Below are 144179 nucleotides of genomic sequence, written 5' to 3' on the forward strand. Positions count from 1 at the left end.
ATATGCTGAGCCTTTGTTTTGCACAAAGATACACAGTTAAATATCTTAAAATCTTATGTTGTGGGCTTTTTAAATGTCAGAGGGGCTGCAGACCGACTGCATGTATGCTGAGGTTTGGCTTTGAAGGTGATTCCTTACAGGTTTAATGAAAGAAATGTCTTTAGAGTTTTGTTGTAAGCGAACATCTTAAACCACTGCAAATTTCTAATGTCATTTTAATATTCAGTTATTATGTTTAAGTTTGTATAAATAATGATGTAATGATGAGTAACAATGATTGATTTTTAAGTGATTGAAATAAATGAATAAATAATTTATATTATGGCTGAAATGTAAGAAAAATGCTAATGCAGTTATGAAATCAAACCAAGTTTATTCTCCGATTGGTGTTTTCAAAATTTTAAACCCTGTCTCCTCCACTGTGACCCCTCAGCACAGGTATTTAAACTGGTATTTTGTTCTGTTAAACTTTTCACAAAACGTACAATCAAACTCAAAAAATAAAAATCATGTTACATCTCAGAGAACTCGTGTTGGAAATAACTGACTGTTAGAGGCTGAAAATGTGCCACTTTTCCACTTTTGGTCAATAATAATAATTCATTATTCACATTTAATTTCAGAAGATTTTATTGAACGATGAACGTTTATCATGAAGGATGGTAAACAATGAAAGGATGACATACGGGTTTAGACACCGGAAAGCGTGAATGAAAGCTGGTAGGTTATAATGATGAAACCAGGGAGCCCAGTGAAAAGTACTCAGCAGCACACCTAACTTAGCCTAAAGCCTGGAAGTAAAAAAACATGTAATTTCTAACCATATAAATTAAATGAATAATAAATATTGTGTTAATTAAAGACAGAGCTGGGCTGGAATAGTTTGTCCACTTTAAGGATTCATGCAAAGCTAAGCTAACCCTTCTCCTAGTTTCAAATTTAACAGAAGTTTTTACACATTTCCTTATTTCTTTTCAGTTCATGTGTTATTTTCCTGTGTTTTGCTTGTTCAGAGACTGTGCAGGTAAAGTAGAGGATTAAACGGTATGCACATAAGAAACACAAATCATGCACATTGTATACAAAAATAACAATAATGTAAATACTGCGATTACTGTAAAGGCTGCTCTTGTATCAGTGTAAATGACCCTGCTACAAGTGTATGTGTATATTTGTTGTGTGTATATTTTGTATATACATATGCATAGTGTTTGCACTTTGGATTAGATGGCAAACTTTTATTGTTTTTAGTAATGTACTTTTCAGTGACAGTCTGACTGAATGTAGCCTAATTTTTAAAAGGTAGTGAAGTTGAGCCGAAGACGTTTGTAGCAGGACAGAAACAAGATAAACTGATATAAAAATCCTCACAAATAGACACATGCAATGATTTTCTCTGCATTTAGAAAAAATCTACACCTTTTAAAAACCTGCAACACTTTCCTGCACAGAAAAATCAACAGTAAATAATGAGGACTCACAGACTTGTCATCCGCTGAAACCTTGAGACCTTATGTGGATAGTTAGTGTAGGTAAACACATGCACATAACCAGTTATTGTGCATAATTGTGCAATAAAATTTTAATAAATGCAAGAAGGATGTTTCTGTGTTAATCGTCCACATCCAGCCGTCACCATCCAGTCTCTGTCCGTGTCTTCTATCCGTGTTATTCCTGTCCCTCTGTGGAAGTGTGTCCGAATGCGTCTGAACATATTTAAATGTGCGACTGTGATGTTTTTGTCTTCTGTTCCCTCCATCACGGCGTGGCTCATTGAAACTGCATTGTCTTTCCAGGTGGCGAGCGTAACTGTGGAGTACATGAACTGATCTGCGTCAGAAAAGGTAGGGCAGATCAGAGCTCTGGGAGGTTGACCTTTGACCCATGCACTGTACCTCCCACTCCACCTGTCTGATCATTTATCACCACTAAAAAACATCTGTGTGTTTGTTTCTGGCCAATTCTAGTTGTACCATGTTTATTGTTGGTCTGCTGTACTGTTTTGTTCTGTGTGCTCACTGCTTGTGTTCATGGTGTTTGTAAAGCTTGTAAAAGGTGATCAGTTAGAATTATCTGATGTTGCATCTGTGATGTCTTAACGCTTGTGACACAAGAAGACGCCTTTTTATTTCTATAAAAGAATTCTTTTTTTAACGGGTATGTTTGTCTTTGTCATAGTTAGCGTTTCCTTTATCTATGACCAAGATTCTAAGATGCTCCAATGTCATGATTTATGGTTTTTATACATTTTTCTGAACAGAAGAGTTAAAAACACGCAGTGTACAACATTTTAAACAATTCATGTCTGCGACGTCTTAAAGCACAAACCTTTTTTCATTGTAACTACAAAATCTTAAGGTGTTTGAGTGAATTATGTATTACAGTATGCTAGCATCGTTTTGACACTGAACTAGATGAACTGTTGTCATGGCAGCCAGACAGCAGTCATGATGTCACTTTTGCTGCATGCTTTCATTTGTGATGGTAGCAATTTGCAGCCAGCCTTATTTCAAATGCAGTGAACAAAAATAATGCTTGTAGAGCTGTAGCATTTTAAATATTTGATATGTTTGCAAAAGTTAAAGCTAAAAGCTGAAATGGGATACCCAATTATGGAATAATTACCTATAAATTATAACATCCGCTTGTTGCTCTGATAACAGAAGCATTTAAATTCCATTTTTATTTAACTAATTTAATTTTTTTTTAAATATGCATGACAGTTTTTTTTTTAATCAAATAATTAAAGCATTGAATAAAACAATTCTCCCTTCCAGTACTCCAAAATGCCACGATAGGTTTACTTCTATTTCATATTAAGCAGTCAGCTGGTCACTCAGAAGTTCAGCTTTACCTCTAGTTAACACTTCGTTTTCATTGATCTAACACATTTATTCACCGTATTATCACAAACAGATTGTATGTAATTGCAAACTTGACTATATTCAATTCCAGACTAATAGCAGACTGGCTCAATCTTATTTCCATTTTATCCCCGTCTCAGTGCACTAAAGTCACAATAATTTTGGTCGTGCTATGGTCTCCAACCATGTGACTGTACTGTTAATCTAAGCATTTTATTGTATGGGGAATGAAATGTTAATAATAAATGCAAAGAATGCAAAATTAGAATCCAAAAAATAATGTTTTGTTTAGCAAGAACTATTAGATGGGATTACAATGATGCCAGATAACAAGTTACTGTAATTACATAATTGCATGCAAGGAAACACCAAAGTTAATGTTATTATAAAGTTATTACAAATTGGTTTTCTGTTCTCTGTTCTGTTTGTCTGAATTGAGTAAGAAATTCAGTAATGAAATTGGGCGATTATTAATGTAATCAGGGAAGTCTTCATGTGGCCAGCAATTTTAATAATCTGAAATATTTTATTTACCATGTTGGTAAATAACTTAGAAAGAAGTGTCAAAAAGTCCCTGTAAAACTCTACGGTATTCAAGCGCGGGGATTTATTCTTCGGCATCTGATGCGTGTAACCACAAGCTTTTCTCATCTGCAGTGAGTGGTTTGTGTAAATGTAACTCACTGAAGGGAGCTACAAAACGTCAAAGCAGTGTCATAAAAGTACTTCATATATGTCATTACACTGACTACATCATGCATACATAACAAATGGGAGACAGGCCACGAAGCTTTGAGTATGTGTGTATTTGTTTATGACAGAGTATGACAGGACATAAAAACAGCTTCTTGAACATTAGTTTAGACTTTGTGTTGGATGGTACAGGCTTTCAGAGATTTAGGAGGAGAACGTTAGGGTTATCCTGTATTTTTTAGAAACAAATAATAACAGATAACGAATAAGATGAGTTTGTAGTTGCCCAGTTTTTCTCCTATTTTTCTATAATTTTCATTATTAGAAAATAAAAACACTGTAGTTTGTATTCTATAATCAAAATTCTTGAGCCAGTATTGTGCTGTAGTTATCAAAACAACAAATTACTACTTCTGCATTAATATCTTATTTGCATATGAAGAGTTTTTTCTTTTTTAATCATGCTTCAATGGTCTGCTTCACTTTAATTGCATTGGAAAAGGTTGTTATTATTCGTATTGAAGGTTATTATCACTGAATGAATATCATATTTCAAAAATACAACTTAAGGCACTTAATTTGTTTTGAGCAAATTCATTTTTTAAAGCGAAACCTCTACATGCGTCTTGAATGCATTTTCCACACAAGTCTTGACGTCCAGGAGACGGTTGCACAGTCAGTACGGATGCGACTGGAACCATTACAAATGGTGAAAGCAGAGTTTGAAATGAAACTCTGAACAAACTGATAAATGAGACTTCACCCGTTTAAATGTCACCTGATACGATTTGCATCTTCTTGGTGGTTCTGTGAACATCGTGGCTTTTGCCAACAAAGGGAAGTGACATTTAAAGGTTGGATATCACCTTTATAGTAATAGAAATCCTCACACTTGTCTTGGAAGAGACTAAGGATTTAGCAGGGTGATACATATACTATCTACTAAGAGCTTTCACTGGATATATTTTTCTCATTTTTTATCCTTATATAACAAAGACATCAATTGATTTGGTGAAGAATATCTGAAGTGAGAGGATGTTGCAGAAAAAAAAGAGAGAGGTGTTCACAGCATTGCCTGAGGAAGCTCCTAAAGATGGATTACTTGGAGCCAAGAAGTGTGCAAGCTGTTTTTGTCTTTTTTGGGTTACCTAAAAAAAATCCAGGATGCTTACACCCTCCAATGCATGCCTAACCATAGTAATTATTTTTCACTGTCATATATTAATAACAAATCCTGCTCCTAGTCATTTCTCAGTGAGCAGACATGGTTTGTTTTCGATGCAGCTCATGTATTGACGTTCCTGATTTGCCACATTTTTTATTTATTTATTTTGTTTTTTGCATTTTTACACACTAATAAATCAAGTTTACTAGAAGAGTTGTAACTTGGCAGGTTCAGTGAAAGTACTGGGCACTTCTCCTCTTTTACCAAAGCATACTCATGTTCATAAAGAAAGTATTTCAAACCAAAAAATAAATATGCACAAGTGATTGCAGAAGGTCCTGATCATGATGGAGGAGGCAGCTGAGTGGTCTGCTTGTAGAACTGTGTGTGCGCGTATGTGTGTGTGCGTGTTTGTGTGCATCCTATAATTGGGTTTAATCCATTTGTTTGAAACTACCACAGGTATATGTGTTGTGTGTTTGCATGTGTGTGGCTGCTCTGTGGGTAATGTGCTTCAGAGCATGTGTGGGAGTTTGCATGGGAGCGCTGAGAGTGCTTATGAGCTGCCTGTGGAGTGTGTGGGTGTCTGTGTGGATTTGAGGTGGTTTGGTTCTTTATGACACTGGACGTGGCAACGGTTTCCATGTGGACAGATCAGACTTTATCCAGCAATGTCCTCTTCCTCCTCCTGGAGCATCACGTGAGATGTAGTTCATCCACGGTGTCCTTGTAGAAAACCTGACATTCAAAAATGAAAGCCGAGGACGCCTCTGGCTCTTGCTGTCATTGCATTGAATGTTAAACTATTAAAAGGCTTTTCTGGTTGTAATTCTTGGTTCTCACTGATGTGAAATGTTGGCAGCTACAGGAGTGTTATTTTAGACGAACATGAAAACTGTTGGATCTCCCCAACCAGGGAGGTGGTTGTCGTCTTTTAACTGTTTTTTGAGGAGTTGAAGCCAATTGCTTTTCTTACATTGATTAAAGTGAAATGCAATTTTCATTGTGTCTTTTCTTTTGCATTCACCAGTGACTGGAGAATCAATTTTTAATTAAATCTAATTAAATCTCTGAATTACTGCTGATACGGAGTACCGATCCAATACCAGAATTAAATTGAGCTTTACTCCTCACTCTGACAAGGATAATGGGAGCCATTCAGTTTTGCCTGTGGCAACATGAGGCATGGTTTAAACATTTCACACGGCAAAATGATATAAATGATAAATATGTGCATTACTAGTAAAGCCTAATGTAGTTATTTTAGTAAAGCAGGATCAAGAGACGTAAAAGAAAAACATTTTTGCTTCACTCGTCACACAGAAGGAGTGGAGGAGAATGGCCAATCTGCTTTGAGCTGTTGGAGAGGGAGGACTAACTCAAACGCTTGTTACAACCCAGACGTTGTACCTTAAAGCCGATTGGCTACAGCAGCAGAAGACCCCACTAGATGCCACTTCTGTCATATGAGAACAGACACAGGAACTGAGAGTACATCTCACTCAGGCTCAACAAAAATGGACAATAGATGAATAATTTGATCAGAAATCTGGCATCTCTTAGTACCAACTCAGCTTCATTTAAATGCCACAGTGTACCTAAGTAATTTTACTAACCGTATCCATCTCTTTATGACCAACAATTATGAATTTTCTGATAGCAATTTAATGCACCAGCCTAGTTCTAATCATCTCAATTTGGTTTCTTATACATAGCAATGAAGACACTGCACTTAAATGGCCTCCATAGTCATCAGGTCTCAATCCAATAAAGCACCTTAGGGATGTGGTAGAATGGATGTGTTGCCTATAAATCTGCATGCTGTCATGATAGCTGCTAATCTATGCCATTAAGGAAGCTCTGAGGGTAAAATTCAATTCAATTTTGTTTATACAGCGCCAAATCACAACAACAGTCACCTCAAGGCACTTTTCATTGTAACGTAGACCCTACAATAATACATACAGAGAAAAACCCAACAATCATTTGACCCCCTATGAGCAAGCACTTTGGCGACAGTGGGAAGGAAAAACTCCCTTTTAACAGGAAGAAACCTCCAGCAGAACCAGGCTCAGGGAGGGGCGGGGCCATCTGCTGCGACCGGTTGGGGAAAGAGAAGGAAGACAGGATAAAGACATGCTGTGGAAGAGAGACAGAGATTAATAACAAGTATGATTTAGTGCGGAGAGGTTTATTAAAACCATTTGAAGAGGTCTGACGGGTACTATCAAGGTGTACCTAATAAAGTGGCTGATTGTATATACATATATGTAACTAATAAATTCATTATCAGACCAATATTTGATCCAAATATGGGATCATAGCATTTCTCTTCATTTGTAAACATGTAAGGGAGCACAGTTGTGGTTGAGCCTGTGACCCACAAAGTGTTGCAGTATTTATATATTTGCAGTGGTGTCATTTCTGAGGGGAAAAATCACTAAGAGGGTTTAATTTCCTGTTAATTCCATAAAGTCTTTCCCAGTTTGTGAAAACTGCACATACAACCTTTTGTATTTTTCTGATACTCATATTTCTCTAAATTTAATTAGGAGTTGAATCCTGAACTGATGCCTTTCATTGATCTGTTGCCATGAGGAGGAAAGTATGAGTTATGCTGCAGGAAATGCTAAATGTGTGTATTTTCTAAAGTACTTGGTTGAAATAGTCCCTGTTAATTCACTTCACACATTAACTTTCAAAAATTGGCTCTTTTTAAAGGTGTCTGATACATTTTATAGCTGTTACAGGGTTGCTTTCCCACATAATTGTTCTCTGTGCTTCTTGTGTAACACAGTCGGTTATTGTTTAATCGTCCAGTGAGTCATCAGTCAGTCCCACACACGGGGCTATTCTCAGTACTTTAATGGAATCTGGCTGATTTGGTGAAGTAAGTCCAACAGGAAAATGATAGATAATGTGAGACAGCTTATACCACACAGCACCCACACTTTAACACAGCACCAGTTTTTCTGTGGAATTGAAAAAACATTTTTTTTGATGAAATGTTTTGTTTTGTTTTGTTTTTTAGCAGATGAAAGGAGTATGATGCAGTTGATGTGTAGATAAAATACAAATATATAGTAGTTTGAAGTCAGGAAGTCCAAAGTAAGGAGTGAAACTGACTGTAGATTTCCAGGATTTAATATTCTTTTCCCTGTTTGAGGCATTTGGGGAATTATACAGAGCAGGATCCCTCCCGCTCCATCTGTGCTGTGAATAATTCAGTCAACAGTGAGAAGCTGGTACAGTGTGAGCAGACAGGCATTCCCATGAGAGAACGCCTCCTGCTCCCTTAGTGCCGTGTGACCAGACACCGAAAGCTACCAACAATAATCGGCTCATTACAGACAAAGAGGACAAAAAAATTCAAATCTGCCACCTTTCCTGACATGCACACATGTTTTAAGGCGAATATCAGGTGGAAATAAGCACACGGCAGGTTATGTAACTGTCTTTTACATCTAAAGAAGCAGAAGAGTCTGGTTGTTTTGTGTAGCAGTCTTGTTGTTAAAGCAACAATTACTTAAGCCTAATTGGGGCGATGTTATGCGTAAAATAAGATCCAGATCCATATTTTTAATTTTGAACTAGAGTAGATTTGCATGATTCAGAGTTTAAAAAACATCTGGGTTTAACTTATACTGGGCCTTTATGCAGCATTGTGAAGTAGAGCTGGGCCATGTCATACCGTTCACGGTAATACCGGTATAATGTTAGGCAATGATAAGAAAATGAAATATCGCGATAGAATATGGGTAAAACGCGCATGCGCAGTGCTTTTGTTTTCATACACACATGGCGGAAAAAGCATGGCGGCGATGGAAAATGAGAATGAGAAGGGCGAAAGCGGATCGTTGAATGAAACGGATGAAGCAGAATTGGTTTGTAAAATGGTGAAACTTCAGTGATGTGGAACTGGTTTGGCTTTCGTCCAGCGCTCGAAAATCTGTCAGATGTTTTACTACGACTTTGGTAAGCTATGAAGCCGCACCGCGGAGCATTACGGCTACCGTAGGCAGGAGTGATACGTACTGTGCTTCAACATAATATTACCGTATTGTGTGTGTATAAGCACCCCAAAATGGCACATGTTAAGAGACATGCATATGAAGCATTTTAAAGTCAACGTTAAACTTGTCAAACAAAAATTAATCACAAGTCATTAGAGCACATCCCAGATAATCCTCCTCACACAAAATGCACAAAATGAACTGTTTATATGACTTTTTTTATTCAGTACAACCCAAAAAAGTAACTGAGGCCATAAACTCATCAGGAAAGTGTTTAAAGTCCAGGAGCTGTTTCCCTAAAGACTTCTATAGAGCTGGAAGGCCCTTTGCAGCCACAACTATCACCCTGTGTCTCCCTTCCTTCAACCTGCTGGAGGTTTCTTCCTGTTAAAGGGAGTTTTTAGATATCACTGCTGCCAAGTGCTTGCTTAGAGGCAGTTGTCTGATTGTTAGGGTTGTCTCTATATTATTGTGGGGTCTTTACCTTACAGTATAAAATACCTTGAGGTGACTGTGCTTTATAAATAAAACTGAATTTAACTACAGGTTGTCTGTGTCTGCCTTTAAACACACCTTTTTCTGATTGTATGCGTTCTGAAAAGCTGGTGGGCGGGGCTTCCATGCTCACAAACAGGACTATATTAGGGATGACATCACTGAGATATTACAAAAAACAGAGTGAGAGTAAGCAAGAATTAAGTACATATGGTGATCTCATTATTAGAAGCTTTGGCCCTCTTTAATATGAACACCACCACCTGTCTAAGAGTGAAATAAACACCAGCTTGAGAAAACTAAAAAGAGCTTTAAATTGGTAAAAAGATTTGTTTTACCTGGTAAGATGATTCCCAGTGATGACAAAATACGATCGACCAGCTCCTTCTTAGCTGTAGGAATGATGTTAAGTTGATGCAGAGTTCTGTCACTGGTGTAGGCCGTAAAATGGGAAATAAACCCCACTGCCTGTCGCTGTGTCTGAGGAGATGCACCTATCAATTAGTGTTATAGCACATTGATGTTGCTACATTAATTTTGCTAGTCAAAGCCACTGGGGTTAACAACTTTCTGGCAGAAACTCTGAACAGTGTAAAATATTACAAAAATAAGGACAAGCATAATAGTTCCCCTTTAAAAGAACAGACATGTTTTTCCCTCAAACCTGGAACGAACCTGGTTTTATTCAATCTTGACAAACACACAATAGACTGAAACCAGTGCAAGTTCATTCCTCTTGGTGCCACTAATGGCTAAAACCAGGTAATTGTTACAGCCATTATATTGGAATTAAAAATAACAGAGAGCCAGCCATCATTGTCACTGATGGAGAAACAGGTCTTCTAAGTACACTTTCTTGCCAGATGGGCTCATTATCTCCCATTTGTAAGAAAGGCAGCAGCTTGGTTTAATTGAACACAATGGACTTTTACATGTAGAGGTTTCCATGCTGAGCAGAGCTGCATTCATCATGGTAAATGAGCTCAGCAGTAATCTAAAGTCTCCCATTGCACTTGAAAACCTGTTCCATCTCTCCACTTTTGTGACTGTGCATGAAATATTGTAAAGTAAGTGCTTCTCAGATGTTTATTCTTTTATGTATTGGCTGCTGCTGAGTACCTCTGCCACCCCATCATTCATGGGTGTATATCAGTACACCCATGATTCTTTGGGTCAAAGAAATTATTATGTATGGCTGGTGAAAGATGTGTACCCACATAAATTGTAAAAAATAAAAAAAATAAATAAATTGTGGGTATTTGGGCATTTTACATTCGTCTGGCAAACTGAGTTGTTTTTGATGTCGACCTCAAGTGGACATTAAAGGAACTGCATATTTTTTAGTCAACAATAGGTAGACTGTTCTTTACAGTCCCAGACCTAGTGCTAGATTTTTTTATTTTACTCTGCACAACTTTTCCCGCAATTACGGTTTAGTTATTTTAATTGGTGCAGCATTTTCTTTTGTTTTTACAGTAGTCAGTGTTTGTACACAGGAAACACAAGCTAGTTGCATGCATTGTAAGTCATAGAGGCATCCCAAGAAACAAGTCAGGGAAACAGAGAAAAGACACTGATACAACTATTAGGCTACTTCATAGTTTATTGCATTGAATTTTAATGCATGCTGACTTTTACATTTTGGACTTTTGCTTGAGGAAATGATCTCTAACTGGACCTCCTTGAGCTGTAATTGAATATCCCTGATGTAGATTGTATATGTAGCTTTTAGGTCTGATGTTAAGTTAATACAAAATGGCCTTAAAACTGTATACTTTATAACGACCACCAGGGGGCGATGATTGAGGTTGCAAACATGAGTTCTGATGCTTTAGAAGTGTACGGGAACACGGTTTATTGATGATTTGATGAGCTCGGTCACTCCATTCTGGTCATATTAAACATGTTAAGTTCATTTTATGTATTTTTGGCATTATACATGTCACCTGGATTATCTAGGATATGTTATAGATTGTGGTTTCACAGTAAAATCTACAACTCACCAGTCATCTTCAGTTTTAAAGCACCAAAATGGAACCAGTGAAAATACTCATCCTGAAGCTTGATAGTGACATTCAAAAACAGATGGATCCCACCACAGCAGCTAGGTTCATCTTTTATACATCTATAAGTAACGATGCCATTGGTTGCTTTAGGTGTAATGCAGGAACCAATGTTTCTGGATCTGCAGGCAACTACAGGCCTGTATGTTGGTTTTGTCTCTTCTGGATGTTATCAAAGTGTAATAGTAAAATAAAGGTGTAGCATGTTAAACGCTTTATAGTTTTGAATTGAACATTGAACATTTATTCCTCATTCACTGCATCCTGGGTTCTAAATTCTTCTCACCATCACCACTGTGCACCACTCTGTATGCTCACCAGTATTCAGGGGGATGACAGAAAGCATACAGAGTGGTGCTAAAGTTTTCTCTCTGTCACAAACTTTCTCTGTGTATGAAGGGTTTGAGCGAGCAGCTTTCAGAAGTAAAATCCCCTGGTCCTCCCCACATGTTGCATTGTGAATACAAACCAATTCTGCAGCACTGAGGAAACCTTTGATTCCATTAGACACCACACTGAATCTGCTGGTTTTATCATCCATTGATCTGTTCACCAGCCAGCAGCCTCTTTGCAAAGCTCTGTAGTGTAAGACGTAATCATTCTGTAAGAACATGCGTCATACTTATTAAAAATGGCTTTAATGAGTGCCTTTAATGGCTTTAATAGGCCCTTTACTTCCATTGTAGTGTTTATGGTCTAATAGCACTTCTGGTTAGCACGGCTGCAGTCTGTTCCGTCATTAAGATGGTTGATCTATCAGGCACGATAGCTGAAACAATTCTGAATGTTTCTCATTAAGCTGAGGAAAACAGAAGAAATTGTCCCTCAGTGTTAAACTTTCGTAGGATAACATTTTAAATTTTGACTTCAACGAGATTTTGGGATTAGTTTAGTTTGTTAACAGGATTATTCAAAACTGTGTTTCATGAACATTTCAGTAGAAATCAGGCTCGGCCCTACTTAGAACTGACTAACCTTTGAAGTTGATCTGGATCCAGACACCTTTAAAAGGGCTCTTTATCATCTTTATCAAAACCTTTAAAAGTTCAAGTTTTTTTTCCTTTATTTGACAAAACAGAGAATGAGCAACAAAATGAGGAGAAGGAGAAAATGGTCAGGGGTGGATTTGAACCTAAGACTCCAGTCTGCTGTACATGAGTTGCGTTTTAAATCATATCTAAAAAAATATACACTTACCAAATACTTCATTTTTTACTCTGTGCTACAACCATGCTATGTTTCTCAGAACTTTTGTTGTCAGCTAGGTGAATTTAGAGTTCACCCAGCACCTCGTAGGTTTGAAGCATAAATTCTGTAAACCCTCCAAAAGTTAGTGACACAGTTACCAGAATAACCAGAATACGACAGCCGTCAATCAGTTGAGCTGAGTCCCCTATTGCCCTGTGGCACATGAGTTGCGCTCGCAACATGTTGGCAATGTAAATGCATTTGTCTGTGCAATTGCCTTGGGACTGAACGACTGTTTTACACTCAACATCTGGATGACTGGATGAATGCAAAAAAAATTCAACACATTGACTGGTCAACCAAATATTTTTGTTCCATTGTTGCATGGAGGTTTCTATCCTTGTATTGTCCATGTTTTTATATGTTTTTACAGTTATAACAGCTCACTTTAGACAGACAGTCCAGCAAGCATAAGATAACCTTTGTTAGTCCCACACGTGGGAAATTTGTTGCAGTGAACCCTCTGATTACAGATGAGTTGTTCTTTGTGAAATGCTAAAAAATGCTAAAAAATCTCCTGAACTGGCTGCAGGTGGTGACAGCAGGTCTCTGAAGGCTGATTGCAGCTAAATCTGGCAATCAGCCTTCATTAGTTTAACGTAAGCACAGTAAAGAAGTGGTTTAGGACAAAGATGATAGGCTTATTTGATCACTTTGATGCCACTAATGGAGAGAATAGAAAAGCGTCCTGACGTTTAACTGTCTGTGATGGCGTTGCACCTCCATGCTGATGCCAGAAGGTCATACATGTAGCGGAAGGTCATGCATTTGTATTCGTTTGTCAACAGTGCAGTCAGGATACATGTATCACCTTGGCAGGTTCATTCTGGTGTAACAAAGCCTCGCTAATGATGTTTGTGTCCAGACCTAACTGGATCTCCTGATGTGCGGCACTCAGTGCTGCCTTTAATGAGATCTGACTTGCCCGTGCGTCAGGGGGTCCGTGTGGAGGCTGCACCTGAACCCGTCACTATGGCAACCAACAGGTTGCGTTTCTACAGTGACACAACCCCCTAGTGTCTCCTTCCCTCCGGTTTATTTACCTCCATGTCTCTCATCTGCATTGTTTGTACAAAGTGTTTTTTGTTAGATGCTAAATATTGACACAGTAATGCCACTGCACACTGACAAGTACAGATGTTTTTTCAGCATTGTACCCCTCGAAGGTTTCAGCTAGAGCCAAAGATGTGTTCTAGCTGTAATTACTAAGAACTAAGATGTTTATGAATGTGGACATCAGTAATTTGTATTTATTTTTAACAACTGGTGTAACGTTTGACCCGTTATGCATACGTTGGACACGAGTGTGATGACAGCAGAACTTTTATTTACAACTGTGGTTTTTATTTTGCACTGGGACACAGACACTCCCGCTCTCTGCTGTCACGTCCGCTCTCCTGCCTCTCCGACTGTCACTGTGAATATATAAAGAACTTCCACAACAAGAGTCACAATCACCTTCAGATCCCAGCACACCTGTTCACCCCGCCCCTGCGCCGCCCCGGGAGCTCACTGCGTCACCCCTCCTCTGCAGCTGGTCAGAGACCACACCCACGCCACACTGGTTAATGTAATTTGTGGCCATTTCCAAAAAAGTAATATATATCACACGTTACTTAATAACTGATCTAAAATCATTTGTTACATTATTTTCTCTCTACTCACCAGGAGGAACTGAGATGTTTTATAATTATGAGTGAAACACATAAAGATTAACCTTAGGCTAACTTCAGTCTCTTAGTCCTACAGACTGACAGAATTCCCTATTTTGAAACACATGAAAAACTCTGTCAGTGTAGAAAAGTCAGATGTCACACCAATTTTATTGTAGAAATAGATACAGATAGAAACTGAGAGTTGAAGTTTGACTGCTTTTTTTGGCACTTCTTGTGTTCCCCGTTGAATATTTGGCTCTTGCTGCTCGGTTCAGGTTGGTATACATTCAGCTTTAACATCACTCTACATTCTTTGCTGCTGGCTTTGTGTTCACATGCTGATTTTGCAGATGTTTTGCAAAGAGGTGATGTCCTCTTAGCAGATAGTTGTGTTGTTTCTGGCCTGGACCCAGGTTTCCCTTAACTGTCACTGTCACTTCCTCTGAATATTTTTTTTAACTCAGGAAAAGTGAAAGAGGGTGTGAATAAATTATTACCATTTCTTACAACATGACAACCTACTACATTAGATTATAGGCTAAAAACAGCTTACGTGGTCACGTTTTGATATTTAAAAATGCCGTATTTGTTTTCTAGTCTCTCCAGAGGTGCTGGGGTTTCTGACAGCCATCGGACTCTTCATCATCCTCATGACTTTCCTCTTTTGGTACCTCAACAATAAGTTGGCACTAGAGAACCCAGGGAGCCTTCAGTGCCTTGATGAATTCAGGAAAACCACTGAGCTGCAAGGTGAGCGTGCATAAATTTAAAATGAAAGCACATTTGGTTGTCTTTATTTCACATCTGATTTTCTTTAGTGCCTTTGATCCCAGCACGAGGCCCGGCCTCTGCATGGAGGCATTTTCCACTGACACTGGCCTTTCTCAGCCCCATGCCGGGATTACTGTTACTGACAGCTGTAGGACTGTTTACTTGTCATCTGCCCATGGGGGCTTCAAAGGTTTAAAAGGTTGGTGGCCCCCGGGAGCCCACACAGGGAGTTTGCTCTACTCAGAGAAGCCATCTGCAGAAAATAAAGGGAGGCAGTGTAACGCAGCAAAGTGACTAATCTCAGTGACCTTCTATGTTGATAGATTTGGAACAGTGACTGTTTTGACAGATACATGAGACAAATATTCGAGTTCGAATTGTCACCGGTCTGTTGAAAAAACAGTTTGCAGTCTCCTGATTCTGTTTTCCAAAGATGCACGTGTTGAAGTCTGCATGTTGTAAATGCATGGAGAGATTTTTGAGTTAGTGGAAAGGTTTGCAGAGCAACCACGGCTTAGGTTATTTTAAAAGCTGTGCTGCCCCCTGCTGGAAAAAATACAAAGCTACAATGACAGAAAACTAGCTTCACAACTTCACTTACTGCTTTAATCACTGATCAGTTACACTTTTATTCTCTGCTTTATTGTGTTTCTTTTCCTAATTTTAATTATACCCTCACTGAGCATGTGCATCACATTGAGAAATACCTTCTTCTAATTGAGAGGACGTGTAAGTGACCACTTACAGAGCAGGGGTGTCCAACTCCAGGCCTCAAGGGCCGGTGTTCTGCAGGTTTTAGATATCACACCTGAATCAAATGATTAGTTCATTAACAGACCTTTGGAGAACTTAAGACATGTTGAGAAGGTAATTTGGCCATTTAAATGAGCTGTGTTGGATCAAGGACACATCTAAAACCTGCAGGACACCGGCCCTCGAGGCCTGACTTAGAGTTTGAATATTTAAGGATCGCAAAGATAATTTTTTTTTTTAATTAACAAATTCATGACAGGCATAGCAGTACACTAGAAGGATATCTGTCTTTTATGTTTTCCATGAATAGTTATCAGCTGTGTAACAACTGTGCACCATGGCAGTTTCATTATTGGAAATAATCTTCATTACTGTTTAAACAGCCTCCACTGTGACTTCAGGTTGCTGCACACATTCAAAGTTTAGACTATTGAAAATCTTGGTTCACTCAATCTTAATCTGTCCTCCGTGTGGAATCACACGTTTGCCTGTTTAAGGGTCTCTTAAATGGTATTGTGAAAACGCAGCAGCTTTTACTGAGACGCCTTCGCCTTCCTGCAGTGGAAGGCAAATTGGCTCTGGCAATTTGTGCTTTTGTGTTCAGATCACGTCCATTAGCTTTTGTAAAACACACCTGTTACAAATCTATCCAGTTTCTTTTCAGCCTTTGTAGTAGTTCCAAAACGTGTCACCTGTTCAGCATTTAAAACAACAAAAATCCCATTTTGTTGCGTAGGAAAATACCTGGAGAATATCTCATCCGCCGTACCTTAGCCAGGCTGCCAGTCTATCACGGCACAGCTAATAAATACATTTGGAAGCTCTTTTTTAAAAGCATTTATGAAAGCATGTTGTTGTTGTTGTGACTCAAAAGGCTTTAATTGAAATTTGCATGATTGTTGCTGGATTGATAAACCAAAGCAGGTGAGCTGATTTGGCTAACCATCAGTTAACCGAACTAAATGAGTCTATGCATTTGACAGATTTATGAATCATTTAAAGGATGCTTTAGTCCATAAATGCTGTCGAATTTAGAAGAGATTTAAATTGAATATGTGATGAAGAAAAAGTTGCATTGAGTGATAATTCCAGTAGAAAGTGTTGTCGAATCACTTGGCAAGAACAACAAGAAAACCCATAAGAGTATATGACATCAGAGTATGATGACACGCAGACTGAAAACACAAGCAGAATTTTAAACATCTTTCTCTGAATTCAGTCACTACATTATGCTGGATGTGTGATGGAGGTTTGGTGCAGGAGAAACCAAAAGGAGAGAGTAATATCGCAGGATGAGGGTGCAGATGTTCCTTTTAGATCACAGGGCTCTTCTTTTTCACTGGAGTGACTTATCAAAGGCTTTTCTGAACGATCAGGAGCTTTCTGTTCAGAATGATCCAATAAGCAACAGCTGCCAGAACCAGTGCAATGATTTTTTTTCCCTCATTGATTTTATCTGTTGTGTCCACCCATACAGTGTATATTTTTATATATATAGAAAAGATGCTTCTTAAAGTGAAGCCAAAGTAAAATTGTCTTAAACCTGAATTCCGTCTAATAACCAGCAGGGGGCATCTCCTCTGGTGTCAAAATGCTGGCTGATTGTAAAGTCTATGGAAGGACATCCCTTCAGGTCAATTATATGAGGCCTCAGCAAACATGTAGTGCTTACAAAACCTATTAGACCACCACCCAGTGCAAGGTTTAAGCCTCAGATGTTCTAAATTAACAGTATTGGTGATTCGCAAAATCAGTTTGATGTTTTTGTAATGGTTACTCCACCAGTGTGCGCAAGCTCTTTAATCAAAATCATATTCTTTCATGCTAAAATATAATTATTGTTGTTATCCAAAAATTTTCAAGTTTACTCTTTTAGAAAAAAGCAGAAAAACAAACTAAAGCACATTATTAGTTTTTGATTAAGATGCCAGATTTTCCATTATTTATTTGCTTTTGGTGGTTGTGTCCGCTCAGATTTGGGTGTTAAAACAAGAATTTAGTTTGTTTTTTAACATTTTAAACAGCCTTTTCTAAATAACTTGTGTTTTCCTGCTTTTATGACAGGTGGTCTAATAAATGTGCCAAGCACTCGACCTGATGAGTTTATAGACTTAATCTCTAGTTTAAAGCCTTATCAAATACAGTGTGATGTTCATGTTGTAAATTATGAACTTCACTGAACTTCATTCAGCTACATTCAAATCCTTCATGACTGCTAGACGTCCCAAAAGGTTTTTCTAAACCTGTCATCATCCACTTTTGTCATCTTCTGTGTTTTTTTTCAGCTCTTCCAGAGAATTCTTCCTTTTATTTAAAAAAAAAAATGTACCAGTTTGTTGATTTGGTCACTTCTAAAGGTTCTTTTTTGTTTTTGTTTTTTTTGTCAATTTAATGATGAATGGCCTCCCTCACTTGTATCGACATCTCTTTGGGTCTCATATTGAGCGCTCCAGCAGACAGCTCGTTCCAGATCTTTTATCAACATAATTTTTATTGCTATAGGCAACAGGCCTCACATGGCCATAAAACAGTTAGTCAGTGGTCAAGTTACTTTTAAGCCCCTGAAAATGTGTGACTGTGTATAAAACGTCCTAACATAAAGCCAGCAAATTCCTAAAAATACCTCGAATTAATGCTAAAAGTCTTCAGTTCAATCACACCATTATTGTTTTTTTAAATTTAATCTACACTGTGTGTATTGAATCATGTCTGAACCAGTTTTTGTGATATATAGGACAGTGTGGAGGGAAATGATTATGGAACTGACTGTCCTCGATCCCCAAACAGATAAGGTCTACGCCGACGCTGACTTGCAGGCTTCATCGTCGGACAGCGAGGATGAACTGATGGGTCAGTATCAGGAAGCGGTCAGCCGCTCCCAGGGCCTCAGAGGAGGAGCCAAGGTGTCCTCTAATGCCAAGCACACTGGAGGTTTCAGCTGGGAGAGCCGGCAGAAGTACAGCCCGCTTACTGCTGATTATGATGGCTACAGCAGTGAAGCCTCAGCTGATGATGGTGAGTCCTCGCACATGTAGAAATACATGTGACCATCTTGTATGTTTTCCGTGTATCCACAGGTTTGATCCCGTCGACACAGTGAGAAGTTCAGATATTTCCTTCATATCACCTCAGGGAGTTTTTGTTAGATGCTCACAGTCTTCTGCAGCTCTGTACCAACAAACACAAGAACACCATATGTGTAACACACACACTTATACACACTGTCAGTTAATCTAGAGAGGTGATCAAAGTGAGGCTTCCGTTCAGCACACTCTCCGTGGGAGGGTTGTGAAACAGTCAACTGTCTGTATAATGTGCACAGCCGCAGCCTCGCACTCTTCCTTCTTTTTTTATAACACGTCTATGTTTCCCTTCTGCCCGACTCGCCATCGCTGCGTTTGTTCTTCACCCTTTTTGAGGTGGGTTCAGTCACAGAAGAGCACTAGCACTGACCTCCTTGGATCTGACATGTTATTGGCCAATAAGCATGTCGTGTTGATTTAACAGTATACAAAAAGCCACTCTTGACTTTCTCCTCAGTAAATGTTTACCCAACTTTATGCTTAAAAAATAGCTTTGCATGGCATAAATAACAAGACTGGCTCTGCCTAAAATTAAGAGAATGTGCATATCATCACTTACAATGGATGTTTTTTAAGCTTGTAGCATCCTGAGGTGCTTCTTTCACCTCTATTTCCAGCCTCCCATCTAACCCTGTAAGAACCATCCTACACTATGCCCCTAAATGTGAAACTACCCCTTTAGGGAAAATAAGCAAATGTATCTGTTGCATAGAGAAGAAAACTGTTACAAGGAACATCAAATTCATTTAAAAGTCCCCGATTGACCTGTTTTTCATCCTGCAGAAATGTATCGGTAGTGCTGTTGTTGCCTGTTTTCGTCACACCCAGACAGGAATGTTTGTGTCTGACAGTATTTTTCAAAGACAAAAACAATCTAGTCTTTGCCAGGGTCCTTGATTGGTGAATCACGTCTGAACCAGTTTTTGTGTTATATAAGACAGTGGGTTCAAGTGCCGGGTGTCTGGCACAGTCTATTTAAAGCTGCGTTTGAATGCGTAGCTGGGGGAGAAGTAGTACATGGCGTGCTTCTGACTCCATTAGCAGAGAGGCAACGGGCTTCACAAGGTTGTTGTTGAAGAAAAGCAGAGCGTCTCCTGATAACCACTAGATGGTCTCTGTTATCTTCAGATGATGCTTTGAATTTTTAGGTCACTATAGAAAATAATCCCACGTGGGGAAATGAGTGCTATTCAGTAATATTATATTCCAGGATTTTCAGGTAACTCTGAAAATCTGGAATTTCTTAAAAGCAAAACTTAAGAATGAATTTATATTTAATCTGCCTTCATTTAGAGATATGAAGGAGCCAATTCGAGATTATTGTCCCAAAGGTAATCATCGAAAATCTGAATTTTGTTTCTGGTGCCTCAAATGTAACTGTCAGTGCAGTATTTCCTTTGCAGCTGTGATGCTTTAAAGCAGCGTATATCTGCTTACTTTGAAAATACTGCACTACATGTACTCCCTGGCCACATTATTAGATACACCTTGCAAATACTGCGCCTTAACTCTTCATGGTTCAGATTCAAAGATGTGCTGAAAACATTCCTCTGAGATTTTAGGTTAAATTGACATGATAGCATCACACAGTTGCTGCACATGTGACGACTTCACATCCATGATCTCCTGTTCCACCACATCCAAACGGTGCTCTATTTGATTGAGGTCTGGTGACTGTGGAGGCCATTAGAGTACAATGAACTCACATGTTCAAGAAGCCAGTTTGAGATGGTTTCAGCTTTGTGACGTGACCTGTTATCAGAAAACGATTACACTGTGCTCATAAAGGAGTAACAATAATCAGGGAGGCTGTAGCGTTTAAACAATGCTCAGTTGGTTCTAAGGAGGCCAAAGTGTCAGGACAATGTCCGCCATACTCTCCAGTTTGCCTCCCAGCCATTCTCTACCTGCTCAGCCATGTCTACGCCCATCTGGACAAGCTGGCGTGCACTGTGGGAATCATGTTTTTTGAACTTCTCCAGTGCTTTCAGGCCAGCTCTACTGGTGATAAATTGACAGTGATGCAGGTGGATGCCTCCCTAGTGACCTGGATAGTTTGCTAAGTGACTGGCAGACCACAGTATGTGTGCCTGCAGCACTGTGTGTCTGACAGTAAGTGTAGTAAGCGACACGGGATCCCTGCGGGGCACTGTCCCCTCTCCCTCGTCGTCTCCTTATACACCACAGACTTTAACTGCTGCAACTTTGTTATGTGATGCAGGCAAAAGCATGTGCAGCTTAACATGGGAAAACTGTATGTGGATGAAAACACCGCTGACTCCTGTTTGCATTTGTGGGGTCTGGGTGGAGACAGTGAAGGATTACAAGTGTCTTGGTGTTCACAATGACAGTAAAATAAGCTTCATTAAAAACACAGAAGTGCTCTCCAAAAACGGTATTTTCTGAGATGACTGAGGTCGTTTAATATCTGCCAGATGATGCTGACGGTGTTTTATGAGCCTGTGGTGGCCTGTGCCATCATCTGTACTGTGGTGCGCTGAGGCAGCAGGTACCAGCAGACTCAATAAACTGACCCACAAGGTCAGTAATGTAATGGAGCTTTTAGCATCTTTGTTTTACTTATTTTTTAGTAAAGAAAGTTTACATTTTCTTTCATGTTTATAATTTTTAATTGCGTGTCGATAATTAAAATCAATTTCCCCTGCTGGATTGATAAAGTGTTTTGATTCTGATTATACCTCCAGCAACCTGAAATGTTGATACAAGGCATGATGAAGCCATGTGTTCATGTTTAATTCTGACCCTAGCATCTGAATGTGACACTCATTAGGCCAGGCGACATTTCTCCAAAGCACTTCTTCTCTGATGTCTGGCATCAACAGGCATTTTCACCCAGAGAGTTCACTGCTTTTCACTTCTCAGGAGCACTGTCTGTGAACCTCAGAGGTGCTTGTGTAGGATCAGCAGTAGGTCAGCTGTTTCTGAAGTACTCACACCTGCCTGCCTGGCACCAATAACAATGTCACGTTCAAAGTAACTTAAAACACTCCCCCTCCATTCGGATGCTCAGCTTACTTAGTTCATGATGTCATTGTGACCACATCTACATGTTCAGTGCAAACAGTAGCTGCCATGTGACTGGCCGATATTTGTATTAACGAGCAATTCAACATGTGTACCTAATAAAGTGGCTGGTGAGTGTATATTAACCGAGCTGTTCACTTTGGATTGAAGTCATGTTTGTTTTCTTGCACAAATCCATCACTGACTTCTTGCCTGTTGCAGGAATGTCACGTGGTGAGTGTTCTTTGTGCGTGAGAGAGAAGCAGGGATTTGAGTCACAAGAGCCTGCCAGCAATAATTTGAAATTTACTTGGTTTATTTATGACAACATGTTAGCTACGCAAGGTCTTGTTTTGATTTTTTTCCTCATGATTCTAATACCCTTAAAGGTTTCAAGGATTATCCAGATAACTGGCAGATGATGTATTTCTTGGCTGCCAAGAAAACAAATTCAAGGCAAAGCAGATGTTTGTGCGCCTTCTGTAAAGTTTTTGGTTCATCAGATCATAATCAGCTTACTTATAATTGCTCGACTATAACCAAAGAGGAGGTAAAAACTCTGTCCATCCATGGCTGCACTTTGGTTGAAAGTACTGGAGGATCATTATTTTCCTCCCTGTGGTAAGGCTTTGATGGCTGTGGTTTTCTCTCCCACCAAGCCATCGTGGATCAGCAATAACAAAGCAGCGGCCTCATGCCATGGCTGACATCGGTTCAGGCTTTCTCTGCAAATATGGAAAGTTTCATTAGATAAATAGGTGAGCCGTTTCCATGATTTTCCACGAGCGCTTAAGGACACGCATTTCATTATTTTTTCAAGCAAACAGCCATAAAAGCTTCCTCTCGACACCCACAGCTACCGCTGTTGTATTTGTCTGAGTATGAAGAGCTTCATCCTCAGGACATATGTATAAAACATGAGGAGGATTGTGCCAGAGCTGCAGAATCAGAGTTTGGGTGCCCCGGTGGCTTCACTCAGACTCCAAAAATAGGAAGTAAGCAGAAAGCAGAAAAATTATCTAAGGTTTCCCTTCCCTGAAGTCAGCCCCTGCTCTAATGACCACTTTGAGAGCAGTGTTGCACAGCATGTACCAGTGCTTACCAGTGGTGGTTTTCTCACTCATGTGGATAGTAGGATTTCAGCCTATGGTCAATGGGCTCTCAAAATAATTAGCAGTATATGATTATAAGTAGGTCCATAAATAAACTGTGTTGTCATCGTAGCCATATTTTTATTTTGTCTTGTCACCTGTACTTTGCTCTTGGCAATAATAATAATAATTAGTGGAAAAAAACAGTTATTATTATAACAATAATAATAATAATTAGATTTAAAGATTAAATGTAAAATTTATCTACATTTTCTGTTATGTAAATAAACAATTCTTCTTTTCTTTTGTTGTTATTTTCTTTTCAGAGAAATATGGTATACACTCACATTGCTGTTAATTTACCTGTTGCTATGGTTTCAGTTTAATTTTATTTATATATCACCAAATCACACTTTATTGTGCAAAGTAAAGATGATCCAATGACACATGTACCATGTACTTGGTGACAGTGGGAAGGAAAAACTCACTTTTAACAGGAAAGAAACCTTCGACAGAAGCAGGCTTAAAAACAGCAGCCATCTGCCACAAGTGGATGAGGTTTCATTGATTCTGGCTTTATTTCATGCACTTTACTCAGAGCTGATTGGCCTAACTCTGACCAGAAAGCTCAATAAATCAATCCAGAGTTCAGGATTTGATTCAGCTTGAATGAAAGTGGTTTCACTAATCCAACATAAACCTTGGAAAGAAGCAAATTAGTTTTTCACATAGAACAAAATTCCCTTGTATTCTGAATGAGGGTGCAGTGATGACTGGTGCCATGTTGGAAGTCGGCCACATTTTAAGGGTCTTGTTTACTTCTGAATGGTTACCCAATCAGCTGGTGGCACTCAATAAGAACAAAGATCGTTTTCTGAAGCATTAACTAATAAAAGTGAGAGAATGTTTCTCAGCCAAATTTTGTTCATCTCGCACTCAAACCTGCACATTTAGCACTTTTCTCACATGAAAATCGTTGAGGTGTAAGTGAGATCACGATAGCTTTATTCATATGCTGCATCTCAGAAGCAAAAGGAAGCTATATTTGGTATCCACACATCTGAGCACATGTTTTACAAAGAATATTGCAGACAGAGAATAAATGGGGATCGAAACTGGGAGGAGGGCGTTCAGTGGTCATAGTCTATATTCTGCACAATTTTTAAGGGATTATTTCTTGAGTGAAATGTAGTTCCAGCAAGTAGTTCCAATCCTGTACTTTGTTTTCAGGATTAAGATTTAGTTTCTACCACCATGCTAAGCCAGAAAAATAGATCCTGGCTGTGTTTCTGAGATTCTTTAATGAATAAATGAATAATTTTTTTCAAATATAGCTTTCACACAAGAACTGGAATACATTGCAGCTGGGTTCAGTCCACTGTTCCACAGAGCCACATCTTCAAGCATATTTTATAAGCTTTTAAGGATCTATAAAGAAGTTGGGAGTAAAACGGTCTACAATAGGGTGTGTGACTGTTAAAACGCAAACCTGACCCATTGTTACAGGATGCAACTCATTAGAACCATTTTAATTACAGAAAACGTGCTCTCTACTCATTCTCAGCCAAAACATGCACGACAAAATACTATATTTTTTCATTATGTGGAATTTTTTTTTTTTAAATGTAACTCAAGTCATGCACTCATACTGGGTGTCCTTGACTGTGTGTCTCTGACCCATTTTGTTTTGTCCTTCCATCGAGTGTTTTAGAAGCAGAGACTTTAGTCTGCACGGGGTCTTTTATTTTGAAAATTGACTGAATTTTCCATTCGGTTCCTGATGTCTCTGACTTCCTGCCTCCTCATCTGCCATGTGCAGCTTTAAACAGCTTCCAGTTGAATAAATAAATGAATGAATGAGTAAGTTAATCCACTATTTTAAGAGATACGGAGCAGACAGTCACTTCTGGGCCACGTCTGGAACTGAAAGCATTGTCTCAAGTTGGTGAAGTCAGTGCTGGAATGTGGTGCAGCTCTTCTCAGAGTGTTTCTGGGAAAAAACTAACGATAAAGTAGTAGCTTGTTTGCATTTACACCATTGTGGCTGGAGAGAAAGTGGCTTTTGAGGGAGTTTGGTATTTCCACCAACACTGACACAACTGTTTTTTCACAGGTCAATAAATGTCAGTTTTATGTATTTATTGGTAATATAGCAAATCTATAAAGTGCTTTGTTTAAATTGGGGTGATGGCACTTCTGTTTTCTTTACACTTAGCCTTCTACATAATCTGACGCTGATATTTTTGCTAAACTCCTTTTAAAACTTTTAAAAAGGTGGCAGGAGGTCAGGTGTGTTTCCTCCTGCTTACAGTTTGGAAAAGGACAATCGAGTGCAGCACCTCTCATTTTTCATCTAAGATATTTTTACCTGCTTCTCACAGGCGAGATTCACAAACTGTTTTCCCACTTGAAGAGGTACAAGAAGGCAAAACAAGGCGAACGCCAGCAGAGAAGGGATGAAAGGGTGGGTGAGACGAGAGGAGGAATGGTAACCGTCCCAATTAGCGGGCTGGAGAAAAGAGTAGTGCTTTTACACGGCGGCTTCTATCAAATCAACCGCCCCCGGCTCAGCGGGAAAAAGCTGCTCAAAATGGATTTGCTCCTTTTATCAAGCCCTCCATGACACTTAGTTAAGACTCCTTTGCCTCTATCCTGCCACTGATATGTGCCACTTTGAGCTGGTGTCTCACTGACATTATTAAGAGTGAAAGTTTCAGGAACTTGGGAGAAAGCTGGAACATTGTGTTGGAGTGGATTACGTCATGACAGTGTTGGCTTTTTCCAAAAGTTAGAGGAAAGAAGAGATCGTTCTTTTCAAGTTATGTTCTTCTTCATCTTTTGTTTTCTTTTCTCTCTCTCTGCCCCCTTATTTTTTTCTGCAACAGGCTGGGTTTAAAGCATTCATTCCTCACCAGCGTCCCTCTGGGAGTATTAGCATTGGCTGCTCAGTTATTGTGAATCCAAATTGGACAAAGGAGTGAGGTTTGAGAATGCAGCTGACAACACTATTCAGGGTTCTTTGTAAGTGCCACAGAAATGTTCAGCACAGCCTCACTCTTTGCCTTCCAGGCAACTGAATCATTTAGAAAGGTGAGAGGCATAAAATGTGTGGCAGATTAAGAAGTATTCAGTTCAGTCCTTTTAATGGTGTGTATCTGATGTTTTATTTAGACTGTGCTTTCAAAAGATTCCTCTCGCAGAGCGTATTATACTCACGAGGGCACACAAGGGCAGCTGCATCAGATCTGTTTGAGGCTGGAAAAGAAGTCTGGAAAATTTCAAACAAAATCATAATAATGACAAATTTACAGAAATAATACTGATAGAGTTTAAATTAGAATTGAAGATTAAACATGAAGACTCACCTGGTATTGTTACAATTAATTTATTATCTATGAATCTTTAATAAGATGTACAAATTACATTGCAGCTCCGTTTATTAGCATTAATTGCTATGCAAATAAAACTAAGTACAGCCCATGACTCAGTAGTTTGTGGTCCCACCTTTAACTGAAGTAGCTGTTTTCTCTCACAACACTGTGGAGGAAGTTTTGCCCACTCGTCTTCAGTTCATTGTTGTTTGCTTTCCTTCCACAGCATTTTAATTGAGCTGAGGTCTGGACTGTGACTGGGCCATTGCAACACCTTGATTTCTTTCTTTTTCAGCCTTTCTGTTGGAGATTTGCTGCTGTGCCTGGGATCCTTGTGCTGTTGAATGACCCAGTTTGGGCCAAGCTTTAGCTGTCAGACAGACAGCCTCACATTTGACTCTAGAACACTTTGTTTCATGGTCAACTCAGTGACTGCAAAGTGCCCAACTACCACGGCTGCAAGACAAGCCCAAATCGTCACGCCTCCACCTCCGTGCTGACAGTTGGTGTTTAATTTTCTCCAAATGTGGTGCTGTACAGTGTAGCCAAACATCTCCACTTTGGTCTCATCTGTCCGAAGGGCATTTCTCGAGAAGTCTTGTGGTTTCTTCAGATGAAATTTGCAAACATAATCCATGGTGCAATGCCCAGATCCGTATCTTTTTAAGTCTGTAGGGTTGATTTTGAATACATACTGTAGTTGGTGTTCCACTACCTATGTACTAAATGGGCTACATACCCAACCTGTTGTAAAAATTTAAATACTTTAGGATTGTCCTCGAAGGTACTTAAACTCTGTTAAAGTTTTAAATTTCTCTCATTGTTTAAAAAAATAAATAAATAAAACGATCAAAACCTTCAAAATTCAAAATAATTGCCTGTGTTTCTGTAGCTTTGCACAGTGTCTCTTTGTTTTGTGTGCCACAGAGCTCCATTTATTTATTTACTCTGCTGCAATGCTCACATTCGCCAAATCAGAGGCTGAAAATAGTCTTTAAGAAATGCACGATTTTCCTCCAGTTTGAAAACCATTCAACCCCCAGCTGTTTTTGCGTTTTTGTTTAAAAAAGAAAAATAGAATAGATATGCGTTTACCCTGTTTTATGGATGTAGTGCTTTTAATTGGATAAGGCTAAAAGCCACTGACAAGCTGGGTACGTTGGAAGGCATTAAGACCTTTTTGGTCTTTTCATGCTACGATGTTTGTTCATGATGATGAGAATACAGAATATCACCACCTGCTGCTACAGTGAAGCACTGATGAAGCTGTAAATGTGTGCAACCAAATTACTTTCTTTAATGGTTCCTATTAAATGATGTGCTATGATGTGTCTGTATTTTGTTGTTTTATCTATTTATATCCTCTCAACCAGTCAACTGCATCCAGAGGATGAGACGGACGCCGCCACTGGATGAGCTTCAGCCACCGCCCTATCAGGATGAGAATGGCTCTCCGAGGATGTCCTGCACTCTCTCAGATCTGGGTGATGCCAAGTGTGATCTGTCCCACACCAGCGGTAGCCCCCACCTCTCTTTTGGCAAGTGTCCCAGTGAGGAGAGCGACGGCCCTGAGACTGAGAGTTACCTCAACAAGGGCTATGAGGAGGACGTGCCCAGTGACAGTACAGCTGTCCTCAGCCCGGAGGTAAATACCAGTCATACAATATAAGAGTGATACTTTAGATTGAGGTGTTATTTTGAACACTGAACATTTCATTGGTTTCCGTAGGATATGTCAGCCCGTGGATCAGCAGCCCAGCTGCCGAAAGGTTATGAACCAGATCCTGTTGCAAAATACGGGACCCTCGACATCGTGTTTGACTACGACTCAGAGGAGCAGCAGCTGTCTGTGACCATCATGGCAGTAACCGACCTTCCAAGCTACAAGCGCACCGGTAACATCTCCTGGCAGGTTCATCTGGTGCTTCTGCCCACCAAGAAACAGAGGGCGAAGACGGGGATCCAGAGAGGCCCGTGCCCCATCTTCACGGAGACCTTCCGCTTCAGCCATGTGGAGTCAGAGATGATCAGCAATTATGCTATCAGATTCCGCCTTTACAGCATGCGACGGATGAAGAAGGAGAAGGTGCTCGGGGAAAAGGTGTTCTACCTCACCAAGCTCAACCTTCAGGGCAAAATGTCGGTGCCGGTCACATTAGACCCATGCTGTGCACTCCCGGTAAGGAGGATCAAAGCAGGTGTTGGCTTTCAAGCTGCCACTCATCACCTCACTAATTACTTCTCTTTGTTGATTAATCTTTCATCTAACTGGATCACATTTTCAGAGTGAGATCACATTTTGCAGATCATTCTTACTGAAATGCCTGTTTTGTTTGCTTGTTGGTTTTTAATGCTTCTCAGGAGTGGATGGCAGTGCGACACTGCCTCCATTTCATCTCAGGGAATAAACAACAATCAGTTTACTTATTTTTTCCTTTTGCTCACTTTATTTCAAAGGCTACAAAGAAGATAGGCAGCCTTAAAAGGCACCTACAAATTTATCCTGCATCGAATCTGTCAGATATTAGTTTTCTTTCCCTTTAGTAACAATATTTTTATTTATGTAGATATCCAGGTGTTGAATTAACCCAGTACAGCAACATTCAGTGCTTAATTCACTGAACATAAGATAACTAAAAATGTAAAGAGTTCAAATATGCAGTACTCTTTATTTTTAGCTAAAAACACAGGTCCTGAAGTATAAAGAAGAGATGTGCATTACATAACCCTCAAATGTTAGCTTGCCCAGCCTAATACAGGCTCCTTTTTTTAACGGGTTAGCTATCTATTTGCAGATATTATATTAAAATCTCCCCTGTATCGGGTTTATTTTCCTCTCAGTTCTTCTCCATGGCCAGCTTCTGGCCTAGTCCACTTCCCTCACTCTCTGATGACTTTATGAGCTCAGTCAACAGTTTCAGGTAATAATGAATCAAATGCAAAGTTTATTTTGTAAATTTTACTAATATTAGCGTTCAAAAGTAGGATTATCCCGGTTAAGCCGTCACTGAGTGTGATCTCAGTAACAGATCATTAATCCCACTCTGGCTACCACCATATTTTATGTCCACGTTATAGTGGCAGTTAGCATTTTTTAATGTGTACTATACTACACTATTTTGCCTAAACACACACACTGTGATAGTAAATACATCATGTATGTAGTGTATCAAAAGAAGTCAAGAGCAGAACCTCGTAGATTTGAAACCAGAATACTGGATACATTGTAACTGCATGACGGTGATTTGCAAAATCAAATAGGCATTAAGGTATTCAGCGGCTTTGCCTTTACTCAGGAATATAACCAGAATACAACCAACTGTGTTGGATTACAGATGAGCTGCACTCATTGGCACAGACAGACTGAGATTGATTGAAACATGCTAGCAATCTGTCTGTGTTTATAAAGTAGGTGGCAGTTATTTGCGTACCTCACCGGTCTGTCTGAGAGTGATTACTTGACGTGATCGATGAATGCGAAAAATTCAGTACAATGACCAAGTAAGGAGTTTGACGTCCTACTGGGACTGAGCAGTAAAGGGAGGGTGTAGTGAACTGCTGTTTGAATTGTGATTCATTTGTGTTTTGGAAAATCCTTAACAATTAAAAACTGATATTAAGAGTGTTCTGAATGTTTGCCAACTCTTCCAGGGTGGCGAATCCCAGGTCAGCCTCTCAGATATGACATGCAGTGAAAGCGCCTCGTCATTCCAGTCAGTCAGTCAGGCTTCCACACCGGAGATCCTCGTGGGCCTGGTTTACAACGCCACAACAGGACGTCTCTCTGTGGAAGTTATCAAAGGCATCCACTTCAAAAACCTGGCTGCTAACAAACCACCCAGTAAGTACCCTAAAACGTTTTGTTGTCCAGTTGGAGAAAGAGCAGGATAACATTTTTAATGTTTCAAATGCTAGAGTGGAAGAGGACAAGTTGAGCCTGTGCATAGGAGTTTGTTTTAATCTGAAGTATCTCCTGTAAACATCTGTAGTCAAAGTATATATATTTTACATACTATGTGCTTCCTTACGTTCAGTCAGAGAGGGACTATGCACAGCGTATAACTTCTCCGAATCAGAGATAGTGTACTCTATCTCGGCCACCACCTGCTTTTCAGTTTTCCTCTGGTTTGATCCCTGGTTTCCCTCATGTCCCGGTCAGCCTCCTCAGTCAGCTTCCAGGGATCTGAGCAGCAAGTTCAAACAAAAACTGCCTCTTGTTGAACTTTGTGCAAATGTTGTTGTTGTTGGCCTTCTGACCCTGTTTCTCTTTCCTTGCATCTTCTGTTATGTCTGCACCTGAAACTCTCTCACCCTACTACCTTTTTGACATCTTGGTCCGCTGTTTTTCTTACTGCTGTCCAACCCTTGTTGTCAGATGGACTGTTCTGTTGTCTAAAACACTTGATAGGTGGACAGGTTTATATTATCAGAGGTGAGTTTCTGTTCCTCCCTGTGAAGTGCCATCAGTGTTCATTTCACATCCTTTTTTTTAAATACATCTTCATGGATGGAGATAGATGTAGGTAAATGGAATGACTGTTAATTGGAGACACACTAACTTAACTGGCATTAATTAATATCTATCTAATTTGATGCTGAAGTATTTTAGACTGACTTAATGTCGCCTCATCGCCCAGTCAGTTGCATCAGATGGCTGCCGCTTCCTGAGCTTGGTTTTCCTCATGTCTTCCTCTTAAAAGGGAGTTCTTTGCTCCCACAGTTGCCAAGTGCTTACTTTTACTGGATCACATGATAATTGTGATTAACTTTGTCTCTCTGTAATTTCTAAGGTTTTACAGTATGAAACAATTGTTGCTATAAAAATGTAAATTACATATAACAGCACTGCAATATTGGGAGCCCAAGCTCTTTGCACCCATCCCAAATAAGTTGAAAAAAAGTTAACTAAATTCTTGCTTGGAAGCAGTTTTGATAATAAGCACTGTAGTGTGACACAATGAGTAAGCTTTTCCCATAAAACCTGAAATATGACTTTCTTTAAATGTAAACTTTGAACCATAGGTGCAGGTAACTCTTGTTGCATTTTAATTCTCATCCATGAAGATGCTCGGCTGTTCTACTGTAAGTCTTCTTACTGTATTTCTGAATGCGTATCACATCACGCATGCATCTGATATACCCCCACCTCGCCTCCTTTACCCATTTCTTGTGTTGCCTGGAAGTCCTTCGTGTTTTCACTCAGCCTTTTTCTTGCTATGCCGGGCGAGTTTTCTCGGTGTCTGATAGCCAGCAAGAAGGAAATGTTGTCAGTGAGTGCTGGCCTAATTCAAACAGTACACTTTGCACATTTTACATTTTTCGGCTTTGCTTCCAGCATATGAAACATAAACAGGACTTCTGTAACAGAGTTGCATAAATATTCATCTAAAAGCCACACTGTACTGTCCTCCCATTAACTGCCATGTTCCATGTATTTGTGAATGTCTCTAACTAATAACTAGCTGCCAGATTTTGATATTGTTTGTACATTCCTGAATAGCATATCCACATACTTTATAGTCTTCAAATTGTACTTGGAAAATAGTCGCATCTGGCAACACTGAAAAAACCTTTGTGCAAAATCCTCACGAAGGCCTTGATTGACTTTGTGCGTCCTTACAAAGTGGAAGGAGCACGGTGAAAGATGCGGAGCAATTTCAAAGCTTCTTTTCTGCCATTTCAAAACAGTACCGAGCCGACGAGTCAAGTTAATCATCAGCCGCAGCCCCTCTCATTCAGCAACAATGCCAAAGAGCCATGCATCACCGCTACTGACCACTTAAGACATCCACAGCTCTACAGAGCCCATTCAGCAGCAGTCAAAAAAGAAATCAAGGCTATTTTTTTCACTCTGCTTTTATGTCAAAGAGAGCAACTGAATGTGTGATTGAAGGCGGTGAGCTAGGCGTTGGAAGGCAGCTGGCACTCGACAGCATGAAACCCTCAGCAATTCATTCCTTATACCCCCTCTTAGACTGGAACATAATACACAGCATTATTACAGAGTATGGTTGTAGACGAGGGGCGAAACACTCTCAAAGATCCATTGTGATTGCCAGTCTTGCCTCGCTTACGTTCAGCTGGATTTATGGCTTCAGTTTGTGCCATGATTTCTGCATTGAAATGAGGAGTGAATAAGGAAAGCGTGAATGCTGAAATCACTTGATAATGGCAGTGTTTTTCCTTTTTGCTTTTTCCTCTTCTGGGCTAAATGAATGAGCTTTATCGGGATTTTGTTTTTTGGAATGTGATCAGCGGGGTAATAAAAGGTGGAAAATGTCGCAAACTGCAAGTATCAGCAGTACAAGTCATGCTTCTAAGCTCAGAATTCTTAGATACTTTAATTCCGACTCGATATATTATGTTCTGTCTTTGATTGCAAGGGTCTTGAGCTAAATCTGTTTTTTCATATCTCATCTTAAAGCTTCATATAATAACATATTAGAATTATGCACCAGCATAGAATCAAGTGTTTTTTCTGTTTTGTTTAACATTAAAAGCCCCTATATGCATATGCATGAAATATGCATGAAAACCTGGCAACATGCTTGCATTAGTTGCATAACGCAACTATTAAAATAACTACTAACAAATGAAATTATCATTTTTATTCATCAAATTATTAAAAAATAGATTATTTAAAGAGATTCTAGTGCAGCTAAGGGGCAGAGGGCAGTAGGGTTTTTTGCAGATCACTTGGTTGTGCAAGCTTCCTTGAGCAATGAGAACTGGCGCCTCCAAATTTAAGGCCACAGTTCTCAGCCAGACAAGGGTGGATTGTCCACTCCAGGTTGGAGATGAATTGCTGCCCCACTTGGAGGAGTTCAAGTACGTCGGGGTCTTGATAACAAGTTGAGCCTCAAGTGGAGGTGTTCAATTACCGCTGGGTCTTGATAAGGAGCTGGGGAGGAGTGGAACAGGAGGCTAATAGGATTGATGCATCAATGCAGACGATGTGCCACTCTGGTGAAGAGTGAGCCGAGTGTGAAGGCGAAGCGGCCGATTTACAAGCTAAATTTCAGTGAAGCTGTGTAAAATAAAGTGCAATAATTTGCAAGTCTCATAAGTTCTTATTTTATTCAAAACAAAACTTAGAGAAAATTGACTATTTTAAGGAAAATATTGGCACAGTTTATACTTGATGGCAGCAACACGCACTGAAAAAGTTGGGACAAGATCAAGTTTACTACTGTGTTATTTTAACACCAGTCTGTAAACATGTGGGAACTCATGACACCAGTTGCTGGGCTTCTGGGAGAGGAAGGTTGTCTGTTGTTATGGATGCAGTATGCAGTTTAACATTGTGTTCAAAAAGTATGCAAGACCCCTCTTTAAAAGATGCCATCAGATTTGGAGGCAGCCAAGTCCCATAAATCCCATAGCATCAAACATGCAGGCTTTTGAACAGCGCTGATAACAATCTGGATGTTCCTTCTCCCCAGTAGTCAGGAGGCTGCAGCGTCCAGAGCCTTAACCTGCATTTGTGGATGGCACGGTGAACTGTGTTCACAGACAGTATTTGTGGAAGTGTTCCTAAGCCCATGCACTGATTTCCATTAAGCAATCATGCCTCTCCAGATTCTTTCATTAGATATTTGGTGCTATAGATTATAACATGTTCACAGTTTTGAATTTTGCTTTATTTTGAAGTTCTTCCACAGTTTGCAGACAGGTTTTTTTGCTGACTGGTGAACCTCTGCCTCTCTAAGATGCTCTTTTTACGCTACTGACTGTTGCGAATGAACTTAATTATTTGCAAAATGATCTTCCAGCTGTTTCTTTGTAATATCACTTACTTTTCCAAACGTTTTCGAGACATGTTGCTGCCAAAACAATTCAAAATGAGTCAAAAAGTAAAATGTTTTAATTTAAATATATGACTGTTTTTCTCTGTGTTGTTGTGGATGAAATATGGGATTATGAGAAAAGCAAATTCTGAATGTATTTGCATTTTACACAGTGACACAACTTTTTTTGAATTTGGAGTTGTACCAGTCCCTCCTACCTTCATAGCCAAACACTGTGGGCAGTGCCCAAAAGAATAAGACTGCAGAAAAAAGAAATGAAGTTCCTCCCATGAGTGTTTGAGCTCTCTAGGGGTGTAGCTCAGCCATTCAGAAGGAGCTCAAAGTGGAACCACAACTCCTCCACACTGAAAGGCCCAGCTGAGGTGCTTCTGGCATTTGAATGGAATACCTCCCAGTGAAGTGTTTCACCATCCTGGGTCTGCCCTGGACACACTGAAGCTGGGAATTCATGGAAAAGCAATACGTAACACATTTTTTAAATGATTTTCTACAGAAATATCATCAATATAAACTTCAGTTTAAGCTTTTCTGAACAAGTTTCTGCCATGATGAAAGAAAAACACGTGTGCCCATACACAGAAAAGAGTCTGCTTGAGAGAAATAGACCTTAACGGGAAAACCGTTAAAGTCTATCCTCTTTGGATAATGACAGAAAAATAAATCCGGTGAGAATCTGGGTTACAGCCATGAGGGCAAATACATGGCACTCCAAAAAATCTAAATAAAATCTCTGTATTTCTTTATTTCCTTCTGAATGCAATACAGGTATTGGTCATATTAACACTTTAATGCTGGCAAGAAACGTTTTTAAATAGAAGCAGTAATCACATTGTTAGACATACATGAAACAAATGGAGTTTCCATGAACTGAGCAGTGGCGTTCAATTCATAAATCATGAAAAACACTCAGTGCAACAACTTAAGCTTCTTATTTTTCCTGGTTCTTTTCTGTTACGCAGTTCCTCCACAGATTTTATTCAAGACTTTTTTGAGTGTCATGTATTTCCCTTATGTCTCTGACACCTAGACACTTACTCTCACCCAGAGTCTCATTTAGTGTCAGCAGACCTGTATATCCTGCAGAATATGTGATTCACATTTTGGACCAAGCATGTTTTGGGACTGCCTCGGGCTCTAAAGTTTTAGCATAAGTCATTATGTCAAATAATAGCAGCTCTTCATGGTAATTTGTGATGAACCACGTAGCCAGAATTAATTAATTTTGGCTACGTGGTTCGTTTCAGAAGGAGCTCCTAATCCTTTCAAACACAAGCAAACCTATGACTAACTTTCTCCAGTCAGTTTTCATCTTCAGCATTATCCCCCATTTCAGATTAGACATCAGTAGTCGCATAGCAACAAGACTGAAGTAATGCTCCCTGCGCTCACAGCTGTGCTTTGTGTTTGATCAGGAGAAAAACCGCATCCTATGTGGTCATGCTCTTATATATCATCCGCTGTGACATTATTACAGAAGTGAATGCTTTGTGGGGAAAATGTGTCATTCTTTGCTGCAGAGGAAACAGCTGCAGCAGGTCGTCATGGCTGATTACAAAGAGGAAAGGTGAAGAAACATAAGGATTTTGCACAAAGGGTCTATTATTTAAGTCTTTTTTTACTACTAGAAAGCTATTTTAGCATCTCACGATTTAAAAAAAAAAATATATAAAGATGTATCATTTCCGTTGTAACTCTCTCCTCCACCTGCTTCCTCTCTAGATACATATGTTAAGCTGACCTTACTTAACTCCATGGGCCATGAGATGTCCAAGTGTAAGACCTCCATCTGTCGAGGTCAGCCCAACCCAACCTACAAAGAGACGTTTGTCTTCCAGGTAGCTCTTTTCCAGCTATCGGACGTCACGCTCATCCTATCCGTCTACAACAAGCGCAGCATGAAGCGCAAGGAGATGATTGGTTGGATTTCACTGGGCCTCAACAGCTCTGGAGAGGAGGAGCTCACCCACTGGACTCAGATGAAAGAGTCTAAAGGACAGCAGGTTTGCCGCTGGCACAGCTTGCTGGAGTCTTAATGGCACAGCAAGAAAGCGCGCGGGCATAGCTACATGGCGCCGCCGCCGTCCTTATCCCAGATGGGCAGGAAATGGAAATGTTCAACTGGGAAGCGGGAGTGCGATGCCGTCCAATGAACCAGCGTCAGTGGTGATGAAGAGACGGGAACACAACCACACGCATCTGCACTCAGTTTCTCAGCTCGGCATGGCATAAGCGATTTCATGGCTCTGTTTGAATAAACAGTCACTGCCATGAATTAGTTTTATGACGAGAAATGCTATTTTCCATATACTGCCGTGTAATGACCTTTAAGTTTTTGTAGATGGCATCTTTTTGTCTGCTGAGCTGGTTTAGCTGGGGCCTGCTCCATGGGGAAAGTTTTAGACAAGATCATTGAGCAAATTGCACCTGGTAGCCATGTGTACCCACACCTCCAGCCGCATAAATAGAAGTTTCTAAGGAAGGCTTTAATTTTTATAATTATATTTTTTTTTTAACAAATATTTTCCAGACCACCTCTCAGCAGATCCTTACCTCAAAATTTAGCTGGAGATAACTTCTTACCTGGAAATGTCAAACGAGGTTGGACATCACCATTGTGTCATCCCCATCGACTTCAAAAGCACAAGAAGTTTGGCAGATTTTAAAGTGGCAGTTCTAAAATGGTGTGAAATAGGGACTGTAAAAGAATTAAAAAGAAAAAAAGCTTCTGAACTGCAAGACCCAGCAGAAAGTGTCTGTACTTCTTTAAAATACTACAAGCAATCTGAAGTGCTTCAGTCAAAGGCAGCTGGACTCCTTTTAGGTTTTTGAAGACATCGTCACCTCTCGTCTGAAAGGGTTATTTGCACCTAAAGTAGAAGAGACACTGGAGAATACAAATGTTCAGATTTTGGATTCACAACTGTACCCACGTGAGCACAACTCATGATCTTAGGTGGCGCACTAGACAGGACTCTGAATCAGCCTTTAGAACTGAAAAAAGTCTTTACTGAAAAGTAAAACCTCTTCAGGAACCAAAAGCAAGTGCAGCTGCCTTCAGTTCAAGCACTTTAGATTACCATAACTTAGACGAGTGAGAACCCATTCAGTCATAAATAGTAAAAAGGAACTTATGGAGAGGTAAAACTAGTCACCATGGAACTTCCATAAAATCCTAGTTCTTACATTGGAAATGAGGTTCATGTAGCTCAAAGTGCAAGCCTTAGCTTGTTTATTATATAACAAAGGCCACATCCACACTGATGCGTTTTCGCTTGAAGACGCATCTTTTTCTCTCCGTTTTGGCCTCCCGTCCACACTGAGACGGCGTTTTGAAAACGCTCTCCAAAGCGGATACATGTGAAAACGCCGTTTTCACGTCACAGTGTGGACAGCGAACCCAGAGCCTTTTCGAAAACGATGACATTTTAGTCATTAGATGCAGTCATGTGACCAATTCAACTAAGATAGCGGTCATGTGACCAATTCAACTAAGATAGCGGAGGGCATTACATAGCAGTTGTTTTGTTTGTGCTCAATTTTGACAGCCCTATTAAAGATTAATATCAGTCTGTACATGCTCCAGATAGCTTTTCTTCAAATTCTTTAACCCTCACTCGCTTTTGCAACTTTGTACTTTTGTGTTACTCGCAGCAACAACTCCACCTCATTGTTAGTCCATTTAAAACACTCGGTGCTTTTCCTCAACATTTTGGGGCGACGTTTCAAAGAGCCGGAAAATAAATAAATGGCAGACAGAAATGAGGCAGGTCGAATCGTCTTGCGTTTCACGCATGCGCAGTACTGGAACGTAAGCGTTTTGGGCCGTTTCAATGTGGACGCACAACTCGGTGAAAACGACTGAAAACGCTAGTGTGGACGCAGAGCGCTTTCAGACGAAAACGCCGTTTTCAAATGTATCTGGGCTAGTGTGGACGTAGCCAAAGAGTGAAGATCCACACAGCAAAACATTAAACTAAGGCAGAATGCATTAATGATGAATCAAAAAAGATAAAACAGTTAGAAGAGATAAGAGCCATGGATTAGGACCTGTAAACAAAGAAGCTAAAAGAAGAAAAGAGACACCAGTGTGTAAGCGCAAAAACCACTTGAGGTTTGCTCCAAACGTGAGTCAGTCCCCATAGACTCCCTCTTTAAAATGCCCAATGCATTAAAAATCATTAAAATGTTTATAGTCTGTTTATGGTCCATTGGCTAAGCCCATTCTCTACTAATTGGAGTCACTAAACTGGATCTCTCCACTGTGTTTATGCTGTTTGGAGCACCTTTAATAGAATTGTCTAACACATAAAATAGCTTGCTGTGTGGTACAACCCATCCAAGAAATCTCTCACTCCACCCTTTTGTCCTCATATCATTAATTCTGGGTCCAAAAACCTAGTATAGCAAAAATACTGAGTCCAAACCAATGAACTCCTTTATGGTGTCCATCTTCTACATAGTCTATAGTACTGACATAAAGCTATGGACTTTTTCAGGATTTAGGGTGGCATGATTGTAAGCTTTAGTTAAAAGAACTGCTAAAAGGATCTGAGCAGAATTTACTCAGCTGGTTAGTTGAATTTCTCCAGATGTCTGATGTGTGAGTCAGAGGTGTGGATACACAAGTCTACCATTACTGGTCATGCTAACTGCACTGACTGTCTGTTTCTTTGGACAAAAAAAAATCATAATGACATTTCATCTCCTACAGTTCACCTTCCCTCTGTCTTCCAGACAAGATCCAGACTGTGACCAGAGACTTTGCCCTGGCAGGTCTTTTTATCAGAAGTGATCAGCTGATTGGGAATGATAATGTCTTAAATCAGAAATTATATTTTAGTGGATGTTTAGAACAGAGAGGGGAGCACTAGAGGAAGAGGACTTTTCATTTTCTTCTTTTGTTTATTCACCTTTTTTCTGACTGCAGCTTCAATCACTATCACATCATTTTAGAAACATGCATGGCACATGCTCCATCCAAGGGAACCATAAATGGGAAAATTATAAAGTGAATATAGGTACTTTTAAAATTTTAAATGTCCTCTACCAAAGTTTATTTCATCACGCTGCATTGTAACCAGTGCAGTTTCATTCAGGGTGGTGGGAGGTTATAAGGCAGTCATAAGAAAAAGAAAGTCAATTCTAAGGTTTTTATGTATCAGGAAAAAATGTTAAAAATTAAACTTAGCTGGTCTTAAAATTGCTCAAATGCATCATCAGGTGAACAGTTTTTAGTAGACCCCTCTGTTAAGGACCACATTTATTTTGTCCTGATAAGTAAAACCTTAGAATTGATACTTTCTTTATCACGGCTGTAGATTGAGTTAGAATTATTACACTTTAATGAATTCCTCTCTGCCGACACTACTGAGTTACAAGCATAGTTTGTTTTTAACCCAGCTTAAGTAGAATAAATAAATACGAAGAAGAAGAATAGAAGATGTCAGACACGCCCTGACATCACTGACAGCCGAAGTGCCAGGGTTTGTGTAGAGATGACATTCAATAGTGATCATGGAGAAGAAATGAGTGTTTCAGATTGTGGAATATTTATAGAAAACACCAGTTGGAGGACACATTGACTGACTGGGATATGTTATATGTAAGTTAGTTAGATGGTTTTGTGAACATTACTTTTCATTCGAAGGTTACACACAGTGTCAAGATTCTTTAAAGAAATTTCCGACACCTTTTTGAATATGAACGGCTCATTAAATCACAGCTAACAGGTGAGACTAAAACCTACTTGTTACCTTTTTCTAACCTGCTCTGGTGCTATAAGAGAGCTGTGGGTGTCCACACAGAAGCCCTTGCCTTATAGTTTTTAGTCAGTTCATCAACTTCTTAAAGAGTTCGAAACACAGACACACCCTGAGAGCACACAGACCTGCATCCACACTTACAGAAAGCACCCGCAGTGCAGCACCACTCAGCCTCACTGGAGGGAATTCAAACTTTTGAGGCGATTTCATTACAGCAGCGAGCACCGACAACCCTGCAGAATGTCTACGGGCGTTTTAGCTGCAGCCGCTTTATCTCTGCGTTTCATATACAGATAAAAAAATACATATACTCTTTACTGTGCCTGTGGTTGTGGTGAAAGCTAGCTTTGTGCAGTGTTTACCAAGTGTGTGTGTGTGTGTGTGTGTGTATTGACTGGAGAAGGTACAGTAAAGGGGGCGTGGGGGGGCTGTGATATAGGTAGAGTTGTTGCATTTTGTTGTTGGGTGTAACCGTTTCTGATTTTAATTACTGGTTATTAGAAAAAACAAGCCAAGTCCTGATTGTCTGACATATGCTTTATATTAGTAACTGTTTTATCTATTTTTGTATCAGCAGCCGGGAGAAGAAAATGTGTCAAGCCAGTTATTAGTGAATCAAATATTAACCGACTCCATGAGCAATACTGTTCTGGATTGCTACTCTTTATGATTCAGTTTGTTTACGGGGGGAAAAGCAACACACGTCTTATAGCTCAGGTCTTATTTACGTTCCCTTTTCTAAAACCAGAGAGGGGTGTGATGGAGACCGGCTGAGTTCATCTCAAAGCAATCTGTCAAGACTTCTCAGCTTTGATGCTTTCTAACAGCTTGAAACAGAAGCACAGCCTTTACAGCACAACAGTGAAACACACAATGTGAAAGACCAAAGCTCATTTGGAAGTGTAGAGATGCACCTGTAATCTGAATCCAAAAGGTTTTTATTTTATGGGATCAGCCTGGAGCCTCTGAGTGAATTTGTATAGTGTGATATTTGATTACCTGTGGGGGGAGAAAAGGGGTGTGTGGAATTCAACAGAAGACGTGCAGGGATATATTAAAGTGGGATCACAGAGCCCATAGTTAATAATATTACAATATTATTATCAGTAAAGTAACAGATGAAAAATATTAACACTGCTGGGAAAAAAATCCTCTTCTCAGAAAATATAATTATGCTGGAGAGAACTAGTACCTGAAAACCAACTGGAAATGTTATCCGTAACACTTGATTCATGTTCCCTCCAAATACGGAAGCAAAAGAAGGCCAAAACATTAGACTTCTACATACTGTTACGTTTATAGATTTGAAAAAATGAAAATGCTTTCACATTGTAATACTTCAGAAATGTTGTTAAAGTGTTTTTAAAGTTTGCAAAAAACAGAAAGCACTACTATCACAAAAGGAAAAAAAATCATACAATCTGGACTGCCTTTAGCTCTGATGACAGCATGCAACGTGGCAGTGTGGCGTTTATTTCCATCTAGAACTGCATTAATTTCTCACTATTATCTTGTATGACAATGGGAGAGGCAGAAATCCCAAAGACTCTCAGTGGCCTTAAGATCTGGACTCTGTTGTGGTCGGATATGTATGTGAAAACCAAGTCACAAGTTTTCTCCCTGAGCCCCTCTTTCACAATCTGAGCCCAATGAATCCTGCCATGGTTGTCTTTCAATATGGGGAGAAAAACATCCAATGATGGAAAAACCTGGTCATTCATTATATTAAAGCTGTCAGTATATCAGTATATATATGTATCAGTATATTCAGGAAGTCAGCTAACCTCATTTTTTTAAGCGTACAATTCGCTGAACCTAAACCTGACCAACTGAGGCAAACCCCAGTCACAGCACTGCCCACACAGGCTTGCCCAGCAGGTACGAGGCATGATGGGCGCATGACTTCATCCGCCCCTCGTTACCCTGATCCAGCCATAACTGGAGCAAGGTACATCTGGACTTGTCAGACCACATGACCTTTTACCATGACCTTTTGCCCCAGAGTCCAGTCTTTATGATCCCAGCAACACACAGATAAGTGGTTTTCTTAAGACTACGCAGCTGTTTGGTCCTCTTAATTTCATATCTGTGGTTACTGCGTTTGACTCTGATTTCACCAAGTTTTTAAGTGATTGTGATCACGATCAGTCGAGATTTTTTTTTGACCACTATCTTTCCAGATTTCAATAATGTGTTGTACATTTCTTAACCCAGCTTTAGTACTTTCAGCTTCTCCAAAGTTGTTTTCCTTGCTTGATGGAGGCCAATAATTTGACCCCTCTGCAATAGAGCAGTGCATTTTTGTTTTTTTTAAGAAAGAGAATCTACTAATTTCATCGACTGAAACAAACATTTTTGTCCTCAAGCAGCTGCTCGAGGACCCGAGGGGCCAACTGGTTCACCTGCTGCCAGCATGTGAGACCATGTAGTGCTTTAGAAACAAGTGAAAATATTTGAAAGTCAATTTAAAAATGCAGAATTTACAGTTATAGGTTAGTTTAGGGTCGTTTGAAGAAGTTTAGATGTGCAACAGCAAACTTTTGACACATTAATTTTCTGTTTAATGTAGTCTGTTTACAAAAAAAAACAGAAGTAAAATTTCCAGTCAGGGAATGAAAAACAAAAAGTAGATCTCTGTACGTTTAAATTCAGTGCAGTGTATATATTTCAATTCAATTCAATGTTACTTATATAGCGCCAAATCACAACAACAGTCGCCTCAAGGCGCTTTATATTGCACAGTAGATCGTACAATAATTTCAACTCTGCTGGTCTTCTTTTGCTTCCGTACCAAACAACAGAAACCTGTTTAACATCACTTTGACGAGCTCTGAATGTGTTAATCTTTCACAGGCTGTGTTCCACTAATTACGTGGTTAGACTTGTATGTTTATGCTTTGCTGTATTGTTTCTTATGCTTTCATTTAATTTACAAGTTTTGAAGAATTTTCTGGTTTTTAAGGCTGGCTTTAATTTGTGATTTTTTTATTTTTTAGAAACTACCTATGCCACAGACGGCATCGGTGCCTTACTGTTTTTCACTCAGCAACCTTGTGTCACAGTGTCTTAACGTACCTATAAATGTATTTTTCTCCTGTACTTTGGACTGACTTTGATTTGTAAACTGTCTTATTAATTGACTTCTGATAGAGAATTTCTATGTGATGATATTGTTTAAAAAAGAAAAAAAAACCCAAAGAAACATCATCATATAAGCGTTTTTTTAATTGTGTGTTGCGTTTGAATTAATGTTCAAAAATTTGCCTTAAATTGCATTGCCACAAAACAACCAACAGGTGGGGCAACCATTGCATTCTGTTTCTTTTTTGTCAATGTTTGAACTTCACTTACTTTATAAACTTTTAACTCTCCTTCGTTAAATGTAAACCACCGAAATTTGCATGAATTCAAAATGAGCGCGGCAGGGTTGTTTCTCGAAATCAGACTGCCTGCAGCTCATGCGGAGAGGGGCTCACTTGTACAGTGGCGTCTTTTGATGAACGTTTCTGCCCCACAGGCAAAGATATAATAGCTACACCCAAGTGTACATCTAAATACCGCTCTATTGCAGAAATCCTAAAAATGGCATGTGGCACAGAAAAGGAACGTTAAAAAATAAACAAGCGCATCTTTAGGTGGATATCTGTTACTGTACACCTAAATATGTTTTAACTTGTTGTACAAGAGTGTAATTAATTCCAGCTTCATTTTTATTGCACAGACAGATAACTTTAAAGCTGTCAGCCCTCCCCCCTCTTGTCGGGGACTTTGCTGTGGTGAAGTGACACCTCTGCTTTGTGTGATCCTGACACCCAGCAGTAGTTTGAGCTACATATAAAAAGAAGGTAAAGAGAGAGAAAACAAGATCAGAGATTCAAGGTTTTCACAATTAACTGTGTTCCCAGACACGTTCCACAGCTGAACGCAGAACAAAGTGCTCTCAGGGAGAAACACTGGAAAATAAGATTCAGTGGCTGCTGTGGAATCAAAGGGGAAATGCATAACAGATGAGAGGGGCTTGCTCCCTCCCCTCTCTTTGTCGGTCACATCCCTGCAGAGCAGATCTTCCAACACACAACCTGTCTGAAAAAAAAAGCTGTTAGAATCCTTCAGGTGCTGTCGGAAATTATATTATTACAGCCGGAGGGCACGTGGACGTTTGAGAAAGTAAATGAAGTCAATGGTGCAGCCAATAAAAACAATAAGCAACTGCCAGGATGGCTGAGCAATAAGTAGTCCTGCAAAACAAACAAAAGAGGCATCAATTTACTGACATTAGTTAAACTTAACTGAACCTGAAGGAGATTTTAGTAAGTAGAAGAGAAAGTAGTTCTTCAGGCAGAAATGAATGAAAGCATCAGAACTTACAAAAAGGCACGCACACTGCTGCGGCACTCGGCTTCATTAACTGTAATCCAAACATTGAGGTGATTTCGTTTCTGCAGCGAGCATCAACAGCCCTGCAGAGTGTCTGCAGAATACCAACATTTGATGGCTCCAGGCAAAAGCCGAAGTACACGCTTTTTAGAGACCAAAGGATTATGTAAAGTGGTTAATAAAGAAAATATTAAGTAGATTAAGAAATACCCATTGTCTGCAACTTGGATTCAAATTATTCTCAACTACTGATTAACAGGTTTAAATTTGAGCCTGAGGGATGCTGGATTATTGGGGCCAAGGTGGAAGTTTATGCTACATACACGATACTTATAAGGAAAGTAATGATTGTTTAGAAACCAGTCTCTAACTTTCACAATAATTAGCTAATATCTTCTTCTACCTTATCCTCTGAAAAACAAAAAACAAACAAAAAAGCAATGAAAAGTAATTATGTATTTGTCATTGGCCAATATCAGTCATGCAAATATATATATATATATTTTAAATTCACAATATTTTTCAATGACGTATTTGTTTATTGAAGGAACTAAGGAAAGGAACCTGGGACACCGGCATCCTTGGACAGTATTTCAGAATCAGAATACTTTATTAATCCCTAAGGAAATTGCATGGGTTACAGTTGCCCCAAGACAGTAACAGACTAAACTAATTAAATAACATAACATGTTACAGAATTTTACCCATGTGTCTGTCTTACACTGGTCAGATTATCCAATGAGCATCCTGGGCACAGTAAGCAGCCTGTGAAAACTATTTTTTGGTGTTTTTATTACCAAAAGTATTTGCATATTTATATTTTTGTGTCATCCCATATACTGATGGAGTAAAAGGACTGAGACGGGGAATAAACAGCAACAGTAGCTGCACATAATCCTGATGAAAAACAATAAAAAAGCACAAGCTGTTTCATTTTCCACTTAATAACAGTTATATAGTTTTGGTTCTGCCTTTACAATGGTCTAAATTCTTCATAGCATGGATTCAACAAGGTTCTGGAAACATTCCCCTCAGACTTTGGTCCATGTTGCCACGATAGCATCACAAAGCTTCAGCTGATTTGTTACCACTTTGAGATGATTGGAGCTTTGTGACACGGCGTGGTATCTGCTGGAAGAATCCACTAGAAGATGGTAAACCGTGGTGGTAAAGGGACCCACGCGGTCAACAACAATACGCAGGTAGACTGTGATGTTTAAAAGATGCTTAATTGGTACTAAGTGTGCCAAAAAACATGATTACAGCAGCAGCAGCACTGTAAGCCATTGATACAAGGCACGATGGATTTATTCTTTCATGTTGTTTGCACCACATGCTGCCCCTGCCATCCAAATGTTCCAGCAGAAATCACCACTCATCAGACCGGGCAGTGTGTACAATTTAGCCTAAGCTCCCTGTTCTTGGCTGGCAGGAGTGACACCTAGTGTGCTCTTCTGCAGCTCGAGTGCGTCCGCTTCAATGTTTTACGATGTGTTATGTGTTCAGAGATGCTCTTCTGCAAAACTTTGTTGTAACTTGTGGTTATCTGAGTTGCTGTTGCTTTCCTATCAGCTCAAAGCAATCTGGCCATTTTCCTCTAACCTCTGGCATCTTCCAGAGAAGTGCTGCTCACTGGATATTTTCTCTTTCTCTGACCGTTTTCTGAAAACCCTAGAGATGACCGTGCTGGGAAATTCCAGTAGATCAGCAGTTTCTGAAACACTCAGACCAGCCCATCTGGCACCAACAACCACGCCACGTTCAAACCCACTTAAATCACCTTTCTTCCTCATTCTGATGGTGGCTTTGAACTTCGGCAGGTCGTCTCGACCACGTGGACATGCCACTGGATTTGGCTGACTTTTAATTTGTACCCAGGGATCCCCCACATAACAACCCAGCCACGGCCCTATCACGTGGTAATAAAAACGCTCTTCTGTGGGTGCTTTTTGCAAAACAAATAACAAATTAATCGACATACAATAACGCGGGCGCGATAAGTCACTGAGAACGGGAGAGTGGGGGAAGTTCCGAGCAGGCCGTGAACTCCTCAGCAGTAGTTGACTGGTCGGGATGGAGCTGCGGCGCTGCTGCTGTTGTTTTCTCTCCGACGCACGTTCATATTAACTGTCAACCGACGGGAGCAGCTCGGGACCCTCTGCGCGGAGAACCACCGTGAATGGACTACCACAGAGAGAGCCGGGGCTCGCCTTTATCCCTCCGCCGAAGAGAAGACAAGAAAACATCAAATAAAACAGCTGCGGCATCTGTCAACCTTTGCCGTCTAGGAAAACGCGCGGGTGCAGTAAGAAAAACGGCGCGCGCTCACTGATTAGTATGTAGACAAGTCGCTAATTAACTGGTAATTACACAAGTAGTATTTAAACCCGCCTGTGCGCCTCGCGTGTCTGCCAGGAGTCTAAAATTAGACCGAGGCAGAGCCGCCGGAGGACGCGGTAGTATTTATTTAGTAGTTGTTTTTTTTTTTTTTTCGTTTTTCATTAACGCACCTTGGATTCCTGCCGTTACCACAAAGCAAGTGTGGAGCCGAGGACGAGGTCCAAACAATTCAAGTCAGGTAAGATCATATCTGCTCGCTCTAATGTGTGAACGTGCTCAGGATCCCGGCGCTGGAAAGTAAAAGTAGGCTCTTAAAATAAAGTAGTAAACGGTCTGGGTTCGTTTTTGAATCACTGCGCGGTCCTTGTTTTCAGTCTGCTTGTTAAACAGTAGCTTATGATTTTGTTTTAATGTGCTACATGTTAAGTTGTGAATGGAAAATGTTTATTGAAACTGTTTTTGTGCGTCCTCCTGAATTGTGTGCGTGATTTTACCGACCTGAGTAAACTATTGGATAAACCTGATATAGATCTTGCTACCTGCGGGATTAATGAGAACCGGGGCGCTCAATAGCTCACTGGTGTGACATGACAGACACCCAGGTCCTACACATTACGCAGGCTGACATAACCAGCCACTCTCCTGGCACCCATCCAGCCTCACTTCATTATTTTTGTGGCGACTGCTCTTGGCTGCAAATCCTGAAGTGGCGGTTGCCTGTATTACTGCTGCCTTCTGAAAGGACAGGCTTTTAGGCGATTTAGCTCAATCCTGAGCTTCTGTTGTCTCCTTGATGTCATTTCTGTGCTTTCTCGGGCTTAGAGTCACAAGCATCGACTGCTCCCAGGGTGGACTATTAACACGCTGTTAGCCCCAGATGGGATTAAAAAATTCCAGCTTGGCATGCGTAATGGAGTGAAGGCAATAAATAAACATCATCTCCCTCCGCCTTTCTGTATCTGCTGTTTTGGTGAAATAAAGGCTTCGAGTGCAGCCGGCTGGTAATAGCGTTGGATACGCTTCACCTCCTCTCGCTGCCAACAACATCCGGAGTCACTTGCCAGGAATTCCACCTTTGCTATTTGTTTCCCTTGGAGGGGGGTGAAAAGTGCTATGTGGAATATAGTGAGGCACGCAACAGGGAGAAACATCCAGGTCAGACAGTACAGACGAGAGGGGTTGTAACAAGAGGAAGCGTCGGGGCTTCTGCAGCACGGTGGACGGCTTCTTGGCATCCAGCTCGGGCAAGTCCGATGCCAGATTCCTTCTCTTTGCCGCCTGCCAGAGCCCCTCCACCCCACCGTCTTTATCAAAAGCCTCGCTGTGATTTCCCCCTTTCAGTTCTGTTGCTGAGCTATCAATCATATCTCGCTCTCAGCAGACTCTTCTGCTCATTAAGGATGTGAACCTGTAGGTAGCCTGCAGCCCCCCCAGCTATTCATCTCCCTCAGTGGGGCGCAGAGACTCACATCTGGAGCAGCATTGCAAAACATGGCTCTTAGCAGACATGTAGTGTACGCTTAAGGAGATTCAGCGCACTGGTGCCAAGCATAAAATTAACAAGTGTGCGGCTCATACACAAACCTGCACTGGTATGTAATTAGGCAGAAAAGCAGAAAAAGGATAGATGTAGTGGATTATAGAGACTCCAGTGCAAAGGAAAGTCTGGAAAAATAATGCTGAAGGGATGTCAGTGGTGATGATAGTTGGCTGGCTTCACATCATCCCCTTTGTCCCTCTCTTTCTCTGCTCTGTTTTGTGTAAAAGGTCTCAGCCAAGACAAGTTGAGCTGCTTTAGTGAGTGTTTTTGTGTGTGTGTCAGGACCGCAGGGTGTAGCCCCAGACTTTTTTTTTCCCTCCCCCCCTCAGGCACAGCTTTCCCATCATGAATGCTCCTTTGTGCTCCAGAATGACACACAAGTACGAAGAGCAACTTCAGAGGAAAGGATAACGCACGTTTGTTTCTGCACAATTAAGTGTAAAAATAGAGGAAGGTGTGACTTCCTCTTGCTCTCGTTTATAGCAAGGAGCTCACGGGCAGTATTTACAGCCCGAGATCCTCCGGCTCAAGAGGAATTTTCTCAAAGGTTTCTTTCAGTGCTTTAGTGTGGGTGTCTGGGGTGAATTTAGACCTGACAGAATTAATGCAACATGTACAAACACTGCTTCAAAATGCCTCACATTCCAGAAAGGAAAAGTAGTTAATCACTTATCATAACTGCTAACACATGTGCAGTCTTGGAGGATTTCACTCCCTTTTTTTTATTAGCTTAAAAAAATCACCTTTGGTTTCATGCACAGGTTCAAAAGGAAGAAGAAAAGTGGATTTGTTACACTTTTCTTCTTTTCTTTTTTGTACACAAACACACACGATGCCCTTGCTTGTCTTTATTGTGCGGCATGTCCACCTCTGGGAGCATCGGCAGTGACGTACCCACACACAACCCCGGCCCGTGAACCCTCACAGCCACAACAAGCCGTCCCCAGATAGTCCATAATGCAGCTTCCCTGTCACAACACATGTGTCACCGCTCAGCAAGAAGAGCGCCCGGTGAAACCCTCGAGGGCCCTGAACCCAGCTTAGTCACGCCACCGCGGCCAAGACGGCCCCTCTGATAGCTCCTGACAGGCTGCAAGCTGGCACAAGCACAATCAAAGATGCAACCCAAAAGGAGAAAAAAGCAAAGAAAGAAAATACCAGCGTAAGAGCAGAGGAGGCAGTTACTTGGGGAGCTGCAGTTTTTGACCTTGAAACAAACACCAGACAGAAATCATTTTTGCTTTCTGTAGCAGCTCGATAGAAAACGTAAATCTGGACCAAATAAAAGCACAACTCCACTGCCTTAGAGTTTGCACAGCTCCAGCTCAGATGGTGGGAATCTTGCCTCGTGCTGTATTTCAATTTTAATTGGTACATTCAGAGTAGCTGGACTTATTTGTGATTTTTTTTTTTTGTATTGCCAGTAGGGCTGTGCGATATGACCAAAATCTCATATCCCGATATTAAGACATCTATCGTCCGATAACGATATAAATCACAAAAATGTAACATTTTCTGTAAATTCTGTGAATGTCGGGCAGCTCGACTTGCGTGAAGTGTTTCCAGCTGGGCGTCGAGTACCTGGAGAGTGTTTTAACTGATGCATGAAATACATTTTTAGACATAGGTTGTAATGGCCGCCGTTTTCTTTGTGAGTATTTATTACACAGCGTGCTGCAGGGAAAAGCCTGTTCTAACGTTTGAGTCTAAGGTTTATTTTTTAGCACCTGACGGCTCTTGTTTGCTTCTCATCCGTAAATACTCTGCATCTTTCACGTGATTCAGTTTATTTTGAAAAGTCTCAACAGGATCTTGAGCTTTATTGTGAAAGGTTTATGTGGAAAATAAACAAGCGGACACGAGGTGGTTTTACCGTCGTTGTTGCTAACGACAACGAATAAAAATAAGCGCTTGTCCGTCTGTAGTGTGGTTATATTAAATATAAGAGAAAGAGAGAACTTTAGGAAATTAATATAGCCACTACAGTGACCATCAAAATAATGAAAAAATATTGCCGTAAACAGTTTATTTTGCGACACCACGAAACAAACGATAGCATAAAATGAAACGATAGATGTTTTTATATCGTCATCCGATATATATCGTTATATCGAACAGCCCTAATTGCCAGATGTGTACCACTGGTGAAATTCTGGTCATATATCAGTGTTTATTTGGGGTTTTTTTCAGCTTGGTTTTGGCATTTATTAGTCCAAAGGAGTCTGCTTTGTAACCATAACTGACCATTTTTAAAGTCTGTAGCTTGTCATTGCATTACTAATGAACATAACACCAAAAAACAGGAAAAAGCATCCAGTATCTGCCCATCTCAGTCGACAAGGCCAGCGATACGAGCCCTGATGACATGTGTCTCGGGGCTTTTTTTAAATCCTTGAAAAAACCTGTTGATTGACTTTTTGTTCACACCTCTGCAGCGTTTCTCTCTGATTTAGTCAGCATGGCTACTGCTTCTGTTTGACTGCGGTCCACTTCACTAGCAGGGGGCTAATTGCTTTCCATTTGAGTGTCTCAGTTTTGATTCATGGCTCACAGTGCCTTGTTGTTGCTATTCTGAAGGAGATCTTGATGTCATGAAAGCTATTATCTACTCTCTATCTGTTCCCTCTCGCTGCTTCACCCTCTGATGCCAGCACTCGCGCACACTATCCGCCCCCACTTCAACAGGCGCGTTGATGGGTCGTAGCTTCTCCATATTGAGAAGAAGTGGGCTGCGTGTTAGCTTACAGTTCTCAGTTAAAGTATGCTGATCACCCTCAGTTCATCCTCTCTCATAGAGTTTATTAGTCATCGTGCCACTCTCTGCCAGCTGGTATTAACCTGCAGTACTTATTTTTTATGCAAAGTGTGTCAGCATCTAAATCTGTGTTTATATTTTAGGTATTTTTATTAAATAACATTAGTTTTTTAATGCATCAGGTATACTAATGATAGAGTGTTAAAAAGAAAAAACATTAATAATAATAAAAAACACATTGGGGGTATTTTAATGATACTAAAGCAGGGATTTTATTCTGTTTCAATTGATTGATTAATATGTTTAACTTTAAACTTTTCAGAATTTCCAAATAACCACAATTAGGCCAATATTTCCGACTGATTTTATGAACGGCCTCACAGATGGGATTATACTGGTTTTATCCATCCATTTTCTTCCTCTTATCCAGTTCAGAGTTGCTGAATTGGATAAGTGGGGGATGACAAACAGCCTGGATAGGTCACCAGTCTGGGATGAAGCTGGAAGCATGTTGGCTTTAAAGTGGATAAAACAGCCAGACCAAAGGAGCTAATTAAAACAATCAGATGGTCACCACATTATAGCTGCTAGCTCAGACTTCCACAAAGTGTTTTGTTCCTCAATGGTTAACAGTGACCATACAATGTGACGTGTTCACAGCACTATGTTCCCTTGTCCTGCATAATGAGAAATGTCTTCATCATATACAGTTTTCCACGCTAGCTCAGCAATAAGATGAACTGGAGATGAACAAAGTCAAAAGTCGAAGCTTTCAGTTTAGCAGCCCATCTGCATTCGTGGTCATAAAATCTGGGTACCGACCCTGAGATTGAAATCAGTTTGTTCCAAAGGATGGATGACGTACGGAAAGATCTCAGTGTAGAGCCGCTTCTTCATGCCAACGGGATCCAGCTGAGGTGATGTGGGTATTGGGTCAGGGTGCCTCATGGGTGACTCCCTTTGAAGGTTTTCCATGAACAGCCGACTGGAGACATTATTATTTATCTGGCCTCGGAACGCTTCAGAATCACCTGGGAGGAAGTGGAAAGTTTTGCTGGGGAGAAGGATGCCTCCAATATCTCACTAGCCTGCGCCCAAAATGACCTGGCGTTGGAAAAGTGGAAAATGATGACTGACTTAAATGCAACTCCAAGTTCCTATAGTGGTCAAGTATTTAGTGAGTTGAATTTTGAAGCAGGCACACAACATTTCAACATTACAACTGCAAAACAAGTCAACCCCAAAGCGATGGAAAGCCAGGATTTCTTGCATTCTTTTGTGTGTTTCGTGTATTAATCTGAGGAACTCGTTGATTCTCATAGGTTTGACTTTATCCTCTAATTTTTTGTCTCGCTGTATCACTTTATGTACAGTTTGTTTCCGTTGCTCTTTGTCACATTTTCTGATTCACCAACTCTCAGCTTCGCACTTTGAAGGTGCTATTTTAACTTTGTGTTACACAAACAGGTGGGTGGAAATGCAGTTAATGAAGCGCAGAATCACTGCAAACAGCTGCACCCTTTTGGAATGACATTTATTGACTATGTAAGCTCTCGTTAGTACACATTTCTGTATCCATATTATAGATGATGCTGTTTAAAGTTTTGAGTTGCAGAAAGGGTTTCTGGCTGCTTTTGTGCCACATTTAATTGTACTTTATTTGCATTCGCAGTCAGATGCACATTTCTAGAAGCTTTCAGTATTTGAAAGCCTCTCTAGTGAAAGCGAGACTGAGGATAGAAAAGACCAGGTGTTGTATTGATGCATCTGGCCAGGTATCTCTAGACACAACAGGTACTCCACATGTGACAGGTTTCAGTGCCGCTGTCCCCGTCACATCACATCAGCATTCAGTGTCTGTGTGTGTGAGCGGAGGCAGCAGGCATCATACTATAAAGAAAAGCAAGGGAGCAGCGAAGGCAGTGCCGACACTCAACTTTTTCCTCTTCCTGCGAGATCCAAAGTGCCTGCCGTGAGATCACAGAGCTCTGAGGAAGCCTGCTGTTGAAACTCCCGTCAACGCAACCACAGGCAGCTCTTTCAGGGCTACACCCACTTATCTTCCCACTGTGGAGATGTGTCGCTTAGATTTGGTCCACCACACAAACTGCCAGCACACGCACGCACCTGCCTGAATCTGTGCAGGAGCAAGTACTGACACACACAAAGGCTGTGACAGGAGCTGACGCTGTTGACAGTGATGTTTTTTTAAAAGCCTTTTTTTTTTGCTTCATGCATATGCACAAGGTCAATATCAGCGTGCTTCTCAGTGCTTTATACCCGGGGCTTCCAAACGGTGTCCCACAGCAAGCCTGGGTGTGCTATTATTACTGCAGATGTACAAAAAGTAATGAATACAATTTAAATTTACGATATTAGTCCCAACCAACATGGTGCCATACCAGCTGTAAAGGCACCTGAAAATGAAATATGAGGGAGAGTTTGTCTACTTCAGAAGAGCTGACGGTCTGATAAAGTGTTTTTAAAAGCAAAAAGAAATGTCGGTGTCATGCTCAAAAGTGTCTTCATCTGACATTAAAGTCGAGAACTGACGTCAGGTGACATAAAAGTTATTTCAGGCAGATGTGCGTTGAAATTTTGGTTTGCCCTTTGCTGTGCTTTGGGGCCAGAGAGTTTGATACCCACTGCTTTGTAATGCATTATATAAAATGCATTTCACTTCACCTTACTGTCATTCATTACCATCAAAAGAGCCCTTCAGGGTCCGAGCACCTCAGGAAATACAGAACTGATTCATTTTTGGACTTTATTATAGAAACTTTAATATATCCGATTTTTAATTTAAACTTGAATAATAACAATTTAGTGTTACAGATTTTTCATCTTTTGGACAACAATTAAAATTAAAAAGGAATTAATTTACTCATTAAAAGAGAAGAAACTGCAGTTACATTAATGTTTCCACATTTTACATTATTGCTCATATATCTGTGTGTCAAAGGTCTTTTTTTTACCCAGAAGCACATAATTATGACCCCAGTGTTCACACTTATAATATTACCTACTTATGTAGAGCGATATAACATCTACAGCAGGTAGGGCTGCTCGATTATGGCAAAAATGATAATCACGATTATTTTCACTGAAATTGAGATCTCGATTATTTGACAATATTTATTTAACAATAACAATGTATTGAATAATGGCTTTAAAGATTGTCAAAAAATAATATAAAATAGTGTGCAAATACTGATTACAGTGCAAATGTTTGCAATATAAAAAATAAATGAAAAATGTAAACATCTATGTTTAGTGAACTTCCAAATACTGCACAATATTTGATCCACGTCTGACTCCGCAAACCCATAATGTTTCCACCAATGTTCCCTCTAATTTTTCATGTGTCTGAGCGAACACACAAACTCCCTGAGCGATCCCTTGGACCACTGTGAGCGACATCAGACGTGTGCACTGTGGTCACGCCAGCATCTAATCCATCCAAGTTACATAGTTTATTAAAATAATCAAATTACAGCATTTACATTTATGTTAGACTACTTTTAATTAACTGCTTTAGCCCACTTACAATGAAAATGTAAAAAATCCTGTTCATGACCTGTGTAGTATGTTAACACTATTGGAAGTAAAAATAACTTGAACTCCAATTTTGAAAACACAACTTTCTTTCTTTCTTTCTTTTCCATAAAGCTCTGACTTGTATTATGAGTCTGAGTCTGTGGTCTGGGAGAGAGTCCTGTAACTCTGTCTGCCAAATACAGTATTTAATGACCAATGCTGGGCAATTAATTATATAGTTACTTCTTCAAAAAAGTAACTCAGTTTGGCAAACAAAGTTTTTTGCAGCTTTTTTTTTTTTAATGCAGCCAAGGCGTTTTTAAATAAACATTTCAAACTATTTACAGAACAATCAACTGTTCTGCATCAAATTTGATGCCACACACATTATTTGTGCCACTCCAAAAAATAATTTCTGTCCACTATGAGATAAAGGAGAACAACAGCCTGATACCTGCAGGCCTGACAACAGGAGATGTATCACTGCTGTAACACCTGTAACATTCAGCAGTCGCCTCATTGTTCTGACACACACAACAAAACTATTGACTACACTACACACTAACTACACACTAACTACACAAGATTTGCGCTAAACGTCTCAAATCTCTCACATCTCAGAACACCGCCGTCACTCCTAAAACTTCCCCGTTTCTTAACAACTAGATGCCACGTTGCCATATCATTTTTGATTGATCGACATGGTACTTTTTCGACCAATAGGAAAGGGTGGGGGTTTTGTTTTGTTTTTGCTCACAGGCGGAGAGTGCTTTCGAGCGTTTTCCTTATAAAACGCCGTTTTACCGTTCTTCCGCAGTAAATATAAACAACGATAGTATTCAGGAAGAAAACCAAACATTGCAGATATTTTTATCATAACTCTGGTTTTACGTGGCCGATCAACACAATTTAAAAACTGGTATAAAGTCCACACTTTTTCCGTCAATTGTTCCGTCTGTCCTGCTCACATCTCCAATGGTTGGACACGTTGTCATTAATGTGGCTTCACTGCACATCAGCCACGACGCTTTGCTAGCTAAAACACCGGCGTCGGCACATAAGGACGCTGTCATAGCCTGTCAACGACGTTGATTGGCTGCGTATATACGAATGTGAATCGCATTATTGGCTGGACTACAGGATAAGGTGGCATCGTTCTAATCCCATACAGGAGCAGCCAGTCACTTACTGACTAACACTGCAAAACAGAATTGTTAAAGTTTTAATTTTAATTTCAATTCAGGTTAGATTTTTTTTGTGCGCAAGGCAGATTTTCTGTGCGCAGAGACCGTGCCAGCAGTGCGCAATTGCGCACGTGCGCAGCTTAGAGGGAACATTGGTTTCCACACCACTGAAGTCGTTTACCTCTCTTTTCAACCAACGGCATTCTTTCTTCAGCAGCCATTATCCTCTCCTCTCCAAATAACTTCTGCTTAGCTTTCCGAGCTTTCCGAGCTTCCCTCGGGTCCTCTTAATTGTTGTGACGCGTGTTCGAAACGCAGAGAGATGCGCTCGATTTGCCACACGGAGCAGCGCGAGAGTAAAGCACGAGGGAGGTGCTAATAATCGGCTCAGTCATTTTTAATGATCGTTGAAAACCCAGATCGTAATCGAGATTAAAATTCGATTAATTGAGCAGCCCTAGCAGCAGGTTATTTCTTTATTTTTATTAAGATTTGAGAACTGCAAACATAGTTGCTCCTTGTCAGAATTTGTTGAATTTGTGCTGTTGTTGTTCTGGCTGTGCATTTGTTGCAGTGGAATATGGCAGAGCAAAATCTTGCCGACACACTCGTGTCCTCTGCACAATTCCCTGTTGCACAATTTATCTGGTTGATTCTGCGTGGTTGTTAAGTCGTGACACATTGCATGCTTGTGTGCGATGCTCTCAGGCCGTCCGGGATCTATTTTGATGTGAAAACCACAGACATCTTTTCACTGCTATCTGCTCCCCTAAGGCTTGAAGAACCTGGCCAAAGAAACAGGGAGTAAACACTTAGCACACACACACACACACACAGCGATACAGCACACACTCTGTTAAACACATGCTGGATTGATTAGCATTTTTGAGGCCGCAGAGAAAAATACTTTGAGAGAGAGCACAGAGTTTATTAGAGACATGCTTCAAAGCTTCTCAGAATCAGTGGACAAATAAAATCCCCCATGTTTGGCTGGTGCTCATTTTTTTTCTCTTAAATATTCCTAAAAAACTGCAGCTGACAACACGCTCTCATATATTAAAACACTGTGAGCTGAGGGTCCTGGTTTACCCACCTTAATGTCATAAATGCCTGTGACTACAGAGTACCACGTTCAGCATAAAAACCTGCTGTGTGTGTGTGTGTGTGTGTGTGGATGCTGTGCAGCAGTTGCAAACAGAATGTGAAAACAAAAGCTGCTGGCAGTGGTACAGTGTTCACTTCTAAGGCATGTAGCTGCAGAAAAATGAAGAAAAGATGAACAATGAAGTCCAGTAAATTCCAGCTGTTAACACCGTCATAGTTGGAGGTGTATGTGTGACACCACTCACAAGATTGTAACTGTGGTTTCCAGTCAGGGGGGTCACAGTACAATAGGAGGTGTCACTCCAGCATTCATGTCAAGAAAAACCGACTTCAGCTGCAGTTTTCTGCCTTTTTTTGTCACATACACTCACTGGACACTTCTTTAGGTATACTTGCTCAGCTGCTTATTTATACAAATATCTAATCACATGGCAGCGACTAAGTATTTAGGCATGAAGACGTGGTGAAGACAACCTGCTGAAGATCACACCGAGCATTAGAATGAGGTAGAAAGGTGATAAGACTTTAAATGTGGCATCGCTCTTGATGGCAGATGGGCTGGTATTTTAGATTTAACCACCGAACCATCTCTAGGGTTTACAGGGAACGTTCGGCATCTCATTGATGTCAGAGGTTAAAGTAAATGGCCAGATCACTTTCAGCTAAAAGGAAGGCAACAGTAACTAAGATAAGGCAAATTACAACACAGAAGAGCATCTCTGAGTGCAGAACACATCAGCAGAAGAGCACACCAGAAGCCAATCCTGTCAACCAAGAACAGGAAGCTCAGCTTCCAATTCTCACAGGGTCATTAAATTGGAGTCATGGATTTTTCAAATATTTGAAAAACACAACGCTGTGAGTCATATGTTCCTGGCACTCTTTGTGCTCCTTGGTACCAAAGGAGCAACTGAACTTTTTTTTTTTTTTTTTTAAAGAAAATGAGTTCCCTGTATTCAAATGGATCCCACAGTCACCAGATCTCATCATAGGTGTTCAGCTGAAAAATCTGCACCCTGCTCAATCTTTTCCATTAAGAATCAAGAATTGCCAGTACCAAGAGTCCAACCTTGTGCCAGCAAGGTGTACCTAATAAAGTGTGTCAATAAATGGACACCTAATATAACCAACAGCCATTTACATAGATAATGAGATGCAGCTTATTAATGTATTACAGCAGCAGTTTGTAGGAACAGCAGGAACAAGATGTATAGCGTAAATATAAAATGCATTATATAAAAGCTTTATCTCTCGAACTGTGCAAGTTTTCCAATAAACCTGTCACGGTTCTGTTGTTTCAGGCTGTCGTGTCTCTTTGTGTGATCTCAGACCGACTCTGTGATGTTCCCATTGATGGGCTGCACTATGAAATGAATTTGACCTACTTAGCTTTACCTTGGGGGTTATCAAGGAATGGCAGGATTAATGAACTCTACGACACTAAAGCCATAATTAAGATACACGCTAACTAATGTGGAGCTTGTGCCCTTTCATGTAAAAGCAGTGGGGTTTGCTTCGCCCCGCTGCCGGTCACAGACGCATTTCTGCGTATTTCTCATGAGAAGGATCAAATGTAATCCATATCCAAAACAAATGTGAGGAATTTTAAAATCTAATACAGGATGAAGGTAGAAGGAAAGCTGAGGAAAAAACACCAGATAAGTTTTGTTAATGTGTGTCATGGATTCATCTGTAATCCTCTCTATTGTTGTATTTTGTCACTTTATTTAGGCCCAAAGAACAATAAAAAAAACTGAATTAAAACTTGTCAGCTAAAGTCAAAGTGTTTAGACTCTTTGTTATACATATTCTGAGCTGCAGGGCATCTTCTAGAAATTGTGATGTTGTTTTCCAAAAGAACACATTGGTCAGTGAGCAGATCTGATCCCAGCTGCAACTTGCATGAAGCAGGTTAGAGATGCTACACGCTTGAGGTAAAATATATTCACATTTTGTAGAATGGTTTACTTGGGAAGTTTAACCTGACGTTATAAAGTTTTGTAGTTTCGCTCTCAAAGCTCTTCTCCTCGTGGCTGAAGATCACGATGTTAGCTGTACGTTTGCAGCCGTGGTGCAGAATAAATTTGACACCCTAATGGTGTTGCATGATAAATGACTGTCTAAGCATGCGACGTGTCCAACACCTTTGCAGAGTACTGTGATAACTGAATACCTCCATAGAAATGTGTGTGTCTGAGCACCGTGGTCAACACTTGTGGTCCTTTCTTGGCTTCCCTTTCAAAATGTTTCAGGACACATCAAGCTGTGTGTGTCTGAGTGTGTGTTCGCCTGCCTGTCTCAACGCTGGAGGGAGTGAGTCAATCACAGCAGCAGAAATCATCCCTGCAGGCGATCTGTCTCCACTCATGACAAGGCTCCTAAGGCACTTATCTTTCGTTCCCTGACTCATACCATCTATCCCGCCCTCCCTCTGTCTCCCCCCCCCCTCAGTCTTCCTTCCTATTCTCTATCACTCTCTGTATCCCTCCCACGGTTTGTCTCGTGCCCTGGCACCGCAATTAACTTCTCATCATCAAAGAGTGTAATGAAAAAGAAGGCGAGATGGAGAGTCAGACAGAGTTAGGGAAGCTGTGAGAGAGGAAAGATAAGAGGGATGGAGCCAGAGGAGCTGTGACTGAACAGAGGTGAAGCACTCACACAGTGCTAGCACACACTTGTGCGCACTCAGTTTTTTTTCTTCTGTTTTTTTGCCCCTGAAATGCACACATTCAGAAAAAGAACAGGAGGAAGAGCAGGATGATCTCCCACCCTAGGAGATTATTCTCTCCTCGTTCCTTGCTTTTATTCCTCAACCCTCCGTTTCTTCCTCCTTCTTCTTTTACAGACACACACACTTGTTCTCACTGCCTCCTCCTCCTCCCCCTCCTTTTCTTTGAAGAACAAGAAGTATTGCTGCACATGTAGGGAAGCTGCTCTGTCGGCATTCTCATTGTTTTTCTTCACCCCCTTGGTTCAGAGAGCTGTCAACTGTGACCGCTGTTGAAAGGATGTCAGCGAGAGACTGAGAGAGGGATTCAGGCGGAGAGGGTGGGGGGATGAAAGAGATGAGCGAAGGAGGGAGAGGGGATGTCGAGATGGAGGTCCCTACGGAGGGCAGAGGGAGTAATGGCATGCTTGTTTCTTTGTGCCCGAGCAAACGTAGCAACAGCCGCGGTAAGGGGAGGTGATGGAGAGAAAAATAGCTGAGGGCAAAAAAGCAGCTTGGGGTGGAGAGATGAGAGGGGCCAAAGCTGCTAATTAAGCATGGCACTAGCGCTCAATGACAGTGACATAATTGGCCCTAGTTGGTGGTCCTTAGGTGTGGAAACCCTCAGCAGTGAAATGTAGTTCACAGAAGTATGATTTGACTCATTTGACAGCATGTTAGAAAATGTGCATAATTCATAAAGTAACATGGTGGATTATGACCAAAACCAGAATAGCTGAGTTGCAGGCTCCAGCGTGGAGTCAGAAGAAAACCCTCAACCTCTTTCTGGCCTGTTCTCCGTCTGATTCCTCCACATCTGCCGACATTCAAATCTGCTTGCTGAATTCCCCCACCACAGTACCACACTCTGTGTGCCCGTTACCTCAAATTTAAGGCAAGTGTTTAAAATCATCATCGTCTCCTCCATATATAGTCAAAATTCACCAGCTGCTCCTCTAGGCCTATTTGTGTATGATGAAGATGGATAAAGCCACTGTGGTGTCACCCAAAATCCTGTTTTTAAAACCTCAGGCATCTTAGCTTTGGTCTGAGTGGTGAAACCGAGGGAGACTGCATACTTATGGGAACTAACAGAACCATAATTTACAAAATGAATATTAAGTAAGTTGCATTAAGTTGGCTTCAAACAAGAAGTTGAAATGATTAACTAAGTAGGAAAGCACTCCCCAAGTTTCTCCTTTCTGAGCTAACATGCTATGTTAACCTCTAGCAGTAAATTTCTTTGTTCATTTAGAGGCTGCAGGGAGTCCTTCATCTCATTTCTTCATTAGAGTCCTTCAGCTTCCCAGCCCTTTTTTTCTTTTCAAATCAAATTTGTTCCCAAATGTTCAGTGATCGCTGGACTGATGTTGGTTGTTGGACGTATCGCCAAACCTTATCATCCTGACCTTATCTGTCTAGGATATATCCTGCCTCTTTCTCAGTGTCCCAGTGTCATCGCCCTCCAACCTTAAGCTGATAAGCAATTAAAAAAATGGGTGGATGGATGTGTTTTCCTTACATACCTTTACACATGTCACTTTTTCATTGTCATTTGTTCCACACAAAATATTTTGTCTACTATAATCATCTTTAGTTTGACATGTTTCTCCCATTTGTACACTTTAATGTACTTTATATACACTTTACCGATATCCAGTGTTCTTTTCTGCTTTTGCATAACATGACTATTGAAATCTTGAAAAACTGTGACCGTTCATACCAGGCAGATCCAGCAGACAGGAGCACAGACTGGGACAGAAGCTAAAGCCATGTGAGCTGGTCAGCAGCAAAGTGGATTTTAGCTGCCTAAAAGAAATCAATATTGGTTAAAGTGTGTGCTCTATTTAGAACATTTTCAAGCTAAACTGACAAAAACAGCATTTTAACCTCAAAAGAGACTGGTTGTGTCACTGTGTGACTTTTGTTATTAGTTTGAATGCAAGGGAGAGTTCCTGCAGAGTCAACTGAAAGCAAAGCTGCAAAAAGGGACGCAGCTTTGTTGAAGACGTGATTTACGTAAAGCCAAAGTACAAAAACGTAAATGATATTGTCTAATTCTGTAGGTCTGTGGTGTTACTCCTGTCTTCTCAATGTAGGTGGATTCCAAAGGGTGTGTACTCTAACCAACTTTTAGATGTTTTCGGGTTGCAAATGGACGTTTAAATGACTCCTCTCTAGGTCACACCTTTGCAAAGAGGCTGAGTTTCATGCAGTGACAGTAATTCAGTGGATTGCCAAACACTGTTTTTTGGTTTGTTTTGTTCTCTCTTGATGTTTGCATTTAAATTTTTCCATTGCAAGCGTAACCACTTGTTGTTCGCTTCTTTGTTTGTATCTGTGTCAGCTTAATTTCCTAAATATTCACTTCACTTTCATTGACCCCGTCGGCTGTTTCTTCCGACACTGCAGCTCGTGCAATCGCGGCGACGTGTAAATCCTTCTGCCGTCATGAGGTCGTAGCTCACAGGGGGTCGTGTTCATGAGTGAGGATAAAATGGAGCATAAAATTAACTACATTGCCAGATTGCTGCAACAACTGCAGTGGTGTAGGAAAATAGCACAAGACTGGCGATGTTGAGTTTTAAAGCATGTCTGCTGAATGCACCGCCGTTGTGTGTAATCCATTACTCCCCGGGGACGAGTAGATTGGATTGGTGAGAGCAGCTCTGTCTGAGCTGATGTTTCGTTGGCTTTAGGTGTGCCTGATTAGTCAGTTAAAGGCAAACGCTAGGAAAGCTGCACAGAGAAATAAAACTGTTCAGCCAAGCAAAACTGGGAGCTTATTGAAGCGGACATTTTAATCAGCTACCCAACAGGGGTGAGGCTGAGATGGTGTCGCCTCAGTTTGGTCTGTCAGGATGGATTGTGGGTGATGATATCTGTTCGTGCGGGCAGGTGGAGGAGGGGCAGGAGAAGCTTTGAGGAGGAAAGGTGGTGACAAGGAGGTCCGGCAGCTGATAACTCAAACAGCTGGCTCTGCATTCTGCATGAAGGGGGGAAAAAATCAACAGTGAACCAAATGACAGCCATTCGCTGTGATCAAAAGAGCGATTCGGCGTCTCTCTGCAGATTCACAGGATCACAGACAGATTTTGGCTGTCGGGCCACTCGGCATCTTCACAGTAGGGCTCTGTTTTCAGATTGAAAAAGCTCAGTTGGCAGGTTACTGCTGCTCGCTGCCAAGTAATATCTTGGTGTCTTAGTGGCGTCACTTCAGTTTCAAACGTAAGGTGGTACAGAGTGAAATATTTTGTTCTGTTCACACTTAATTCAGCATTAATAAGAATCAAATAAGCGCAGTGCCTGTTGGAAACATGTTGTCAAATCGTATGCCCTGTGCTCCGGTCCTGCTGGCACCGCGCACGTCATCTCCTTCGCTTCCTAGATTATCATGTTGTTGACACAATCTTCCCAGTGTGATTTGATGTGTGGGATCCATTTCACCGAACAAATTGGTGTCAAACATCTCGCCAAGTCTCCTACCAACTAATCAATAGGGAATTCATGGTGTGAGTGGGTGTCATTTCTCCATCTGTCCCTCGCTTTACAGAACTGCGCATATAACGGAGCTGCCAACCATCTGCCAATTTTTAGCGCTCGCCATTATTGCCGTTCAGATGTGTCATGCAGCTCGAACAGAAGCTGGTTACTCCTCCACGCAAAATCAATGTATTTGGCAGCATCAGATAAACAGCTTGTTAACATTTACTGCGTCATTAGGGGAACATATGCAGAGCGCTTGTGAGATTTATGGAAACCGGTTCATTATTAACCGCTAATAGTGGATAAACCAAACTCAGTTTATCATTCTGTTTCCAAATACTGCGTACGTTGATGTAATATCTTTATAACTGGAAACTGAGCTCGGCCGTTCTTTTATTCTGTTTCTTCCAGACCTGATTAGGAGAGAGAGATGACCCTTGTTTTGTCCATGAATCCTTTCCTGGACCCAGAGGGAGACCCTCCGCTCTCCACCTACCAGCCCATATGGGAGTCGGAGCGCTGCACCAAGACCTGCCTGTCAAACCCCGCACCGCCATGCAGCTCCGAAGAACAATTCACTCCAGGTACACACAGACTTATGTTTGCACAGTTAAGTTGTTTATTCAAACTTGCACAATTGAAGTTGTTGAGTAAAACAAGCAGAGTTGAAACGGTTGTGTGGCGATACTCGACCTTGTAATCTGAGCCATCTGCCCAAGCCTCATCAAGGCGACTTGCTCTCCAGGAACCAGAATGTAAGCATGCAGCGCTTCTTATGGGAGGTTGTAGCAGATGCTGTTGTGTTGAGCGGTCAGCTAATTAACATGGTAGCAGGCTGGCATCTGCTTCTTAGTTCCATTTTAAGTTAGAGCCCACTCATAAGACAAAGACCCTGCAAAAGATATGTTGGTATTTTAGTCTTGCATTACACAGATGTTTCAGCTGAAGTATTAACTCTGACCCCAACCCTGGTCTCTGAGGTTTTGTCCCCTGACTTCACCCCAAGATTTGTGGGAAAAATTTAGTCAGGGTCGCCTCACAAAGTTTCTGTGCCTCTCTTTGGCTCTTCCGAAATCTTAACATGTATTTCAGTGTCTTAAACATCCCCATAGTGTGCACATTAATTTCAGTTTAAAAATATTTCATTTATATTTACTATTTTTGGCTTCTGCATCAACGCCTGAAGGGACAGTTTACCCCAAAATCAAATTGATCTGTTTTTGCCTCTGGCCTGTGCTGCTGTTTATAAATCTAGATTATTCAGGTGTGAGTCACGTAGTGTTGGAGATACAGAGATGTCTGTTTTTGCTCGCATACGATAGAGGCAGATGACACTCAAGCTTGCAGTGCTTAAAGCGACCAAAAATACAGCAGCAGTGTCTCTTGCAGAAATCACGAGACCTGATTACTCAAATAAATATATAACAAATCAAATCCACAAACCTTGTTGTGAGCAGTTTTATGTATTTTAAAGCCATCTCAAAGGTTTGTGGATTTGTATAGTAACCATGTTGTAAGTTCTAAAAAGAGACACCGCTGCTGACTCTTTCAAATGTACTTTTGGCATGATACCACGTGCCAGCTGCGTCCAATATATTCAACAGAAGGTGGATATCTCTACTGTCGATTTCTACAAAACTGGGCACCTCACATGAAATAATCCAGCTGGATAAACAGCACGACAGGCTGGACTTTAAGGAGCTGGAGTCTAAGTATTCTATGTTCACTGTGGAGGTTCGTACCAGTCGGTGATTAATGTTAGCTAATGTCACGCAGTAATGGTGAAAACTTATAGTTCATCAGTGCAAAGGATTAATGGTGATATTCTCTCTCCCTCTCTGTGCAGAGTCGTCCTGCAGACGAGTTCCTGATCATATTTCAATGTCGAGGATCGCGTACTTCAAGAGGAAGTTTGTTGATGATGATGATGAGGCACCCTTTAGCTTCAGGACATACTGCCAGACTGTAAGTATTGATACAAACACACTGAGACAGATTAAGTGGAAACACTGTTGAAAAGTGAAGCGTTTAGTTTATTCCGAAACACAAACTGTTTAGTATCAATACTATTTAATGAAATTTTCCAGCTATTTCCATCTCTGTCTTTTGTAAGTAATTGAGGCAGGTCACTGACAGGTAGATCTAATGGGAAACTGTCCTTCAGGTTGCACCGGTTCTGGAGGAGCGTGCCCACGTGCTGCGCCTCTCCCTGGAGAAGATGCGATTCATCGATGACCCCGAGGCATTCCTCCGCCGCTCCGTTCTTGTTAACAACCTCCTTCGCCGTCTGCGAGCAGAGATCCTGCTCCAGAGCACTGACTGGTGCTTTCCGCCCAACCCAGCGTTCGCCTCTGGCCCCTGCATCCTGCCTCCCAGCACTAACCCCGCTCACCAGGCACTCCACAGAGCAGTGCCCGCGCGGATCTGCTTAGCGCCCCAAGCCGGACCGCCCTTGCGCAAACGTTTCCGAATGGTCCGTGGAGGACAGGGGGATCTCCGCCCTGACTGTGCCCAGACATGCTGCTGCATCTACGCGGCGGCAGCAGCCGCGGGACACTACCTCCACCTCCCATTCTCCATGTATGATGCAGCGCTTTCTACCTCCTCGTCCGCACCGCACTCCTCCTCGTTTTTTCAGCTGGCCAGCCATAGTAAGTTAGGGCTGGCAGTGGCCGTGGATGATCGTGATGATGAGGATGACGATGTTGAGGAAGAGGAGGAAAATGAAGAGGAGGAAGAAGAGCGGGAGGAAGAGGAGGAGGAGGAGGAAGACGATGACGAAAGAAGACAAGCGGGGCCTTCGGTCGATGTTGTTAGCAACAAATCAAGCCAGAAAAGTAGGACTAGGACCCTGCTGGGTGATGCACACGGGAGGACAGAGGACAGCTGCATGACAGATAGGGTGGAAGAAGAGGAGGGAGAGCAGGAGGAAGAAGAGGAGGAGGAGGAGGAAGAAGGCGTGAGACAGTGCCAGTGGGACTGTACTGCAACAGAAAGAGGGCCACACAAGCTTAGCTTTTGGCATCGGAGGGCTCACAGACAATAACTAACTAGCATTCTAAGTCTGCTAAAAATGTAATGATGACGACAACTGTCATCGGTTGAAGATTTTTTTTGTCCTCATAACAGATTAAGGTGGAAGCTACCTACACTATAGAAATGCCAAGTCAGCTTTATTTTCATGGGTTATTATACTTCAGGGTACACAGACACAGCTGTCATTAGCATTAGTGAGATAAAGAAAAACAGCCTCTTCTCGGCCACTGTTGGCACTGCACACATTTCTCAAACAATTATAAAGACCAAGGTCACATATGGCGGGGTCTTAGGTCCCCAAAGTGAAGTGAAACTTGCTATTGCACTGTCTCCAAGACCATTTTCAAGCCCCACAGCACAAAGGAAAAGGTCTCAAATGGGGCTTTTCTATTGGTGCGACGGTCTCGTTTCAGGACCCTAAACAAGCCTATGAAATAATAGGTTGTGGATCTGGGAGTGTGTGTTTGCTTCTGTGTGTGTGTTTGCAACATAATATGTAGCATTTAAAAAAAAACTTGATTCTGAGCTGTTGTTTTTATTAATAAATCGGGGTGGTGGTGGGGGGGGGTCACACATGATTATGCGTGACTGCTGATTTTGACGCTGACTCAGGCTATGGCGTGCGACTGTGCTGCGGCAGTGGCACGATATCGTTTATTCTTCAGATTACTTTAAAACAACACAATCATGAACATTGTTAAATCACATTTTCAAAGTGCCTTAGTGTTTTTATAGATTCATGTATATGGCGTGTTTATGTAATTGTTCTTGTTTTTACGTAGCTATCTTGCATTCCAAGCGACTGCGTTTGACTAAAACAGGACACGGGCATGTAGTTAAATGCAGGGATGTTAAAAAAAATGTTCAACTAAATTTAGACACCCGAAAAGTGTTTCTGTTTTTTTTGTACTTTGGAATGCATGTTTTCTAGCACCTCCTCTTCTGACAAAGCACAAAAGTTCTGCAAACTTTGAAGGAGCGATGTTTAAGCCTTTAAATGCTAAATGTTTAAGACCTCATTTATACTCATCATATCCGACCAGAGAAGGTTTGTTGTTGGTTTACCAAAAATCACATGAATCTAAAAAACATAAAACTGGATCACACACTCTGAATTTAAAGATTTTGTTGTTAGCATGATAATTAGATTCTGTAAATATATATAGAGCAATGTTGGTTTTGTTTTGTTTTTTAAAAAAAAGATTGCTGGTTGGTGGATTTGTTACCTTTGCACAGGTCCAGTCCTCCCATGTATGGTGTTTATGGTCAGCTGTATGACACGCTAACTATTAACACCTTCTGATTTAGTCTCTTGAAAATAAAACAATAAGTATTTTCCAAAATGATGAACTGTGACTATGACTGAACTCTGAAAGTATGCCCATCCTCTCGAGAGTCACGTCTGTGGATGTGCCCTCGAGTTTTCTTGCGTCTTTGTGCTTGATTTCCGATGCACAATGTACTCGAAGCACATTGATTGGAGAGAAATATGTCAGGCCAATGTGAAATACATACACTTTATCCAAAACTAAGGACAGGCACTGCACCAAACCAGCTCTCACACTTAGGAGACTAATCGTGGGTGTCTTGTTTGTTGCTGTGTCTCGTTTGGGAATTCTGAGGATCAGAAACTGAAGCCAAAGCTGTTAAAAAAATGGACATAAAATATCCAGTTGTTGTAATTTTCTTTTTCCCATGATAATGACCTTAAGGCCCAAAGGATTTGGATAGATACACTTGCATTGTTAGGTGGAGTCACCCACATTGAACCGGAAAAAAAGGAATTTAAAACACCGAAACCCATTCACTATCAGCGGTCATCTTAAAAATGGAAGACGGAGCAATGTTTGTGTGTGAATCGAGAACATGTAACTGCATTGTCTTATTAAAAATAACAAAAGAGCAAGCCTGCTCTGGTAATTTTGTGTGATGTTCTGTGACAAGTGTAAAGATCAGTAAAAGAAATGTTGAAAAAACATCGCCGCCTCTTTTATTCTTTTTACATCACGCTGATCCTCGCAGCTTTTTTAAAAACGACAATGCAGCGGGGGATGTGTGTGTGAGTTCCCGCTTATTGAATTGCTTCCCGTTCTGTCTGCTGTTCAGTGGAGTGCGGTGCCGCAGCACACCGCTCTTGCCAAATGTCTCTCAGGTGTCACTTTGCTGTTCAATTCATGTTAATCTTTTTGACATTACGCTCGGAGCAGTCACCTCCACACTTCTCCCTGCGCTCCCTGGCATACCTATTGTCCCTGCAATGCAACATTCACATAAAGCGTCTGCTTCCTTTAAGCCCCACAGATAAGACAGGGACATTTTCAAAATATACACAACCACATTTGTGATTTTAAAAATGCCTCCAGTGCTTGCATATTTCTCTTTTCCATTTCTCTTATTAAGCTTTAGGTTAAACATTCGTTAAATAGAGTAATGGCGCTTTATGTGTGTAGCCTCTAATTACTGGATTATTGCTAACGCTGTGCAGATTTTTCTATGACATTGCTACTGGTTGCTTGAAAGCAGCTAAGCCATTGTGGCTTAGAGTTTCCATGTGAGTGTGTGTCAGTAGGATGTAACAGTGTGAAGCTGGGAGGTTAAATCGCAGGTCTGAACATCTTGACAGCTCTGTTGCGAGGTGAGGATGGGAGATCATCTTTTCATGACACTTCTGCTGCAGGGGTGTTTGGATCCTGCTGCTCAGCCTGGCCCCATCTCTCTCTCTGCTTCCACTTCAGATCACTCACTGTTACTGTCTCATTTTACACTTTCTGTCATTGGACTTGGTCATAAATATTATTGCAAAAGAAACATACAAAACTGAAATTATACCTAAAATAATGTTTTTATGTTGTATAAAGGAAAGTACACCTTTAACTTGTAAGAAGACAATGAAACCTGGTCATTATCAGGTCTTAAAATTAGGTAAATGCAACTTCAGTTGAACAAACTATATTACACTGTGTGCTTATTTCATTTATTTACCTAAATCTATGCCAAACAGAAACAGTGTGTGAAAATATTAGAACACTCTCACTGCTTCCAGAGCAATTAAGAGGACAAGTAACTGTCTGACTCATTGTCCATTAATGCGAGCAACTCTATGAAAACCGAGGTTTTGGCAGATTTTGCTGGCGTGAAGCATTCAGGTGTGTTAACACAATGCCAGCAGTTATTGGCCATACACCTGGGAAAGGTTATAAGAGAATGTAAAGTCCATCATTCTGCAGGGAGAAAGATTATTCACAAGTGGGAAACATTCTTGACAACTGCTAATCTTCTCAGGAGTGGACAAAAAACACTGCCCCAAGGTCAGACTGCAAAACTGCAAAAAAAACCCCAAGAGCTCCATCTCAGACTCTACAGACATGTTAAATGCTGAAGTTCATGAGAGTACACTTAGAAAAAGCTTGAACAAGTATGGTTTTTCATCTCATAAAAAACATGTGGTCATGTTCTTTCATAAAAGAACATGACCACACAGCTTAGGTTTGCAAAGTTGTATTTGAACGAACAACAAAACTCCTGGAACAATGTCCTTTGGACAGATGAGCCCAAAGTGAAGCGAAACGTTTGGCAAAAACCAAACAGCATATCAGCTCAAACACCTCGACCCAACTGTCAGCACGATGGGGGACAACTGATGATTTGGGCATGTTTTGTACCCATGGGACCCGAAGACCTTCCAGTTACCGAACTCCTCTGTATACCAAAGAATTTGCCTCCATAAAAAGGCGGCATTCATGGTCTCCAGAAGATCTACCAAAGATCTTCTCCGGTGGTGCAAGTTTTCACTTGCGTCTTAGCATTTCCTGGTTAGATTTCAGTGAAATGTCTTATGAATGGCCTCAGTCAATGTTCAGACTCTCAGTCTGACTGAAATGCTGTAGGCCTCAGGAGGTAGAGCAGGTCACCTGCTGATCGGAAGGTTAGTGGTTCAATTCCTGGCTCCTCTAGTCTACATGGGCAAGATGGGCAAGATACAAACCCCCAGTTGCTCTCCAATGCATCCATCGGAGTCTGAATGTAGTTAGGAAGCACTAATTATAGAAGAAAGTGCTTGGATGATTGGGTGAATGTCGCATGTTGTATAGAGCGCTTTGAGTACTCCGGGAGAGTAGAAAAGCCCTATTTTAGAATCAGTCCATTTATGAGAGCCGTGCATGAGCTACAAAAAACAAATAATTCAAGTTGTTGCTGCTAAAGGTGTTACTGATCTACTGAATGAAGGGTGTATTTTTTTTATCAAAGGACTGTATGTAATGTAAAATTACTTAATTATTAAATTTAGATAAGCTGTATTTAATTTTCAACCATTTATGGTTTTTAGATAACCATTGAAGCAATTTTTAGCTAACCTATTAAAATCATTTATCTTTAACTGACAGTTTACTAATTCTAATTACTTGATTCATCCATTACTTTTAGCTATTTCAACGATTTTATCAAATCCCATTTTCCCATTTTCTCTTATTCCTTTATTTTCTCATACATGTGACTGGAAGTCATTATTTCACATGCTGCATCATACGCTGTTAAATTATTTTCTTTCCAAACTCTTTGTACATTTTCGTATAACACTCAAAATTTGGACAAATCATATTAAAAGAAAAACATTGTTCCAACTACTGTGTGTTTGTATGTGCAAATGCCACACTTATACTTTTGTCTCCATACTAACACAATTCTGTCTCTGTCCCTTCTCCAACCCCCCCATGCCTAAGGCAAAGACGAGGACTTACCAAATACCACACACATCCACGCACGCATAAACACAGACACATGAATATCGCCGGGCGAGTGCTGAGGAGAGGGGAGCCGTCATTTGTCAACAAGGAACTTTGGCAGCTCACAGTTGCCATGGGAACTGTCTGTTGCCGAGGACTGGTTTTGCATCACAAGGTCCTCAAATTGGCTCCAAAGCCTCGGAGGTCCCACCCCTCCTCCACCCGGCTCACCTCCGTCTCTCAGAGCTTCAAACATATTGTCAGGTTTTTCTTTTCTCCTCCGGTTTCTTTTTTCTTCTTGCTCTGCCGTCTGCTGCATTTCAATCCACAGTCAGTTTTCACGATAGATAGATAGATAGATAGATAGATAGATAGATAGATAGATAGATAGATAGATAGATAGATAGATAGATAGATAGATAGATAGATAGATAGATAGATAGATAGATAGATAGATAGATAGATAGATAGATAGATAGATAGACAGATAGATAGATAGATAGATAGATAGATAGATAGATAGATAGATAGACAGATAGATAGACAGATAGATAGATAGATAGATAGATCTTACATATCAGGGATCCCTTTAAACCAACAACCACAATACACAGTTTAAATTAACAAGGACTACAGCAGTGATTTGCCCTCTGCTAGTGGTTACAGATTGTTATGCCTGAATTTTCATCCATGTCACCGCAGCTCAAGCCCAACAAGTCGATCCCCGTAGGATCAATTTGATTCAGCTTACATAACAACCACAGTTCTCTGGCTGTTGTTGATGTTTCTGGGTCTCTCCCTCCAGCATAATGTGCCTGCATTTCAGGGCTCAAAGAAGCTGTTGGTGTTTGATAAACACTTGTAATGTGTAGGATTGTCCTCAATCCTGGACTGTGAAGCATGTCCCCTTCACCACCCCAGTGGATATTTCACAGTGCCAAGACAAAGTTTGCGAGACGGAAGATGAAAGAATGGTTTCATTGAGTAGGAAACCTGACTTTGGAGATAGCTGGTTTCAGCTAACCATGTTTTTCTCAGTGTTGTTCTGAATGGGGGAAACAAAGCTGATGCATGATAACACAGACTGGTGACAAAAGCTGTTCAGTGACACTGATTGGCTTACAAGGATGCTTGAGATCTAATTAGCCTGTTTGAGTAGATTAAAGACTGTTTTGTTGCTTTGTAAATGATCGTGCTTATTTGTTTAGATCTGGTTTAAAGAAAAGAAGAAACAAAACACTAGACAATAAATTTTTATTTTCACATTACAAGTTTGCTGAGCTCCTCAAAAGGTCCTCAGTGACTAATGTCACTAACTTTCAAAAACTGCAGTTCCTCTAATGACCACTTGGGGCTGGCTTCAGAAGCAAGTCAATCCACATGTTGTTGCATGTTAAAAGCCCCAACTGTAGAGCAGAAATGAACATTTTACAGGTTGGTAAAAAATATTGTTTTGATTTCTATTGCTAATTTCTGTAATTTTATCTAACGTGCCCCTTAAGGCTTAACATTATGTATAATTGGATGCAAGGCCTAATTACTCTTTATCATGCTGCTGTAACACAAATATTTCCCTTGTGGGATCAATAAAGTATCCATCTATGGCCTTTTTGTGTGATCTGTAGCTGTCTTGTGGACATAAGAGCTGCCCATTCGGTTTTCCAGTAGCGACTCTGCGCTCTAAGATCTTTAACTAATTTTATATTTGACCCAAGTTAACATCACTTTCAATATTACACAGAAACACCTTGTTTTCCAACTACAAGGAGCATTGCAGTGGCCGAAACGGAAACTAAAAGGTTCCCGAACAGCCCATAAACCAGCTGTCTCATCAGGGTGACTCTGCAGAATGGGCCTGTAAAATCAAAATCCTTACCTGACCTAAAATCAAAAGATTACCTGTTTAAGATTGTCTGATCATGTCACGGTCCAGGATCATTTGACACATTGTTTTGAGTTTTCTTATGTTTTGATGTTTATTGTTTATGTTTTAGTCTCATTTAGTTATCTTAAGCTCATTTCTATTTTGCCTAGGTTGCCGTTATAGGTCATTGTTTATTAGATGTTTTTGCCCCCTTGTTTAAGTCCCCCTCGCCCTTCATGTGTTTCAGTAATGTCTTTTTCTCCTGTCTCCTCCTCTTGTTTACATGTTTCCCTCCTTGTGTTTTGTTCGCTCTCCCATTTGTCATGTGTAATCTCCTTGTCCAATTAAGTTCCCTTGTGTCTCTGTCCCGAGTCCCTCTCTGTGTTTATGTGCATATGTCCCTTTTCTGTTCCCATGTTCCCCTCATGTTCATTCCTTATCTCCTGCCTATCATGTTTATCCATGTTCCCATGTTCCCTCGCTCCCTCTCTCTCTCACGGCAAGCTTGTGAGTCCCAGGTTATGTCTCTCCATGTTTCCTGTTTTATTTTGAAGGCCTTGTGCTCCATGTTCAGTGTGTTTAGTGTTGCTTCCCCTGTGGCGTCATGTTCATTTTTATCAGCGGTTTCCCCATGTGTTTCCACTTCCCCTGATCACCTCCACTTGCTCCAAGCCAGTGTGTCAAAATGAAGCTCTTTTATGCTTGAAATGTATTTTTGTGAAGTGGATAAAGTTACAAAACTGGTGAGCGGTCCTGGTGTTGAGGAAAGACCGTGCTGGTGTGGCCAAAAAACACCTTTAACTGTAAACCTGTCAGCTGAAAGCTGCGAAGACGTGACTGGAGACTCGACAGTTATCCTCAACAGGAAATAGATGCCACTTTGACATTTGTGAAGTTGGAGATTTGTGGCGAAAGCACACAGTACAACTGGTCAGAACAAGATGCTGAGGGAAAACACAGCAGCTGTATCCATCTGGATGTGCTTAAGAAGATGATCTTGAACAGGTGATCAGCCAGATCCAAATTAAGGTAAGGCTTTTTCTTTTTCATGGGCCAGTTGGCAGTTTCAGTCATGAGTGGGTATGGATTCACAAGTCTGATTCAGACTGGTTCCAGGTCAAAACTGGTTCCTTCAACTTGGCTGTATAAGCAAGTAGCAGTAGACTAAACACTGCAGAGTATTTCCACACACATTTCAATCGTCCCTTGTCACACAACATAACAGAGCGAAAAGGAGCACAAATATCAGACTCTAAATAAAAGTTAATGTGGCTAATGTCACCAAATAAAGAAGTTAACAGGAGTTTCCACTTGGCTGCGTAAAGGGAATGAATGGATAAAGTGGATGATGCCAGCTTGTCTCTTTTGTTTGCTGAATGTGCTGGTTTCAGTGACAGAACAGAACTGTCATTTAAGGTCTCGCATATTAAACGTGACATTAATTGCATTAACGACAGTTCATTAGTAACCTTTGCAATGCTTCAGCATTCAGACTCCGGCATTTAATTTCTTCTCTCGTTGGTCTTTAATCGCTCTTAAAAGTGTTTCTCTGACACTGCAGCAGGAGACTGAGAGTCAGTCGCTCTTGTACTGTGAAGCAGTATAAGCTTCGGGCATCCAGCTGCGAGTAGCAATATGAAGGGAGGAGGGCAGTGTGAAAGGCCACACCCTGTCTGAAGACTGATACCTTTGGCAGTAATTCAAGTTTCCTTGTTGAGGCCCTGAATCACTCTTCTTGTTTCAGCATGTAGCAGCAATGAGGTCTGACGGACCTGAGAGGAAGAATGAGGTTAAATGTTGGAGGAGGGGAAAGATGGCCCGAGAGCATCCACAACATGTCCTCCTTTAACCTTGTTCTATATATGTTCTGCCGCATTCCCCATTTTTCCACCACGCTAACTGTACAACCCCTGAGATCAGCTGTTAAGCTACACATCTCTCCACCCCGGCCCACCGTCCTATTTCCTCAGGTCATGTCCTTTACTGTTCTGCACCACGGCTGCTTTGAACTGTCTGGAAAATATATATGGCATCATGAAGGGCGAGGATGGGGCGACAGAAATATTATGTACTGGGGCCGCTAGCTTTGATGTAACCTTTTAATCTTGCTTGTACCAGCCATTTTCACTCTTTACATCTGAATTTCAAATGCCAACCTTTTTTTTTTTTTTTTTTTTTTCTCCTCTTCTCGGCTGCATTTGTCACACGGAGAAAGGCAGGTCATCTGTGCTTGATTTAATGCCGTTCTCTTGGTCTCTGGACTTGTTGTCTCTGACCCCAAGCACGATTTTACTGGCACTGTTTTGAAAGCGCATGTGAGGGGTGCAACTGAGCTGAAAGGGGTCAGCGGGTCATTTGAGCGCACACACTGGTCAGTGGTCAAATTCAAATAAGTATTAAACACTTCCCTTTACCACCAGTCATTGTCACATGATTGTTAAGGGCCACAGCACAGTGGAACATGCCTACAGCTGCAGGAAAGTTTATTGGCCATTACAATACCACGAGTGGCCACTAGGACAAGTATTTCCATGGTAACCTTCTGTTTCAGTAACTATCAAATGGAAAACTGAAGCCATCAAATGATTATTTGTTGAACTTGACTTAGTGTGTCTTGTTATAATAATAAAAAAAAAAATTCTCACTGGGGTTTAAAGAGTGTTGTATGTGCGAGAGGGATCCAAGCAATGGTGCCAGAAATTCATGCGCAAAACATGAAACACCTCTGAAAGCCCCCGCTCGAACATCTTGAACCGCTCAGTTTTATTTACAGCTGATATATCCATAAAAAGTCTTTTTCACATGCGATCAGAAAATTTCACAGAGGTTCATCACTGTCACCACTCACTGTATCCATACACGTGTAAATAAAGACTTAGAACTTTCCCTGTGCCAGCATTCATCAAGGCAAAAACATGACTCAGACTGCCCTCTGAGTCATTTCTACAGCTCTTCTTAACCTCAAATACCCTGAAACTCCAGACTCTAATTGGCACTCGAACTAAATTCTTATTAGTTGGTTTCTTTGTCTCCTGTGTTTCTGTGGTTTAGTGCAGAATTATGGTTCCCAGTGTAACCAATTAAAATGCAGAAAAACAAGAGAGAGAGCGCATAGAGATGGGTCAAAAGTACATTGCTGAACTATATAACATATCATTACAGTGAGCGTGCAGTGATTCTTGGGTGGGCACTCAGAATACTGATGCGCGAAGTGGTTTTCACAGCAAGTTACAACAGCTATTCCTACCTCGCATTTAATTTCCAGTTATGCCCAAGCCATCTTTTAAACTAACACAGGCACAATTATCACTTTCGTTCTTAGCGAGCGATACCAGTGCCTGTGCATCCATTTAGAAAAAGGAAAAGCAAACAGCATTTTTAAAGTTTTTTTTTTTTTTTTTTTTTAAAAGCACCAATTTGATTTACCAATGGTTTTATGAAATGCACCAGCCAAACTGATATACAGAGTAGGGAGCTTTTTTGACAACATCCTCTTCAAATTCACTGCAAATGCAGTTTGGTTAAATTTCTTGTCATGCTTTGAATTTCAAATACAAGGGACTCGTCTCGCAGTGCCATCGGGACTCGGAGTATGTTCCCTCAGTTGTTGCCAACTCAACGAATCGGCACGCAGTCCAAACAAACAAACTGAAAAAAAGGACATGAAAAAAGTATGAAAAGTATGAAAAAAGTAGACAGTTTGAACTGCAATGTAAAACTGGTGCTAGCAGAAAGTCTGTCATGAGTCCCACTCGAAACATTTCCTAGCTTCAAAGTAACCACGCACATTAAGTTTAGCTTCAGCACTGCACAGACAACAATGCTTTGTGAATGGGTGAAAGACAAATAACGCTTGAGCTATTTAATTATTCTGCTCACTAACAAGCTAGGTAAGTGTCACATCACAGTCAATAATAAGCTAGCTTTAGCATTTTAATAATACAGCACGGTAAATTGACTTCCTTTAAACAATATATTTTAACTAAGGAATGCTATCACCATCCTTTTAGGGGTGGCAAGACTGATATATTGTGGTATCTATACTATTTGCACAAATAGGTATGTACACTTTTATGCAGTGACTCATAAAACTGTTAATGGTTAACTTAAGCTTAAATTCTTGGTGTTGTGGTGGTTGTTTCAGCTAGACTTTGATTCTTGTGGATGTGTGATGGTTTCTAGTGTTTTTTGTGGCCAAGAAAGGTGTAAAGGCTTAGCTATTAACAGGCCACCGTGACTGAGACTCATGTAGCAATTAATGACTCACAGTCAGTGTTCCTGTCTGGGGCTGTTATCCAAATGTTAATAAAACCCGTGTTCCTGTAGCTGTGACAATGTGACAAAAATTTAAAATTTAAATCCCTCAGTGACAATTCCTGAGTAACTTTATTTCAAAGTTATTGCAAAACTAAATAAAACTAAACAGACAATAAGACTTTGACAGAGTCTACGTGCAGCTTAGAAGCCCCAAACTGGAAGACATGAACCTGTTAAATAACATGTTAGCATTCCCTTTGTAAGCTCAAACCATCACTATGTGGACAGTCTCACTGAGCTGCTAGCATGGCTGAGTCTTAGAGCCTTCATTATCCTCTGGACAGTAACTGTTAAATAGACTGCTATTGATATAACACTTCTCAATTTAAGCAGTAAAAGCATTTTCTTACCACAAGTCTCATTCACACAGATTCATGCCAAAGTTTTTACCTAACATTCTCTCTCTCTCTCTCTCTCTCTCTCTCTCTCTCTCTCTCTCTCTCTCTCTCTCTGATGAATGGGGGGCAACTGTTGCGCACAAATATTTCAACATGCAGACAAAGTGAGCCAGTGATCAAAACATGCGCTTGTGGACATGGAAAGTATAATGGAGGCCTTAGTCCTATCAATTAACTAGGCTACAGTAGTTATATTGAAATACAGTGTTGGACTTTGGTATTGTCAGTTTCATTTTTCTCAGGCAAACATCAGTATTTCCTAGTTTTTCACTAAATTCTCTAAAAATGTCATTCAAAGCTTGACCACTAAAGGACTTAACAGTCCTGTAGGCACACATGACTTGTTATATTTTAATAGAAAACTCTGAGATTAGCACATGAGCATTAATTGACTTTATGCAGGGTTCACTTCTCCCGCTCCATATTGTTTAAAGGCTTATATGCAGATGTTACTTTAATTCTTCCTTAACATTTAAACCACATGGAAACTTCAAGCATCTCCAGGAGTAACGTGTGTGTGTGTGAGTGTGTTCTGTACACCACTGGGAAAACTCACCAGGTGGCTTTAGTTAGGAGAATGGCTGTAGTTTCACTGGTGTGTAGAAATGTATACGCCCCCCCCCCGACCCCGTCTAAGTCAAACATTTCGCCGCTCTCTTTGGGGCCCTCAAAGCCTGCAAACAATAGACGTAGTGTACTCGAGACTGTCACTGAAATGACCACTGCGAGAGCTTGCCTGTGTTAGCCTGCTTTGTCCCCATGTTAAAGTGACATCTGTACGTTCATTTCCATGTGCATTCAGGTTCGTTTGACAGTGTGTGCGCACACTTTTTGCTATTTCTCAGTGAACTAAAGAGGCATTCTTTGAGCAGTGGGCGGCCCAGAGGAAGCACAGGGGCTTTCAGATGGTATGGCAAGGTTGCTGTTTAACTTGGACTGCCTGGCTGTTATTTCTGTCTAACCTGTGGCAAGCTGGCAACACTCTCTGAAAGGAACCTGGAGGACTACCGGGAGGAAAATGAAGTGTAGGGTATGAATGGGAAGCGGCGAGATGCAGACAGAAAGAGACGGAGACCTCACACACCAGAAAGTTAAACCAGAGTTTAACCAAAGGGGAAAAAAACAAACCGAATCAACGGGGTGTTAAAAAGAGGCCGGCGAGTCATAGCTGTTATGACTGCACCTCTGTGTGTGTGTGTGTGTGTAACGTGTTAATGTTAAAGTGTTTCTACGGGAGTGCCAGTGTGCCTATGAACATAAAAGGGCTGCCTGCGTGTGTGTGTGTGTGTGTGTGTGTGTAAGTATTAATGATGGTGATATAGCTTCACAGTAAGGCCACAGCAGTGTTTACTGAGCTATAAGTGGACACACAAGCTACAGTCGGGAGATCTGACTGCTGCACACACACAAATATATGAGCGAATAGTCAAACAGAGTATGATTCCATAGAAAAATATAATCTAACCAGCCAACATGTTAACATCAATTATATCTTGACTAACTATATACAAAGTGTCAAAGTCCAGAGGCTCTTATGAATAAATTGTAGCCTGATTTCATGGAAAAACATGAAATAGTACTGAAAGTACAATGTTTATGTTCATGAACAAGTTTACAAATTATCCTGTCGCCTTTCTTTTGTTAAAGATGGCAAGATTTTAAAACAAATGTATATTGATATGAAGTATATTTTGTGCCTGTCAACCAAAGATGATAATAATAATAAAAAAAATGGAGCTTTCTAAAAGTGACAGCTTTTGTATTTTAATCCAAATCATCTTGGGTTCACCCTAACCACGTGTCATTGTTGTCTCAACATGGCTGGGAATTCATTAGAACACCAATACAAAAGAAAGTGTATCAGTTCAATGTGGTCTCTTGTGTGGACACGATGAGTTACACCATTACGAACCCCTCCATCCACCAAATATAGTCTTATACTATTAGTCCTGGAAAACCTTAAATGGCATAACCAAGTAAGCTGTCAAACAAATCTGTTTAAAGAAACAGATCTCATGGTTTATAATGGAGGATCTGACTGAATCACAGCAATAGAACATTGCTGTTTAAATTTCCCAGCCTTGATAAATACACAATATTATTACATATGACCAGATTTAAGCACGGTGACAGACTGGTGACCTGTTCAGGGTGTAGCCTGCCTCTCGTCCTATAGCAGCTACGATAGACTGTAGCCCACCCGGCAACTCTGAATTGGATAAATGGAAGAAAATGGATAGATGGATGGACAGGGTTTAAATGCACATTTGTGTTGGACTTTTTTTTAATTAACAGAACAAAGAGAGATGGGACTTTGCACACAAATTAAGTTAAGAAAGTGATTGAAGACGCTGGTTTCAGCTTCTTCTGCCAACTTCTTTTTGCATTTGACCTGAGCTTGTACCCAGAGTCTTGTGGTTCACATGTAATTAGGTGGATGCAAAAAAAACAAAACAAACTAAAGAGATATTGAAAAAAAAATATATATATTTGCTTTGGTTGCATGTTTACGATCATGTCTTCCTATAGTTTTCTTTCTTTGTGTCTTTGTTTTGAAGCATTTGGCTGAATCTGAGCAGAATGCACTTGTATAGATCTGCGGTCATCCTGCTTCTGCTGTCAACAGTGAAATTACCAATAAATACCAGTTTTCAAGTTCCAGTGGCACCCATGCATCTCAGCCAAAACAGTAGCACCACCATGTTTGTCTTTGCATCATAAGCTGTGCCTCTTTTCTCCATCTTTATTCTTTCCATCATCACTCTACTGTTTTCTTTCTGGATTTTTTTCCTGTGCTCTGCAGCCTGCAGCCTCTGTTTTCTTGGCTTACCGGGGATTTGCATTTTGTGGTGAACCCTTTGAGGTTCTGATCATAAAATCTTCTCCTCATTGTTGAAAACATTTACCTCCAATCTGGAGAGCATTCTGGACTTGCTGTGCAGTCATGAAGATTGTTTTTCTTCACAAGGCAAATGATTTTCTCTACATCAACAACACTTTTTCTCATTTTTCTGTGTGCGCATGCACTGACAAACTGACAGCCTTTGATATCACTCCTCACTTGCATGCTCTTTACTCCATGAACTGACAGCACGTGGCAGAAAATGCGTTCACTGACAGAAAACACCAGCTCAGTCTAAGCATAAAAGGTATGAGCTCGACCAAATGGCTCAAGGCCACAAACAGTTCAAGCTTATTTGATAGCTTTGTAAATTTAACTACTGCGGGAGGGAGGAGGGCATAGACCTTTGCCTTTTGACTCCATTTTACTACAAGAAGCAGACTAACTGTAGTAAAATAATTAGAGTTGAGTTTCTTTGTAATGAAAGTAGACTGATTAAATAATGTAAAGCAATAATAGCTAATTTTTCTCATCGTCTGAGCTTCGTTCAAGTTTGGCCATCATTTTTATAGGTTATTATTTAGCAACAAAGTATTCAGTTACATTTGAACTTTTTCAGTTTGGGTACTCTACTGATACGTGTTGGTTAATATCACAAAGTATAGAGTGGTGAATAAAAAATGAAATCATAAGCTCTGAAAACTGTAGTTCCTCTAACAGCCACTTGGGGCATGCTCCAAAAGAGAGTCAATCCCAACAGACTTCCATGTTTTAATGCCATCAGACATGTTTACTGCCTGCTACAAAACAGTTTTGTTCAATATCAAAGAGTCTATATGGGAGGATTTAGTTTATAACTCACCTAAATTTTAGTAGGGTTTAAATTTATAATTGATATGTGGATGTTGACATGGTCATTTGATGGAATTGGATTTGAAGATGATGTTTTGTGGTTTTGGTTCCTCCAGTATTCTCTAACGATATTCAAAATTATACAACCAGTGGCTGCAAAAGAAAAGTGTGTTTTTCCTGGCAGGCTAACAATGATTCATGGCAATTTTTGAAAATCGCTGCACCAAAAACCTCATAGTCATTGCTTTATCTGCAAATGCATCCGAACTAACATGCCAAGCGGTTGTTCAACTTAAATAATTCCAAAGCGAACTGGAATGTAGAAGGCTAACCTTCAGAGTAAAAGTTGTGCTTCAGCACAGTCATGCCAACATGATTCATTCATGAAGCACAACTTCTTGCTTTGAAAGCAAAACCTCTCCATGTCTGGTTTGTGTTGCATTTTTCACAACTTCACTACAGCTCATAGAGTAGCTGGACTACAATCAACCTCCTGCTACCAGTCAGGGAATACTAATATTTCCACTCACAACCGATACTTCCCAGATGACTGTAAATTGGTCTGTAGGCTTGTGTGCCTTGATCCTACATTATCACCATGAGTATTATACATCGCAAATGGCAGTCATGTTAACATCACATGATTAGTAGTCACATGATTAGGACTGGAATTCCTTTTGCAGCCGCTGTATATGCCCCCTGGTGGCCATTAAAAAGAATGTAGGCTTAAGGTGATTATAATAACAAAATATATTTTATTAAAGCGCTTGGAGCATAGTGTAGGTATTAAAGTGCTGTGCTGCATTGGTTTGAATCATATCAATCTAATCAACTCCAATTTGTTCTTGTAAATGGAGTCTTCTTCACCTCTAAGGTTAATTATGGAGTTCCACACGGTTCCGTGCTTGGACCCATTCCGTTTACATTATACATGCTTCCCTAGGCAGTATCATTAGAAGACATAGTATATATTTTCACTGCTATGCAGATTATCCCAACTTTATCTATTAATGAAGCCAAATAGCACACCAATTCGTTAAACTGCAGTTTTTCCTTCCTACTGTCGCCAAAGCTCTTGCTGATAGGGGTCATTTGATTGTTGGGGTTTTTCTGTTTTCTCTGCATTATTGTAGGATCTTTACCTTACAATATAAGGCACCTTGAGGCAACTGTTGTTGTGATTTGGCGCTATATATTATTGAAATTGAATTATTAGTTGGTTTTCATTTTAAAAACCTGGAAGCTACGTCTGTCTTTTGTCTAGAGTTATGTCTCAGTTTGGAGATGCAGATCTTATAGTTAACAAGTAGTTTTATGCAAGAGTACAGCCAGACTCTTTCACCTTAAGTTGATATCTATGCAACACAACACACAGACATCTTGGACCTAATGTCATAGCTGTTGTTTCTTCATGTTATTTTAATACTTTTAGTTTGAAGGTTTTAAAATTGTTTCCAAACAAGACCTTTAACAAGGAGGCCCTTTAAAGACAGGACTACATTCAGCTTTTATGTACAGCCAAAGGACAAAAAAAATATGTAGCTGACCTAATACAGCAACTAAAAAAATAACCTCACCATTAGATGTAGACACACTTATTTCACTTAAGTTCCTGTTACATAAGCAGAAAAATATGAGAACACATTTTACTCAGAGCAAGAAAAAAACCCAGTGCACCTACAAATCTGTCTCAGTGTTTACTCAAACATTCCCTCAAGGATTGATTACATCTTGAATTGGTTTGGTCCACATGCAATCCTTTTCTAATAAATAAACCATATTGATTTTCCTATGTGTTCATCTGTGGGTGGGTGTGTTTGTTTTATTTGTTTAGGTCCCCGAAAAAACACAAGGGTTGTCCAGCAGTGGGCCCCCAGCCAGTGTGTTTCCTTCACTCGCCAGGGTTTATTGTTCCTCGGGCTCTCTCTGCTTGGCAGGAGGATGTTGTCTGTTTCTTGATTCTCTTACCGACCCCTCTCTCTCTCTGTCTCACTTACACACACACACACACACACACACACACACACACACACACACACACACACACACACACACACACACACTATTCATGTGGGAAAGAATGGGCCCAGTCTGGATTAAACTATTCCCCTGCGTAACACTAGACAAGGCATTCAATATCTCCAACCTTCTCTGTCCAAACAGTGACTTGGCACAGGCTGAGTGGAGGGCTGGAAAATCCCAGAGCTGCTGTAGAGTTTTTGGTGTGACCCACTCTTTTATTATAACGACTCCATAAATGCTTACAGACCCTTAACTTGGCCCGTCCCCACGAGTGATTTCAAGAAACCCATGAGGCACAAATTCAAACACATTATGTACACATGACACATCAAAGTAAGCAGACATACATGCATAAAAAATAAACTCCTGTGTCAAAGGTGAATTTACAGAAAACACAGTTTATATATTCTTTAACTTCATATTGGACATTCCAGCGGCAGCAGCTGGGGAAAAGACAGCTGGGACTTTTTAGTATTGCTGCTCTGCTTCTACACACATGCGCGCGCACACACACGCGCATACACACACACACGCGCATACACACACACGCGCGCATACACACACACACACACACACACACACACACACACACACACACACACACACACGAGGACTGAGAAACTGAAAATTGAGAGCTAGTAAGAAGGAATCACATGACACGCATACTAAAACATGATTTCTCATGCACACTGGAAAGCAAACGATCGGTAAAGATGTGAGGGGAAAGAAAGCAGTTCAACAAATTTATAGAAAGCCATTAAGCTCGATAGATTTATCTTATTTTATTTTACTCTAACCGGCGCTGCTTCTCCTGTTGAGGCTAATAGAGGCCATCAAAGCACTCAGATGTCCTCACCTCACTCTACCATTTCAAGGCACTTAACTTGTGCTCTGGCCAGCTTTGGAAGCTCAGTTAGGAATTTATCCCCCCCCCCTTTCCCTCCCTTCCCCCTGTTTCTTACATCTGGAAAATCATAATCTGGCAGCTTACATTGGAAGCAACTAAAGCCAGTTAGATATTGTCTGACTTTTCCCTCCCTTTCCTTTCTCGGCTTTTTTTTTCTTTCAGCACCTCTAGGTTTGTTTTTTTTCCTCTCTCACTTAAGCAGTTTTTCCTCTTTACATGCTTTCGTTGTCCTTCTCAGTTTTCTCTTGAAGTTTTTCCTGAAAGGTGTTTTTGGCAAAGGTGTGAAAGTGAACTAGAAACTTGGTTCTCACCTTCCTTTTATTATTTTTTTTACAGTGTGCTTTTCTATTTTAAGAAAGTCCCAAATGTTTGATGTTCGTGCACACCTATCACTTCATCTGCTATGTTAACAGTATCGGCTGCTTTTGCTTTGCTCTTCAGTCCACCTCATCTCATCCAGCGTTCTGAGATGAGCTGAGAAAGTGCAAACCAGATGAGCAGGCATTTCGGTGCAGAATGTCAGAAGCAAAAGAAATTGCCAACATCATTAATGCTATTATGGTATTACATAACACAAGTGTTGCATTTGATCATAATTTGGTATCTTGCAACATTTTTATATTACAAAAGTGACATCACCCAATGGTTTTGGGTGAAGCTTAGCAGGCATAATTGACTCCGGTTGCTTGTGTTGGACACCTGCCAAAATGGCAACCACACCCCTTATTCTAGTATGAAGGAGGATAATTTATTAAAAAAACAAAAAAAAAACAACAAAAACCCCCTAAATTAATAAGGAGAAGAAAACCATCCATAGAGGTCAAAACCATTTGCTGTAACGGTGTTTAAATATTCACTTCAGGGCCGTAAAATGTATTTTAACTCTGCAGCCTGTGGGGAATCCCTTTGGTCTCAAGTGGCACCGTTACCAAGTGGTGGCCTTGAACAACATAGCAAAACACACACACACCACACATGGACACTGCAGTAACGTTGGAGAATGACAAAAATTCAATGTATTTTGACATAACAGTGACTTTTTATCAAAGCTGGGGAAATGTTATTCTATTATGTTGTTAAAGTTTAGATTTATATAAAAATGTTACATTAAATGGGGGTTGGATAAATATGCAGTCCCAAGAGAATTTTGTTTGTAGGGTCAGTTGTTATTTGAAAACCATTTGAAATATCTCTAATGTGCAAAGCTCTCATTACAAGCAGAAGCCATTTTCATTTAACACTACTTTGTTTACTATACAAATTTATGCACTTGATGTTAGATTTGGAGCTTTAGTTTTATTCTACACAGCATGATTTAAAATAGTTTTTGCAGGTACTGCACACTCATAAAAAATACTTCGGTCTATATATTTTAAATGCTTTATTTTTCTTGGGTAACTCTTAAAACTTGCTTTAAATATAAATATAAAGCTAGCTCAGGCGTGTTAGCTTGGCTTACCTTAGCACAAAGACTAGGGACAGGGAGATTGTTATTTTTGGCTCTCTCTGCATCTCATTGTATCTCATACCTTTTAATGTGTCTGATAAACAAAAGTTTAAGAACCGTTTCCCAAATAGCAAAATGAAAGAAATCAAAGAAAGATTTAAATAACGATAACAAGAAATGGAGAACAAAGAGCTAATTGGATTTTTACTGGCTACGAAGCAAAGGTGGAGGGATGTTATTAGCAATTAGCATTAGCACATGAGCAATGTACAAACAACGTGTTAGCATTTATTGCCCCCCCACCAAGTTCTGACATTATTGGTAAATGTTTTGCCATGTTCATTAGCTAACAGCAAATTTTTACTATTTGTGGTACATATAGTACTTTTTTCCCTTTTAAAAGTTATTTATGGTATGTTTAAGTAGCTAAAAGATATTAAAAAGCTTTCTGTGGAACTGATTCCATACAAACCGCAATAACTGCAGCTTTAAATATACTTGTATTTTAACAATAGATTATTAAATTCATTGAATAGGAGAAGTGTGTTCTAAAAACGTGAGTAAATGAAGAGTTGCAGTATGAAATATTAAAGCAAATGTGCCGGGTTATGTTCAGTATGTTTTCATAATCTGCCACATTTGATCTGGAAGCTGTCACAGAAAGTAAAAACCTGAGAAAGTATTACAGTGCTCACTAGAATAAAGTACACATTGAACACATTGGTTACATATTGGTTCAAAATAAATCCCCCAGGATGTTATGGGTGTATCAACCTGGAGTGTAACAGCAGCTCTGTGCGTCCCTCCACCCCCAAAAACACAATTAGGTCCATAAATATTTGGACTATGATTAACATTTTCTTTAGGTTTAACAGTTTCCCACTTTTAGAAGCTCAAAACTAATTGGACACTGGCCTGGCAAGCTTGCTTCATTATTCCAAACTAAACTAAGATACTAGTGCTGGAGCTGATTACAAGTATTGACCTTGCATTGTGTCATTGAACATATAATTTTCTGGAAATGAACAAAGAAACAGCTGGATAAAGTTAAAGTAGACAAAAAACAGGTTTGTAAAAGGGTATGTTAAAGACTAAAGCTCCTTGGTCAAAAGCTAGAATTCGGCATGAAAGTGCCTCGAATCTGTCTTCTATTAATGTTTCCAAGAAAATCCAGAGAAAGATTATTTTCTCTTCAACTCAATAAATTCTTAACAAGACCATACAGCATAAATCGTTAATTTGACTCCTTTTTCTTTTTCTCCTTTAAAGGCTCTTGAGCATAATCATTATTCATCGTAATTACTCATCTCCTTCTTTCCAGCCAATGGGTCTCTCTCAGCTCCCTCTGCTTTTGTTTGATTTGGCCAATGACCGTGCTGTGAAAGCAATCCTCCCCAGTAAACCCATTCATGGTTGACCACTTTGACTCCCTTAACTACAGCAAAGCAAAGCAGAGCAGCCACATCTGGCAAGCGGTTTTCACATCTGGTTTGTGTATCAGCTCTTTGCACGGCTGTCTGATAGCCTGCCTTGCAGGCATAAGATGTGATACAGACACTCCAGGGAAGAGAGGCAAGAGGATAGTGTGCAAGTTTGTGTTCAGAGGTCAGATACACAGAGAGAGGAAATGTCATTCTTTGACAAAAACACCAGACAAAGAAGCAGCTGTATGCTTTAACTTTCTACTATTTTAATATGGTGTTGCAGCATCTCGTGGCTTCTAGAAAAATAAAGCTAATTTAAAGCACATTTCAAAAAGCCCTTTAAATGAGTTTCATACTTGCCATAAAATAAACTGAGACTAGCACAGTGTCATTAAATTTATGTCTTAACTAAGTGGTATGAAGCTAAGATTCAGCATGCAGAAAAAAGAGAAACAACAAGATTACTAACAAAGGAAAGAAAATGGCCCTATAAACCAGTGTGAGAATGACTCGCAATAAATAACAGATAATAAGAGCTAGCAGACAAAAAGTCTGATAAGGAAGAGGATGAAGTGATAATGAGATCCAGATGAGGAACACAGCCACTGTGAAAGCTGGATGAGGTAAAGATGTGGGTCTGTGGGAGTCGTATAATGAAATGCTGCCCTCTTGTGCCAAGCCTGTATTTCGCTCTTCTCTGGTATTTAATTTTGATGGAATAAAACATCTTGTTTGACAGTATTCCTCTCACTTCGGCATAATCAAAAGAAATGTTTGAACTGATTATCTATCGAAGCGTTGACCCTGTGTCGATTAGAGAACTTCTGACTACAAGTGTATAAATCACAACACATTCACATGCTCTGTATCAGTTTGTCACAGCGACTCTCTCGACAAGGCATGCAGGGCCTCACTGCTAATCTACATGAAACTAGACAAATCCCTGACGTAACGGACATGTCAAACGAAAATAGGAGGCGAGAGATTAAATAAAAATCTGAAAGAAGATAAAGACAAAGACTTTTTCTATATAAGTGCAGTTAGTTATTGTAGTTAGTTTAGTAAACATTTGAAATCCATCATTCTACACTTAGACTTTTAATAGGAGGAAAAGGAGGGAACATCACAGCAAACGTACCCCAAGGTAAAACCGTGCAATGCTCAGAGAAACTATGAAAAAACACAAGAGCTACATCTCACATGCTGCAGGCCTCAGTTAGTACGTTAAATGTTAAAGTTCATGAGAGCAGAATTTGAAAAAGCCAAGCAAAGCATCTTTGGGAGGTTTGCCAGGAAATCACCTCTGTTCTAAAAGGAACATGGCAGTATGGTGTAGGTTTGCAAAGGATAAACTGAAACCATGCTTTTATCTGGACAAATCACAAGACTTGGACAAGACAGTGTCCTTTGCAGAGACAAGACAGAAGTGGAAATCCTTGATCATAATGGATAGCACCATGTTTGGCAAAAATAAATAAAAGGGCTGGTGATTTGGGCACTTTGCTGTCACTGAGTCGACCATGAACTCCTCTGTACACCAAGGAGTCCACGTGTGGTGTGGAGACATCTGCAAACGGCTAACGCTTGGCTTAAATTGGGCAAATGTACAACAGAAGAAGGAAAAAAAGAATCAAGTTATTGCAATGGCCCAGTCAAAGTCCAGACTTTACCCTGTTCCAAGTGCTGTGTTTGAACTTAGAGCTGTGTGTGAATAAAACCTGCAAACCTCAGTGAGCTGAAGAAACTGTAAATGAGAGTGGGCTTAAATTTCTCCACAACTAAATGACAGACTGAGAAATTCATACAGAAGGCAATTATTTCAGCGTATTACTGAAAGTGTCTACAATACACAGAATCACTGTGTGTACTTGTATTATTTTTTTTTTTCACATGAAAAGAGACATTTATGGTCTCCAAAAGACCTGTCAGATGATTCTGGTGATGCAAGTTTCACGTGAGCTGGTTGGTTATTTATTCATTTTTTTTAGTGAAATGTCTTACCAGCTATTGAAGGGATTGATGTATTTAGTTTAGGTATTCATGTTCCAGCAATTATCTGATTACGCCTACATTTATCTCCAGTCTTGGAGGATTTTTTTTAAAAAAGAAAAAAACTCAATCAAATCAAACTCACACTCAAAGGTAGATTCTGTTCAAAGAACCAGTTCATGCTAATTATTATTTGCAAGGCTAATGAAATCCCCGTCAGCCTTCACTAAACTTCGTACTTGTGTTACATGTTACACTAGCAAACATCAAACTTTTAGCATTTTCCTAAAAATATTGTGCAAACAAACAGCAGTGCTTATTTGAAACATTTTTATTTTATGGCAAAAGATTTCAATAATCATGCAGGACATGAATTTTTATAAAATGTTTAACACCTTCTTAACATCTAATGTTGCTTTCAAACTAATCATGAACTTTGCATACCGTACATTTTGTCCTACAGGAAGTACTAGCACAATATCACGAAGCACTGAGGCAGAGATGTGAGAATATTTCAGTTCACTGTGGTCGAACTCCTTTTGCATTCAAGTGAAAATGGCACTAGTGAGTTTGCAAAAATACAGAAAAAAAATATTTACACCTGGATAATACAGCAGTGTAAATTATTCTTCCATAATGTTTTCCACCGTTATCTACTGTGCAGGGTTTTCTTACTTTACATGAGAGAACAGTTACATATTCTTAAATATCTTTGGTTGATAAGCAGGTTAGGCATTCAGTAATAATCTTATTACTTTAATGTCATCTTTCTGTTTGATGACGTGGTTCAATTAGTCGGGGCTTCAGGTTTTATTGTCGTTTCATGTTCGCTGATGCTCAGTACTGGCCTGATTCATGTTCATTAACGGCAGTTTCCACACAATTTAAAGGCATTCTGTCTAAAAGCACAAAACTTAAATTACTACAGCAAAGTCTTTTCAGGTATGAGAGGCTTTACTGTAACGACCCTTCAAAGAAGATCAAATCTGATCTAACGGGCAGGTGAGGTCTTCCTGTATAAGTTGAGGTGATTCACAGTTATTACTCATCGTTCTCTTGGGTTTACCCGAATTCAGATCTTCAGTCTGTGCCTGTCAAAGGCTGGCTTCAACCTGAAGAAAGGCAACAGGCCAAAAATGGCTACATTTTCTTTCCAGGTTGAAAATACATTTAAAAACATCAGGCCACTGTAATCAAAGCAACAGATGTGTTATCTGTGTTTTTTTAAGACGAAAGTGGTAAACTTACAAAATATAGTCATCTAAGAATACATCTTTGTACGTTATTGGCAACAACGAGCATGAAGATTACCACAAATGTACAGCACCATTTTGAAACGTGTTCAAAGAGGCGGGATGTAGAGAGCAGCCCAAAAAGATGAAAGCATGAATGCACACTGGAGGAAAACTACCAGACATGGGCAAAGCAATGGTCCGACACATTTTCAATACATCTTTAAAAAAAAAAAAGTAGCTTTTTTTTAAACAACAAACTGTGTTTTAAGTCAAATGAATGAACATTATCGACTAGCAGAGCCAATGAGTCCTGGCAGCTCAAATGCCTAAAAGATAAGTTTCTTTATGTACTCTTAATTTAAAGCTACAGGGGGAAAAAACAAAAACTGCTTTAAAGCAACATTTTTTTTTTTTCATAGTCAACACTGATTTCAGTAACCATGTCACAAAGTGTGTTGCGATATTTTTGAAAGAAAGCTAAAATACTTTACAGCAGGATTCTAGTTTTAATCTGGAGGACTAATAAACTGGGACTTTTTAAGCAGGGATGTTTTTCCCTCCTTCCTGCAAGCACTGTGTGCACATCAGTATCAAGGTGGCTCCTGGTGTTCCTCTTAGGCCTTTTTCTTACAGACGTGGATGAAGTAGCATGGAGCCTGAGACTGGCCCGGCACGTAAGTCTTGAAATCGCCGTAAACGCTGTGCTCCAGTTTGCCGTTGAAGGCCTCGTTCAGCAGACCTCTGAAGCTGTCCAGGCGGTGAGGGTAGTAGGACAAACGGAATTTACTGGAGGACACAAACAGAGCAAAACACCAGAGTTACTGAAGTTTTGCAGTATTCATTAGATTTCAGCTCAGCTTCAGTTTCAACTGTGATACTTGTGATAACACTACTGCAGACCATTTGTCCTTGATTTCAGGAATGCAGTGCAGTTTAATAGCTGTTATTGTGTCTGAGGACGGAGCCCAGTGACCTCGACTGTAAAATCATTTACACGTCATGAATGATGTTTATAAAGCCCGATGAGGGTTAGGATTATTCATTGCTCTATGTGGACAAAGGGTGCGCTCTTCTGTTGCTATGGTGATCTATATACTGTATATACAAAGGGGGTGACAACACTGGCATGGTGTGCTGACTAATATGGTGGCATGACCAGTAACCAAGGTTACCCTAAACTAAGACTAAAGATTTTAGTTGACCAAAATAAAAATAACATTTTTGATTAAAATTAATACTTGCTTAAATGACTTTGAGCTTAGAAAATTAAAGATAACAAAAGAAAATATAGACAAAATATCCTTAGTTGTAGTATCTGTTCATTTGATTACAGTTTGCCTGATGAGTCGTGATGGATGTCTCAAGACTGTAAATAAACTGCTTTCAAAAAGTCATGTTTTTACTCATGTACCAATTGTCCTAAATCTTTCCTCTGACATAGGCCCTCCATACAACAATCATAACACTGAAACTAATAAAAATCAAACGAAAACTATACATTTTAAAATCATTGAAAAGAAACTGAACTCAAAATAAAGTCAAAATGAAATAAACAGAAAAACTAATTAGAAAATGCAAAACTACAATAATCCTGCTGATAACATTTAAACACCCATCTAAAGCGAATATAATACAATTTTTTTTATTTTTTTATTTTTTAGCATCTTAATAAAGTATTGTTACGGTTTTCGGCTGGAAAGCAAAAATATTCAAGGCAATGTAAACCTAAAGATTTGAGATGCAGTAAAAGCTGCATTTAATGCATACAAGACATGAAATTGTAGATGCTATAATGACGAATTTATAACTTACTGTCCAGATCTACCAGTTAGAATAGGTCTCCCATAAAAGGATGAAGATATAATGTATGAAGTGTGAGCTCAGTCTCCTATCATGAGCTCTGCAGCAGCATCAGAGCCTGACTCACCTAACTTCAGGCAGGTTCTGGAGGGTGGCCTGTGGCACTTGGATGGTGTAATCGAGAGTGATCATATGTGGCTTACTGTTGACCCACAACACTGAGGTGGTGATGTCCTGAGTTAGGTCACTCTGCAACACACACACACACACACACACACACACACACACACACACACACACACACACACACACACACACACACACACACACACACACACACACACACACACACACACACACACACACACACACACACACACACTCTATTTATCCTCTTTTTCTTCTATGATGTCCAAACAGAGCCTGAACAGAAGAGACTGATGAAAGGGTAAAAAAATTTGGTTGGTTCAGAGTTGGAGCACAAGAGCACACTCGGGGATTATGAAGGCATCAGAAGCTGATTTTCGCCAACTTGCAATTGTTGACGTAGTATTTATATTAAGGCCTTCCAGCTGGATACTTCCTGCTTTGGCTGGATTAAAGAATATGGACGTTGTTTTTAATGCAAACATCTTGAATCAAATATGGTTCCCTTCAGTCATGACCTGCTGTTGTGTCTTCCGCACATCTCATATCTGAGCTCATTCCAAATGCAAGCCTGGCTGGTTGTCTGAATTATGTGAACACAGGGTTGAAAAAAGGGGATGAGACAGAAAAAGAAAAAAAAAAAACCCATCATACATGCAATCTATACAGAAAAGTCCACTTAATGTGCACACTCGATGCTACGTGTACTTTCAGTCATATTGTTTCCCATCTTCCCAAAGGGCTTTTTACTCATTATTCCTGACTTCATCCGTTTTTTTGCCCCATTTGCCAAAATGATATGAAAACCCAAACACATTTCCTTCTGTTTCTCCTGCACCAGTTTTAGTGAAAATCTCACAATATCCGTCAGGCTCCGTGTGGGGATTTAAGTCTTAAAGCCAGCTGCTGCTAGGGATGGCGTAAATAAACCATTCTTAAACAATACTGTCTGTCCCACTACTACTCGCAAAGCAATAAAAGACCAGATTGTGCTGAGAATTAAGATTAAAAACAGGCTTCTTTGTGCCATCCATACTGATGGCTGAAGAATGGCTTCAAACTTCAGATTCTCTTTTTGGGCAGAGCGATAAGTCCAAAACTTATGATCCTGTATGACAATAAAATAAGGATGATATTTGAGATAAAGCCAATAGATAGATAACTGCACGTTTGTATGATTAATTCACATTTAGCAAAGTATAAAAGACAGATGTAGCTTCAGGCCCTGAAAAGTGAAGCCAATACATTTTGTGGCTGCAAAATGACTTCTGGCCCTGTAAAAGTCTGAGAAAACAAATTTCAGGTCTGACCTCGGTAAATTATTTTCTGCTGAGTTTATGGATTCAATTTTAATCACAGAGTTGTATTTTTAAAAAATAAAAATAAATAAATAAATTAAATAAAAATTAGCAAATTTTGTTCATTCTAAAAATGTGCACACACATGTGATTTACAAGTTATTAGTCAATAATTGTGTGGTTTCACAGTCAGATCTGCTCATCACTCTTCACATTTCAAAGCAACAGGATGCCGATGGCAAAAATGCTCGTCTCAAGGCTTCAAAGTGGGAAATTGGACGGGTGACGTCCAGTAGCTACGTCCATCTTTTATACTGTTGAAGGATATAATCAGCCATTTCCAGGTCCAAATGTTCCATAATTTCCAAGAATAAACCAGCAGTTAGACACCACAAGAGCTCAGCCAGCGTAGGAAGGGGCAAATCAATATTTGGAGATTTAAAAATCTCATATTCAGATGCATAAACAGATTCTCTAGTATTTACTACATGTAGTCATTTATTTACTCGTTTATCTTCTGCCCAAGTCTTCTTAGATCAGCTGATAGTTGTGCTGCCCAAGCTGGTGTTGCCAAAAGGAATTTAGAGAGCCCTCTGGTGGACAAACTATGCAATATCAACACTCCTATGATGGCTAAAGGGTGTCCCTCTAATTTTTCCTTTACCTTTTAAATTTTAATTTAAGGGCTGTACAGGTTCCAGCAAATATATGACAGGAGTGATTTAACGGCTGGTCTAAACGCTGATGCTCAGATCACCAAAAGGCTAATATTGGCCAACCGATAAAGTGGTCAAGCTCTAGACACCACTGAGTAAGAAATAGACCCAGTTCTTTGAACTTGAATAAACTAAACAGTGTATCTGTTCTCAGAGATTTTACAATCAAACATACCGCCATCCTTGAAAAGAGAATAAATGACTAAAACAAAAACGGCAGCAGAGAGAACATCTGATCACCCCAGCCTCAACACAAGGCTAATAATTCATATGTTGCTGTGTGCTTTGGGTTCGTACCCAAAAATTACAATCCTAAGCTTCTCTATACCAGTCTCTAGAGCGAAATCCAGGAAGTGATTTACCAAAGGATTAAAAACAGAGGGGCACCGAGTCCAATTTTCTTGGCTGAGTCCATTTTTTTTTTTTTTTTTTAATTTTACCCGTTGAAACAGATTTTTGCTGATTCTGATTTTCTCTCCATGAACTATAAGAGCATATACAAGCAAAAATCAACTTTTCTTCAATGTAAAATAATATTTTAAAATTAAATTTAAATATTTTAAACTGTTCAATTGCCATAAGCCTGCAGTACCTTGGAAAGAGCTATGAAAAACTGACTAAAATGCAGTGCTGTGCACCGACTGTTACCTGATGTATTTTACCTTTCCAAACAAAGTAGGTGTCGTGAGGCTGAAGGCTGTAGTTTCCACCATCAGTTCTCTTTTTTTTTTTTTTTTTTTTTTAAACCAAGCACAGATTCAAAAATTAAATTTAAAATGTGAATATCAGTGTTATATAACAGGATGTCCCAAACTGGAGAAGTCGATCAGGCACTGAAACAAATACTGTTGCAAGCATTTAAGACATGAATACATAATTAGAACTGCTCAGTATGCATCTCTGACAATTCAGCATTATCTAAATAAGGCTAATGCTTCTGTATTTACACTGTTATGCAATTATGTTGTAAAAAGAATAATCACTGCAGTAAATCCAATATTGGTATATGTTTAGTACCTTGTAGTAGATGTTCTTGCCTTGTGGAGCACGCCCGGTCTCCAGGATGTAGTCATAGTTGCGGTGGTCAATGATGAGGATCCCACCTGGTCTGACCATACTGGCGATGTTGTGAAGGGCCAACTTTTGGTCACTCTGGTCCCCTAACAGCAGCAACAGCACGATTGAGTGCATAAATAAGAGATCGAATTGGCAGCTAAACGCATAGTAACAAACTGTGGAAGGCAAAGGTGTGTGCATCGATTCAAGGAGATGTTTGATTTCAGTTATGGGTACAGGAGTAATCATATTGCAATTTTAAGTCACATCATCATTCTGACAAGGCAAAAATTATTTGGACACATTTTTTTTCCCACAAATGCATGTCTCTCATAATCTCTCATAATCTGTGGGACAAAGGTTGTGGGATAAATCGTTTCAGACAGATCCTGTATGGGCTTGCCATGCCTCCACACCCTGCTGCAGTGAAGTGAAAGGGCACTCCAGGGCACTGCAACATCATCGCTGGGTGTGTTCAGAGGTGCACCCACACAGGCTGGTATGAGCCTGGTATAAACTTAAACTCTAATGGCTACGTTTGCCAAGTCCAGGCATAATGAGATGTTTTGAAAGGCCCAGAGGAAAAGCCCTTAATCTCACCCACAAAATTAACAACACTTTTATTATTTGTGTACCTTTAAAGTCTGGTAAGTGGGCAAATGAGTTGCCGAGGCAGATAACTGCATCAAAGCCATCTCCTGGTTTCTGAATGTCTTCTGATAAAGTCAGCCAGTTGGCCTCTTCAATCACTGAAGACGAGAAAGAAAAGAGCAGAACATGAGGTAACCAGAGGAAATGTAGATATCCACCACAAACATGCGCGCACTTTCCAACAGTTTAAGACAAATAAAACAACTGAGAGTGCTGCCCACACACAGGGCTTTATTGGGATCAACCCAAGCATGGCAGCCAATGCAAAACAAACACCACACAGTCTTTCTGTTTTATTACTATAAGAAGGTCCGTGACTAAACGTCATACTGATTGCTTAGCTTTTCAACTTTAAGCTTACCCTGCCATCACTTCCACTGATGTTGCTCTGTTGATGAACTTAACTTTATGTTAGGATGCAAATTCTCTGACGAATGCTTCATTTGTGTCACTTCTTCAATTCTTTCACTAAAATATTTTTGGCAACTCATTTTAGGTTATTTTCCATTGATTCATGAGAGATCAATTTACTAGTTAACAATCCCCTATCAACTCGCCCTGGCCCTTATCTCATGCTTTAACTACCAGTTGGCTCACTGGCTTCAATATCCTTCAGCTGCTTCCCTGGAGAGGATCTCATCCCACGACTGGAGCTGCTCCAGCTCAACTTGTACTGCAGCTAGACTCTGTAGTCCTTGTTCTGCTCTAATATTCCACTTGGGGATCAGAACCTGCAGCATGTGCTGCTCTGCAGAGGTCACAGAGACAGCAGGGAAGAACAAGGACTGCTGTCTCCAGCTGTGGTCCAAGATGGTGGACTTTGAGCTAATGGTGAGGACGAGAGGCTCACAAAGAGACTGTCACAAAATGCTTGGCAAATATGATTTGATTACTGACACAAATAGAATCTAAATCTGTGGAACTGACCGATTCAGTAAATATATATATTTTTAATTTTCATACCCCACTGGTCAAAAGCTGGTTCTTTTCTCCTGTCCCATCTCGCCTTCAGTGCATACTTGAGCATTTTGTCGCTGGCATCCACACTCACCAAATTAAACCCCTCCTCCACCAACATAATGGAGTCAATCCTGGAAAACAAAATCCATGAATACGTTTAAAAACAACAACCGACCTGTGAGGATCATGATTTGGTGCAGTAGGTGTGTTTTGATTTTGAGGGTAATCCCTGCTGTCATCTTCCCCTGAAAAAACAGTTTGATCAAGTCTGAGTGCGAGTGTGTGTTTGCTGCGACTGCACTACATGTGGTTTAGTAGTAGGTTGATAAGCTTATCGTCACACTACAGACAGGAATTGTAACCTTGTCACAGGTAAGGAGAGATGATTTGTATGGTAGCGAGAAGCTACTACTGTTTTGAAAACCTGACAGGAAAACGTGATCGCGGGCCAAACCACAGCCTGAATAGATGCTACTGACTGACTTTCAAAAATGTTTTCTCTGCTATTTATGAGTTAATAATAAACAATAGAGACGTGTTTCAGTGCAACAGGGGAGGGATTCAATAGACAATAGTGCAGAAATCATTAACATCTACCGGGTAACTGCAAGATAATAGATAACAGCAAAACAAAGTTTATGTAAAAAGAACAGCCAGTTTTCCAGTTTTGGATTAAACAAAGTCTTAGGCTAAAAGCAAATTCATATCTTTTAGTTTTCATCTTGGCATCAAATCTCAAAGGACTCGATGCCTCTACAAGAGGGATCAACACCATTTCCTCTAAAAGATGGCCCTTTTATTTGGTTCAACTGTGAGTCTGGTGACTGTGAAGGCCTCAACTTAACAGATCCAGCATAATCCTTAAGGTATGAGTCAGGGATTCATGGTTTCCCTTTAATTTGTCTGTATGCCTATCCATTCTGCAGTTATACATAAGACTTCCTGCTTCAACCTATGGAATCCTAAATTAAAAAACTCTCACAGGTTCAGCTGAAGGTGATGACGATCCACAGCCTGCAGCTTCTTCTCAGAATTAGAAAGCACCACAAACACACTCTGGCTGCCAAAAATAGCTATTTGTAACCGTGATCCACGAGGAATATGTTTACTTCGAGGCTGCTGCACTACTGAGGCGCACCACTACTAGGGAATGGGGTCAGAATCAATGTGCTGGGGTGCTCCACACCGTAGGAAGACAACCATGCGGCCTGAGATGTGGAGCTGAGTTATTATGGAGATGACTGCAGTTCTGACATGAACATTATAAGCTCTGTAATGTTGATTAGCAGCTGAAATGAGTGCTAAGTGATGAGCAAAGAAAAAAAGGTACATTTATGATAAACATCAAACAATAAAATGGTTAGAATGCATCTCCAGTGAAAATTCACCATGAGAAAAACAACAGCTGAGGTGACGTATATGGTCTGCTTGTCTGTGCTTGGGCAATGGCCTTGCTGCTGTGTGAGAGCAAAGTCAGAGTATCAAGGGAGATAAAAAGACTGCAGGAAACCAGACAAAACTCCTTTCAGCTACCCAGCACTAGTTTATCACCCACTGACCTACCAAGTGCAAGTTTACGGTTCGCTTGTGTTTAGTTTGCTTTAGAAACAGGAAATTTAAATGGACAACACTTGCTACTTCAAGCTTGTGTCACAGACATATTACACCTCTGTAACTGAATCACATTTAACCAGCATGTGTAAACCCGCTGTGTCTACACCAGACCAGTGCAGGAGGCAGGACGTGGCTCAGGATCAGGTGCAACTCTGCACTTTCATTCATTATTCTGTGGCTTAATCCGGATTTTGTCCCGAGTTAAAAAGGGTCAGTGAGTTGAAATTCCACAAAAGTCAAACTCACTTGAACGGCTATAAAGTTGGGTACACATACAAAAAGGCCTATGTGAGCTGAAATCACTTTATTTTTACCCACATATCTATCAAGAACAGCAAAGAAGCAAACACCAGCATCACTATCAGCTACTCCTACACAACTCTGTTCTGAAGCTGCACAATCACTGTGAATCACACAAGAGTCACACCTTCTCACAAATTTGAAAAGCAATAATGTCGTCTGAATCGGCACGATTTATGGCGTCATCAGCAGCTGCTCACCTGCTGTATCATTGTGAGTTCAGGTTTTTGTTTGGCATATGCAGTTTAAATCAAAGTTTAACCATTAACAAAAGCGTGCTCGGGATACTTGGATAAAGCCGTATTTAAGATTTTGTTATGGAAATTTCATAACGTTTTGGCTTATGTTTTTTATATTTGATTATATTTATAGATACATACTAAGTCGAACGATTTTTAAGTGGATTTTGATGAAGCAGAGCTGAAGCCCCTGTCAGACGTGCTAATAAGACTGCTAATTTGACCTGACATTACCCTGTTCCGCAGGCTACATCCAGCACACTCCGCACCCCGTGCTGCTTCAGCAGGGACACCACCCAGCTCCTGTACTCCTGCGTCCTGCTCTTCGTGTCTCCGATGTACAGCTGCCACACTTTCGCTGCTTTGCCATCGGCGTATTGATCAGGAAGACCTTCGGCTGCCACACCGAGAGACCGGGTCCTAAACACGCTGTCGACCGACATACTGCTGCCCGTACCTGTACCTCTACCTGAGTGTCTGTTTGAGCGGACAAACAAGTTTGGACTATTTTAACTGGGTGAGGAAACACGCTACCTCTCTGACAGGTATGCTTGCCACATGCTAGCCGAGATGTTATTATTTATATGAACAACCTAAGACAGAAACTTTAACCCAATGACACGCCGTCGAGCACCGCCGCCTACTTTCTGATTGGATAACCTAAGGGGAGCCCGCCCCTTTTCTGTTTAGCATTGGAATACGTCACTCGAGTGAAGCTTTGCTAGGTTGCTAATTTTTCCCCTTGAGCTAACCTTCCAGGATAAGTTCCACACTGTATTCCATCAAAATTAAATTAAATACCTCAACACGTGCATATTAAAGTTAAAATTAAGTTATGTTTGACGTTAGAGGAGAAGTATTTATTTAAGTATAATGTTAAAATAAAGTAGAGCTCACGAAGCCCATTACCTGTAAGGTTTTACTCAGGGAATATAATCCCACCAACAGTGGCACAGAGGACTCGCCCCCTTTAACATTTCATCATCTATCGTTTGATCATGCTGTTTGGACGCATTGCTTGCGAAACATGCATAGTAAGAGGTTTTTGCAAAATTAAAATCCTAATAATTTCATTTTTTAACAATGAAATGCACAGTGCTGCAGTAGTTAAGTGCACAGGGTGTAATGTAGGTGAACAATGTGATTTAAAAAAAAAAAAGATGGAATAAAATCATCTCAGGACTCTTAGGCACTTTTCGTGCCTTTCCAAACAAAGTGAACTCCTCCTGCTGTGATTGGCGGATTTAGTTCTGTAGGACCCATATTTACTGGTAGAGGTGAGGTCATGTCAGCTACAACCAGTGCGAGCTAGGTAAGGTTTGCAACTTCCAGTTTTTTCAGAACTGCACTACTACCTTATGGGTTGTTCACGCACACATACACACTTACTACTTTCAAAAATCCAGATCTGACTTCGAACACAGGCATAGTTATGTAATTCAGCCTAAGCAGGAGTTGGCAAGAACGCACAGGAAGTCACATATTAATGCACCTTTGGTCTAGTCTGCCAAAAAGACATTCCTTCCTGTGGTTGTTTTGATGATGGTGGTGGAGAACAAAATGACTCACTGCGAAGGACACAGGACATGATTCAGATCATTTTTATCCTCGCTGACACGTCATGACATTTGCATGTGGGCATTGTCATGGTTGATCATAAAGTAAATCACTAAGGCTACGTTCACACTGCAGGTCTTAATGCTCAATTCCGATTTTTTGATCAAATCCGATTTTTTTTGTCTGCTTGTTCACACTACAAATAAAATGCGACAGCAGATTAAACAATATTGTTTGACTGATGGCCCTTAATATAAAGACTTCGGACTTTACGTTTCCCAATTTTTGCTTTAAGTTATTTTGTTATTTACATAATAATGTAAATAACCTAATAATTATCGTTATTGCTGTTTTAGAGGAGCGGTGCTTCAAAGGATAGCTGCAGATTTCTGTCAGAATCTGCAGATTATACAGTACAAATAAAATGTTCACGTTGTCTTCCCAACAGTTTCACTGACATCTACACTGGATGGCCAGGAAGCGTTCGCGATGTCTTCTCGGGCGCTTCTCCGGTGCTGATAATTGGCGCCTGTCTTGTGTCAGTGACGTAAAAGACGGATTTAATGCGACATGACCGTTCAAACAGCAGTCGCCTTCTAAAACATCGGATATGTATCGGATTCAGTACCACATACGAAAGTGACCCAGATCGGATTTGAAAATATCGGATTTGTGCCGTTCACACTGTCATACCATGATCGGATATGGGTCGCATAGGGTTAAAAAAAAAAAAAAAAAAAAAATTCGGATTTGATGCGCTTTCGCCTGCCGTGTGTACGTAGCCTTAGGCTTTATATTAAGGGCCATCAGTCAAACAATAATGTTTGCTCTGGGTCTAAACAGAGCGCGTTGTGTGTGACATCTTCTTTTGCTCATGCGGGCCGCTTTGAGCGTTCACACTAGAGCGCGTTTGCTGTCGCATTTTATTTGTAGTGTGAACAAGCAGACAAAAAAATCGGATTTGATCAAAAAATCGGAATTGAGCATTAAGACCTGCAGTGTGAACGTAGCCTAAGAGCAACCTTGTAGCATTTTGTATAATCTTTGCTTCTAAAAGAATAAATGGACCTAAATCATGGCCAGAAATTGCACCCCAAAGCTTAACAGAATGAGCAAACAGTGGTTTAGTTTTTGCTTTAATTTGTCACCTGCCCGTATACACAGTCACTGAAAAGATAAGTGATGATCAAAGTTCCAGTCTGAGTACACACAGATATATGTGTGTGTGTGTGATATATGAGAGAGAGACTCTAATACAGTTTGTTGAATGTATGCGTTAAATTAATCATTGTATCCCTTCTGAAGTATTGCGTCAATGCTGTTGTTACAACTTGAAACAGGAAGTGAGTGCTGTGAAGTTCAGAGATTAGTCAGATGGCGGAACAGATGAAAGGCGGAAGAAAACGGTTACATTTCAACGTGTTGTTTTCAGTAGGACCGTGATTGACACCACTTCCAGCGCAGAGCCAAACTTTGCTGGAAATCACCTCCTATCAATCAAATCAAATTTAAGATTGACACAGTTACTGCCAATTTGTCGGCTGCACATCATGTGAATCTTTTATTCCACCACATCCCAAAGGTGCTCTGTTTGACTGAGATCTGGTGAATGTGGATGCCATTTGAGTACAGCGAACACAAGTCATGTTCAAGAAACTAGTGAGATGATTAAAAGTTTTTGGTATGTGGTGTTATCCTACTGGAAGGAGCCATCAGAAGTGGGGTACACTGTGCTCATAAAGAGATGGACATGGTCAACAGTATTCAGGCAAATGTGGAAACAAATGTTGCAGCAGAAACAGAGTCCGGAGACCGGCTGATGGGTTGTTGAAGCGACCTGGAAATTTCCCTTGGAGCTCTGACATCAAAGGATTTTTAGCCAGTAAACTGCCGCTCGCTGGATATTTTCATTTTTTCACATATATATCATCTGTAAACTCTGGATATGGTTGTGTTCTAAAATCCCAGCAGATCAGCAGTTTCTGAAATACTCACACCAGCTCGTCTGGCACCAACAACCGTGTCACTTTCAGAGCCACGTAAACAACCTTCCTTCTCTTTACTGATGCTCAATTTGAACTTCAGCAGGTTGTCTTGACCATGTATACATGCCTAGGTGCAATGAGTTGCTCAATTCTGATTGACTGATCAGACATTGTTAGTGACGAGTAGCTCAACAAGTGTACTTAAAGTAGCCAGTGAGCGCGAACAGATGAAAAAAATGGGACAAATAATTTTTTGCTAAATAAAATTGAAAGAAAAACACAAGTCCGATAATTTATTGATCAATACACCTACAACGATGTCCATGTCTCTTTATTTATACAGCACGTTTCATTACATGTTGCTTAAGAAAAATACATTTTAAAAAATGTAGGTGTACAGTGTCTTAAGGCCATAAAAACAAAATAATAATTAATATTAGAGAGATTTTATATTTTAAAACAGTTGTTACTAATGCTATGTTATTAGAAGATACAGCTTAAGTAATTCTGTTTCTGTTGGAACAAACTGTAATTTCCCAAATTACAATTTGACTCAGTTCTGACTGCCTTCCCATACTTTTTCAGCACTTTGTTCTTGAGGACAGTAGATGGTGCTATAAGAGCAAATATGAATGAACTCACACTTGAACATGACACATAACTGACCATAAAATTACCTCAAAAAAAGACCTGAAATAAAAGTATACACATGTCATATCTTTAAAACTCATTTGCAAGCAGTTAAATGTACAAATATGAATGATTATAGAAAAAGGTCAGCATGAACATATTTATACATATGCTGTACGTGAAGTACACAAGTATGTTAAGGAGTGTAAAAATTGTTTGATTACTTTTTGAATACTCTGTACCATTTTATATGCTGCTATATTATATGTTCAAGCATTAATCAGTTCATAAAGATGTTTCGAAAACTGCTTTTGGAAGAATACAAAACTGATAAAGTTGATGACTGATAGTGTGTATATATAACTATGCCAAATTGTATCTGAATTATAGCTATCAGTGTAGCTATCTTTATACTTGTCTTTCATTCCTTATTGTGTGGGATAAGTGATGAGGGGAAGTTGGGGTAACACTGAATATGGTGATTCAATAGAGTGAGCGTGGGGTAGGGATGAATAAGTATGTAACATACTTCTTCCTACTCCATTTCAGACTTAACGGTTGTCATTTCATGTAATTTAGATTCTGTTCATTTTATTTTAACTTTTGTTTTTGTCTGAGAACATGTGTGTGTATGTACATATATATTCGTATTTGTACATGTAAATGTGTGTGTGTGTGTGTGTGTGTGTGTGTGTGTGTGTGTGTGTATTGGTTTGTTGTATATGTCTGAAATAAAGATGATGTTGTAGTAGTAGTAGTAGTAACAAGAACAAGAGCACATTGGTTTTCCTTCATATAAGCTCGGAAATTATGTAATAAAATAAAGGTGTAAACCTCCTAAAATGATAGCTGTTAAAATGTTTCATATATCAAAATGTAGTTCTCACTTTTCTTGTTTTCCAAAAGGAAAAATGAGATGTGAAACATTTGGAATTCTTTACGTTCATCTATACATCTGGCCAGTTGTTCATCTAACCTACAATCCTTTCTGACTAAAAACACACAAATTAAAGCATGATTAATGACTATAGGCTCAGCCTGCTGGTCAGGCTTCTGAGAAAGAAAATATGACTGGAGCTAATAGTTGGAGGCCAGTCGGTAATTGGAGGTGTAGGTTAGAGCTACTTTGACTGGTTAAGCCATTTAAACATTTAGCGTCTTCTGCTCCCAGTGATGTGGACCACACCTTTAGGTTCATGAGTGTACCATTAAATAATTAGGAGACAACACCCAAGAATACCCAAGTCTACGATAAACAACAAAGAGCCAGAGGACTCTGTCATTTTGGGGTAATGATTAAGTCACAACATTGTTGCGATTAGAATTTTCTCTTTGCCTGTAACGCTTAACTACATAAAACCTGATGACAAAAATAGATCCAATGACAACAACGACCACAATCAAAATCCACAGAAAGTGCACCCCAGGAACAGAAGAAGCCTTCAGTGTATTGTTGCTGATGGGTGGTTTGACAAACGCTACAACGGGAGGAGTTGTGACTGGACCTTCATTAGGGTCCTCACAAAAGTTACCGTCAACCTTTAGAAAGCCTTCAGGACATATGTCATAGCCAGCCTCTTGTATACTAGGGCATCTTTTTTGTGCACAGTGTGGTTTGCACTGCCTGGGGTCTTTGTTGTCTGGTATATATTGTTCGAAACATGAGCATGTGTAACCCCCCTTAAAATCCTCACAGTTCTGCTCACATGGTCCAGATGAACAGCCTTTATAGCTTTGAAAAAAGGTTGGATGCGATACTTCTTGTCCATGGCATACATCTTGGAGCTCAACTTTGCACATAAACCCATCAGCTTTATCCGAGCACGGTCTCTCTGTCCATTTTTCATCACTTGAAAGTGATGCGCAGTGTGGAGAGCAGAGTTGAATGTGGTTATTCCAAGATGGAAGAAAGGTGATGCCCGGTCTGCCAGATATCCACTTATAGCCTCTCAGTGGAGCTGAGAGGTTGCTGCAAGCACCAGCTGGTAAATGCAGCCCGATCCAGTAGTTCCCAAACAATTCCTGGCTCAGAATGTCAAACAACCTCTTATCACTCTTAGAGCACAACTGCAGAAGTTCTCCTTTCCTGTCATGGCAGGCCTCTTCAGCTGTTTTAAAATCCACTTCACCTTGGTTTAGAGTTATGCAGTCAGGTTTGCCATAGTGACTGCAAACGGCCCTGCAGTGGCCAGGCTGCTTTATATCCAATCCTTTTCCAAGAGTCAGTAAAACCATCAGAATAGTCATACTCATCCTAAGCACAGGCACTCTCGTCTGCAAGCAGGCCATGCTGTCTCATAGTGGAGTACAAAAGGTTGCCTGTGTTAAATGATGGGGATTTTCCAGTCTTTGTGCCACTGCGGAAACAGGGTCTCTCAGGAAGGAAATGAGATAAACACATTTTTTTTTTTCTTTAAGCAGGACCAACAGCAACAAAATGAAGAACAATGTATAGATATACTAAATATATGCACAGGACTCTTATATAAACTGCCAAACAAATACAAGTACTTGCCTAAAATCAAGATTCACAATTCTATACCAAAATTTGAGCCGGCACACTGGACCTCTGAGAAGTCAGGAATTAATCAAGCAGAACACTGAACCACTAAATTATTTTTTTTCAGGAATGTAAGGTTTAATTTGGCATCCTAATCAAAAACAGTAATGTCTTTAAAATAAATCCATGGATAATAACAATAATATTAAATTAAATTTAAATTTGATTCAAATACTAGCAAATTAATCTTTACAAAAACATAAACAATGATTCTGGTAATAGAATGGGCTTCATGAATTGTAGTGCTATCTATATATGTAAAATAAGAACAACAGATAGCACAGTCCACATATATATATTTTATTAAAAAACACAGCAAAAAACGCAAACAATTCGTTTTAGATTTTATACTTACAGTATATCAGTTGACACCAGTTTCATCTTTACATTATGGCGTGTAGATGTGGAACTCCAATCAAAAAGACTCATTTGTTGGTGTGTACAAGTACAACATGTCATTGTCAGAGACTAAATATGTTCACTTAAAGGTACTTCTTGTTCAACAAAACAAGAAAATTACCAGCATATTTAAACATTTTGAAAGGCACCTTTTGTTTTTTATTATAGTCTGAGTCTGCCCTGTTTTAGCAGGATGGAGTTTAATAATATCTTTAAAAAGGCTGAAATGTGTTGTGCTGAACTCTGGGCAGGTCAAAATAACTCGCTGTACTATCACGTGGTCCAAATGAGAGTTTACAGCCAGAGCCTATTACAACTTCAGTTCATATCGCTGCAACACAGTACAAAAGCTTTGACCTTTGAAGCTCTTTTAAACAATGTTTTTGTTTTGTTTTTTTCAAAAAGTACCTTTAAGTTCTTAAGAATACTTGTGAGGTATACTCTCTGGAGAATATACGTGTTAGTCCACTTTTTACTTGTAGATTATGTTATATTTTAGCCAGCTCAAACAGCAAAGTACCACTAACATTTTAATGCACCAGTACTATTGATCATATTATACAAATAATATCTCTTAAGTACTTTTACTTTGATACTTGTGTATTTTTTTTCTTTTTTCTTTTTATATTTGGGGCACAGGTTGTAGAGTGATAAGTAAATGGTCAAATGATCATTTTCTGTGATATTAAAGCTAAAGGTCCTCTTTTGTCTTCATATTACACAGGCACATTCTCAGGACAGGAGGTAATAGCAGGATTATACACAAAAGCATAAAATATTGTCACAAACAAACGAAGAAAAGTGTCTGATCTTAACATTAAATGACATTTTTTACGGCAAATACTGGTAACTTTCTCATAGGTAAAGATATTTACATTGCCTCAGACTATTAACAGTGCAATAAAAACAGTTGTTACACATCCTTCATAATCTCTACAGCATATTATGCACTTCCACTTAACACTCATTTACTTTTCTATTTTTTTCCCCATTATGACTCTACTCTTATTCAAATACTATTTGATGGACAATGAAGTTTTCTGATTTGCATTTTGATATGTAGTGTAATCACAGGAGATTGCAAGAATTGCATAAATAAACATAATAACTCTAGTCAGTCTTTTCTGTCACTAAATGATCATGGGTCATCAGTCAAGATGGACTCGTATAGTTTCTCTAAACGTGGATCCAAGCCAGATGACACCCAGCAGTAGCCATCTGCAGTGGTGTTCTTCTTCATTTCTTTTTTAGAGCGAGTGCATCGAAAAATTGCAAAAAACAAAGTAATTGCAATCAACACGACAAGAGGAATAACTGAACCGAGGACGCAGATTATCACCCTGGAATTGATTGTCTTGGCGAAACTCGTGGCCACGGTTGTGTTGCTCGGTGGATCCTTGTTTGTAACGTTCTCCGGGTCTGGAATGGGTGAATCTGTTTGAGGGTACGGGTGCTCAGTTGTAGTTCTGGTAAAGGACTCTGTAAAGTTTTCTTGTGTTTTCTCATAAGATGAGTAATCTGATGAGGTTAACGGTGCAAAGGTGACATTTGGAGCATAAGTGGTTCCATCATTCTTCAGGTGTGTGCACATGAAGCTTCCTACAGTATTTACACACTTAAACTCAGCCCCTGAACAGCTGTTAGTCACACATTCATTAATGTCGTCACATGAATGGCCATCTTCAGATAAAGCAAAGCCTTCCTTGCAAAAGCAAGAGAACGATCCGGCGTTATTCAAGCAGATGTGCTCACATTTCCTTTGTGCACACTCATCAACATCGCTGCATTTGCCATCCATCATTTTGTAGCCGACTTTGCAGGCACACTTATAACTGCCATGTGTGTTTATGCACAGGTCATCCTTACAAGCCTGTGATTGGCACTCATCAATGTCAGAGCAGTTGCGTTGGTTTTCGTGCAGTTCGAAGCCAACTGGACATTTGCAGAAATATCCCGACTCGCTCATTACACACTGATGCTCACAGGTGTCAGGATTGCACAAGTCTTTAATCCTGCAGCGGAGTCCATCTTTTTCCAATTCATAACCTTCTTTGCAATAGCATCGAATTTCATCTGCATCCTGATGGCACGAATGTTCACATCCACCATTGCTGATTTCACAATTTCGCTTTCCTGTTTTGCAAAAGGGGCCCAGGTTAGTCCACCCGTAGGTATGGTTAACAGCGTTGCACACAGAGATGTGATCCTCCTGATCGCTACACCGAATTATAGCAAAAGTTCCATGAGGAAATGACTTCAGTTGACTTTTAAGTGGGTCTTGTGAGAAAGGTACTGTGTAAGCTATTTCCCCAGGCCCCAGTAGAGCCAAAGGTTCACACATCCCCTTAAAATAAAACTTGCATGCATAAAAAGCTTTACGTTTTTTGCAAGGGACAGCAGTCCATTTCAGGTGATTCTCACTTGAAAAGTTGTAATCAATATTTACACATCTCTCTGCTAAGCATGTGGAGGCAGGTTCTTCTTTCCAGTTGGAGTAGTGGGATTCCTCATTTCCAGATACCCATTTAAATCCTCGGAGTGGCTGGTCAGCAAATACACAGTCGGTTTCTTTGAGTTTTAATCCAATCCAAAATTCAAGCAGCGTCCCATGTCGTTGACTTTTTATTAATGAGAGAAGTGAGCGCAGCACATCCTCTTCTTTTCGATCTCTTATCGTCATCAAATATCCTCCTCTTTTGTCACAGTCTTTTTTGGCCTTGTTAAACTTCTCTTTCTTCATGTGTGCAGTGAAGCAGGCATTAGAGGTGCACAGCGTTTCATGTTCAAACCCTGATAAACCTTCGAAGCTGTTGATGAGCGGCAGGACAAGAAGCCACAACATAATGGCCACGAAGATCAGCAGAATGTTTGCTATCCAAAGGGTTCCTGGGAGTTTTAGGGTAAAAAGAGACCAAGTGGTTGCCCATTCGTAGCCAAAGAACAAGTGTGTTTCTCAAAGCAACATTCAGACTCCAGTATCCTGTTTGCAAAACTAAAGACGGAAATCATGTTTAGCAGCAGTTAATAGCTCTTTCTTACTCCCATGCTGACTGGTTCCGTTTCGAGGAAGAAAACAATGAAAGGCTCTTGAGTGTTTTGACTGGTTATCCAGATGTCTCCGGCCCCAGCAGAGTTCAAGTTTTTTAAGCAGACTCCCAATTGTTGTGCCTTTCAATATATGAACATGGAGCGGTCAGATTCATGGAGGGGACTGTGCCATTACAAATAGGTGCCCTGGATGGACACAATAGCTGCCACAGGAAGTGAACCCGTGAACTTTGCCACTCTGTCGCCACGGCTGACATTCACCTCATTATTTACTATAATGATGTTAATATCGCAGTCATCTTAAACCATCAGTATTTTATTAACGTGTAATCAAAAATAACTTTTTGGAGGGCAAGTACAGAAGACCTTTGCGGGCCTTCATGTGAATACAGACATTTCCTGTATTTGTTTAAATACAGGAAGTGCCCCGACTTCAATCACAGGAAAGAGACACCCATCTCCACCCTCTGAGTGCACACTGGCACATAAATAGTGTCTACTTCAAACAAAACCGTGCAGATAAATTCTTCTAAGTCTATTTAAAATATTATTACTATCAGGTTAATCACCGCCTGTCTACTTTGGTGTAGGAAATTCAAATAACTATATTTAACCAAACTGGGTGAATCTACGAAACTGGTGGCTTTAGTGACTTGATGTGGATCAGAAAACAAATGTAAATCTTTTCTGATGTGATCTGACTTAGTAATTCTCACACTTTATAGAAAACTGCCTTAACATCAATATTTAAGCTGTTATGTGCAATATTTTCTGAAGCGGGTCCTACTTCGAATTCAACCCAGTCATGAGCTTTTGTAATTCAGCAGTTTGTATTTAAAGTAAGTTTCTGGTTATATTCTTGCAGGTACTTTCAGTTTAGATTTCAAATTTGGAATAAAGGTACCGTAAATACGTCAAACACAATTTATTTGGATAAAATATTTTCCAATTTTAAATAAAAACATGTAAAAATTTTGTTCAATATTCTGAGAACCTATATGAAAAATATAATTTGGGATTGTTGACCTGAGGTCAGTTACAGCTGTGAATACACTCAAAAGACTTGCAACTTTTTTTTTTACAGCCGTAATTAAAACACTGTAAACAGACATGGAGTTTTTATGGTTTCATCTACTTTTTAGGTCATAGGTGTGTTTAGACCCTTTATCAGGGTGCTCAAGCACTTCTAAATTTCATCACAGCACTGCTAAAAATAACTCTAGGAAAAAGTAGTAATGATAATGTATATTAATATTATTTTCTGACATTGTTTTCTAATCTTATTTTACTGTTTTGCCCATATTTTTTTTTGACACATTTTCCGGCAAGCCAGTAATAGTAGGATTATATTTTCAGCTACTAATTAATAGCAGAAAGTAGTGTTGTTAAATGATAGTGCTTTAAGTTTTCCGCTACATCCTGGCAGCTTTCTCTCAGTCGAAGATATTTACACCGTCTCAGACACTTAACAACTCATAAAGACAAAGTAAAAACATGCATTCCTGTGGGACGAAAAACTGTGGGCCAGATGTATCCTGTTTACTTTGCTAACGAACTTGGCTGGAGTCCAAAATATATTGTGCAAGAACATTTAGTCTGGCACAATGTACATAAGGTCAGGGCAAAATCAGTTTAATGAAGTCAAAAGAGCTTTCTGGAGAGGCTGACGCACACGTCGGAGGAAGAGTATGAAAACATTTCTAAAGTGTTAAGTGTTCTCAATATTAATGTCACGGAAGGCGTTCCGAGTGAAGGATATGATTAATAACAAAGCGGTCACTAACAAACCTTCAGAATCCAGTGGTGGGAAAACTTGGGCATGTCAGCAGTTAGTTAGAGCAGCTAAACAGAGAACACTCCGAGTAAAATGTAAGTCCATATGTGGAGTCTGCCATTTAAAAAGTCAGAGTGTGAGGAAACAACAGGCTTCTTCATGACTTGCATAAAATCATGACAGCAGGTGCTGACAGCATGGCACAGTTTTGTTTGTGAAGGGAGGTTGGTAACTCGGGTTATTTACTTTTACAGGAACCATGACCTATATTGACACTATTTCTTGGGTTGACAGCACATTTGTCCTATTATCCTCCATTATCTCCTGCTAAGCAAAGGCTTAACTGTAAGTAAGAAAGTATTTGAGAACCAGAATGACTCTCCATGTCATCTGTGGTATTGGCTAAACTTCCATCCTCGATCAAATCAAACAAAGCCTATAATGGATAAACTGTACCAGGTGATAAAAGACGGTAGAAACTTGCCCCAAAACATCTGAATGCAACTTCAGTACCCACTAGCTCCTGAAATGTTGGCAGATAGGAATATTCTTTTGTTTTTCACTAAATGTACAAAATAAAAGAATAAATGAAATATTCAGTGAGCAATTTTTTTTTTTTTTTATTCATTCAAAAATGCAATTTCCAGATCTGCATATTAGGCAACTGTAGCCGAGGCATGTTCACACTGACTGACAGTCATAGATTCATTGCACCTGTCAGGGCAGAGCAAACTGAGCTTTGAGGTGGTGACCTGCTGGAACCTCTACTCAGGAATCTGTGCAAGGTAAGTTTATACTTATTCTAGGGAAAATGTGATGACAGCTGTGGTTGCTAAAGAAACACAGCAAACACATGAAGTTCTTCGGAATTAGGAGCGCTAAAGGAGACACGAGCAAAACAGGTGAGTATGTTTTCAACTATTTGTGATCAAACATTTAATTTAAGGTTAACGGAACAGTTGCAATTCAAGTGCCACCTTTATTCTGAGACAGTTACAAATAAGGAAGAGCTGGTTAGGTTTTGCCTTTAATTTCAAATCTTTTATTGCCCTTTTATCTTATTTAGAAAATTAGTCAGTGTGTTTGTTTGAAGGCAGGAAATTACCCAACGTCACCACTGGAACATTATCCCCTCCACCAGCCTCCAAGCTCACTTATACAATTACTGTATTGTAATTACAGGGAGGAATTAAAAACACACAACTTTGACCTGAAATTCAAGTTCAATTACATTTTGAAAACACAATAGAAAACATAACCTATGTAAACCTTTTGTTTATCAATGACTTAGCTTGCTGAGGGCTCTGCAACGACCACGTCACCTTTGATGTTCAGTCAAAAATTAGCAGCCATAAGGAAGTTCCTAATCCTGCACTGGGACATCAAGCGGCAGTCACGGAGGAGTTTGCAAACTGTAGGCACGATCCACAACATTTAAGATTATGATGTTGAAGGAAGTGCAGTTTTCATATGCTTTGCCTGCTGATGTCACAATAATGTGCATTGCATTTGTCATAGTCTCCTTATAGTCTGTAGGCGATTAAAGCATTAATGACCTTTTCTAGTTTTGCACAATATGGGTTAGCCATCACACTGGGTCATAGCAGCACTGCTCCACTTCAGTGAAGTCAAAGTGAATGGAGTACATGTTAAAATATTTGAGTAAAATTATTTTTCCTCCACCAAAGACACTTTTTTTGTGTATTATCACATAGCTTCTGATAAACCAGGAGTGTTTAATGTATGATTTTAGGTCCATGTCTTTACAGAACCTTCTCTTGTGATCACCATTTCCTTTATTGCCCTCTACTGGCTTCTATCAGAAATGTCCAGGTCTCTAGCTAGAGTCTAATTAGATATTGTTAATTTACAGTGAAGATGCCGTCAGTGACACCTGTTAACTGAGAGAGAATCAACAAAAACAACAGAATGGCCTCCGAAGTCAACAGCCTATAAAGCCTTTTGTTGTTGTTGTTGTTGTTGTTGTTGTTAGCATGTCCAAATAACAGTAAAGAGATTAATGATCGCTTCTGGGAACACTTTAAAGAGAAGTGGTACCAGTTTGACAGGAAATAGCTCATAAAATCAGACCATGGCCTGATGACTGATGAATGTAAGATCAACATGAGTAAAACAGAATAATTCTAAGAAGATTTTGATGTTTTTTCAGGTTTATGAACACCTATTGTGTGTTTGAATGAAATATTCTGCTTTGGTTCCTCTGGTTCAAGACGTTTGAAAGCCCACAGTCTTTGTGTGTTTACTTTTCTAACGTCAAACTGATGTTGTAGCTTAAAAAATATGATTTTCCTTGACTGGTATTAGAGTTCTCATACAGGACTGTTGAAAGCATGCACAGATTTTTGAACTGATATTTTTAGATATCTTTTTTTGACTTCATGTTTTAGAAGCTCTCAGTTTTAAAATGTGGGTAGAGTGGTCTTCATGGACCGCTGCGTATCAAACATAAACAAAAACAGAATTTAATGAAATGACTAGGAATTTGGAGACAAGCTTGGCCATGCTGCAGTATCTCTATTAATCTCGCTCGCTTGTTGTTTAGTGTGAACAAAACAAACTCAAACTCATTGCATTACGCAAACCTATTACAATAACAAACTATTATAAAATGAGCTCCACCCACAGATGTCTTGATGCTTCAGAAGAAGTCATGAGGGGTGAAATGTTTCTCCCATGTCTGGGATGAATAGAATCAACTTTTTGGGATATAGCCGTAGAACAGAGTAGCTACACAAATAATGAATCATTTTGGCACTGCCAGCTAGCTACTATCACAAAAACCTTGTGTCATCTGGTTTTCCATTAGTTTTCTCTCTTTTCCCTTTTAGGTGGCTAATTATATTTTCCTGTTTGATTAAAGTCCTCGTTATCTGTTAGTGCAGTTACCAAACATGTGTTTCTCTGTGTAAACATAACAGTGCATCACATTCAGTTACTACTGCGATGCTAATAATCAACAATAAAATGAGTAAAAATAACAGTTTCAGTATGGGTTTTTATGAGGGCCTTTTTATTACTGTCTATTCTACTCCTATGTCTTCTAACTAGATAGGAAATTCACCATTACCTTATTTTTAATTAATAAACTATTTACTTGGGAATGGGTTGATTTTGTTTGATAATTTGGCCTTGTACATGCCAGCAATTGACTGCATCCTTTACTTATCTTAGTTTAGTTTCTTCATCTTTGTTGATCACTGTAAAGTGTTTCAGCAGATTTTCTTGTGCAGCCACAGGCAGGTCTTAACATGACACCAGTAATTTAGTTTCATTTTTCACCATCACTTGAAAGGATCTCAGCGTGATAGCGTATACAATGATGCTATCATACAAGAACAACTTCTGTATAAATAAACTGGAAATGTGCTTTGCTTTGCCAACTTCCCTATCCTAAATTTGCAGGTAGAGGCGGTTAGACTGAACATGGTAAAACATGCAGAATGCTATAAAATTTATGTTTACCACAAATTTCAGATTAACTCATTAGTAAAGGTGTGAAAGTACAGATGCCCCTGTCTATAGAAATTCCCATATCTTGACTGCTGAGTTTATAACCTCTGTGCCCCTTAAGGATACAAAGTAACCCTTCTCAGGTGGCCAGCCTGGATAAGGAGCAGAGTTTTTGCTCACTGACAGGCTCACACTGTGATAAAAAGCTTTAGTTGATAGTCGCAGTTATTTATCCTGCTAATTATAATATTCTAATGGCAATTCAGGCCTTAACATTGACACTGGCTTAGAGGAATGCAATTATCAACTTCACCTATTGTCAATATAAAATTATTACTTGGTAGTCAGTATAATCTTTTAATAATATAAGTTTACTTATGGTAGAATGCTGTATGTAACCATTTGTGTTTAGGAGTAAGTAGTTGATGGCATATTGAAAGAATGTCTCATCCTAGGAGGTTTGTGTGATTCCAGAGTGTTCACCCCCCACATCCTAGGAGCATGGGAAAGGTCGTGACTTCTTTTATTGTTTTACCGCAGGATAAACGTAGCTATGTCAGTTTTAGTGCCTTTTTTTACATATAGATGAACTGTTGGATTTTCCAGACCAGCAGGTTTAGGGAAGTCGTTTATGGGGTCACACATCCACATTCCAATGTAAAGAACAAACACCCACTGATGTATAAATAAAGACCAGGGCAGTCTCAGAGCGCGTGTCACAGAGCCCTGCTCTGTGCTGCCCTTGTATACAAGTAAAACTGTGTTTCTCCTCTCTGATTCTCAACTGAAGAAGTGTTTTAGAATAAATCTCCGGACACCTATACACCTAGAAATACTGTATATAAGCAATCCACTCCCTGGGGTCAGTGTGGTGGAAAAGAAATATATAATGGTGAAATTGTGACCAGTGAGGGGAATCCTTCAACATCCAGAACAGATGAGACATTCAAGTGCATCTCTGCTGATTTCACCACTGACGTGAAACTGTGGTAAAAAGGATGCATGGGAGAAGTTTGCCTCTTAACAGGTACACCTAACCATGTACTCGTCTGGTTATCTTCTAGTTAGAAGTCATGAGGTTTATTCTTCACATTTGTTTTTTTTTTTTTTTCTTAAAAACAGAAATTGAAGGGGTATATGGTCAGAAAATCAGGATAAATAAAAGGGGATGTTAAAATACAACAAGAGGGGGTTTCCTACCAAGAATAATGTGACAGTTTGAGAGTGAGAATATGTTGAATTGTTGTTGTTTGCTTGGATTGACATCACAGGCAGACCGCAAGCCAGTGCGTGCAGATGGGAGTGTTGGAGAACAGAGTGTAAAGAGTGCTTAGTAGGAGTCGAGCTGAGAGAGGAACAAATAAGCTTTATTATTCGGGGAAAAAAAGATAAAGGTAGAAACTGGTAATCTAAGACCTGTCTTAGAATTATTACCACAACTCATCAGTGGGCCTTTTGCAGGAAGACTGTTTCCTCAAAAGAAAACTAGATTGTTTGAACTGATGACATTCAGGAGCGCTGGCTTTGTTCGAGACTATGTAGCTTACCGAGACAGGGCAATAACAACAACTTCATCTTCTTTCAGCTGCCCTCGTGAGAGTCCCTTGTATATTGGGTTTGCTCCCTGAAGATTTTATACACATCAAATTCTATAACCTGTTTGTTCAGCAGTGCATGTGAAAACAAGCATGTGGTCATAATTCATTTTAACTTTCAGTTCCAAGGAAAGTGATGTTTAAAAGGCCTTGGGGGGGAAACAGTTGCAGTCACATAAAGGCAGGTTTTTTTTGTTTTGTTTTTTTTTTCAGTAAAGCAGAACACTTTTTATATTGCGTTTATTTTTTTTTATTATTATTTATTTTTTTAGGGTCTAAGATGTTTCTAGCTAATAGAGAGAAATATTTTACATAATACAACAAAAAATGATTTTTTTAAATTAAGATGATAGTTTATATTAACAAATGGTATCATTACATTCATGGTCAAAAGAAAGTACGCCCTCTCTTATTTCTAAGGTTTTTGAGTTTGTCTGGAGCATTTAGGTGTGTGTTAACACAATGCCAAGGAGGAAAGACGTACGAAATGGTTTTAAAGAAGCAATTGTTGCTGCCCATTAATCTGGGAAGGGTTTCCAAAAAAATGAACGTCCATCTATTCTACAATGAGAAAGATTAAGTGGAAAGCATTCAAGACAGCTGACGATCTTCCAGGAGAAGACATCCCTGCAAATTCACCCCAAGCTCCAGCAAAACCCCAAGAGCTCCATGTCAGACTCTACAAGCTCCAGTTAGCATTTTGATGAGGAGAGGTCATTTGGAAGATTATATATGATTTATTGAGATAGAGAAATTAGTTTCTCTATTTGCTGATTAAACATAGATGACATACCATGGCAGAACAGAACACAGCAGCGGTGGGATTGAGGACCGGACACTCTGGAGTTATAGATGCCGGTGGTAGTGAAGATGGAGGCTTGGATGCAGCTCTGAGTGTCTCCGGTGAGGTGGAGGTGGGAAGGAGGTGGGTTCCACAAGGGAATGTCTGAAGGGGAGATTGATGGAAGAGCACTGACATTTAAACCATGCATAGTGGAGGCTGATTGGCTCCAAGAAGGCGGGCATATCATATAGTAAATCTTTAAGCAAGTAACATCAGTGTCTTTTACTGCACATGTACATCAGCAAAAATATCTTGCCCTGCAGTTAAATGGTGAAGCCAGTTTTTATTTTAGTGAATTTTTTACTTATCGACATCAAAATAAACAGCTTCTTGTTCTACTGTAGTCACACACCTTAGAGGCAAAAAGATTTAACTGTCAGCCAGGAAATCTTTGTTTAGTTACAAGTTCTAACATGCACAGATGCTCAAAGAAACCAAAAATGAAGTGGATGCCAACTACCATGGCAGCCCTGTAAGTTTAAACAAACTTACTCAAGGTTGTTCAAACATCTAAAACATACTGTATATTTACCAGACAACATACAACAACAGAGTTACATATTTGCACTGAAGTCAAGCAAACTTTTGAGTTATTTTAAATAAAAACCAGAAAGCTGTATACAGGGCATCGCACCTGTACATTAAGAATTAAAAAGAACTAAAATGACTTTGGTGTAAACACCTATAAAACTAACTGTGCAGGTTCCAGAGTAATTCCAAGGAAAGTGGTGGAGTTTAAGTGAAATTTGCATAGTAAGGTAAGGAGGAGCCACAACCTGTCCTGGCTGATTTAGGGGATTGTGTGCATTATATAAGACTGAAGCCTGTCCACTCTTACCTGCAGACCTGCTCCGTATCTACTAAACAACAAGCTTCCTCTTTCGTGACTTGTTCAGGTAAGATGTTTAACAATTTTAGGACTAATGACTCAAATCACAGTTATTATAGTTTTGCTTTTTCTATTTATTTTTAGTGTTAGGTTTTGTTTTGTTTTTATTAGTTTCATAGTTTCATTAAATATTATTACTATATGGGCTTTTCATATATATTTTAAGTTGCAGTGATTTTTCTTTTTCTTTTAAAAGAAAAAAACCCCAAGCAATGTTTGTAATATTTATATATTATTTCACCTATTTTTTTTTCTCACCTAGATTTAGTTAGGCGACCCACCTGTATCATTAAGGGTCACCTGTACCTATTTAGAACAGATGCTGCACTTGTGCTGTTGCAGACTGTTACCTTGCAAAAAACGGCTCATAAAACTGAGTTAAATCTTAGGTAATTTCCTCTAAATGCCAACCACTTTAATCTCAGTATGTATATTGTTTTTTGTTAATTCTATTAATATTATTAGTAGTAGCAGCTATAGTCAGTATAAACATTAAGCATGAGCTGAGCAGCTTCCTAGAAAGCAAATGGGCATACAGTACTTAATAAATTTATTAGACCATCTATCATAACAAGAATGAAAATGTGTTTTTAGAAATTACTTAGAATTATATTGTTATTTATTAGGCAAATTAAAATAAACTTACAGTTGTATACCCAAATATGAAAATTAATGGATAACAACAGCTTTAAAAATACTATTTTGATTAAAGAGGCTACACATACAGTTGGTTACAGAAACATAAAACATGATTTTGGTATTTACTAATACTGTTAATTTAGAGCAGCTGTGGCATAAACGTTGCACTGGGTAGTGGTCTAATAAATTTGTAATTTGTATGTACTTGTTTTGTGCGGACGGAGATTTTCACACATAAAGAAGCATCCCTACAAATAACCTTTTCTGAAGTACTGAATTTAAACACAAGCGAAGAAGAATAAAATTGTCTTATATGACATTTAAATATATGAAATGACAGAGTATATGATGTTTTTCTGGCATTGACTTTTTTTTCCCTCGATGTTAATTGTAACAAAATAACCCAAAGCAACAGCCAGTGCTTACATCAATTCTTACATCAACCAAGCTTTATTTTTACTATCTAAAGTTATGTTACCAAAAAAACGTAATTTACTGGTTGCAATCTGGAGGTGGAGTAGACTGATAATCACCCTAGAGGTTTGAGGAGTGTATGGTTCATTTTAAGAAGAATTTAATTTTACTGTTAGAATTTGCCCTGACATTGTTTCTTTGTAGCATATCATTTATTATACTAATCTATCAAATTTACATGCCAACTTCTTGAAAACAGACAAACACTGCAGCAATGCCTCTTCCTGGTGCATGCCTGAACATTATGGAGGCTCGTCACAAGCAGAAGGGATATGGGAGCATCTCCAACCCTGAGAGGTTCTTTAACCAAGACTTCAAGAACCTGAAGCAGTACTGTCTAATCAAAGGAGTAAGGTACCTCGATGACATGTTCCCTCCTGATGCAAAGTCTATTGGCCAGGGGATACTTAAGCCCTCTGAACTGGCCCACGTGATGTGGCTAAGACCTGCCGTGAGTATTTAAATTGCGCATTAGACACTCTATCACATCTAAATGTTTAATCAGCCGTGGACTGATTCCCCCTTTTTCACTGCAAGTGATTCAGTTTAAATTTTCTGCTAACGACATTTTTCTGCAGTGAGATTGCAAAAGTGTTTGAACGAGTTGTGTTCTTCAGTTCACACAGTCCCAGTTCACGGCTAACAGTAATGCTTAACATTTCAAAATAAAACTGGTTGCCCAAAACAAGCTTGACATGCAAAACTAGACAGCTAGACATGAGCTAATAATTCATTTTAGAATTTTAGAAAACAAAATACAATTTTTTTTTTCCACCTTTGCCCCACTGCATTTGAGATTGTGAAACTGTAGCTCTTCTTATGAATCAAGAAATAAAATTTTCACTGTAACAGTGCCCTCTAGTGGCTGTGACAATAATTAAATTAATCCTGATATTTAAGCTTGTGAAGTTGTGAATTACAGGCCATGGAAGAGTTACATATTTCAAATTTGGCCCCAAACCTCTCAAATTTGGGAATGGTCGGATACATTAAGTAAAAGTGGAAATGAGTGAAGCAATCCTTATATTTGAAAACTGACTCCCTGTTTTACAGCAAATTGCTCCTGATGCTGAATTTGTGGTTGATGGCTACTCCAGATTTGACTTTGGTCAAGGTGTACTTGGTAGGGTCATTTCTTCACTCCTAATATTTACACTCTTGTATCCGCCTGCAGTCCTGATGGTTCTTTTTTGTTGTTGTTAACCAGGAAACTGCTGGTTTCTTGCATCAATCGGCGCGCTGACTTTCCAGAATCACATCTTTCAACAAGTTGTTCCCCTCGACCAAAAAATCAAAGAGAACTACTGTGGCATTTTTCACTTCAGGGTAAACATCATTAAACTATCAGAATAAGAGAAGTAATTATTATCTTTAACTGTTTTTTCTCACTAAACTAAAACTTAAAAGCAGTTTATTTCACAGAGTTTGGATTATTTTGTCTCTAATGATCAAATTTCATGAAACACAACAAGCTCACAAAACAATTGTATCTTTATTTTAGTTCTGGAGATTCGGGCGGTGGGTGGACGTCGTCATTGATGACAAGTTGCCGACGATCAATGGCAGACTAATCTTTGTTCACTCCAAAGATCCAAATGAGTTCTGGCCTGCTCTGCTGGAGAAAGCTTATGCCAAGTATGCAAAGAAACATATGATTTATCCGATATACAGTGAACAAGTTACATGTGGGGGATCTGTGAAAAATATTATCTACCTCTGTCAGGGTTTGTGGTTCCTACACCGACATGACTTCTGGAACTCCTTCAGAGGCTATGATGGACTTCACCGGTGGCGTCCACGTGTGCGTCCAGCTGTCGGATACCAGTTCAGATGTGTGGGGGCTGATATGCAGAGCTGGCAAATCCAACACATTGATGGGCTGTGGTACACCTCAAGGGGTAAGCACAAAAAAACAGAACTCAGAAACAGCCTGAGGTTATTCAGGGAGATTATTCTCCAACTACAAAAAAGGGCTTAGAGGACTTTGATTTGTGTTAGTACAGATTAGAGATGCTGTGAAACTGTTTTGACATTTTAACAAACATTTTATGCATTTTGAGGTGAGTTATAAGTCTGTTTTCCACTCAGACTGCACTTCATTATCTACTGATAAAACTGGTATCATATTGCCTAAAAACTATAAAACTAAATCAATGACGTAATGATAAAGTTACATTTATGGCATAATCAGCCAATATTGCACAAATACAACCCAGGTTAGCATGCACTTTGGGACTGCTTAATTGGGAATGAAAATGCTGGAACTAGAAGACTGTTTTGACTTACTGGACTGTGAAAGTTCAAAATCTATTTTAAGTTTTTTGTGAAGCGGTTGACTGCCAGAAACACCTTTTATGATGAAAAAGTGTCCAAAAATGTTGAAATTTGCTTTAAGTCAACATAACCAAACTTTGCAGTCACTTTTTCCTAATGATATTATTGTATCAGAAGTCTTTATTTTTATTTTTTATGCTTTTACAATGACCAATGTTCCTTGATTGTAGGAAACATCTGCTAACACAGTTTTGCCAAATGGACTGGTCCAAGGGCACGCCTACACTGTGACAGGGGTTAAAGAGGTAAAGAATTATACTTGCACAGTAATCACAGTTAGTATTGGAAGTGAATCTACAGCAATAACACTTCCCTAGTAAGATTATAGCAATAAAAAGAATGCTATCACATAGTGTCACAGTAAGCAGTGTAGGAAGAATTACAGCAAAAACAAGCTCCTGACATATTGGACAAAAATGTTTAGGCGAGATTTAAAAACCTTTGAGCATACATTTAAATACAACAATAATCTGTCCCAAAAGGTTGATTCTGTTCATCTGGACGTAGCGTTTTCAATGGGAGAAACGTTTTGTCACTCATCCAAGCGACTTCTTCAGTCTCAGCTGACTGCAGGTTTCCCCAATCTTATAAACAGTACATTTGCACAATGACTGGAAATAGAACCAGTGAATGAACAATGGGCTCTGAGATCAGTTCCTTGATCATTAATATGCAAATCCTCATGACCATTGACTAACAACTACTGATCAAAGCCCATTTATCAAAGCCCACTGATCAGTGGCCATGAGTACCATCCACAGAGAGTTGGGGAATGGCTGAAATCACAACATTGTAAGATGGTGAAAGATGTACCCTTAGACCCCCTCCTCGATTAACAGATGGTCTTTCCCTTTTCACATAAATGGCCTCCTTGACTCCCCGTCAAACCAGTGTTCCCAGCTGATTGTTCGTTCAGTGATGCTAGTTTCAGTCATTGTGCAATGTACTGTTTATAAGGTTGGGGAAACCTGCAGTCAGCTGACACTGAAGACGTCACTTGGATGAGTGACGAAACGTTTCTTGCATTGAAAACGTTACGTCCAGATGAACAGAATCAACCTTGTGTGATTTACTTACCTGGATGATTTAGCATGCATCAAACCAATAACTGTGATTTTTCTGTTGCCTGCTGCCAGCTTATTAGCCAAGGAAAAGTTGTGAAGCTGATCCGTTTGTGGAACCCCTGGGGTAAAGGAGAGTGGGTAGGAGACTGGAGTGATCGGTAAGCAGTAATCAGCTTTGGTACTGTTTCAAAAAATGCCATTCACCTATATTTAATTAGAGAATAATTTTCTTCAAAATATGCAACTCTAGATAAAAATTACCAACACAACGTGTCATCTCTTACCTAAAATACTGTCTTTAAGGTCCCCCATGTGGGACACTGTGAGTTCTCAAGACCGCCAAATGTGCCTTTCAGTGGCCGATGATGGAGAGTTTTGGTAAGCAAATATAGTCACTTTGTACTATGTCATAAGCTTAGTGTTTTATACTTTCACATCACATCTAAATAAATTAGGAATGAAAATCTACCTGATTTTATTAACAGGATGGCAATTGAAGATTTCTGTAAGTTCTACACAGATCTTGACATCTGTGGCCTGAAACCAGACTTCATAGATGGAAAATCCTCTGCTCAGTGGAAGACCTCTGTGTACGAGGGTCGGTGGGTTGCTGGAACCACTGCTGGAGGCTGCATAAATAACAGAGGTAATTATATAGTATACACTGGAATATAGGTGTTTAAATGTTCAGCAAAACATAATTTTTTAATCTTCAATTCATGTAAATAAAACATATTTTCCCCTCTATGTCCTCCAGACACTTTCTGGACAAATCCACAGTATCGAATTAAGGTCGTAGGTGAAAACTCAGAGACCAATGGGGAGAAAAACATTCTAGTGTCTCTCATGCAAAAGCCTGACAAGAGGAACAGACGCCTGGTGCAGAACCTCCACATTGGCTTTGCTGTATATTTGGTAAATATTTCTCTTTGTCATATCATTCATACACGCATAACTATGTTAAAAACAAAAACCATGTTGAAGTTGATCTCCAAAAGTTGAATCTGTTCATCTGGACGTAGCGTTTTGTGGGAGAAACGTTTCGTCACTCATCCAAGTGACTTCTTCAGTCTCAGCTGACTGCAGGTTTCCCCAAACCTTATAAACAGTGATCAGTGTTCTTTGATCAGTGGGTTTTGGTCAGTGATTGTTGATCAATGGTCATGGGAATTTGCATAATTATGATTAAGGAACTGACCTCACAGCCCATTGTTCCTTCAGTGGGCTGGTTTCAGTCATTATGCAAATGTACTGTTTATAAGGTTTGGGGAAACCTGCAGTCAGCTGAGACTGAAGAAGTCACTTGATGAGTGATTTAAACGTTTCTCCCACAAAACGCTACGTCCAGATGAACAGATTCAACTTTTGGAGATTTACTTTCCTGGATGATTGAGAATGCATCAAGACATGCTGAAGTTGACATTTTCAGAGCATGAAAATGTATTTAACCATTATCAGAACTTGTATCGTAATGTGGAAACAACGATAATAATGTGGTGTTTAAATGCAGAAAATGACAGATCAAAAATTAACTACAACATAAAAATTATTTGTAAGCTAGAAAACAGTTTGTTAGCAAGCCAAGCTTTAATATGCTGTCCAAACATTCATACAGTGGCTGTGCACATGTTGAAATAACTAACTAACGACTAACTGAATTATTATTTATTCCCAACATGAACGAAATTCATCTGATGTCCTTCAAGGTGACCGAAGACGTAAGAAACAAATTTATTCTATTTCATGTTTATAATACACATATGGTGATGTGAAAAGGAAAGTACACTGTCTTTCACTATTAAGGTTCTGTGTATCTGTATGCACTGATACATAAAACCTTAAAGTTGACATGTCTGTAGCACTTCAGAAACTTCTTCAAATGAAATTGGGGAGCTGAAATATCACTTTGAATAATTTCAGTACAAAACGCAAAGTGGGAAGTTTCCAGCAATGTTCTTCAACACCCATCTGCCTGTTGCTCGGAGTGATAAATACATGAATGCCCGTGAGGTGATAGAGTTCCTTATGCTGAAGCCTGGTGAATACCTGATTGTGCCATCCACCTTCAGACCCAATGAGACAGCCTCCTTCATCCTCACCATCCACTCAAGAGAAGAGACATGTTGCTAGTATGCTCTCCCTCAATGTCTAAAGATATGACATAAAAAACATTTTAAAACAAAATTTGCATTTGACACATTACAGTTGATTTCTCTGAAAGTAATGCATATTGGTCTATCTCCCCACAGTGAGAATTCAAATGCAAATGAGCAGAAATATGAGCCAGTTGAAAAGGTGTGTAACAAATCATTTAATTGTGTCCATGTTATTTTGCTGTACATGTGTTATTAATGTAAACTGTTGACTCGTCAGGTCACAAAAGTAAAAAACCATCAGGATGAAGAAAACAAGAAAACATTCTTCCGTCAATACTCTGACAAGGTAATTAAAATAAGATCTTTTTGCTAATAATATTAGCCACATTACTGCATTATTACAAGTTTATATAGCATTATGTGTCTAAAATCTGTGTAATGTATCAGGTAGTAAACCAAATCAATTAATGTTTCAGTATGAAGAAGTGGATGCTGAGCAGCTCCAGAGGGTTCTAAATGAAAACATCCTGAAAGGTTTGGCCTTTAAAAACTCTGTCAAGCTAAATTTAAATTTACTGGGCCACCTACACATGGCTGTTGGGCCATGGGAACCCATTCCATGAAGCTCCTTGTGCACAGATTTTGTGCTGATGTTAATGCCAGAGGAGGTTTGGAGCCCTGTAAAAACTTTTGTTCATATAGCGTAGTTTCCAGGTCTGACCCATCAAATTTATAAACCAGTATTATTTCCTGTAAACCTTCATCGGACTCTGGCAAACTCTGGTTTTTGAGAATATGACCAATGTTCCCTCTAATTTTTCATGTGTCTGAGCGAACACACAAACTCCCTGAGCGATCTCGTGGACCACTGTGAGCGACATCAGACGTGTGCACTGTGGTCACGCCAGCGTCGAATCCATCCAAGTTACATAGTTTATTAAAATAATCAAATTACAGCATTTACATTTATGTTAGACTACTTTTAATTAACTGCTTTAGCCCACTTACAATGAAAAAAAAAAAAAAAAAAATCTTGTTCATGACCTGTGTAGTATGTTAACACTATTGGAAGTAAAAATAACTTGAACTCCAATTTTGAAAACACAACTTTCTTTCTTTTTTTAAAAAAAATAAAATAAAAAAATAAAACTCTGACAACAATGTTTTTTGCAGCTCTTTACCTAAAAATGCAGCCAAGGCGGATTTTTTAAACAAACATTTCAAAATATTTACAGAACAATCAGGTGTTCTGCATCAAATCTGATGCAACTCCAAAAAATTATTTCTGTCCACTATGAGATAAAGGAGAACAACAGCCTGATACCTGCAGGCCTGACAACAGGAGATGTATCACTCCTGTAATACCTGTAACATTCAGCAGCCGCCTCATTGTTCTGACACACACAACAAAACTATTGACTACACTACACACTAACTACACAAGATTTGCGCTAAACGTTGCAAATCTCTCACGTCTCAAAACACCATCGTCACTCCTAAAACTTCCCCCCGTTTCTTAACAACTAAATGCCGTGTTTTGATTGGTCGACATGGTACATTTTTCGACCAATGGGAAAGGGTGGAGTGATTTGGTTTCGTCTTTGCTCACAGGCGGAGAGTGCTTTCGAGCGTTTTCCTTATAAAACCCTGTTTTTACCGTTTCTTCCCGCAGTAAATATGAACAACGACAGTATTCAGGAAGAAAACCAAACATTGCAGATATTTTTATCATAACTCTGGTTTTACGTGGCCGATCAACACAATTTAAAAACTGGTATAAAGTCCACACTTTTTCCGTCAATTGTTCCCTCTGTCCTGCTCACATCTCCAATGGTTGGACACGTTGTCATTAACGTGGCGTCACTCCACATCAGCCACGACGCTTTGCCAGCTAAAACACCAGTGTTGGCACACATTTACTTTAATTTCAATTCAGGTTAGAATTTTTTTTGTGTGCGCAACGCAGATTTTCTCTGCGCAGAGACCGTGCCAACAGTGCGCAATTGCGCACGTGCGCAGCTTAGAGTCATATTCAATGTTTCCTCTAACTTATTAATAGAAAATAAACTGTGGTCCACATTAGTGGAAACATCAGTAATACAGCAGGGTGTCCAATACCCTCGGTTTCTTAGTCGCCACGGCTACTTCGACATGCAGTCGATGACTCTGAATACTGTGGATGACATTTGTGCTACACTGTCTTTGCTAATTCATCTTTGTTTTATTTAGGAGACATGAAATCTGGAGGGTTCAGCCTTGATGCCTGTCGCAGCATGGTGGCTCTAATGGATGTATCCTGTTATAATACATGCGATACTGGAAAAACCAGAAACTTTGTAGTTTGCCTTTTTGAGCTGTTGAAAAGTAACAGTGAATCTTTGTAGCTACATAACAGAAGAACAGTCTATGTGTAAGCAAACCTGAGTGCTCTTCTGTTGATATAAACAGCATTACTCATCTGAAAGACCAGACTAAGATGTGTCCCTTTGCTACCTTAATGTGGGTTTTAAAAGACATCAATCACAGGCAAACTAAACAGTGAGGAATTCGTCCGTCTGTGGAACAAGGTCACTAAATACAAGGTAAAGAAAGAAAAAAAAAAACAGCCTTAAAACATATATCAATACATCTGCTATATATGTGAAGATTTTCCCTGATCAGTTTCTTCTTTTTTTCTTCTCAGGAGACTTTCTTCCTCACCGACGTTTCAAAAACAGGAACGCTGTCACTGAGTGAGCTGAGGAATGCATTTGTAGCTTCAGGTATATGTTTATAGGTATATGTGTACCCATATGGAAAAGATATATATAAATCTTATAAAGTTTGTGTCCGTCTTGTGTGAAACTTGTATGAAAAGCATACAAGAGTGAAAACAGATATAAGATCCCTTGAAAAATTATATAAATGAAACGTGTATGTTTTGGATACTTACTAAAACAATATATGAAAGTAATGAGAAAGTGGCCACTTTCATGAGTAAATCATATAAGCCTTATATGATTCATATATGAAGTAGGCCACATCTTATGCAAGTCTTTTATAATTTTTTTCTATTTCTTTTCCATATGGGTATATATATGTACATGTGTGTATATGTATGCATATATACATATACGTGTGTGTGTGTATTAGTATATATTAGTGCTGTCAGCGACGTTAATCTCGTTAAAATGATGTTAACGCCATAACCTCATTAACGCGGCAAATCTTCATTAGCAAGATAGCGCGGATTGACCCGTCCGTGGGGCTGGATGGCGCTATAGTGTGAACATCATTTTACCGAGATTAACGCTGACAGCACTAGTATGTATATGTATGTATGTACATATATCTCAGCAAACTTCTCCTGAAGTCTGACTGTGTGTGTTCTTCAGGAATGAAGGTTGCAGATGACATGCTCAGTCTGATGGCTCTGCGCTATGGCGCCTCCTCTGGACACATGACACTGGAGTGCTTCATCAGTCTCATGATTCGCTTGGACTGCATGAAGAGTAAGTGAAGCCGAGAAGAAATGACAACAATAGATGTGTAGATAGCTGAAAATAAATCTCATGCAGTGAGAATGAAAAGTTTTTTCAGTTGAAAACATCTTTCTCGCTTCTAAGATTTGATAAAGGTTCATGATTTGTACAGTTTAAGCTCAAAGTTGTGTTCTTCAACAGAAATCTTCAAACAGTTGTCTGATGGAAAATCCATTAATCTCAAGGAGTCAGAGGTAATAAAGTCACTTTAGTGCTGACAGAGCAAAAGAATGAATAAATAAATATTAATATGTGTACAAAGAAAATGCATTAGTTTAAATGCTGATACTTAAATGTTATTAATAAATAATCTCTTTCTTATTTTCAGTGGATGTACGTTTCCATGTACACTTAAGCCACCTGAAAGACAGATGCACGTTTTATCTGGAAAGCACAAGGAGATATTTCAAAAACTTGTTTTCTGTGAATTAGCTATAACACTTTATTACTTTGAAACAACTAAACACAATAATGTGAAACTATAACAAACACTATCATATAAAGCTGTAAACCTTATGCCTCTTTGCATATTATGTCATGCATATTATATCAATGACTGAATAACTGCATTTTTTTGTGAATAGTACTGCAAACTTGTCAATCTGTGTTTTATAATAGAAACAAAATACAGATGTTAGTGAATAGACTATGTGCACGTTAGCATATGCTACTTCCGGTGCGGAAACTCCTGTGGGGAGCTTTGTTTCCGGTGTCCTATTCACGCCTTGTTTACGGTCCAAAACAAGTTAAGCAAATGAATGAATCAAGCGGCAATTTACATTTTTATAGATGTCTTGGGCATTTACCCAATATATCTGTAAATGATGTTCATCGACTTGTCGATATTTTTTTCCCCGCACCTCAGAGCAAAAGAGAAAAGGGATTCAAATTTTATATTTCTCAGTATCTGTAAACAGTGGTCCCTCGTTTATCGCGGGTGGCATGTTCTAAAAATAACCAGCGATAGGTGAAATTAAGTAGCCAGTTTTATTTTTTGACAGTGCAAAACGTTTCATCGATATCGTCGACATACAGTATTGCACTTCAGAGTCACACTGCTAGCGATCGATGCAGCGATTCTGTACTATACAGGAGAGACGGCACGGAGGAGATCGTCTGCAGCGATCAGGACGCAGGACACAATGTGATGTTAAAAAAAAAAGCATGCAAATTTGCACTAAAAAATCTGCGAAACAGCGAGGTGAAAGGTGAACCGCGTTATAGCGAGGGACCACTGTAGGTAAGTCACAACATACCCTTCATAAATACTAATGTATAGAAACCCTCACCAGCGATCATTCATTTTTTGTGTGGCTTTTTTTCACGGTTTGTTAACATGCTGTGTAGGTGTGTACTTGACTAGCTGATATGGACATAACGGGAGAAACATCTGGTTTGACTGTTGTTCACCTGTAGTTTGAATGCTGAACATTTGCCTGTTTAAATCATAAGACCAGTCACTATACAGAGATGTGCTTCTGAATGTGGACGATGTGTCTTCTGATTTTGTAATGCAGTTCTGCTTGTGTTGAGTGATGTAAACAACTGATCGATCTAAACTCTTTAAACGTCAAAATTGATCATTAGATTTTTTATGACACAACAGTGGTGAGTGTTCCCACCTTCTGCTCTTTGTAACTTAATGCGATCTTTCCGTTTTCGAGTTTTGGACATGATTTTGGAGTATATCTTCGCAGTAGCGATTGACCGCAAAGTAAAGCTACCGGAAATGTACAACCCTACATCCGATCTCAAACCAGGAAGTTAGCATTTTCTCGTGCACGGGGTCCATGACATGGGACTATTGTATCAGTCAAAAATGAATGAAGTGGATGGGAAATTAAACTGATAAGATAAGGACAAAAACTAGGAAAATGGAAATTCAAGGGAAGAAAATGTCAAAGTTAACTAGTACATTTGTTTTTGTATGTAGTTTTCTATATCAGCTGCTTTTTAAAATTCATTTTATATTGGGGAAAGGAAGTGGCAAACTTCAGTGGGTCAGTTTCAATCCTAAGCTAATAGTGAGAGGTTGCGTTCTCCTTCTTTGAATAAAGCATTTCCTTTGTGATCTTCAGCAATTTTCTTTTTTCCAGCAGCTGGGATTTTTTTTGTTTAATCTTATCATTTGTTTTGTGGGTTTTGATATATTTAGCTGCATAGCTGCCTGTTAAAGTTAAATTTCCTAATAAAATCATGTGTTATTTTGTAGATTTGCCTTCTTTGATTTTTCTTTCAGAGATTTTTTTTACCCAGACACTTTTATAGATGCTTCCCTTTATCACATTGAATGCTTTAGACCAGGGGTCTCAAACTCAAATGAGCCGCGGGCCACTTCTGGCACCGTCATCTCCAATGTTCCCTCTAAGCTGCGCACGTGCGCAATTGCGCACTGCTTGCACGGTCTCTGCGCACAGAAAATCTGCGTTGCGCACAAAAAACAAAAATCTAACCTGAATTGAAATTAAAATTAAAACTTTAACAATTCTGTTTTGTAGTGTTAGTCAGTAAGTGACTGGCTGCTCCTGTATGGGATTAGAACGATGCCACCTTATCCCATAGTCCAGCCAATGATGCGATTGACATTCGTATATACGCAGCCAATCAACGTGGTTGACAGGCTATGACAACGTCCTGATGTGCCGACACCGGTGTTTTAGCTAGCAAAGCAGCGTGGCTGATGTGGAGTGAAGCCACGTTAATGACAACGTGTACAACCATTGGAGATGTGAGCAGGACAGACGGAACAATTGACGGAAAAAGTGTGGACTTTATACCAGTTTTTAAATTGTGTTGATCGGCCACATAAAACCAGAGTTATGATAAAAATATCTGCAATGTTTGGTTTTCTTCCTGAATACTATCGTTGTTTATATTTACTGCGGGAAGAAACGGTAAAAACGGCGTTTTATAAGGAAAACGCTCGAAAGCACTCTCCGCCTGTGAGCAAAAACAAAACCCACCCGCCCACGCTCCCCACGCTTTCCTATTGGTCGAAAAAAGTACCATGTCGACCAATCAAAAAATGATATGGCAACGTGGCATCTAGTTGTTAAGAAACGGGGGGACGTTTTAGGAGTGACGGCGGTGTTTTGAGATGTGAGAGATTTGCGACGTTTAGCGCAAATCTTGTGTAGTTAGTGTGTAGTTAGTGTGTAGTGTAGTCAATAGTTTTGTTGTGTGTGTCAGAACAATGAGGCGACTGCTGAATGTTACAGGTGTTACAGCAGTGATACATCTCCTGTTGTCAGGCCTGCAGGTATCAGGCTGTTGTTCTCCTTTATCTCATAGTGGACAGAAATTATTTTTGGAGTGGCACAAATAATGTGTGTGGCATCAGATTTGATGCAGAACAGTTGATTGTTCTGTAAATAGTTTGAAATGTTTATTTAAAAACGCCTTGGCTGCATTAAAAAAAAATAGCTGCAAAAATCTTTGTTGTTTGCCAAACTGAGTTACTTTTTTGAAGAAGTAACTATATAATTAATTGCCCAGCATTGGTCATTAAATACTGTATTTGGCAGACAGAGTTACAGACTCTCTCCCAGACCACAGACTCATAATACAAGTCAGAGCTTTATGAAAAAAAAAAAAGAAAAAAAAAGAAAGTTGTTTTCAAAATTGGAGTTCAAGTTATTTTTACTTCCAATAGTGTTAACATACTACACAGGTCATGAACAAGATTTTTTAAATTTTCATTGTAAGTGGGCTAAAGCAGTTACTTAAAAGTAGTCTAACATAAATGTAAATGCTGTAATTTGATTATTTTAATAAACCATGTAACTTGGATGGATTAGATGCTGGTGTGACCACAGTGCACACGTCTGATGTCGCTCACAGTGGTCCAAGGGACGCTCAGGGAGTTTGTGTGTTTGCTCAGACACATGAAAAGTTAGAGGGAACATTGGTCATCTCATTGGAGGGCCACTTTAGTGTCCAAGTAGTACAAAAAACAAACACGAAAACACCCTGTAATATTTCCTAAAATGTAGTGTTTTGTTTGTTTTATTTAATTCCAAATATTGTGTAACAAGACAAAATTGCAAACATGAACGCAATTTTTTTTTTCTCACTCTTAACTATCTGAAGCCTTTCCGCTTCAGTTTCATTTGTCATATGCAAGTTAGCACAGGGTCAACATTGCAATGAAATGTATTTAACGAGCAGCAGACAGTCACTCAGCAGTATAGTACAGTAGTTTCATTGAACTACCAAATAAACAGCTCTTTCTGGCCAGATACTTTCCGGCACTTTTGCTACAATTTTGTTTGTATTTAACAAAATAAAAATGCAGGCATAAGTGTACACATTAGTTTTCGACTGCAAGTGAAAATAGTTTTCTTTCCAAATAAATCTCTCACTGAACTAACACAGCCCTAACCATGTTTGGACTCTCTTGTTACCTCGGCCAGGTCCGCGGCTCCGAAGAGTGGTAAGGAGACCCATGGCTAATACTTTAGGTTCCGTGTTGGGCTCTTAGCCGGGAACGAGCTTTACTGTCTGGGTCAACATTGCTAGTGAGAGACAGAGAGAGGTATTGAAAGGCTGCTCCAGCAGAACTTTGTTTTGGAGGAAAACACGAACACTGGGTACAGTCGAGTCTTAATAGCACTTACAACTGGGCTCGTCAGGCACTCTTTTTGGCTGCAGTGGTTATTTTTATATTTACATGCTTCCATCTCCCGTTTCTGCTCGGTAGCACCTCGTACTTTTTGACTCTCCTTTTTCTCCCTCCCTCACACTCAGACACACAGCGGGAGGGGCAGTCCCACACGTTCTCCCTGCAGCAAGGACTACGCCGCCCATGAGTCTACAGTCTTAAAGGGCCATGCCTGTAACACTCTGCCGTCGTATTAAATCATTTTTTGTACAATAATTTAAAAAAAATATTTCTTCACATCAATATGCGGGCCGCAAGTAGAGGAGACGTGGGCCGCAAATGGCCCGCGGGCCGCGAGTTTGAGACCCCTGGTCTAAAGCATTTAGACATTTGCTTACATAAGGATGTCTATAAATGCAGGTGGCACCGAGACACCCTAGGCAGCAGGTCAATGATGAATTTTTATTAACGTATCACCAGACCTGTGGCCATATGTTCTGAGCACTCGGGTGAAGAGATGGGCTGAGCTGTCAACTGATCAGTTGTGAGTTGGATTAGGTGGTGGAAGAGGATGCTGGACAGACCTAGCAGTATAGTGAGGGTGTGCTGGGAATGCTTAGCAAAGGTCCTGGTCCGCGAGATCTTCAACTCACACCAGCGGCAGAGCTGCAACGGCATTCCAAGGGAGATTGGGGGACACTGAGTCCAAATGGACCGTGTTCAGCGCCTCCATTGCTAAAGCCGCTGCACTGCTGCGGCTGCAAGGTGGTTGGTGCCTGTTGTGGTGGTGACCCCCGAACCAAATGGAGGAAACCGGAGGTGAAGGGAGCCAACGGACTGAAGGAGAAGTCCTATCGGGCTTGGTTAGCCTGTGGGACTTTGGAAGCAGCTAATAGGTGCTGACAAGCCAAGCAGAATATGGCTTGGGCAGTGACTGAAGCAAAAATTCAGGTATGAGAGGAGTTTGGAAAGGCCATTGAAAAAGACTTTCGAACTGATGGTAAACTGTTGAGCGACTTGGGAGGGGAAAGCGATGCTCTACCTGCACTATGTATAGTGCAGGTGGAACGTAGCTGACTTCAACTGAGAACATTGTTGGGTGGTGGAAGGAATACTTCGAGGACCTCTTTAATATGGCACATCTTCTGCTGAGGAAGTAGAGTGTCGGGAAGAGGAGGACAACTTGTTTATCTTTGAGGGTGAGGTCACTGAGGTAGTAAAACAACTCCTTGGTTGCAGGGCCCCTGGGGTGGATGAGGTTCGCCCTGAGTTGCTAAGGGCTTTGGGTGTTGTAGGGCAGTCTTGGTTGACATACCTCCAAATGTTCCATGGAGATCGGGGGCAGTACATCTGGACTGGGAGACCAGAGTGGTGGTTCACATCTTTAAGAATGGGGACCGGAGGGTGTATTCCAACTATAGGGGGATCACACTACTCAGCCTCCCTGGGAAAGTCTATGCCAGAGTGTTGGAAAGAAGAGTCCGTCTTTTAGTCGAATCTTAAATACAGGAGGAACAAAGCGATTTTCATCCTGGTTGTGTAGAACACTGCAACTTAGAAATGTATTTACTGTAATTGTACAGTGTAACACTGGACCAGCTCTTTAGCCTCTCAAGGATACTTGGAGGTGCATGGGAGTTTGTCCAACCAGTCCACATGTGTTTTGTGGACTTGGAAAAGCCATTCGACTGTGTCCCTCAGAGTGTGGGAGGTGCTTCGGGAGTATGGATTGTCTTGCCCATTGCTACAGGCCATTCAATCCTTATACAACCATTGCAAGAGCTTGGTGCCCATAGCAGTCATCTGGTTCTGTTGGCTTTATGGGGTGGTTTCCAGCTCGCACTGTAAAGGTTCACAGCAGAGTTTAAAGTGGTGGAAAGGAGAATCAGCACCTCCAAATCTGAGGCCATGGTCCTGAGCTGGAAAAGGGTGGAGTGCCCACTCCGGGTCATGGATGAGTTCCTGCCCCAAGTAGAGGAGTTCAAGTATCTTGGGGTCTTGTTCCCAAGTGATGGGAGAAAGGAATGGGAGATCAACAGATGCATTGGTGCTGCGGCTGCAGTGATGCAGACACTATTCTGGTCTGTCGTGGTGAAGAGAGAGCTGAGTATAAAAGCAAAGCTCTCGATTTACTGATTGATTACTACCCTCACCTATGGTCACGAGATGTTGTGACCTAAAGAATGGTAAATGGTAAATGGCCTGTATTTGTATAGCGCTTTACTAGTCCCTAAGGACCCCAAAGCACTTTACACATCCAGTCATGCACCCATTCACACAGACATTCACACAAAGAACGAGATTGCAGATACAAGCGGCGGAAATGGCTCCCTCTGAAGGGTGGCTGGCCTCTCCCTTAGAGATAAGGTGAGGAGTTCGGCCACCCAGGAGGGGCTGAAAGTAGATCCGCTGCTCCTCCACATCGAAAGGAGTCAGTTGAGGCTGTGAGGGCATCTGATAAGGATGCCTCCTGGGTGAGGTGTTCCAGGCATGTCCCACCGGGAGGAGGCCCCAGGGCAGACACAGGGCACACTGCAGAGTTTATATCTCTTGGCTGGTCTGGGAACGTCTTGGTGTTCCCCTGGACAAGCTGGAGGAGATGGCTAGAGAGAGGGAAGTCTGAGCTTCTCTGCTGAGGCTGCTGCCCCCGTGACCTGGCCCTGGATAAGCAGAAGAAGATTGATGGATGGATAGAAAGATGACTAACATTGCTTTAGGTTAAATATTGCTACTTTTAATTGGATACCAAATTAGAGGAAGTTTTTATGTCTTATTTATATTAACTAAGTTGAGCTTTTTTCATCATTCTGAGCCAGGAAAATATGCTTTCTACCAAATATGCATATTTTGATCCTATCTGAATTTGCTGCTAAACAACTGTGATAAATCACAGAGAAGAAAGCTAAACCACAAGTGCATCTTTAAAGACACACAAAGAACGATCAGGATGATTGAGGTTTCCATTTAAAATTTCTCCCTTTTATACATAACTGATGTTGTTATGAATTTTATTCGTTTAGAACAAATTTAAATAAATGTCCATTTTCCAACATTCTTTACATTTCTAAAGAATTTAGCACATTTCATGTTCATTATATACAGAAGTCAAACAGTTTAATTACGGCTATTGAAGTACAATAGTTAGTCAAACCTCTCACAGATAAGTTTACCTTAAAGTTCTTATCACCTTTCTGACACCAATATGCATCATTTTTAAAGAAAAGTTTCTACTTTGTGATAAAACTCAATAAAAATAGGAGACATAGTAAACTCAACAGTGTCAAGTATGCTAGTGAGAAGTTACCTTGTCAGAGTGTTTATTGAAAAAGTCTCTCTTATGTTCATCTTCCTGTGGACTTTTGACTTTGACCTAAATAAAAAGGTATTCACATTATCACTTAGCAAATAACACAACAGCAATGAGACATGATTTATTGTTGAATATCCACCTTCTCATCAAGCTCATGTTTGTGATGCATATTTATTCTTCATAGAAAAACATTTCTGTGTTGCACATGTATCATGCAGATTGTTCCAATTTAGCATTGCCATATATTGTGCACTTATACAAGCAATGAGTGTGCATACTAGCAGTTGGTCTCTGCTTTTGAGTGGATGGTCAGGATAGAGGCCACTGGGATTGAAGGTAGATGGCACAATCAAGTATTCCGTCAATGTCCGTTTCTTTAATTTAGGATTGTTAAAATGAAATTAAATGTAAATAACTATTTAAAATGCGTTTTAACATAGAGGAATTTGAGATGATCATAAACTTTCATTTCACACTTCTTTGGAATATATCTCAGTATTCAAGGGAATTCATTTGCAGTTTATAGTTTTGAGAATATGACCCTAGTAAAATGTTTATGTGTCTTTTTCTGTTAGTCTGCTCTTCAAAGCTGATGACAACTGTGGCAAAAGGTTTAATCATACAGGAAATTTTAGATAATGATTAATAGGAGCAGTGTAGCCTTGTAGTTTAGGCCATCCTGATCACCACCCTGATGGGCAGCACCATTGTCAGATTCAAGAAATAAAGGTGTCATGACATATCCATATTAGACAGTGAAGAGCAATGTTTACCTCAAATATAAAAAAACCCCAATGTGGAGGTTTTGCACCAGGTGTCTGTTCCTATTTTCAGGCTTTTGAATGAGTGACACCATTATGTTTTTATCGCCATCTTTATCTGAGTAGCCACTGCAAATTGTGAAACGACACTGTGGATTGGTCCAGAAACTGTCTTTCCTGGGAAAATTAAAAAGTGTTTCCTGCAGCTGCCTCTCTATGGCGTGACACAACCCTTCCCCAGGGTTCTTCCACCACAGATCACACAGTTTGTAAATTTTATCCATTATCTCCCTCCTGAGCCTCTCCTCAGAGTCCGCTGGGACCATGTGTGGCTGGATCATTCTGTCACGGTCTGTGGTGGCAGACCGTGGGTATGTGGCAAAGTAAGACCCAAAATGCAGGACTCTTTAATGCAAGCAGTGCGTTTATTTACAGTAACTGATACAGTAACTAATACACAACAATACATCCCCCGTGCATCTCCGACTTTGAGCCGTTAGTACCATCAGTTTCACTGGTAAGCTCACAAGTGACTGTGACATGGTTTCATAGCTAAATTCAACACTACTTTGCTCAGATGTTTTTCCAAATGTTATTTCCTTGCTAAAAATGTTATTTCCTAGTTAAATGCAAACTAAATATCAGACTGGCACGAGTAAGCACAATAACAGAATGATGACAGCTCTGGTGTTTTAAAACAGGACCCATTCATTTGAATGAAAATGGCTCATGTAAGCAAAGGTTTTCCAGCATTTGAGTCTTGATTGTCTGTCTAGCACACATAGAAACATCCGTGCCTTGTCAATGAACTCTATCCTTGGATAATGTCAAGACCATGCAGCAAGTGTTACAAACAATCCTTTTATAGAGGCATTTATAAAGTGATTGTAATAAAAGCTCATAACCATGACCAAGGTCCTTTTAGCTGCTTTGGCAGATGTTTAAAGCTCTGTCTCTGGGTAAATTCTGACGAAATTATACCACAGCAGGATACAGTTATAAAACTTTATAGGTGTTTAGTGAGATCAAAATAAATGAAAATAAGTCCTCATGTATGAGTGAGTATAGGGCAGCAGAAGTATCAGGGACATTAAGCCAATGCTGGTGATTCTGTGTGGTGTGGTTCTACTTACCCTGGGAGGTGTACCACAGCCCATCAGTGTGTTAGATTTGCCAGCTCTGCAGATCAGCCCCCACAGGCTTGGACTCGGGTCTGACAGCTCGATGTTAATGTGGACGCCACCAGTGAAGTCCATCATAGCCTCTGAGGGAGTTCCAGGAATCATGTCGGAGTAGGAACCACAAACCCTGACAGGATAATACTGTTTTTTTAATATTTAGAGAAATCACACCTTCAACTCTCATTTATGTCTAAGATTAAGACTGCATACTTGGCATAGGCTTTCTCCAGGAGAGCAGGCCAGAACTCATTTTGGTCTTTGGAATGAACAAAGATTAGTCTGCCATTGATTGTTGGTAGTTTGTCATCAATGACCACATCCTCCCACTGCCCAAATCTCCAGAACTGGTGGAAAAAAAGAATGAATCTAGTTTGCTACTCTTGATTTATTATTCAAAAAATGTCTTGCAGCATGTTGGTGCTCGACCTCGGTCTGTAAAAGTGATGATAGATGAAACAATGTTTTAGGCCAGGAATTTTATTCCCTTTCAGGCCGATCTATTTATTGGGATGTGTTTAGCAAAATAGCAAGTTACTTCCTCCCTTTGGCCCTAAAAGTTGCAGGATTCTGCATTTATGTTGGATGGGCAGCAGGCAAAGGCGGGGACTGTGACTTACTGGCCTCTGGTGTCATAAACCAGTAATTTATGAGTTTACAATTACACAGTTCAGTTTTAACATGAAAATGTGTTAAAATAAAATATAAGCAGTAAAAGAATTTAAACCATGTAGCACATGCTTGTTAGCTAGTTTATTCTGCTGTGGTTAAAATACAAACAAAAAGCAACATCTCAAAAATACATAAATAAATAAATCAGTGAGTATTTTTGATAGGTGTGTTTTTATTGAACACAAGTAGTGATCAATAAAAATATATCTGTCAAAAATTATAATCAGATGTGTTGTTAGATGTTGGTATTTACACTGAAATGAAAAATCCCACAGTAGTTCTCATCAGCAGTTTCCTGTTCAAAAATATTCTCATGGGAACTAGAGGAAATCATGTGAGGAAACAATAAATATATATTCATATATATTCACGAAGACATTTCACCTACGAAGTTTCCGAGGAAGCACTTCCTGAGGACCCTCAGGAAGTGCAGCCGTTGCTGGACCTTCTTGATGACCGCTGTGATGTTGTTTGTCCAGGAGATGTCAGTGGAGATGAGGACGCTAAGGAACCGAAAGGTGGACCCTCTCCAAACACTCCCCGTTGATGCTGAGGGGGACTAAGTGCTGTGCCTCCTGAAATCAACAATGATCTCTTTGGCTTTCTTGGTGTTCAGTGCCAAGTTGTTTTATGAACACCATGCTGCAAACTTCAGGACTTCCTCTCTGTAGGCTGCCTTGTCTCCCTTTGAGATGAGTCAGACTACTGTGGTCTCATCAGCAAACTTGATGATGAGGTTGTTGTTGTGGGTCGAACTGCAGTCATGGGTATAGAGGCAATACAGGAGGGGACTCAGCACACAGCCCTGTGGGGAGCCGGTGCTCAGCGTGCGAGTGAAGGAGAGATGAGTGTCGAGCCTTACAGACTGGGGCCGGTTTGTAAGAAAGCCTTTTATCCAGGCACATGTGAGAGGGTGGAGGCCAAGAGTGACCACTTTGGCAATAAGGATGTCCGGGATGATTGTGTTGAAAGCTGAGCCGTAGTCCACAAAGAGCATTCGGACATACCTTTGCCGCTGTTCCTGGTGGCTCAGCACAGAGTTGAGGGCTATGGCGATGGCGTGTTCTGTGGATCTGTTCGTGTGATATGCAAACTGGTAGGGGTCAAGGTCTGGGGGGGAAGTAATCCTTGATGTGCTGAAGGACTAGTCTCTTGAAGCATTTCATGATTACTGGTGTGAGGGCCACAGGGCAGTAATCGTTCAGGGCTAGTGATGGGAGACATCTTCGGCACTGAAATGATTGTGGCTGATTTTAGACAGGATGGGACAGTGAGAGGTTGAAGATGAGGGTGAGTTGGTGGGCACACCCTCTTAGCCCCTTTCCAGGTACTCCGTCTGGACCGGCAGCCTTCCTGGGGTTCACTGCTAGCAACACGTGTCTGTCATTGTGTTCCGTTACAGTGAGTGGAGCAGTGGTGATGATTTGGGCTTTTTTTGCTACTACAAGACCTGGAAGATATAGAATCAAGCTTTTTTTCACACACTGCTGCTGCATTTTGGCTTATGTAATATGCCGCATGCTGATCCTCGTAACTGGTTGTATTTTAATACATTTAGGACCTACTAAAGACTAGAGGACTTTTGATTTGATTTTGATTTGATTCAACTTTTCTGTCATTACACATGTTAAATACAGGGTAACAAAATACACTGTATTTGACAGGATCTAATCAGAAGTGCAAAGAGCAGTAAGTGCAATTAGAGCAGATTACATACAGATAAGGGAAGTGAAGGTGGGAATACTTATGTACAGAATATGTATAAATAAGTTAAGTATACAGATGTTTATATTGCCTTATAGAGAGCAGATTTACAGATGTACGATGGACAAATATATGGAACAGACTATAATAGTGAACAGTGTAAGTACTTACCATAAATATTCAAGATTCAAATCATTTATTGTAATGTGTGTAAAGAAAACCTCCAAAAGTTGATTCTGTTCATCTGGACGTAGCGTTTTGTGGGAGAAACGTTTCGTCACTCATCCAAGCGACGACTTCAGTCTCAGCTGACTGCAGGTTTCCCCAAACCTTATAAACAGTACATTTGCACAATGACTGAAACCAGCCCACTGAAGGAACAATGTGCTGGGAGGTCAGTTCCTTAATCTTAATTATGCAAATTCTCATGACCATTGATCAACAACCACTGACCAAAACCCACTGATCAAAGAACACTGATCAATGGCCATGAGTACCATTCACAGAGAGTTGGGGAATGGCTGCAATCACAGCATTGTAAGATGGTGACAGATGTACCCTTAGGCCCCCTCCTCGATTCAGAGATGGTCTTTCCCTTGTCACGTAAATGGCCTCCTTGACTCTGCGCTCAAACCAGCGTTCTTCCCTGTCCAGGATGTGTACATCCTCATCGTTGAAAGAGTGTCCACTGGCCTGTAGGTGTAAATAGACTGCAGAGTCCTGGCCTGACGAGGTAGCTTTTCTGTGTTGTGCCATCCGCTTCGCCAGAGGTTGTTTGGTTTCCCCGATGTATAAATCCTGGCAATCCTCCTGGCACTTAACAGCGTACACTATGTTACTCTGTGTTGGGGGACCCGATCCTTGGAGTGGACCAATTTTTGGCGCAGCGTGTTTTGGGGTTTAAAAGCCACAGAGACTCCTGACACATACAGGGAGTGCAGAATTATTAGGCAAATGAGTATTTTGTCCACATCATCCTCTTCATGCATGTTGTCTTACTCCAAGCTGTATAGGCTCGAAAGCCTACTACCAATTAAGCATATTAGGTGATGTGCATCTCTGTAATGAGAAGGGGTGTGGTCTAATGACATCAACACCCTATATCAGGTGTGCATAATTATTAGGCAACTTCCTTTCCTTTGGCAAAATGGGTCAAAAGAAGGACTTGACAGGCTCAGAAAAGTCAAAAATAGTGAGATATCTTGCAGAGGATGCAGCAGTCTTAAAATTGCAAAGCTTCTGAAGCGTGATCATCGAACAATCAAGCGTTTCATTCAAAATAGTCAACAGGGTCGCAAGAAGCGTGTGGAAAAACCAAGGCGCAAAATAACTGCCCATGAACTGAGAAAAGTCAAGCGTGCAGCTGCCAAGATGCCACTTGCCACCAGTTTGGCCATATTTCAGAGCTGCAACATCACTGAGTGCCCAAAAGCACAAGGTGTGCAATACTCAGAGACATGGCCAAGGTAAGAAAGGCTGAAAGACGACCACCACTGAACAAGACACACAAGCTGAAACGTCAAGACTGGGCCAAGAAATATCTCAAGACTGATTTTTCTAAGGTTTTATGGACTGATGAAATGAGAGTGAGTCTTGATGGGCCAGATGGATGGGCCCGTGGCTGGATTGGTAAAGGGCAGAGAGCTCCAGTCCGACTCAGGCGCCAGCAAGGTGGAGGTGGAGTACTGGTTTGGGCTGGTATCATCAAAGATGAGCTTGTGGGGGCCTTTTCGGGTTGAGGATGGAGTCAAGCTCAACTCCCAGTCCTACTGCCAGTTTCTGGAAGACACCTTCTTCAAGCAGTGGTACAGGAAGAAGTCTGCATCCTTCAAGAAAAACATGATTTTCATGCAGGACAATGCTCCATCACATGCGTCCAAGTACTCCACAGCGTGGCTGGCAAGAAAGGGTATAAAGAAGAAAAACTAATGACATGGCCTCCTTGTTCACCTGATCTGAACCCCATTGAGAACCTGTGGTCCATCATCAAATGTGAGATTTACAAGGAGGAAAACAGTACACCTCTCTGAACAGTGTCTGGGAGGCTGTGGTTGCTGCTGCACGCAATGTTGATGGTGAACAGATCAAAACACTGACAGAATCCATGGATGGCAGGCTTTTGAGTGTCCTTGCAAAGAAAGGTGGCTATATTGGTCGCTGATTTGTTTTTGTTTTGTTTTTGAATGTCAGAAATGTATATTTGTGAATGTGGAGATGTTATATTGGTTTCACTGGTAAAAATAAATAATTGAAATGGGTATATATTTGTTTTTGTTAAGTTGCCTAATAATTATGCACAGTAATAGTCACCTGCACACACAGATATCCCCTAAAATAGCTAAAACTAAAACAAACTAAAACTACTTCCGAAAACATTCAGCTTTGATATTAATGAGTTTTTTGGGTTCACTGAGAACATGGTTGTTGTTCAATAATAAAATTATTCCTCAAAAATACAACTTGCCTAATAATTCTGCACTCCCTGTATGGGATGACTACAGGTTTTCGCTTTCTTCAGTGGGCTGGTTTCAGTCATTATGCAAATGTACTGTTTATAAGATTGGGGAAACCTGCAGTCAGCTGAGACTGAAGAAGTCACTTGGATGAGTTACGAAACGTTTCTCCCACAAAACGCTACGTCCAGATGAACAGAATCAACTTTTGGAGATTTATTTTCCTGGATGATTGAGAATGCATCAAGATGTGCAAAGAAAAGCATTTCTCTGTACAATGAAATTCTTTCTCTGCTGTCCACATGCAGATGCCGGTTAATATGTATAAATAGATAAAATACAAATAACATGAATAAATAATTGGAGACAAAAAAAACTGAAGTGTTAAATAGATTTATGTGCAAAAGAGCTATGAGCTTAATATGCTGGTTTGATCTGTGAGATGACCTGATGTGCAAAAATTATTATTACTGTTAAAATAGGTCAGCTGGAAGAGTTTATTGGCAGGATGAGAAGAGGCCCTGAGAATGATACGTGCCCAGCGTAGACATCTCTTCTTGTGGACATCCTCAATGGCAGGAAGTGGAGACCCTGTGATGCACTGGGTGGCTTTCACCACCTGCTGCAGTGCCTTGCGGTAAGCAACAAAGCAATTCCCATACCAGACTGTGACACAGTTGGTCAGGATGCTCTGTATTGCACAACGGTAGAAGTTACCCACTATGTCAGCAGACAAGTGGTTCTTCTTCAAGAAAAAGAGATGGGTGTAAAAAAAAAAAAAAAAAAAAAAAAGAGAGAGAAAGAAAATAATGACAACAAAGAAAATAAAAAGTGTGGAAGTGTGAGTGAGAAATTGTCTCCAACTGGGGAAAGCAGTGACACTACAGGTCACCTTCTTCCCCTGCTGGACACAAAAGAAAACATAATTTGGAGTATTGTGGGTGAAAATAATTAACAACAACATCAAGAAGATTTTTTGTGTTTGCGGTTAAGAACGAATAGGAATTTTATTTTCGGGGTTTAAAGTTAGAGTTCAAAACAAAATAAGTGGAGATGTGTTGCTTTAGGAGTGATGAAAACATATGCAGTCACACTGAATAATGAAAGTCTCTCAGTCTGTCGATTACAGGTGAGAAACGGACCTGGATCAATTCTCCACGGGCAGCAGTCGGAAGGAAATTATAGGTTAAGATCATTAGAAATAAAAAATAGAAACACCCAGCCAGAATTTTTGGCTGAATTGTTTTGCAGCTTCCCGTCCTCATCCTGAACAAGCAAGCTCCAAGGAAGCTAATCTCTCCCTGAAGACACAGAGTGCAGTTCCAGAAGCACAAGCATGAACATCAACAGTGGACAGCAGTCCAAGAGACAATACCAGAGTCCTGAGCAGAGAGGTCCAGCAGCACTATGGGCAAACGGCATCAGAAAGAGAAGATCCATCATCTTGATTGGATGAATGGAGATGCGTTTCCAGCAAGCTGCAACTTCACTGTGTGTGAAGGACCTTTGAGGAGATTGTTGGAGTTTGACACTTGCCGTGTTTGGAGCAAGATGGCAATGAAAGAGACAGTGGGAGCATACACGGGACACAGCTGAAGAGAACTGACTGCGATTGGACTGCAAAGTGGGAGAGAAGAACGGAGAGAAAGGACCAGGTCAGGACAGAGGAATGCTGTTTTAGTGTGGGGAATTAAATTGGGTTAAGGAATCTGGGGAGACAAACGACTGCCTTGAAGTGGAGGATTGACAAAGTGTCCAGACCACCACAAAAGGGGGAGGAAGACAAGCACTGAGGTATGCAGGAGTACTGTTAGAGAAAAGGAAAGACAACACCACACATGCACATGACATGCACTACAGAGAATACAAAATCATACATAAAGTGTTACACATC

The 144179-nt window shown here is 40.0% G+C and overlaps 5 protein-coding genes across 6 annotated transcripts; 3 read left to right on the forward strand and 2 right to left on the reverse strand.

The window, feature by feature from the left end:
- Positions 1 to 10184: 10184 nt before the first annotated feature.
- On the forward strand, positions 10185 to 37073 carry syt14a (synaptotagmin XIVa). The gene is made up of 7 exons (XM_039603593.1): positions 10185 to 10297; positions 14794 to 14946; positions 18508 to 18735; positions 27663 to 27934; positions 28019 to 28468; positions 29941 to 30130; positions 35817 to 37073. Exons 2-7 carry the CDS (start codon positions 14847 to 14849, stop codon positions 36128 to 36130), a joined length of 1554 nt encoding a protein of 517 aa, XP_039459527.1. The 5' UTR covers positions 10185 to 10297; positions 14794 to 14846; the 3' UTR covers positions 36131 to 37073.
- Positions 37074 to 46029: 8956 nt separating this feature from the next.
- sertad4 (SERTA domain containing 4) lies at positions 46030 to 67903 on the forward strand. 2 transcript variants are annotated; one of them, XM_039603737.1, is made up of 4 exons: positions 46030 to 46155; positions 63301 to 63473; positions 64736 to 64854; positions 65054 to 67903. In XM_039603737.1, the coding sequence occupies exons 2-4, from the start codon at positions 63320 to 63322 to the stop codon at positions 65933 to 65935; spliced, it is 1155 nt and encodes a 384-aa protein (XP_039459671.1). In that variant the 5' UTR covers positions 46030 to 46155; positions 63301 to 63319; the 3' UTR covers positions 65936 to 67903. The 2 variants fall into 2 exon arrangements, with proteins under 2 accessions (XP_039459671.1, XP_031583930.1); XM_031728070.2 differs by lacking the exon at positions 46030 to 46155 and adding an exon at positions 46177 to 46814.
- A 21123-nt stretch (positions 67904 to 89026) lies between these two features.
- On the reverse strand, positions 89027 to 99309 carry gnmt (glycine N-methyltransferase). The gene is made up of 6 exons (XM_031728128.2): positions 98962 to 99309; positions 96578 to 96705; positions 95599 to 95712; positions 94925 to 95067; positions 91874 to 91995; positions 89027 to 90732 (listed from the first exon to the last, which is right to left on the reverse strand). The coding sequence occupies exons 1-6, from the start codon at positions 99168 to 99170 to the stop codon at positions 90561 to 90563; spliced, it is 888 nt and encodes a 295-aa protein (XP_031583988.1). The 5' UTR covers positions 99171 to 99309; the 3' UTR covers positions 89027 to 90560.
- A 4258-nt stretch (positions 99310 to 103567) lies between these two features.
- On the reverse strand, positions 103568 to 109079 carry LOC116311099 (complement component C1q receptor-like). The gene has a single exon (XM_031728129.2). It carries the CDS (start codon positions 108698 to 108700, stop codon positions 106997 to 106999), a length of 1704 nt encoding a protein of 567 aa, XP_031583989.1. The 5' UTR covers positions 108701 to 109079; the 3' UTR covers positions 103568 to 106996.
- Positions 109080 to 117373: 8294 nt separating this feature from the next.
- On the forward strand, positions 117374 to 128239 carry LOC116311103 (calpain-1 catalytic subunit-like). Its single transcript, XM_039602883.1, has 22 exons — positions 117374 to 117486; positions 118792 to 119043; positions 119646 to 119715; positions 119800 to 119918; positions 120094 to 120227; positions 120316 to 120490; positions 121097 to 121171; positions 122063 to 122148; positions 122294 to 122368; positions 122476 to 122636; positions 122748 to 122905; positions 123697 to 123708; positions 123911 to 124119; positions 124240 to 124285; positions 124364 to 124432; positions 124563 to 124620; positions 126316 to 126377; positions 126600 to 126668; positions 126770 to 126848; positions 127461 to 127577; positions 127749 to 127801; positions 127936 to 128239. The coding sequence occupies exons 2-22, from the start codon at positions 118807 to 118809 to the stop codon at positions 127960 to 127962; spliced, it is 2091 nt and encodes a 696-aa protein (XP_039458817.1). The 5' UTR covers positions 117374 to 117486; positions 118792 to 118806; the 3' UTR covers positions 127963 to 128239.
- Positions 128240 to 144179: the final 15940 nt, after the last annotated feature.

This window comes from Oreochromis aureus, linkage group 19 (assembly GCF_013358895.1).
Source record: "Oreochromis aureus strain Israel breed Guangdong linkage group 19, ZZ_aureus, whole genome shotgun sequence".
In the NCBI taxonomy this organism is placed as follows: domain Eukaryota; kingdom Metazoa; phylum Chordata; class Actinopteri; order Cichliformes; family Cichlidae; genus Oreochromis; species Oreochromis aureus.

Excerpts from the sequence above, each read along its gene's own strand:
- LOC116311103 (XM_039602883.1), top strand. The coding sequence starts at position 118,807 with ATGCCTCTTCCTGGTGCATGCCTGAACATTATGGAGGCTCGTCACAAG. Across the intron at positions 119,919-120,093 it reads GTGGCATTTTTCACTTCAGG|TTCTGGAGATTCGGGCGGTG; the intron begins GTAAACATCATT and ends TCTTTATTTTAG. Across the intron at positions 124,621-126,315 it reads AAATGAAAACATCCTGAAAG|GAGACATGAAATCTGGAGGG; the intron begins GTTTGGCCTTTA and ends TGTTTTATTTAG.
- syt14a (XM_039603593.1), top strand. The coding sequence starts at position 14,847 with ATGACTTTCCTCTTTTGGTACCTCAACAATAAGTTGGCACTAGAGAAC. Across the intron at positions 14,947-18,507 it reads GAAAACCACTGAGCTGCAAG|ATAAGGTCTACGCCGACGCT; the intron begins GTGAGCGTGCAT and ends ATCCCCAAACAG. Across the intron at positions 27,935-28,018 it reads CAGCTGTCCTCAGCCCGGAG|GATATGTCAGCCCGTGGATC; the intron begins GTAAATACCAGT and ends TGGTTTCCGTAG.
- LOC116311099 (XM_031728129.2), bottom strand. The coding sequence starts at position 108,700 with ATGTTGTGGCTTCTTGTCCTGCCGCTCATCAACAGCTTCGAAGGTTTA.
- gnmt (XM_031728128.2), bottom strand. The coding sequence starts at position 99,170 with ATGTCGGTCGACAGCGTGTTTAGGACCCGGTCTCTCGGTGTGGCAGCC. Across the intron at positions 95,713-96,577 it reads ACCAGCTTTTGACCAGTGGG|TGATTGAAGAGGCCAACTGG; the intron begins GTATGAAAATTA and ends TCTCGTCTTCAG. Across the intron at positions 90,733-91,873 it reads CAGAACCTGCCTGAAGTTAG|TAAATTCCGTTTGTCCTACT; the intron begins GTGAGTCAGGCT and ends TGTGTCCTCCAG.
- sertad4 (XM_039603737.1), top strand. The coding sequence starts at position 63,320 with ATGACCCTTGTTTTGTCCATGAATCCTTTCCTGGACCCAGAGGGAGAC. Across the intron at positions 63,474-64,735 it reads CGAAGAACAATTCACTCCAG|AGTCGTCCTGCAGACGAGTT; the intron begins GTACACACAGAC and ends CTCTCTGTGCAG. Across the intron at positions 64,855-65,053 it reads TCAGGACATACTGCCAGACT|GTTGCACCGGTTCTGGAGGA; the intron begins GTAAGTATTGAT and ends ACTGTCCTTCAG.